Source organism: Eretmochelys imbricata, chromosome 15, assembly GCF_965152235.1.
Source record: "Eretmochelys imbricata isolate rEreImb1 chromosome 15, rEreImb1.hap1, whole genome shotgun sequence".
Taxonomy (NCBI): domain Eukaryota; kingdom Metazoa; phylum Chordata; order Testudines; family Cheloniidae; genus Eretmochelys; species Eretmochelys imbricata.
Window position 1 is genome coordinate 28,561,409 of NC_135586.1, and position 144,179 is coordinate 28,705,587.

Sequence of the window (144,179 nt, forward strand, 5' to 3'; positions counted from 1 at the left end):
TTTCTTTCTTTCTTTCTTTCTTTCTTTCTTTCTTTCTTTCTTTCTTTCTTTCTTTCTTTCTTTCTTTCTTTCTTTCTTTCTTTCTTTCTTTCTTTCTTTCTTTCTTTCTTAGTGTGGATTAGGAGGTGTGGGCGGGGGGAGATAATGCATTAACCAGCTGTAAAACAGACTTTTAAAATTCTTTGTTTTGGGGATGGCTTTGTTTCATAGTAGTTCAGATCTGGTGGGTGCCTGAGTGAAATGTTCTTTGTTTGGGAGGGACGGGACAGCGCCATAGATTAGATGGCTGCTGCTTTGCCAGCCAAAAGCAATTCGTCTGGAATCCAATACAACTGACACGTCACAAAGCAAAGTCCTTTGGCTTGGAGGCACTGGAGCTGGCTCAAGGAGGGGCAAACTGCCAATCAGCCTGGCTCCCTGTACCCCCATGTGGCATGGGAGGCTTAAGAAGGCGTGTGGTGGCTGTTGAACCTCAGTTACCCCCAGGTGTTGTAAGTGTGAAACCCACTGTGGTGCTTGGATACTACGGCGAGGAGCACGGTATGAGAGCCTGCGTAGACTAGAGCACAGGGTAAGCGCTGGTCCCCCAGCCTTTCCTAAGAGGGGTTTGGCTTAGGGCAAGTCTTACATGCTACTCAGGGAATGCACTGAAACCACACAGCTCCATTCTGGCCATGCTGTGTTTCTAGCCAACGTTGGCCTCCATTTCAGTGCCATTGACCCCTATGCTACCAGTCGAGGGGAGAAGACGGTGATTTTCTGCCATTGTAACCTCCCATCCTGGGCTGGCACCAGCAGCAGCTGGGATGGGCTCAGCCCCTGGCTCTCACTCCTCTCCAGCGTTGCATCGTGTGGAGCAGGTGTGAACACGAGGCGCTAAATGTTGTCTTGTTTAAGAGTCTGGCTCACACACTATTCACCCTAAATAAAATGAACAAGCTAGCCTAGAAGGGACCTGAGCAGCTATGAACCTTCACTCCCATTAATTTTAATTATTTTCTTTTCATCTGCAGTCAGTAGCAAATTAACTTGTTTGATTTACAGTGAAGTGCGAATACATCAGTCATACGTTTCATTGTGGCTCAAACCAGCCTGTGGGGAGCCAAGCCCCTGTATTTCATACGTCTGGTCTGCACCTCAAGATTAGATCAACCTAGCGGTGTCGTGCAGGGCTGTGAAGAATGTCGTGCCCTTAGCACCGTAGCTGGACCTAACCCCCAGGGTAGACGCGACTAGGTTGACAATAATTCTTCCATCAACCTAGCTACTGTCTCTCAGAGATGGATGAACTACAGTGATGGAAAGCCCCCTTCCGTTTACCTGTGGTGGCTGTGCGGTGGACATGCTCATAGATGCAAAATGACTGAGCAAGATTCCCATGAGCTTTGGCAAATCCGAGTAAGGGGAGGCACATGGGGACTTAGCAAAATATCCAACAGAGTGACTTACTCGTACTCAGTGTTAGCAGGGACGTGCAGATGCCCTTTCCCCGCTAAATTCTACAATTCCCCATGAGAACCTAGCGGTCACCCTCTAATTCCCAGGCTGAGACTTCACTGAGAGCTGGGCTTTAAGTCAGCCGAGACCGGGACAGCTCCAGGTCTGTGCAGAGTCAATACAGCTGCTGCTGTGGCCACTAAGCAATCGCCCACTGTGAGCAGCAGCACCCAGGGAATTGGACTAGTTCTCGGTATTATGAAGGAGGCCTTGGGAAACAGCAGCTGCTTGACTGCTGTGGAATCCTGTTGTGTGGACTGCAAAACAGGTTAGCTGCGCCCTCCAGCTGGGATGAGCTGCACATGGCTCCTACCAGCTTGGCTGGGGAAGGCTCTCCCAGGGCGGGCTCATGCCTCCGGTGAGGTAACCTGCAGGATGCAGGCACGCGAGGCCAGAATCCTCCTGTTCCGTTCTCCACTGGGTTCACAGAATGAACCTGCGTGTTGCATTAGCTCTGCTCTTGTGTCTGGCAGGCCACAGGGGCATCTGTTAAACCACGGAAGAGTCCCCATCAATTTCTCTTCCAGACGAAGTGTGTTTATGGAAGGGGGTGGGGGAAGCAGGCAAAGCAGCCTGAAGGTTCGTTAAATGGTGTTCTTTTCAGGGTTAAAACACTACAGGCTGTAGGAGCAAATGGGGACATTTCCGGGGAAATCCTGGCCCCAGTGAAATCAGTGGGAGCTTTGCCACTGACTTCAGTGGGGCCAGGACTTCACCCCTAATCTCTGGAGGTAATGCCTCCGTCTTCTTCCTACTGTGCTAAAGCTGTTAAGACTCTTGTAAATAGCAGGGGCTGTTAGAAGCCTCCTTTTCATGGTTGCATTTTAACTTTTGCGGGGGGTTGTTCTGATCACCTTAGTTTTGCCAAGTCTTGGGTTGTTTAGTGTGAGTCTTGGGATATTTGGTGCCTTTCTGAAAGGCGCTGCTCCTGGAGTCCTGGGATGAGGCAGGAATCTCTGTTTTCATTTCAATAACAAAGTAAGGGTTTAGCCCATGTGGCTGCAGAGAAGAGCTTGAAAGAGCTATGATTCTTTGAAAGTGTGCCTCTTAAAGGCTCAAAAGCCAAAGGCAAATCCAGCCTCCCAGTGTATTATTTTAAAAGGATAGATCTCTTAATTTTTAAGCCAATCGTGTGTTTTTTGGGGTTTGTGAGTGTATGTGTGAGGGAGCCTGTTTCATGAGTTGTGAAGTCTTGGGTTGGTGACTGTATTTTGATGGCTCCTTGAGCCCAGAGTTTGTTCTCTGGCCTCCTGGGGTGGTGTAGCTACGTCTTAGGGTCTGATGGGCGGGCATGAGATGTGAAGGAAAACCCATGGTCTGAATGGATCTTTAAGAAGGAGTCAGCCTTACAGAACACTAAGTGCAGGTGGCGTGACCAGACGTCACGATATGCAATTATTACACCCCTCCGCCCCAGCCCCGAAAAAAAGTGTCGTGATTTTTCACACTTGCTGTCTGGTCACCCGCAGTGCAGGTTTCACTCAGCACTGGCATAGATTTGGGAATAACTCAGTGGCTTTTGCCCAGGTCTGTGCCAGGGCAGAATTGTTATGTAGCTGTTGTTTTTACAGTACCCAAGAGCGTGCTACACCCTTCTTAGCAGAATTAGAACAGCACTGGTCCTGCTTCAGCTGCTTACCATCTAATTTTAGGGGATGGAGGAAGGTTCAGGGCTGGGGCGGTGATAGGGCTTTTGCTTAGTCACAAGAACTTTTAATAACTATTGTTATTGACTCACTTCTTCGGAGCGTCCTGGGATAAGCACTTCTTAGGGAGGGATTTGGACAAAGGGAAAGTAGCAGCTTGGCTGGGCAGAAGCCCGGGTGTCTCTCTGAAGGAGACGCTATAGCTCACACAGAAGCTATGGTTTGGATGCAGAAATAACTGAGTGGAGTCCTCTGGGCTGCGTCATCCTGGAGGTCAGACAAGATGATCATAATGGTCTCCACTGGCCTTGGAATCTATGACCTGGGGACTTGAGTCCAAGTGGATTTGATCTGATTTGTTAATGTTGTTGTAGGAAAATCCTTCATATTCTGAAAAGACTCGGGTGTGTTGGGGATCGTGAATGACTCTGCTCTGGTTGCAGTCTAGAAATAAATCACAGAAACTTGACCTGGAAACCTTTGCTCTGAGCCCTGGCCTGTGAAACCCACTGCGGTAAGGCTGCTTCGCTTTCCTGCCGCCTTCCTTCTGGGGAGGCTGAAATCTGCACCATGAATGTCAATAAGATTCCATGCACAGCATTGTGCTTGGATACAAACTAAAAAATTTCCTTTCAAATCGATTTGTTTATCTGTATATCTTTGGCCGGCATTGACTCTAATCCGTTCTCCATGCAGGTTTCATGGAGGGAGCTTTTGGAATGAGGTTGCTTTTTATTAAATGTAATGGTTCTCACCCTTTGAATTGCCCTATGAAGGCTAACATGGCTGCTGTACAAAGGTTGGTACTCATTTGAGGGGGGCTTTTAAATATGCTTTGCTCTACATCCTGCCCAGAACTGTTGCTCTTTGTTGGTAAGCAGCTGCTGTGCTGCACCCCAGAGATAGTTGCAGTTCTGTGGTGGATGGGAGGAACAATCCAGGTGTATAGTTTACATCAGGTCCTTTTTTTTTTTTTTTGGAAAGTGCCCCTTGGAGTTGGACTGCGCTATTTAATGATCGTGCTTGTGAAATATGCTAGGTACTATTACAATATACTCCCTAACCCCTGCTATCTCTTTCATGGGCCCTACTTGAGCCCCAAATCAAAGTAAACCAAAGTTCAGCCTTGGCTTTCCAACCCCCAAGTGAGGTTTGGTTGGATCTGAGATTTGGATTCTGCACATCATAAAAGTGCAGCGTTTGGAACTTGGGTTTCAGCTCAGACCCGGGTCTAACTTCTGCTCTGCCTGTCTGGCACATCCATTCCTCCTGCAGCTATGGCGTGGTGGCAGTTCAGGCCTGGGGCTTGCTGTGCCTGCGGGGTGGGGATGTGGTGCTGGTGACACTCACAAGCTTATGGCACTTGGGAGACGGATGGGGAGACGAGAACGGATTGATTAATGCGCCGAGAATTGTAGTTAAATTAAGGATATGGGCTTCTCGGACCATTGTTCTTCCTGGCTTTACAAAGTTAGAGGGCAATCTGTGTGTTTGGGGGCATAGAGGAGTCAGGGCTGCCCAGCATGATGCTAGCTAAAGGAGGCCAAAAGGCAATTGATGCAGCTGGGGCTTGCTGAGTATGCACATGGTGATGCTGTGAGCACAAAGGCATTGAGCACAAAGACGGGAGGGGAGGGATAGCTCAGTGGTTTGAGTAGTGGCCTGCTAAACCCAGGGCTGTGAGTTCAATCCTTGAGTGGGGCATTTAGGGATCTGGGGCAAAAATTTGGGGATTGGTCCTGCTTTGAGCAGGGGTTTGGACTAGATGACCTCCTGAGGTCCCTTCCAACCCTGATGTTCTATGATATTCTATTCTATGAGGTGCTGGGAGCAGATGTAGAAAAGTAGACAGCTGCCAAGTGACACCCGCCGCTGTATTCCTCCTCTGCACACAGTACTCTTGATTTGCTTCCCACCATGAGACTCCAAGGCAATGTTTTGCTCTTGGAAAGGATCATTGGTGGTGGTGGTGAGTACTGTGGTGTTTGTACTGCAGTAGAGAGGCCCCGGTGGAGACCGGGGGCCCTGTTGTGCTAGGGGTTGCATAGACACGAGGCAAGAGAGTGTCTCTGCCGGAAGAACTTACAATCTAGATGGACAAAAGGTGGGGGGGAAACTGAGCCTCAGAGCGGTGAAGTGACTTGCCTGACGACTTCTGGCGGAGCTGGGAAAAGAACCCAGGTGGCCTGACTTTCCTAGCCAGTGCCATACCTGCTAGGCTACACTACCTCACTGCTGTATTGTGTCTAGTTTAGCTGGTAAATGAGTTGGGTGCTGGTAAAGCACTGCGCGCAAGTGATGCTAGATAAATAATCAAGAACTGTAGTGGCCATTTACTTGGTACAGACAGAGGTAACTTCGAGAGAGATGCAGGACGTTTGTTCTAGCGGCTCATTGCATGACTTACTGTTATGTGAATTTTCCCCGGGCCATGATAAATACCTGTAGTCTGCTAGCTGAGGACTGCACCCCAACCTTCTGCCCCAGCCCTGAGCCCCCTCCAGCACCCCAAACTCCTCATCCCTGCGCCCATCCCAGAGCCCGAACCTCCGCGCACCCTAACCCTCTGCCCCAGCACTGAGCCCAACACTCTGAACCCCTCATCCCTCCCCGAGCCCTCACCCCCCCCACACCTCAACACTGTCCCAGCCCTGAGCCCCCTCCAGCACTCCAAACCCCTCATCCCTGGCCCCACCCCAGAGCCCGAACCCCCGCACACCCCAGCCCTGAGCCCCCTCCCACACTCTGAACCCCATGGCCCCATCCACCACGCATCACCTCCGTTTTGGTGCACATAGCAAAATTCATCCTGCCCGTGGATGTAAAAAATTAGAGGGAACGTTGGTCCTCGGTGCTCGTTCTCCTTGTAAGGCTAGATGTGGAGATGCTGTTGCGTGGCATCAGGCTGGCTAAAGCATGTACAATCCCTGCTGAGCAGCAGCTTTGCAGTGGCTTCATGCTGTTCCTTTAAATGCTTGTCTAAGACCTCTGGTACCTCAACCTGGGCGAATTTATATGACGATGCCCAGTTTGTTTAGAAGGTTAAATGATTTCTAACAGTTGAGCAATTTAGCCTCAACCGGCTGGAGAGATGTAACATGTGGGAGGGGAATGTTGGGATGGACCTAGGCTAATTTGTGCTGCTGTGAGGCAAGCAGCGATTGCTAAATGGCGGAAGCTGTGTTGGGATCTCTTCTGGAGCCTGCAGAAAGCAAGCAAACACCATTTCCCCACAGTGGCTTGTGAATCAAGTGGAAGAGAAGGAAAAACGATGGGTCGTACTCATGGCACATCTTTCAGGTTGGCAACCAGATCTCTTTGGAGTGCTGGTGATTGACACACTTTAGCCAGTCCCCGCACTGGTTGCTGGCTCTTTGGCCAGAGGTTCATTGCCTGCTTGTGCTGTCCCTAAAGGGAACATGGGGTCTCCTGGTCCTAAAGAGAGCTTCTGATTCTAGTCTAGCTGTATGGTTGTTTTCCCATCATTTTAAACATTGCCACACACCCTAGTGTAAGAGCAACGGGGGCATATCAGGGCCTTCCAGAGGCAGGAAGCGGATGTGACCTTATGCCAATGGTGTAAGTGAGAACTGCCTCTGTGCAGCTGTTGGGCCGGAGCTGGGCAGAAGTTGTGACCAGAGCAGAGCTTGGGTAGAGCAGAGAATCAAGCCCTCAGGGACAAATTCTGCTCTCCGCAGCCCTCGTGCAGCTTCCAATGTTTGGAGTTGCATGGGTGGAAAGGAGCAAAGCCCTTGGCCCAGGCAGCACAAACCCAGGGGCAGATTCTCTGCTCTCATGAAACTCCACTGATGTCAATGGAGTCATACCAGCAGAGGACAATGGGTGATGCAGGTGTAAGATGGATGTGAAGCATTCTCTTGATGCACAAAGAACGAGAAGGGTTCACGTTCGGCAGGATGCAGTTTCCTAGGTGAGGAATGAGGTTTGAAGAGATTAATTTGGAGGCCAGGCTATGCACCAGCCCCCTCTCCCTCTTCTTACGCTGACTTGGGCTCTGCAGGAGATTCTCCTTTCTGCTGCAGCCAGGAAAAGGCAATTCAAATGCAAGTGCTGGAAGCGATGCAGGCATCAGCTACTGTGTGATGAACACAATCAAGGAAGCGGTGATCCCAGCAGATCACCCTTTGACAGCAGCACCAGCAGCTCTATCAGCCAGCTCTGAAGGGAAGAGAAGCAGGAAAGGGGGAAAAAAAAAGGTCAGATGTGAAAAATGTCTGGAATCGTAAAACTTTTGGGGGATTCGTGCTCTCAGGGTTGAGACTTGGGGGCCTGTATTCCTGTTGACTGTAGAGAGTTTTTAATGAAAAAGAAGAATTCATATCTATTCTGGAGTCTTGTGGTCTCATTAAAACTGCAGCAAAATGAACACTTTTAGAGATGTCTCACTGATCTTATTTCCCAAACTACTGATTTGAAGGAAAATGTAGCTTCTCTCCTTGTAGGTAGGTAAAAGAGTCTAGTGCAGCTGTAACTCCAGTGACCCTTATTCTCAAACTGTATAGCTAGTGTCTTTTGATGACCGTGTGGGGAAAAACACAGCACCAGACTTTCACTGGTGGTGGTGGTGGCCGTAAATATTTATGTCATGGTAGCAGATGCAGATCCCAATTGGGATTGGTGCCTTGTTGTGTTAGGTGCTATATGACACAGCAAAGAGACCATCCTTGCTTTCTTTTCTGTGTATCTATCTAATACACTGTGCACGAATCAGCCTGATCTCAAGATGTCCTATAGTCTCCATAGGGCAGATGTAGTGTCCTTTTAACTCTCTTTAGCTAATTGGTTGTGACAAAGGAATAGCATTAAGAATCGCAATTAATGCCCTTTCACTGGAGCTGCTGCTGCGGCAGTGACCTTTTTTAGAAAACTGTAGTTGCTCGAGGAAAGGTGGGTTGGCGCCTTCACATTGCTGGTCTCTGGAAATCTGACAGCTCCCTGATAACCAGCTGAGAGCAAAGAGGCCCTAAATATCCTCTCTCTCCCATTCCCATGTGCCCATTGTTTTGTAGCTCCTTAATATTATCATCTCCCTAGTTGCTTGCATGTATCAAGCCAAACAGAAGAAATCATCTGTATAAGGAGAACCTGCTGAATTAAATTCTCACCCATGCCAACAAACTAACAAACTGGTGGTGCTCTGACTGCTGTATTTTGTGCAGTATGTAAAAAATGCCCCTCAGTTGGCATTATCCCCTGAAGAGGCAGAATAAACTGCCAAATTCTGGGATGATTTATTCAGTGGTGGTTGATCCCTGCAGCTTAGTATCATCTGAGATTTCTCCAGCAATGTTTACTTGTGTTATTTTAGGACAGAGTTGGGCTTTACTTGCACACACAAAACATATTTGGATCTTTGCAGGATTTCCTAAATGTGTTTCGTGTCGGACTGTCTACCTGCATAATTTGTACTTGTCCTTTACTTGCTTTTTGGAACATCAGTCAATATTCAAACAGGGCAAGTGTAGATTCTAGCATTTTTATTTTTGTTTTTATCCTTCATGGGCCGGATCTTCTTGTGAAGCTGAAATATTAAGAAAGATTTTGGTTTTCCCATGGTTGGTCTGTTCCAGAGAAGAGAAATACCATGAACAGACCAGCTTTTATGTTATGCCAGTTCTATAGTTGGCTCCAAAATGGGAAAAAGGAATCCAAGGAAGTGTTGTTGTAGCCATGTCAGTCCTAGGATATTAGAGAGACAAAGTTTTTTATATTCTTGTGCAACCAGAGTACATGTCACTACCATTTGAGTCACCTCTGTGCTTCCTGCCACTGCTTCTGTTTGCTTGCACTTTTTGGGTACATTTGCCATATCCCATGCTTGGTCTCTCACCCCACTGGCCATGGTGCTGTTTGATATTTGGATACTTCCAACTTGCAGGGCCAGTGAATTCAGCTATGATTGTGGTTTCATGATGCAGTGAATCAGAGTGCTCCAAAGCTGCTCAGAACTCTGTATGCTACAGCGCAGTCTCCACTTCAGATTTTCCTTTCCAAAATTTACAGCAGTTTCCCTTGCAGTGAATCACTCAGACGCGTGACCACCGGGCGCCGTGTTGTTTCATTTTCAGTAACGGCTGTTTATTTTGAAAAGTGACTCAGTGGCCCAACACGAAGGCAGTTATGGCTTTGATAACAGTGACTGCTACAGCCCTGCCTATTGATACATCTGTTTGATCGAATCTTTCTGGTTTAGGTATTTACCCAGTGCTTATGCAGTAAGTAGGAAGTCGTCCCTTGGTACCTACCTTTGTTCCTCTTTCGAGAACCAGACCATTTTGGGATTCATGCTGATTCGGCTTACTAAAAACCTCACAGTGGGCCAGATCCGCAGTGCGTGAAAATTGGCGTAGATTCACTGAACTCAACAATCTGACTTGATTGGCGCCAGCTCTGTATATGGCCTAGTAGTTGTACATACTGGTCGACCAGTAGCTCGTCAGGGTGTTCTGTTTAAAACTCCTAACGTGCCGTGGTTTAAAAAGGAGAGATGAATGGGAAGAGGAAATTAATGACTGGGCTACCTAAAGGAGGAAATCTGATGGTCCCAGATCATTACCTGAGTGCATGGTAGATTACATCACATTATTCTCCGCATACTGTGGCTTACGTTTGGCAGGATTAGCAAGCAGGTCTCTGCTCAAGGAAAGAGGAAACTAATGTTCAACTTGTGCAGACTCATAGGCGTAAAGTACAACTGGCTGGAAATTTTTCATCTAACTTTTTTTGACAAAAAATGCCATTTTCATCAAAATGGAAACGTTTAGAAATCTATTTCTGACAACATTTTGTTTACCAGAACACTTCATTTCATTTTGTTTTTCTAAGCTCAAAACAGGATATTTCAAAACTTTTAGAACAGTGGGTTTGGTTTTTCATTTTGAAATTGAAATAATTTTTTCTATTAAAAAAATTGCAAGAAGTTTTTAACAGGTTGAAATTGGAATGAGACGTTTTTGATTTTATCAAAATGTTTTGATAGTCTCAAAACTATTTCTTTTTATTTTTGAATTTCATTTCACAGGAAAGTTCAGTTTCTTTTGTTTCCTTTCCATTTCAGAATGGAGTCATTCAAAATTACGGAATTTCTCATGAAATGGAAAAATCCAGTTCTCGCCTGTGTCTAGTGCAAAGGAGTATCATTAATGGGCGCTGGACATGCTGTCCCTCACGCACAGCTGTGAACACTTCTGTTACCTGGAAATACCACCCTGGCCTAGAGGGCAGTGTTGTTGATACACAGTGCCAGGACTGTGGATGAAACTGATATTCCATCTCTTCCCCCTTCCTTTAACTTGGAACAAATTTAGCCAAAAATATTTTAACCATTTTCCCCCTCTCCCCCCATCTATTTTTTAAAATCAGAAACTCTTAAATTTTCCATCTCCTGAGTGGTTGCACAGCCAAGGTGTAAACTATAATCTGGAGCCGAAGCTGCGCAAAGTGAATTCTCATGATGTTAGGTTTCAGAGGGCAGTTAAAGCTGGAAGGATCCTGTTTAAACAAGATCTCCAACCATTGTTTCAGATTTATGGAAGAATTAGCACTGCTGGGTTCATTTCAGAATGGCTCTACATTTCATATGTATGCGCCAAAGTGAGATTTATTGTGGACTAGAGTGACAGAAAACGCATCAGCAATATCTAAATGTTCAGTGGGAAAATACCATTTTTTTTTTTTTTTAAAGACTCCACTGTATACATTTCCTGTAGCTTCTCTTAACTTGGCTGAGGAAGATGATCCAATATTTTATCTTACTGGTGACTTGCAAACTCTGTTTATTTTTCCAGACAGTCTCAAGAGTCAGCCATGACAGACACGATGTTTGGCAGCAGTACTGATCGGTGGATGTGTCCAAATGACAGGCCGATGTCCCTCAGAGCCAAGGCCAAGTAAGGGAATTCTTGTTTGTTTGTTTGGTCAATCTAGAATTGTTTGCAGCTAAAAAACGTATTGCTACAAAAATGTATTTGACATTTACATACAAAATTGGATTAAACAATGTAGATTCTACCCTGTTACACCAATGTAAATCCCAAGTAACTCCAGCTGTCAATCGGATTCTTATATTGTGTCCATCACCTTGGTGTCATGTACTCTTTGAAATGGGTGGTGGTGTTCTGGGTTTACCATTGCCGTTGAGATAGGAAGCTGGCACTGTGGCCTTGATCGTGCTGAATTGTCTGTGAAAATCCACTAGGTCTATCACTATGTGGACTGGTTGCTGGTGCTTGTACAAGCATGTCCGCTAAGTCTGTTCAGAACAGGGGTACCTCATGTGATGGTTAAAATGCCCGTGCCTGGTCTGCATTGGCACTGTTACCACTGTCCCGCATTGATGGAGCTGCATGGATGACAACCATGGTATGAGTTTTTCAACAAATCCTCACACTTCAAGCACACCCTGTGTGTCTCTGGTGAACCCTGAATTTAGATGCGTCCAAACAGGTCTTGGACTAGTGAATCCCATTTGTTACCAGACCTTAATAAATACAAAAAACAACAATCAAGCCAGTCAGTTTGCTCTGGAATGAAATCCAAATAATTTAAATGAATGGATGTGTGATGTATCCCTTATAAATATCAGGGATTTGTTTTTATTTTCTAAAGTTTAGGCATCATAGACGTTCGCAGAGCTCGCTGTATTCTGTAGTGAGTTGATCAGAAATTAAATTGTTTGCTGATCAAAGCCCAGAGCCATATAAGTAATGTTGTTTTATATACTTGATCTCTCACCCCGTCAGAAAAGGGAGCCGTCTCTATTTATAACAGAAAAAGGTGAATTGGTGTTCGTGTGAAAACTTTCTTTCCAAGAAAGACTTGGACCTGTTAGCCAAGTTCTTTTTCAACTTCTAACCTTCAGCTTTTTTTTTTTAAAGTGGGGCATGGGGGTTGTGGTGGGGGGAGAAGAGTTTATGATGGAAACACTGACTTGTATTAACCTACTGCGTTGGGAAAGTGAGCCTTGAAGATCGGTGTGAATGACTTGAGTAATTTTTAGGACAGGACGTCGTGTTAATTGTTTGTGGAAGAATCTGTACTGCAGTCAAAATAATCAACTACTGCAAGGATGGAAAGATTTGCCAAGAGAGAACAAGTCAAAGGTTGATAGGTTTAAAGGATGACTGGAGATGGGAGCATGGCTACACAGAAACTGGATCTAATGGTCCCGAGAGTTTGGGAGTATTTCGATTCAGGGCTTGTTCAGAACCATATAGAGTTAAGGCCCTCTTGCGTAGGTTAGTGTTGGTGCTTGGTGCTAGGTCTGCACTTTCCTAAATTCAGGCCTGTTGGGCCCAGGAGTTTACTTGCGGCCTCTCTCTTTAGCACTTAAATTCTGTCCCTGTTCCTTTCCTCTGTGTGTTTGCTGCCAGTGCTAAGGGCCATGGCCATCATGTTCCAGTGCCCGAGATGCGTTTGCCATTTCCCGTGCAGCGGGGTCTTCGGGGAAAGCGAGGAGAACGTGTAGCCTCTCCTGTGAGGGTGTGGGTGTGCGTGTGCAGGCCCCAGATGACTCATGCCTGCTCTGATGCTTGGGCTCAGCACCTGCTTCTCTGCATCGGGCTCGGAAGGAGTAATGGGAACAGTCTCGAGAGAGCGACGAACTGTCAGTTAGAATCACCAATGAAACAAGAAATGCTGTTTCTGCTGCTAGAATGAGTTGTCATCATTGTTTTTCTCACCTAATCTTTATTCCCTCTCTGTTTTTTTGTATGCCTTCCTGCAGTGAAAAGGAACAGTAAGTATCCTGCTTGCTTCCGGGTCTGTTGTATTTTGCTTGCACCTAGAGGCATTTTTATGGGCTTCATAGGAAAGCCGAGACGTCATTAAAAATAACAGCTTTGGAAAAAGTTGTCATATATTTTAAGCAACTTCAGGGAATTTTTCAAAAAGCTCCACAGCATCCCCAAATGTCTCTGCTTCGTCCCCTCGCTCAGTCATGCAATGCAACTGTATCGGGCCTACGTACAAGCTGTAGTAGGTACATCCTGCGGGGCAAAGTGCTTTACAGCTCTCAGAGCTAATAACTGCAGTAAATAATAGCACAGGTAGAGAAAAATGAACATGCACAGGCAAGGGAGAAAAAGAGAGGTCTTCACCTGAGATCTGAAGAGAGATGACAGGCCAGATCCCTGTGTATCGGTGTGGCTCCCTGGAAGTAAACAGACCTGTCTGCCATTGATTTATATCAGCTGAAGATCTAGCCTGCAGAGTTGATGAGAGAGATACAGGGAAGCTGTGCCAGATGGTGGGAGCTACAGAGGAGACTGTGTTTTTGTAGCCCCAGTGGCAAAATTGCATGGCTGGCTGGAGGATGAGGGAAGAGAATTGCTTAAGCCAATTTTTAGTCTCTTCCCCCGCCCCCAGCCCCCCTGCCATCGCCGTCTGTATGAAAAATGATCTTGGCTTCTTGGCATTTGCTGTGAGATGTGCTGAACCTTCTGAACTGGAAGGGACCCAGATTTATTCCCCTTCACACACAGTCTTCTAGAGTTTACTGAGAGAGCACTCTTCTGAGTGCAATCTCTGGCCAGCAGTTCTAACCTAGTGGAGTTGTAAACCTGAAAGGGCCCGCCTCTCCTTTCACCTATATGTAAATCCAGAGCAGCTCCACTAAAGCCAGAGTAGATCACCCTGCTCTACATGGGTATGAGATCTGGATCAGAACCATTCTCTCTTAAAACACCTGAATCACTGCAGAAGTGCAAACAAACCGAACCCAAATGCATTGAATTAGCTAGGATTCCATTTGCACAAATGAGCCTCTGTGACGCCCTTAGGATGGGGAGAGACCAAAATGAAATGCCCTGTGAGTGGGTTATTATTTATTTAAAGCAGTTTGCCCTGCAGACCGTGGAGCTGCTTGCTGAGCTGAAGTTAATGCCAGGGGCCGGACTGAAGAAGCTTGTGCCAATGCAGTGGCGCTCACCCTTTGGGCGGCACGGGGGCAGTCTGCCTCGGAGGCAGCGCTGTAAACGAATGTCTGACGTTGTGGCTCACACAGTCAAGCCTGGTGCACAACAACTTGACAGTGAACCCCTACTTAATCTGGTGGTGTCGACTGGAGAAATATCAGCTGAGTCACTGTTGCATTTGCAGAGGAATTGGATGCAGTAGGAGCAGCCTCCAGGCTTTTTTGCCACTGTATTGTCTCCCTGTTACTATTGCTTTTCTCCTATAAGATCTGAAGTAAAGCCCATTAAAGTCAGTGGAAAGATTCTCGTTGAATACAATGGGCTTTGGATCAGTCCCTAATTAATGACAGGTTTCAGAGTAGCAGCCGTCTTAGTCTGTATCCACAAAAAGAACAGGAGGACTTGTGGCACCTTAGAGACTAACAAATTTATTTGAGCATATGCTTTCGTGGGCTACAGCCCACTTTATTGCATGCATAGAATGGAACATATAGTAAGATATATATATATATATATATATATATATATATATATATATATATATATACACACACACACATACAGAGAAGTTGGATGCATAGAATGGAACATATAGTAAGATATATATATATATATATATATATATATATATATATATATATATATATATACACACACATACAGAGAAGTTGGAAGTTACCATACAAACAGTGAGAGGCTAATTAGCCGCTCACAGTTTGTATAGTAACTTCCAACTTATCTGTTTGTATGTGTGTGTCTAGATATATCTATATCTTACTATATGTTCATTCTGTGCATCCAATGAAGTGGGCTGTAGCCCACGAAAGCATATGCTCAAATAAATTTGTTAGTCTCTAAGGTGCCACAAGTACTCCTGTTCTTTTTAACTAATTACAAGCCACAATCTACAGGGTAAGTTACCCTTTGTAATGACATGCCACATTGATATCTGGGGTCAATACGCCACAGAACTTCTAAAAACAAGGCCCCTTCTCCTCCACCTTCGTGCAACGCTAAATTGCTGCTCAATCCGTCATTATTCTGATCTTGCTTTCCTTTAACACAGGACCTAGCCAAGGCAGTTTGACAAAGAAATAGAATAAAATGAGCAGTGGACATATACTACTTGTTATACCTGTGCAATGCACAGGATCCTGCAGCTCATACATGAGAATAGGGAACATAGTGTCCAATTCAGATGTTGCAAGCAGTAGTAAGAACAATTTGTGCTCTCTAGACACACAGTATTTTGCTGCCTGGCATGCTGTCTTTGTTTGGCGCTCCAGCTGCTGCTGTGTAGGGAGCATGAAATAATAGAAATGTTTCCTGCTTGAAGCTGTTATGTTGCAGTCATCTATTTATATGAATCGGTTCAATTCAGTAGGTGTGTATCTATCTGAAACACAAATTGGAAATCACTGTTGCCTAATCTCCTTAGTGGCATGTTGACAAATACTTGTTTAAGAGAGTTTCACATCCATGTCGAGAACGTTACAAAGAAATCAGACGTTTGAAATCTGGCACCGTTCATCATGAAAGAGAAATGTCGTATTTATCCCTCAAAAACTACTTGGATGCTTCAAACACCTGCTGTCTGTTACACGTTTTCGTAGTCGCTAAACCATTCAGATGCAACTGCTAATTTACCCACCTTGTATCACACTTTATGGGGAATGGCTGAAGACCCATTAGGATGGAGCTAAAAACAAAATCAGTCCTTGGCTCTAGAAATGAAATATTGCCTGCCCTGTAGTTAAATGAAACGTTACTTGTGACTTTCATACGGATACAGTCCCTAAGCAGTTAACAGCCACTTTGAGATTGCTGGGTGCTGGCATGCACTGGAAGGTTTTACTCATAGAGAATCTAGGGACAATCTCATTTTAAGATCGTAAATGAATGCTTGTTTTTGTTTAGTGCTTTGCAGCCTACAAGTTGTGAGAACCTTGTTCCAAATATTGGTCTCAAAAACCTTGGGTCTCCTTGCTTCTCCTTTCACTTTCACAGAGTTGCTCCTGATTTACTACCAGTGTAAGTGAATGGAGCAGCTCTGGTGTGAGAGGAGAATGAGGAGTCCTCTCTGTTCCTTTTCCTCACCTGGTTCTGTCCTCTCCCAAATGCATGACAGGAGGAGCTAGACCTACATCTCCACCAACAAAGCTTTTTCCTGAGGGGCTGTAGAATTACAGGGCTCACTTCCCTCTACACGCTCCCCCTTCGCCCCCTCAGGAGCAATTACTGAAGTCTGACAGGCAGTGCCCCTTATATGTCCTTTAATCTAAGGGAAACAAGCCCTCTTGCTAGCTTTCCCTTGTAAACACCCAAGAGAGCCTTTCTTCTCAAGGCTGGGATGAAATACACGTTTGGAACTGTAGATGTTAGTAGAGAAGCCTGCCTAAGGGAGCTGCGAGGGTCGACGTTGTACAGCATGTAAGTCATGGCAATATTTAGCCCCACTTGTCTAGCAGAGATGGGTCAATAGCCAGCCAAACAAAACTGTTGTAAGGACCCAGGGACTAGAACCCACGTCTGCATAGTCTGGGGGAGTTGATATTCCGACAGCACCACCAGGAGGTCATGCAGAGGCTCAGCCAGGGAGCACTCTGGAGAGTAGGCCACAGGAAGTACCACCTCTGAGACCCAGAGTGACAGTACCCTGTGGCCTCTGATTGGCCAAGTGCCCCTACTTAACCCCAGTGGTTGGCCTGGGAAGTTGTCTGGGCAACTACACAGGTTGAATGCCTGACTTCACCTCATCTCCTGATCTCCAGTCTCTGACCCTGGCTCTTGTTTCTGGGACCTGGCCTTGCAATGCCTCCAACTCCAGCCTAGTGATTCCTGTCCTTGGTGGCCAGACCTCAGTCCAGCTGTGACTGCTAGGCAAGACTGCCTATGCCACAGTCCCATACAATTGTAGTGGAAGTTACCTGGAGATACTCTAAACTACATGGTTAAGACAGGGGCTTGCCTATGGAAGGACTTCTTAATGGACGATTTGCAGTGTTCTAGATTAAGCCATTGTTTTCTTTTGGCATGCTGGAGGAGCCTTTGACTTGGAGACCTAGCCTAGGTGCAGCCTTTGACTACTTGAAATGGTTCTAATTTCCCAACCTTGACATGGCAAATTCTCACAGGCAGCTACTATGTTTTTTCATGGCTAGGATTCTGGATGCTCAGAAACTCAGGTGTTTTTTGCATGTGCAAGTCAGGAAGTTGGCCATTCAGATCCCAGGTTTGGGTGCCAGAATGACCTTTTTTGTGTAAAAATGAGTGCTTGGTACCCCACAGCAAGACACGCGTTTGAGCCCAAACCCAGGGTCTGAATCCCTGTAATTTTGCAGCTTGACTCAACCTCTGTCCAAAGTTGGGGTGGGGAGGATGTCAATATTTGAGTATGCAAAATTTTGTGCCCCGCCCCTTCTCCAAGGCCCCACTCCCGCTCACTCCACCCCCACCCCTCCGTTGCTCGCTCTCCCCCAGCCTCCCTCGTTTTCTCTGGGCTGGAGCAGGGGTTTGGGGTGCAGGGTGGAGGGTAAAGGTTCCCGCTGGGGATGTGAGCTCTGGGATGGGGCCGCGGATGAGGGCTTTGGGGTGCGGGAAGGGGCTCAGGGCAGGGGTGTGGGGTGTGGGCTGGGAATGAGGGGTTTGGGGTGCAGGAGGGGGCTCTGGACTGGGGGGTTTGAAGTATAGGAGGGGCTCTGGGCTGGGGAAGGGGGTTGGGGTGCGGGCTCTGTTTGGAGGTGGGGGCTCTGGGGTGGGGCCGGAGATGAGGGGTTTGGGGTTCAAGAGGGAGCTCTGGACTGGGGCAGGGGGTTGGAGTGCGGGAGGGAGTGCAGGTTCTGGGAGGGGGTTGGGGCGTGAGAGGGGTGCAGGTTCTGGATGGCACAAACCTCAAGTGGCTCCTGGAAGCCGCGGTATGTCTCTCTGGGTGGCTCCTAGGCGGAGGGGCCAGGCGGCTCTGCACGGTACGTGGTATGCGCTGCCCTTGCCTGCAGATGCTGAACCTGCAGCTCTCATTGGCCACAGCTTCCAGCCAATGGGAGCTGTGGAGCGGGAGATCAGGGTGGGGGCAACATGTGGAGCCTCCTGGCCCCTCCACCGTGGGGCCGCCCGAAGGGACATACCATCGCTTCCGGGAGCCATGCGGAGCCAGGGCCGGCATGGAGCCTGCCTTAGCCCCGCTGCACAGCTGATTGGACTTTTAATGGCCCGGTCAGCAGTGCTGCCCGGAGCAGCCAGAGTCTGTTTTCGACTGGGCCTTCCAGTTGAAAACCGGACGCCTGGCAACCCTAGCTGTTGGCAAGAAGGAAGAGTTACTGTACTGTTTTTTTCCCTGGCAGGCTGTTGGTGTTCTCAAATGCAGTAAATTGGTCCTTATTTTCCTCTACCAGTGGCACTTGTAAATTCCATAGCTTTAGCCTGTTGGTCCTGATGTAAGGAGGTTAGTGTGCCTTGATTTGCCAGGTACTTCAGCAGCACGTATGCGGAGTTTGTGTAATTGACCTTCCCTCCCTCCCCCACTCCCTTTCTTTCAGGATTCGTGAGTGCATAATCTACTGTGTTTCTCATGGGGGCCTTAGCTATTCTGCTGAATAGTGCAGAAGGGGGAAAATGTGTTCTGGGGACCACAGGACTGAACATGCCCCGAGTCTTCGAAACTATGGTTAGACTCCATCCTGGGGCCTTTGCTGGGAGTTCTGTTTTATTAACGAAGAAGTTGAGTGGAATATTTAGGGCATCATTGAAGCGTGCATGAAAAAGAAGCCGTGTTCTGTAGTGGTTGGGAAAGAACCGCTCCGCGGAACGTGGCAGCTTATGCAGCACCAGTATGCCGAGTGCGTCAGTCCCACAAACGGACAGGCAACGGCAACCCAGCAAGATTTATGGAAATAGTTGCTGATGAACTGCAAAATGTCGATCAGGGCTTTGCTTCTGGGCTGGCCGAGGAAGAGCGTGTTCCTGTGTTTTCCTTGCATTATAAATGCATAGAAGCCCGTCTCCCCTCCCCACTCTCCCCTTACGCACCGCGCAGAGTGTCGGCAGCGGCTCGTTCGGCCTCCGTCGGCGTGGCGGGTGCGAGCAATTTGCAGCGCTGCTCAGCGACCTCGCAGCCTGCTCGGGGCTACCCTCCCCCTAGACCGCAGGCAGCTCCGCGGAGCGATCCTGCTGCTCTCGCCTTCCGTAATTGAATGGGACGGGGAGAGTTATTTGACGTCTTAAGGCTGAGACAACGGGCTTGATTGGCTGCTGGGGCTGTGTGATAAGAGAGAGAAACCATTTCATGGAGATTTGCACCAGGGAGACCCTCCTGACAGGGTCTGGAAGGAGCAGGAAATCTAGAAGGTTCTGCTCTTGGTTGCCAAAGAGATGGGTGGAGCCCATAATCCTGGCTCTGAATCCCTCCAAGGGTGGACATGAACTGGCCCTTCTTTGTAATGTACCGAACCACCCCCTGATCCAGAGACCCTTGGAATCCTGATCCAAACATCAAAGCTTGAGTCCGTCTCTAGAGGAAACGTATCAACTCCCATTGCAGTGGAAAAATTACCAGCTTCCAATATGTGGCTATTAGGCACAGTGCTCTGGGCTCTATGCAGACCGGCTGGCTGCAGGGTGGAGTTTGAGGCACTGATGTTTTTGACCTATAAAGCCGTATGGGTATATCTACACTGTAGGTAATCACCCCTGGCTGGCCTGGGTCAACTGACTCAGACTTGAGGGGCTCAGGCTGAGGGGCAGTAAAAGTTCTGTGTGAATGTTCAGTCTTGGGCTGGACCCTGTGTGCTGGGACCTCACAAAGGGGGAGGGTCCCCAAACCTGGCCTGCAGCCACAGCCCGAACGTCTTCCACAGAAATTTTTAGCCCCGTAGCCTGAGCCCCACAAGCCTGAGCCAGCCGACCCAGTCCAGCCGCAGCCGTACGGTGGGTCCTTTATTCCAGGGTAGATGTACCCTGAGCGTCTCGGGACCTGTCTGCCTGAACCGACAGCCTTTTCCTGTGCTCGACCACCATTGGGAGAGCCAGCCAAATTAGTTTGTTTTTATGGAATAGTTTTCCATTAGAAAACGCTGGTTAGTCAAACTCAAGGTGTTTTGTAGGAATGTGTTCATTTCAGCCAGAAAAAGTCTAAATGAACTGTTACGGCTTTCTTCTGTCAGTCATGTTTCATTTTGTTTGGATTTTTACATTCTAAACTAATAATTGTATCATGCTCTGACATTATCAGAATGAAACTTTGGACCTTATCCAAGGTCAAATCCCAAACGGGAGATTTTTTTGGAATTTCTGTTCCACTGGAAATATCAACATTTCCGCTTTTTGTTCTGATTCAGAATAGAAAGAGTCAAAACTGTCAGAACTTCCCACGGAACAGAAGTTCTGGGTTGCGACCAACCCTAGTTATAGCCATGGTCCATAGAAGTGCTTGAGCTGAGTCCCAGCTGTCTAAAGGGGAGGAAGCAGCTGCCAAAGCATTGTCTTTAAGAGCCTCTGAATGTGGGATTCGCCTCTTGCCCCTTGATTTGAAATAGCTCACAGCTGTTGCCTTCCACAGTGGGCTGGAAAGCGCACCTCTTCCCCCAGGACTGTGGGGAAGGAGGAGTGCATTGAAGGTTGCTGTTTGTTGGGTGCTTTTGGGATGCTTAATAGGTTTAAGTTTTGCTTGTGTTGCTGTGATGGCAAAAGCAGCCCTGGCTAGGTGCTCTCTCTTCTCCCCGGCCCATATAAACTACTCCAGGGGGAATTCTGCGCCACTGCACATGCACAGAATTCATGTCCCCTGCAGATTTCTTTGCTTCCCTGCAAAAAAATGACTTTCTGACAGGGAAGCAAAGGGAAGCTGAAAGAGCAGTCACACACCGCTCCCTAGCTGTGCAAGTACATCGTTTCAGGCATCTGGAGCAGCCGTCGGAGAGCTAAATCACTGCAGGGCTGGGGACACCCCAGCCAGTGGCTCCTACCCTGAGCTGGGATCAGGATAGGACAAGACTTCCTCTTCCCCTGCAAGGAGTGGCTGGGGCTGTCTCAGACCCACCCCCAGAAACCTCCCTCAGCTGCAGGAAGCTCAGCATGCCCCCCCGCTTCCTGCTCCCATCGCTCCTCAGCTGCGGAGGGGAGGGGTCACTGTATGGGGAGCTGCTCCCCCATCTGCCATGCATACCCACACACCCACGCCAAGCCTCACCCTGTATACCCAGAACCCCCCTAGCCCTCCATACCTGAACCCCACCCCATTGAACCTCAACCCCTGCATCTAGAGCCCTCCGCACCCAGACTCCCACCCCTGCATCCTGACCACCCCTATTGAGTTTTTTGCGCTGGAACCCCCACTCTGATGAGCCCTGCACCACCCTGAGCCCCCACATCCAGACCCCCACGCCACTGACCCCCACAATTAGCTGCACCAAGCCCCACTCCCCCACGACCCTGACCCCTTCGCTGAGCCCCAACCGCTTTCACCTGGAACCTCCTGCAGAGTCCCAGTGTCCCTGCACCTGGAACCCTGGCCCCCCTCCAACGAGCCTCTGTGCATACAGATCCCCCCACGCTGAGCCCCTCCACACTTGGATCCTGCCTGGTTGAGCCCACCTACCCCCCACCTGGTGCAGAGGGGCAGGGCACCAGGGTGATTCTGGGACAGGCCCAGGCCTTGTGCTGTGTCAGGTGCAGCCTCACCACGGAGGCCATGTCCCCAGGATCGGGGGCGGGGAGGCTGCAGGGTGATCTCCCACCTTCATGCACGGCCATGCTGGAGCCTCTGCATTTACTTCTCGGCAAATAAAAGGTGCAGAATTTTAAAATATTGTGCGCAGCATTTTTAACGTGTTGGCGCAGAATCCCCTCAGGAGTCATCAACCTAAATAAGTAAAGAGCAGCTAGTTTGACTGAGTGGTTTGGCGGCAGCAGCACCATGCCCTTCAGTGCAAGAATCCATCAGTGACCTGTTTTCCATTGCCAGCCAGTGCAGGCGTGTTCTGTACCAAACGTGTGCTGAGCAGGCCCGGAGACTGAATTCAGCCTTGGTTATCTTGCTACCTGAGCTGTGCACCTCCTGTTGATTGTGCCTGAGTCATATTTGTACTGTGCCCATTAGCCTTCAAGTCTGTCCTCCCAACTGGAGGATAATGTGTAGCGTATGTCTCTCCCTAGAAGGGCATTAACAGTGCAAGCAAGAAAAATGGTGGACTCCGTAATGGGGTGTTAAAGTTCTGTAGGATCATTTGGGACATCTTATGGGTTATTCACTCTCCATTAAGTGGTCTAATAGGACCATCATTTTAATTGACTCGTTGGCCGAGATTCCTGAAGTATGATGCATCCATGTGCTTAAATACATGGCTTTATACTAGGGCTTGAAATTCAATGTAGGCCCTGGAACGTTTAATAAAATGTTGATAGATGTTTTCCGTTTAGACCTTCCCTCCCACCCAGCCCCCAACAGAGAGCTGAATCTGTGCTTGGTTATTTTGCAAACACGGTGACTCAGCTTGCCGAGGAGATTGCTGGGCAGAAAGGGAATAGAATTGTAATCTCTCTGGCATGTGAACTGGGAACTAGAGAACAAACTTCTGATTTCAACCTCTCTCTTAAAAGTCCACTTACTCCCATCATTAGCAGTTTTAGTGGTTTGTTAGCTCTTTCTGTGCAGAACATTAATATACAGAACGAACATGGTAGTTAATAAGACTACAAACGAAAATCAATTGGAAGCACTTGATTTAGTCGGGGATCGGTCCTGCTTTGAGCAGGGGGTTGGACTAGATGACCTCCTGAGGTCCCTTCCAACCCTGATATTCTATGATTCTATGATTCTATTCACTTTTTTGTGGGCAGGGATCGTTTTTGACAAGAGAAGGAGGCCATTGTGTTGCTGCACAGCCTAGCTGACAAATAAGGAAAAGAAGAGTGTATAAAATGTATCTGGATCATTTGCTTAACTTGATTTTATGGAAATAGTTTTGGAAAGGAAATTGCTTTTCTCTATATGAAACAGACCTCCTAATTGTTTTCCATTTTGCAAGTGTTAATCTTTACTGGCAATAAATTACTTGACACCCACGCCCCTGTTCAATTTATTTTTTGTGCTCTGCAAACTGCAATAGAAGGACCTGCTAATCTAAAAATGTGACCTTCTGAAAACACCTTTAGGCAGCGTTTGGAAGGCAAAGATCTATTTGCATGATGTCAGGCGCAGCCTGAATAAATTCAGTATGAAGAATTTATTACAAAGCCGAGATTAAATAACTGGGGAACTCTGGTTAGTGTGGCACAGCTTCTGTCCATCTGTGCCTTTTCCCGGCATTGGGACTGGTGTGCCAAACCCTCATTCATTCACTTTGTGTTTCCACGGTGGGAATCGGTGTTGCTAAATCTGACTAGTCTATCATGATTAACCCGACTCTGGCCCCTACTGTAGGCCTTCGCATGATGTTCAGGAAGCAAAATTGGGAGTGGGGAGGTGTCAAGGTTCCTCCCCCACTCTGAACTCTAGGGTACAGATGTGGGGACCTGCATGAAAAACCTCCTAAGCTTATCTTTACCAGCTTAGGTCAAAACTTCCCCAAGGTACAAAATATTCCACTCTTTGTCCTTGGATTGGCCGCTACCACCACCAAACTAATACTGGTTACTGGGGAAGAGCTGTTTGGACGCGTCTTTCCCCCCAAAATACTTCCCACAACCTTGTACCCCACTTTCTGGACAAGGTTTGGTAAAAAGCCTCACCAATTTGCCTAGGTGACTACAGACCCAGACCCTTGGATCTTAAGAACAATGAACAATCCTCCCAACACTTGCACTCCCCCTTTCCTGGGAAATGGATAAAAAGCCTCACCAATTTGCATAGGTGACCACAGACCCAAACCCTTGGATCTGAGAACAATGAAAAAGCATTCAGTTTTCTTACAAGAAGACTTTTAATAAAAATAGAAGTAAATAGAAATAAAGAAATCCCCCCTGTAAAATCAGGATGTAGATACCTTACAGGGTAATTAGGTTCAAAACATAGAGAACCCCTCTAGGCAAAACCTTAAGTTACAAAAAAGATACACAGACAGAAATAGTTATTCTATTCAGCACAGTTCTTTTCTCAGCCATTTAAGGAAATCATAATCTAACACATACCTAGCTAGATTACTTACTAAAAGTTCTAAGACTCCATTCCTGGTCTATCCCCGGCAAAGACAGAATATAGACAGACACACAGACCCTTTGTCTCTCTCCCTCCTCCCAGCTTTTGAAAGTATCTTGTCTCCTCATTGGTCATTTTGGTCAGGTGCCAGCGAGGTTACCTTTAGCTTCTTAACCCTTTACAGGTGAGAGGAGCTTTCCCCTGGCCAGGAGGGATTCCAAAGGGGTTTACCCTTCCCTTTATATTTATGACAGGAGGAGACTCCATCCCCACATCAATCTCCTGTAATCCAGGGGAAGCTGCTCTAAACTGCAAGGCCAGAGTTCTTGTCCCAGCTCTTCCGCTGATTGCTCTTTAATATTTCTGTGCCCTTCACAACTCTCATTATTAGCTGGGGTCTCCTACTGTGACTTTGGAGGCTAATTAGCATTCACCCATTTCACAGGTAACATAACTGAGAGGTTGCACAAGCTCACGTCAGGAAGAGCTGGGACTAGAAAGCCCTGCCTCTAACATAACAGAGCCACGTTAGCGCACAGATTGTGTAGTAGCTTTGTGTGTTGGAGTGGCCATCACTGAGAGTGGTTGCTGATTGGCTGGAATTTGTTGGAGGCGGGATTCTGGAGCTATAAAGCTTACCTTGGCTGTGGAAGAATCAGTTTGGCCAGGCAGCCCGGGCTGAGCTGGGGCTAGTCCCAGCTGTGGAAGATCTAGTCATTCTGGGACTGAAGTGAGTTTGGAATAAATAAATACACCACCAGCCTGGAAAAATTTTTGACAAAGGCTTGCTGTAACTCTGGGGGGTATTTACTTTAGCTGGGAGCTATGAAGTTGCTATGGGAATTTTTGTAACTGAAGTTATTTCCTATGGGACCTAAAATTAAAAGAAGTCTACCACTTCCTCCGCCCCCCCCCCCCCAATATTCTTAATGCGCTTGGGTCTCTTTCTGCCTCTTTCCCCTTTACGGTATCGGAATCTTCCATCGATAGCTCACACGCGTTAGATCGCTGTGTGTGATACTGAGGAGGAGTGTGCAACAATCCGTCACGATGCTGCCCTCCCGTACATGCTTGGTACAAACAGCAATGCAAACAGGATTCACTTTACACATAAGCAGGGCAGAGAGTTGAATTCCACATACTCACTCCACAGGTATTGCAAGAATCCCATGTGCATCAGCCAAAGAGTTTTTTCTCTGTTTTAAAAGCCTGCACACTGGTGTGTGTGTGTGATGATGATTTTTGGTGTAGGTTGTTCACTTTTTGTTTAACAGCTGTCAGAAATAGCAGGGAAACTTGGTCTGATTTAACATGGAACATGGTTATAATTGGTGCCTTCAGTCTATAATTGGAGCCTTCAGTCTATCTAGTGATGGCGCATTAAGCATAATGAGTTAGGCCCTTATGTGAAAACATGCATGTGCTTAATTTGAAGTCCCATTGACTATTCAACTTGCTGAAGGATAAGTATGTGGTAAGTGTTTGTAGGATCAGGCCATCTGTCACTAAAGGGCAAGCTTTTCAAAGATATGTAGGTGCCAAAATATGCAGGTAGGTGCCTAGGGTGACTCTTCCCAAGGGATTTCAATGGGAGTTAGGTTTCCAGCTGCTTAGGTGCTTTTGAACATCCCACTAGGTGCCTAGCTGCATCTTCTGGTGCTTAGAGACCTTTGAAAATCTGACTCTAAGACCCAGACCCTTGCAGTTGTTCTGTGCCTGCAGATTCTTGTGTCTGTGTGTGGAGCTCCTTGACTTGGTGTGTTTGGACCCAGCCAGTAGCTCAGCAGCAGGACGTGATTTTTCAGAAGTTCCCTCCATGACTAGGACAAATGGCTCAGCTCTGGGGGCAGGACCTTCAGAGCAGAGTGTAACAGAGAATGGGAACCTTTCGATAGAATTTTCAAACCGACTTGGACAACTCTAGATCCTAGGGATCTAGGTCTCTATTCATTTCTATAGGCTTTGAGAGTAATTTCCACAGGATCCTATTGGTTTGGGGAGCAATTTTCAAATGTGCTTCAGTCCCCTTGAAAGTGACTGAAAATGTTGCCTTTCTCCTCCTTCCCCCCCCCCCCCCCGATTCCATTCTACAGGATTTTTAAACCTGTAGCATCCTGAGTCCCTCCATCTCATTACATTCCTCTGCTGTGGGAATGGGCTCAATTGCTCGGTATTTCTTTTGGCAGCGTGGTGTTGTGCTGTGTTTTAAATAAACGTACAACCCCTATTTTATGCCTGAAGTTTCTAGAATGAGAGGAATGGGGACTGAGCTAACTTCGTAATATATTTAGCAAATCAGCCTGCAAATTGGAGGAGGAATTCTGTAGCCACGTCTTCTGGCTGGGAAGTTATTGAGCATTCAGAGCTGGGGAAGAGAATGCTTAGAGGAAGTGGGTTTAGTTGTTATAAAAATAGTAATTTTACATTTACCAGTTTGTAAGTGTTTCTGTCGTCATAACAGCAGAGGACTGTCAAACGCCTCTCGAATTCACAAAAGAAAAGTAAATGACAGTTCTTATTTCTAAGGGTTTCAGGGTGATAGCCATGTTCGTCTGTGTCAGCAAAAACAATGAGGCGTCCTTGTGGCATCTGATGAAGTGGGTGTTAGCCCATGAAAGCTTATGCCCAAATACATTTGTTAGTCTCTAAGGTGCCACACGGACTTCTCGTTGTTTTTATCTCTAAGGGGTTGACCCTAAATTTTATTCCTTCGGTGAATTTCAGACAGAGTTCTAGTGTTCTTTTCAAGGTAGTTTTTTCTCCAAGGTAAATGTGTTACCTAGGGCTGTGTAGTAATGTATGATGGGGTAAACATTCAAGGCAGCACACAGGTGAGCTGGGATGTGCTACCAAGCACGGGGTTACAGCTGACTAGAGGACGACAACTCTATTTCGCAGCAACTTTTGAGGTTCCCAACTCTGTTTTTGTTCCGCATTGCAGTGAAAACAAGCCCATTTATGTGTGTGTGCCACATTCATGTCTGTGCTCCAACTAAGTCTGTCATCCAGATCCCTCTGATTCAGACAGAGCAGGGACATGAATCTGGATCTCTCATCACCTCTTCTCTCAACCAAAAAAACCTTTCTGCTGAGGAGGACGTTGTGTGACTCCCATGCTTTCAGAATAAACGAGCTTCTCTTGTATTTAGGGTGTAGTACAAAGGCCCAGATTTTTAAAGGTGTTGAGACATTGCTGTGCTCAGCATCGCAATGCCTAACTCATGGAGGAGTCTTAAAATCTCATTTCCAAAAGGGATTTAGGCACTTAGGCATTGACAGTCAATGGGATTTAGGCACTTAGGAGATTTTAAGACTCCTAAATTAATTGGCATTGCTGCATTCACCATTGCATTGCCTTAAATCTGGGCCTGAATGCCTTGTGGGGGCTGCTGAGTGCTTTCAACTCCTGAGCCATGTCTACATGATGGAAATGTTCTAAAAAGGTCCCTAGTGTAGACAAGACTGCTGGGGGAATTCAGTACATTGTAGGATTGGGCCCTCAGCCTTTTAGGTATGCTGGTTGTCAACTATCTGGGACCCACAGAAGATTATGATAGCCCATGAGTCTAGAGGATGGGCAGTGGCTTCTGGGAGGTTCATCTCCGTGGGGACTGATACTTGACTAAAAAGGTCATGTACTGTGCTAGGTGGCTGACTGGATTTCAGGAGGAAAAGAATGCAGAGCTTATCACTTTGTATCTAATTATGATGCTGGAAGTGTCAAGGAAGCACTGCATAGCAGTCTTGTGACTGGATGTTTTATTTATTTTTGAGCTAGCTGGTCACTGAACATATTCCCCCCACCCCCTTTCCTCTCCCTGTACAATCTTCCCAGTGGGACCAAGGTGAACTGAAAGTAACATCCGAAAACGAACTGCTATGAAATGGATTTTCATTTCCGAACAGCAGCTTCGGTTTGTCAAACCAATTTTGTTCTCCAGAGATTTCCTTCCACGTCACGATACAAAGACACCAGGGCATATGGGGGCAATCTTCAAAATGCATCTCTCTATTTGACAGTTTTGTCCATTGTGCCAGGGGAACTGGGTTTGAAGAAACAAAAGGAAGATTATCCCAGGGATGTTTATATATATTTCAAATTAAAAAAGGTTGCGGGAGAAGTGGGGAGCAAGAGAGAGAGGAAGAAGACAGTAATTTTGTCTCTGCATGCAGTGGTATAGATGGAATAACTAAAGCAGAATGAAATTAGGCAGATATGCCTTCCACCTTCTAATAAGATCCTGGGCAATTACTCGTTTCAAATAATGCCTGTCATTTTGGTAGTGATGCCTGGACTTGGGTCAGCAAATGAAAATGTGTAGTTCCTGTACGGATGCATACAAAATGGGAACGGGTTAATGGCTAGTTCTTCACGAAGCCTGAATTCTGGTAAAGAACCAAGGAGGGCCTACATCTCATGATCAAGGCAGTCTCGTTTTAGTTAAACTAATGCATCTAGCTGCGTTAACCCATCATGTTGGGAGCTCAGTTTTCAGTTAGGTTCCTCTTGCACAAAACAGTGTGAGAGAGCATATTAGAGGAGCCTTGTCTTAATAAGTATCTGGTTGGCGTTGCCTGTTCTAAGCAGACACGGGAGTTGTAAGATGTAGGTACTTTCATGGAGATCTCTGAAGAAACAAAATCCGTTTCCAAATGGGATAATGAGACTGTTTCATAGGACTTGTCGTATTTTAGGTGCCCCTACTGTGAGCAGTGTCACTAGAATCGGGTAAGGAGCAAAGAATGTACTGGGGAAAGTATTTGTCTAAGAAAATGCTCAGAGCTGGGTAAAAGAATCTCCGCTCTTCCACTTGGGTGGTGTTCCCACCACTTTTCTTGCTGTGTGGACAATCGGTGCTGTCTGCAAAAGAGACCTATCTTTCCTCTGTAGAGACTTCATGCTGTGGTGGTCAAAGCCTTACCAGTGTGTGGAAAAGTGGAGGATTGGAGAGGGAGGGAGAGGAGTTTAAGTGGGGAAACAGCTTCCCATCTGTCATTTCAAATGTCAACAGCCAATTTCACAGCTGCTGATACAATTTCCAGGATGGAAGTTACAGATGCTGATGGCTAATGTGGTGACTGATGATTGGTAGACTGTAAGGTGGCACTCAATGAATTCTGATGAGTTTTTCCCATGCATGGAGATTCAACAAGTGGTTAAAACCCATAAATGGGGAGAGAACTGGTAAACATGAGATAATTATAAAGCTCACTCTCTGTGTGCCGATTGTCTGCACTCTTTCTATTCTGGGAAACTTATTTCTAGTGGGCCCTGTGCTTGTATAATGTACCTTTCCTCCCACTCCCAGTCTCGCTGCCTTTGTGTGTTTTGCAGACTCCCTGCTGGATGGTCGGTACATGGAAACCAGCCGGAAAGGCAACGGAAAAATGAAGAGCTGACAGATGAAGAGAAGGAGATCATCAACCGAGTAATAGCTCGAGCAGAGAAAATGGAAGAAATGGAGCAGGAGCGTATTGGGTAAGGAAACGACCTGGCTAATTGCTCCATGGAACCCACAAGATGGTAACATGAGTCAGTGAATGGGCTTCACTTTGTTTGTATGTGTTAGATTCAGCCCTGTGGCATGAAAATCATAGGGGAACCCATTTGATCCTCATACAACAGAGCTGCATCTCCTTGCTATCTGCTGCCACCTACCTCTTTCCAAAACCCCTTTGAGCCCAGACATTTGTGTAATGCTAACATGGCTTTGCCCATCCAATGCATCTGGGTTAGCTGAAATCAAATCTTCCATTACAAAAAGATTGATTCCCCAAGAGGGCCCCTACATTTTGGAATTCAGTTTCCCCATCCTGGAACCAAATAGCCTAAATCTATTGACCTAGGGGGCATCCTGGAAAATCCATTTTCGTTATTCATATTGACTTGTATTACAGAAGCACATAAAGGCCTCAGCTAAGCCTCATTGTACTGGGGGCTGTACAAGCACTCACTAAGAGACCGTCCCTGCCCCAAAGAGATTAGAATCTAAATAGACAAAACACAGAGGCGTGGTCTACGCTACAGGTATAAATCGGCTTAAGTTATGCAACTCCAGCTACGTGAATAACGTAGCTGAACTTGACGTAGCTTAGGTTGACTTACTGCGGCATCTACACCACACTGGGTTGATGGGAGAAACTCTCCTGTCGACTAACCTTATGTTTCTCATTCCGGTGGAGTACCGGAGTTGACAGGATAGCGTTCAGCGGTCAATTTAGCAGGTCTTCACTAGACCCACTAAATCGACCCCTGGTGCAACGATTACCACAGTGTCAATCCCTGGTTAGTGTAGACATACCGTGGGGCATTTGGGGAAGACTGAGGGGAAGTAGGCAGTTCCTTTGGAAACTTGGGTTGGGGAGATATTGTTTTGTAATTTAATTTTTGCTGATTGTGGTTGTATGTAGCAGGGCCGTGCTACTGTATTTGATGTTTGTACTGATTTGATTGTGTATGGATGTCTCTTTAATTGCTGAAAATGATAACTAGATACTGGGATAGGAGTTCTTTTAGTAAATAAATGAACAAAACAGGGGGTCCCAACATGTCCTGGAAGTTTTAGCTTGTGTTCTCTTGCATGTCAGGATGGGAGCAGAAGGGTTTTTCAAGGAGGGTTTTGTTAAGTTAGCTGAGAACACGCAGTGCTATGTGTGTGAAATAGTGTACAAGGAAAGACAATATAACATTGACTTTTGCTGAAGGATCTAGTAATTAATCCTTCAGTGGCAGGAAGACTGACCGACAGCAAAAGTGAAAATTAGGTGGGGAAAGATCAAACCCATGAATTGAAGCATCCCTGAACTCATGAGGTGTCTGATTCAAACTCAGAGCCACATCTACATTTTGACAGGTTTCAGAGTAACAGCCGTGTTAGTCTGTATTCGCAAAAAGAAAAGGAGTACTTGTGGCACCTTAGAGACTAACAAATTTATTTGAGCATAAGCTTTTGTGAGCTACAGCTCACTTCATCGGATGCATACTGTGGAAAGTGTAGAAGATCTTTTTATATACACACAAAGCAGGAAAAAATACCTCCTCCCTCCCCACTCTCCTGCTGGTAATAGCTTATCTAAAGTGATCACTCTCCTTACAATGTGTATGATAATCAAGTTGGGCCATTTCCAGCACAAATCCAGGTTTTCTCACACCTCCCCCCACAAACCCACTCTCCTGCTGGTAATAGCTTATCTAAAGTGACCACTCTCCTTACAATGTGTATGATAATCAAGGTGGGCCATTTCCAGCACAAATCCCCAGGGTTTAACAAGAACGTCGGGGGGAGGGAGGAAAAAACGAGGGGAAATAGGTTACCTTGCATAATGACTTAGCCATTCCCAGTCTCTATTCAAGCCTAAGTTAATTGTATCCAATTTGCAAATGAATTCCAATTCAACAGTTTCTCGCTGGAGTCTGGGTTTGAAGTTTTTTTGTTGTAATATAGCAACTTTCATGTCTGTACTTGCGTGACCAGAGAGATTGAAGTGTTCTCTGACTGGTTTATGAATGTTATAATTCTTGACATCTGATTTGTGTCCATTTATTCTTTTACGTAGAGACTGTCCAGTTTGACCAATGTACATGGCAGAGGGACATTGCTGGCACATGATGGCATATATCACATTGGTGGATGTGCAGGTGAACGAGCCTCTGATAGTGTGGCTGATGTTATTAGGCCCTGTGATGGTGTCCCCATTTTAGATGTAGATGGTGTCTACATTTTGGTTATCCCTCCCCACCCCCTCAAATAGGGTAAGTCAAATCCTCAGATCTAGATACCCTGGAACTGGGGGGTATTTGAAACCTGGATTTGGAGCTGAATATTATAGTGTGGGCCCATTTCTACAACTTCTAGCCCCGATAGGTCATTTAAAATGCGGTCTAGGCTTTTTCAGGGGGTACCAATGTAAGATGATGCCCAGCATGGGTGGCTGGCAGTGGGGAGAAGACCATGCACCTCTGGGTCTGAAAGCACGAGCCTCTACTGCATGAGCTAAAAGACCCACCTCTGTTAGCTCAAAGCCAGCAGTGGACTCAAACCTCTAAGTTGTCTGGCCACTTGGGGAGGACAGAGAGCCACCCCGAGTAAGCATGGGATACAACTGTGTCTGTGTAACAATCTAACATCCAGCACCTCCATGGAGACAGCCACCAGGCCTTCCTTGCTGGGCCAGATGCTGCTCTGTGTTACCCATGGCAGTCCAGTCGCTCAATTGCCACCACTGGAGTGACTCTGGGTTTAGCTCCGCATCAGTGAGAGAGCAGAATTTGGCACGCTGAGTTTTATCAATGGGCCTAAACCCTCTCCCCTTGGTCAAGCACAAGTAAATGGACTTGGTGCAGGGGAATTCTGAAGCAGTACAGCAACTTACCATCCACCCTTCCCTCCCTGGGCTGCAGACCTGCACCCGAGCAAGTCTGCAGCAGCTGAAGGTTTCCTGCCATGCCTGCCCCCCTCACCCGCCTCCCTAATAACACTCCTGCCTGACGATGTGGTGGAATGCTCTGCAGCATACACAGGGCGGACCCCTGTGCCATGGGGTCTCTGCATCCTGCTCCTTGCCCCAGATCCCACAGAGAGGTCTGTGTATCTTGTGACCGACTCAGTCGTAGGGGTGTCCTTTCATGACGTTTTGATGATTGCTGGGGGGAGGGAGGTGCGTAGGCCGTATTATGCCCCAGAGATTCAGTCATACTTGCATTTGCTCCCTGGCCCAGTCAGAGGGTCAGGAGAGAGACACAAAGCATTCGCTTGACTCGTTTTCTAGCCAGCAGCTACTGTACAGCAGTGTTTCTACTAGGGGAGAGACGGAAACTGCCTTCAGGGGGTCTCTTCCAGCTGGCACCATTGGCCTGCAGTGACCTGTTCAGCCAGGGAAAGTCTCGTCCCTACACTGGCTAAGCTCTGCCTTAGCTCCAGCTGCAGCCTCTTGTGTCCTCCGCCTTTTTCAGCGCCACGATGGAAACCGTACCAGACCCCAACGTTTTCGCCTCGTCGTATCCCCGTGCTGCTGTGATCCCAATCCACGCTCCTTTGTTAATCATGGTACACCCCCCATTGTAGCTGCATTCGTTTATTTAAATGAGGCTAGCAGTTTAATAAGCCACTTCATATTGTTGCTCTGTGGACTACTGTAGGAAATGGACACAGTGTTGTGTTCTACTGAAAAACGGATAGAATTCATAGGGCTTTTTTTGTGGCCAGAAGGTGGCATTAGATTATCTAGACGGACCTGTGTAACACTGACTTTCCTCCAGTTACTCCTGTGTTGAGCCCAGTAACTTGCATTTGGCTGAAACATCTCTGCCAGAAAGGCCTCCAGTCTCCATGTGAAGACCAAGAGATGGAGAATCCATCACTTTCCTTGGTAGTTAGTTCCTGTGGTTAATCACCCTCACTCTTAAACCTGCACCTTGTTCTGGTTTGAATATGGCTGGCTTTGACATTGCCAGCCTTGCTACATATGGTACCACTGGCCTTTTTTATGTACGTAACACTTTGAAGAAGTATATTGCCAACGCAATAGAACTGTAGAGCTGCAGCCAGCACCTCGCAAGTTAAGTAGCTACCGTGCCTCTGTATACCACTGCTCTCTGCTGGTTGGAAGGAGAAGTGATTGACTGTGTCGTAAGCCCCATACTGGGGCAGTTCTTCTCTTGTGCTGGAGAGCGGTGGTTTTGGAGCAGGAAGGCCAATCAGGACGCCTGCTGGGAAATTCCCGGAGGGCGTGGTGTGGCATTTGAAAGAGGACAGCACCTGTGGGAGAGCTGGCAATAAAACATCTCTTCTAATGCCCCATCCTCTTCCTGAACTTCAAGACCATCTTCCATTTGAGGATGCACAGAGAGCTGGATACTGTATACCTTCTAGCCCTACCTACCTAGCAGAGCAGTGTAAGAAGATCCCCCATTTCCTTTCGGCATCTGAGTTTGTTTGAGAATGTTAAAAACCCCTCTAGTTGTTTACTACAAGTAAGTTGCCCTCAGGGGCTGTTGATTCATAAAAAGGCAGAGCAGTTCCACCTCCTGAAAATGGAAAAACAACACATGGATGTTGAAAGCAAACAAGTGTTTGAAAATTGAACCCACGGATACTGTAACTTGGCTGCTTCTGACTCAGCTGAGATCTAGTCCTGTTCACCTGACTGTTAAAGTGAATTCAAAGTAAGCTGTAAAGATATAATCAGAGATCTGCCCTAAATATGGATGGAAAGAAGCTTGGGATGTGGGAGGGGAAGGGATCCTGAGATGCTGAATTTGGTGAAGTTAAGCATTCGAAATCCAAACTTTCTCCAATGGAAGATTCAAAACCAGTTGAAGACCTGCTGAAGCAATGCAGGGGAAGCCATCTGTCAGACTGGCTTTTCTGAAAAGCGCAGAGATGCTGGTGCAGAAGTCCTCGTGAGGGTGGTTAGTTTTTTTTTTTCCTGCTGCTGACGTGTAATTTGAGGATAAATGGCCTGGTTGTATAAGAAGCCCTGAAATTTTTGTTCATTCGCAAGCTAGTTCAGAGCTGGCGAGAGAGCAGCAGCAGTTCGGAGAGCAGCAACATGCTTGATTCAAAGAGGCTTGATTCAAAGCCAAACGTTCTCTAGTATGGCTTGTTTCTCCCCTTCCTCCCCAACTTTCTGTGGAATGCATGGGCAGGTGGAGGCGGGGAGATCAGAAGCAAATGGATCAGAGGCAAACTTCACAACCATACCTTCAAATGTATGGTAAAATACCCAGCTAGAGAATGATGGTGGATATTCCACTTGGGAAAGTTCACTTCTTGAAATCACGCAGGAATAGAGCTAAATCTCCAAGCCAAAAACCCTCTGTCTGTCTCTCGTGTGTGTGTGTGTGTGTGTGTGTGTGTGTGGTTTTTTTTTTTTTTTTTGCAGGAAATTTTCCAATTGCAAAAGTTCTGTATTTTGTTTTAGTCTCCTGATCTCCGAGCTCCTTGCGATTCCAACCCCTCACCTTAGAAGAGCATATTGAATTCCTCTCTTTAACATTTGTGATCTCTGCCTTTGTTTACAGTACAGATTTGTAGGTATTGACGTTGCCTGTTGGAAATGGCTAGCAGATTTCAGTCAGAATGTACCAATGTCCTCTACAAACAGGCAGGTTTTGTGCAATCTGGCACAGCATATTGCTGTCTTTTGAAGGAAACTGCTCTCTTCATAAGCTGGGCTTGACTTTTCACCTTAACTCTTCATGTTGCTGATGTTCAGCCTTCACAAGTTCTGCAGGGAATGGATCAGCTATTTTGTTTTCCTTTCTCTGTGTGTGTGTGTGTTTTTCCCCCTTTCTCTGTTCATGGCCAACCTCAGTTTGGTTTCAGCATGTGTGTACCTAGCTAGGAGCCTGGCAGATTTGGATCAAAGGTTGCTGGATGAAATGTGTGAGATTTTTACCTGCTGTGCAGGAGTGTGACTCTTGGGTGTATAGAAATGAACGTCCCTGTGCATAAAACAGTAGCTGCAGGCATATAAAAATGCTGAAAGCCTAACAAAGGCATCATTGCGTCACGCTGATATTCGACATACTTAAACACTGAATGCACCAAGTTCATGATCATTCAGTGTCTCAAGCTGAGACAATGGTCGAACCACATTTTGCCATTAGACATATGTGCATATATAAAGAAAATTGCTCCTAAACTTTTGATCCTAATTTTAATTTTTTTTAAAAAACATTAGATCACATGTTCGATTTTTTTTTTTGGCCTTCATGTTAACTTTAGTTTTAATATTCAAACCTTTAAAACACATGAGGTCCCAGTAGAAATAGTAATGGCTTAATTCTGGAGTCAGCTGGGTGATCTTTTTTTGTGTATTGCATTAACTTTTCCCCTTTTCTTATAAATCTTCGCAAGATCCCTCTACAAGCTCATTCCAGTCAAATCTGTTGTGGCAGGAGTGTTTTTTTTTTTTTTTTTTAAAGCTGATCACAGAATTTCAGTGTTCAACTCCGTGCAGTTGTGAGGCGAGGCATAAAACCATTTATCCTTTGTGATTCAGGTTTTTTTCCCCGTTTGTACTGCATGCTGCATTGAACGTGCTGCTTGGTGCTGTTTCAAACCCATTAGGCTTGTCTTCGTGATTCATTTTTGTGGAGCTACCATAAATATTTAACTAGAGAGAACTTTTGCATGCATACGCTGGTGCCAGTTCTTGTTTTGCACTTAATAAAGGTTCTTTCTGTATCCCCCTTGTTGATGGCAGCTTGTCCGGAATCCAAAAGCAAGAGAAAATGCCCACGCCATCGTGCTGCAGGGTTGCTGGCGTGGCCCTGCTCTCGTGTACTGCTGTTAAAGGCACAGTATATGCTGAGTGTGCGTGCGCACAATTGCAGCTTCTGCAGTAGATGTCAAGCTGAACACAAGGCTCCTGCTGAAATCCTTCTGGTCTATCGAGACATTTATTTCGTATTCATCACTGCGGTGTAGGGTAGTGACTGCTCCTGTCGCATCTTTGTTCTTACCAGGGCAGTGAGACGGTAGGGTTGAGTCAATGGTTCGGCTGCCGGTGTGCTGGCCGGTATCGTCTCATTGTGTCCTTGTACTCCCCTGTCTGTCCGTGTTCATCTGTTCTTTCTTGTCTTACGCTTAGACTGTAAACTCTTTGGGGCAGGGACTGTCTTTTTTTGCCCTGTGTTTGTGCAGCACCTCGCCTATGACTAGGGCTCCTGGGCACTACGGTGATGTTACTACTAATGGTAGTCCAGTGGGAGGTGCGGGTGCCCAGGACCCTATGAATCAAGCCGCTGAATTAGATGCCTAAATAGATACAGGTGCCTCATGTTAGGCACCTAAGCCTCTTCTGTAGCCTCTTCAGAACAGTTCCCTGGACTGGCCAACCGGTGGTGCAGGAATAATGCTGCCCTATACTCCCTCCTCCGAAGACAGACCATGTCGCCTCTGTTGTGGACTCTCCAAGTCTCTTGCAAGGTCGTCTTCATGGCCATGTAGGATGGTACTGTGCCATCTGTGGGGGCTTAGACCCTGGTCTAGACGTGACGACATACATGGATGAACCCTCGGAGGCTCCACAAGGGCCATCGCTGTCTCTGGGGTGGTGCTTGTCAAGGATCCCTAACTGGTGAAGGAGTCTGGTTTTGTCTTCCGAACAGCACAGTGTAGATTTATAGAGCCGGACAAAGAATAAGCTTACTTTGCCTGGGGCTAATGTTAGGAGCAAAGGAAATATTATACCAGTCCATGTGGCCCATATCTTGCTTCCATCAGTGACCAATACCTGATTTGTTAGAGGATGGATACTGCTCCTCCCACCATAAGGAAAATATTGCTCCCTGTACTTCTCATACTGGGCACTGTAGCCTGTGATTTGATTACTCTTATCTTGGCCTGTTCAACTGCAGATTTGAATAGAATGTGCACGCTGCTTTTTAAAATTAGCCCATTTGATACCACAGTGATGGGCACTTCGGAAATGTGCATAATGGTCATTAAAATCCAGCCACTGTGTTAGAGACACGTAGTAGAAAGTGATTAAATGGATGGTTAATTTATACATGCAGCAAAAATTAGAAAGATAAACAAATGACATCTACAGGAGAGGGGAGGAAAAGCCATGAGGAAGCCTCGATGCTGATTCGTAGCCATGACGGAGCAGCAGAATGCCATCGGTTGAGTAAGACTGATACGGTTACATAGACTTCAATTGCAAAACATTTCTGTTTGCAAAAATTGTATTAGCTGAATGAGATTGACCTAAAATTGACCTAAGACCAGCTGAAAAGTGTTGAGAAAGGAAGATGGTTTGTTACAATATAAATCTCTCTAGCTGTTAGCAGCAGTGAAAACAGCCAGTCTACATTGAATCCATCTTACTACAAAGATGTATTATGTATTAGGTTACACTGGAAGAAATCCGAGTTTGTTCCAGTCAGGAGTACCTGGACCTTTTGATACCAGTAATTAAACTTGAATCAATAATTTACATTCAGCTTGCCCTCATGCTGTATGTATGAGTTGATTATCCTCGGTCTCTCTCTTGCTGTCCTTCATGATCAGCATCTGGTTTCCAAAATGGAGTCTGTCCACAGCTTAGCAGAGGATAATTTAGGTGGCCTGTGTAATGCATCTTCCTTCACTCTTCTGGTCGGGGCTGGCTCTGCACTGATCCATCTTCAGCAGACAGCAGGCTAACCCCACCTTTCTGTTAACATTTCATTCTGGTTTATCTGTGGTACTTGTATGGACCTGTTACCATGGTATCGGAGCGTCTCCTCACAACACTCCTGTGGGGTGGGGCACTGCTCACCCCCATTTTAGAGATGAAGAACGGAGGCACAGAGAGGCTAGATGACTTGGCCATGGTCACGCAGGAAGTCTGTGGCAGAACAGGGATGCTAATCATTGGATCATCCTTCCTCTCAGGATTCAATTAGCACTAAATATACAGATAAGAACCAATTTGCATACCAGGGCCCAGTGTGAGTGTTAATAACCCAAGTTGTTTAACTGGGGCAAACTAAACCAATGAAAGCCAGATTTATACCGCTGTACAAGTGTCCACACGCAGACGTACCCATTGAATTAAATTAGTGCATTAGTGAAACTGGAGCAAATCTTGTATGTAGATAGCCTTAAAGTAACCAGACCTCATAATGGAGGAGGACATAGTTTGATGAGAACCAAATCTTTTTGTTCCAGTGTCGAGTACAATCTATTGCAATTTAATTATAGCGTGCCTTTCTTACAAAGTAGAGCAGTTAAAATCGGAAGGTGTGTAAGTAGGAGGAAGCAGTAGATCAGGAGAAGCGTGAAGGACTGGTAAGTGATGGTATGGGGAACTTGTGACAGCTCCCTAGCTGTCGGCAGCATGGAAGAGGAGGGGTCTGAACTGCAATTTAAGGAGGGAAAGCAGAGTGAGGAGGAGGGCAGGCTGTTTCAGGGAGAGCAGGTGCAGTGACAGCAAAGAATCGACCTCCCACAGAGGGAAGGCAAAGCTATGGGACTGAGGAAGTTTAAAGAGAGGAGGATCAAAGAGCTGCATAGGGGTGTGCCGTTGCCTGAGGGTCCTTGAGTCACTGTGGAGCAGATACAGATGTGAATTTTCTGAGTGTTCTGGAAATTCAGATACTTGTATTCGGAACTATCCTGTGGCTCTGTGAATTGTTTTCCCCCAATAAAAGGGGGACAGAATGGAATCTGATTTTCTAGAGCACTTTTCTGTCTTAAAGTACCCCCAGGAACTTAAAGAAACTAGGAGTTAGATGCTAATAGTGCAATTGCTGTATGGCAAAACCATCAGTCTTGTGCACTCAGCCACCGTACACAATTGCGCAGTTTTGAACATTAGAACTTGGTTTATCCCTTCTGATGATTCCCAGGGAGCTTTAACTCCTAGCCTGGCTGCTCCTCAGAGATGGGCCTCGGGCCTCAATTTAACATCCTCGCTTGGAAGGCAGGGGCGCATGTGTGTGTAATTGTGAAAACAAAATCTTTACCGCTTTGGGGTACAAACTCCTGGCTGCAGCATTACATTCTAAGAAAGGAGCAGCATTTATGATTATAGCATCAATACTGTAATAAGGTCAATATCTGTGTTTAAAGGAGTCACATAATCCCTGTGCAAGTACACACATTGTTATATATTTTTTGCACTATTAATAGGCTCTATGTTTTTGTGAAGATGCTGCCCCATGATAAGTGATGGTTTTGCAAAACATTTGGAGCCCAATTCAGAATTGCTTGAGGTTAAAGGATGTTTTTGTTTTGTTTTTGCAATTTGTTTCAACTTTCCATGAACAAGGTTTGTTTGGACATGCAGATTTGCTCAATGGAAATGGGCCCATTTTCAAGCATTGCTGGCTTGGCATTGACAAAACCGTGAAAAATTGTACTTGCAGATTCTTTTTCCCTATGAAAATAGCCATTTTGCCATAAATTTTGCACAAAACCAAACCTCTACATACAATTACATAAAAATGTAAGATGTGACTTTTAGAAGGCATTCCTGGGTGAGCAGCAGTAGCATGCAATCTGTGGGGAAAGTAATAGATTTTGTCCCTAGATAAACCACTGGATTAAATAATGAAATGTATCTGCTGCTGGGGCTTCTAAACAAAGATATACAGTACTTGCCATAATCAACAATATAACACTAGCACCATACACGCTAGGCAATGATATTCCTAGATTTGTTGGTTTCACCCACTTGTCACACTTCCATAATGTGCCCCTGTGCAGAGAGTTGACAGAAAAGCTTCCCGGACTATAGGGTAGAAATTGCAGTGGTTAATTTAATTAAGGAGTGTTTTGAGAACAGCCAACTTTCTCTTTTTAGAAACACTGGAATAATCTTCATTCTGATCTAAATATTAAGGGCCTAATCCAGGGCCCATTAAAATCAACGGAACCCTTAGCATTTGCAACTAAATGTATTCCCCATGGAATGTTAAACCTATGGATGTATGGTCAGGAGTGATTCCCGTGCATCACCAAGTCTGGCAGCTGAGTTTACATCTAGAAAAGAATCGTGGATAAATAATCTCCAGTGAACTGAGCTCAAAGTAAGGGATAGATAGCAGCAGGCTTTAGGAATGAAGGCATGAGAGAGAATGATGCTAGAAAACAGTTTAACCATTAAAAGTACAGGAGAAAGTCATCAACCCACCTAACTCAGACCAGAGACTGTTAATCTTTAACCCATGTTATTCCTTTAAGAAAGTATCTTGTCAGGTTAAAAATCAGAATTACTTAAAGAAGAAGTGCCTTCCTTGCATTATTGACAATGTTTTAGATTATGCAAACTGAAAGAATTAAACTCCTTGACTTGAGTTTTCACCCGTATGTTGGTGGTTTGCTTTTTGACAATGCAAATAGACTGGGCTCTTTCAGTTTTGCCGATAAGCATTTTCTAGGCATTCGCTTTTAGGGTCCCCTGCTCTAGCTGCTGCACTCCTACTGTATGTATTGCAGAAATGTGCTCTATGTTAGGGGGGTTTATATTTTTAAAATGTCCATTTTCCCCTCCACCTTAAAACTGGAAACTTTTCTATTAGCCTCAAGTATAGTAAAAATCTAGGGTGAAATCCTGAAGTGAATGGGAATTTCAATAGGGCCAGGATTTTACCCCTGTTTTTTTTTTTATACCACCTGAATTTGGGGGTCAAACTTGACCTGATAGTGTCCCTTTAATAAACACCCATAGAACAAGACTTCAGCATTATGGGCCTGAATCAAAGCTAGAGAAGTCAGTGGAAAGACTTCCACTGACTTCAACGAGCTTTGGATCCGGCACAGTACGAACTGAAATAAAATGGCTTGGTTTTGGTGCCTACAATGTATATTCTATCTCTTGCTGCACTTTCAAGGCATATTCCTTTGTCGAGTTCTTACGTATTCTCTCTTTTCTGCAGTCCATAGAAAATGTCTGGCAGGTATTCTTGGGTTCCACTCTGTGAACAGCTTGCAGTTTAAGGATGAAATCCACGGATCTCAGTAAGGTCTCTTCAGGGTTTGCCACATGTAAATTAGGGATCATATAGTTTGTAAATGATCCGAAAGTGTGGTCAGTGTAACTGTCATAAACCTGAAACTGTCATAAGACATGGGGGACAATGTCTTTTTTTTTTTTTAATGGATGGTGTTTTAGCTGCTTTGTCAGATTTGGGTCATGCTGCAATGGGAGTGCATAAAGCCCCCTGCAGGCTTGATTTTTTTTTCCCTGAAATTCTCTCAAGTAAGGATTTTTCTTTCTCTCTCTCCCCCCTTTGAACGGAATAAATAATGCATTTTAGATTCTGCTATTTTTAGCTAGTTGGTTTGTAAGTTAACCAGTTGTACAGTTTACCACTCAAACCTTTTGTGCTGTTGCGTCTTTCCAGAGCTTGCAAACGGTCGGTTTTTCAGAAGTTGCTAGCTATGTCTCTTCACCTGCACAGGATGCAGATGGGTTTGCACAGTTGCAGTCTCTGGTGGGCTTTTTGCATTTTACTCAAAAGATTAACAATTGCTGCAAAGTAAAATATTTACATTTTTTTCTTAGAAATGTAAAGACGGCATTAATACACTACATGTCATCCCCGAAAATAAACTAGGGCCTTTATCCTGCGTCCTTTTCACAGACTGAAACTAGAGCTGCTCAGAAAATTTTAGACAGAAGTTTTCCATAGAAAAATGCAGTTTTGTTTGGAATTGAAACATTTTATGGGGACATATTGATTCTGATTAACTCTTTCGATAGGAAAAAGTCAAAATGCTTAATTTTGATAGTGTTCTTTCAAGTCATTTAGTTTCAACGTTTATATTTAATTCACGAATATATATATATATATATATATATGGTGTATAATATTTTAAATATGATATTAAAGCTGAAACAAAATGAATCAAAACAGTATTCAAACAAAATATTTTGAAGGCCTTGAATCCACGTTTTTCAGAATTCTAGTTTAATGGGAAATTGAAGAATTTTGGCTTTTTGTTTCAAATTGGAGTGATTTCCCACCCCCCATGAAATGCTGGAATTTCCCACAGAATGGAAATTTTGTTCCTGAACAGCTCTAGCAAAAAAGTCCTGATGGCTTTTGGCTAAGTTCCCAAGCAGGCTGTAACCATAACTAGCGGGCACAGGTATTTAAGGAAATAGTATTGCCAGTTTGAGGTACGGTATTATCTAGAACTTTACATATTCATAGTGCTTGACAAAGGTTAATCTTCATGGCCTCACTGACGGATAGGGACAGGAGTATTATCCTCACTTCCTTATGGCTGGGGAAACTGAGGGAGATAAATGGTTGTCCAGGATCGCACAGCAAGTCAATAGGATTGGAGTGCCAGGTTAAGAACTCACAACCTCTTGACTTGGTGCCCTTTGCTCAGTTAGACTGTGCTTCCTCCCGCACAATGTCTTCCGTACCCATACGCCTCACCACTGTACTTTGTTTTGTTTTAAATTAGCTGCCTATTAAGAGATTCCCAGAATGTATTAGATTGGACACTAACAGCTGTAGATGTCTCAATATTTTCAGGCAAAATGATAGTGGAAAGTGATACATTTTCTTCAGGTTAATTACTTTTACATTTCCTAATTATATTTTACTTCATTCAACCTACAGGATCTTTTTATTTTCACTTAGACTATATGAGTCAGTATGGTTATGACTAGACTTGGAAGGATTAGATTTTTATTCATCGTACACACACACACACACGCTCTGATTAAAAATATTTCCATCAATAATGATGGAAATGTACAGATTAAGAAAGTAAGAAATGCTGCTTGAGAATTTATGCGAGTTTGATTTTAATGATAGTTACTTTGTATATCTTGACGTGTGATGTTCACAACTTATTTTAACAGTTAAATTTTTAACTTTATGAATATCAATATCTACTGTCATTAAATATTTATTGTCTGACTCCCATAATTTCCCACAACTCTGAACATTTAAATAGACAAAAGCAGAAAAAGCTTAAAACCCATAATTTTGTGCTCCTGTGAAAACGAGTCAATAAAAATAGGGAAAAATGCTTAAAAATAAACCTCAATATTATCCATCAAAATTATAAAAAGAATTAAAATTGAGTTCTGCCCAGCCTAGTTATGATGCAACACTTGTCTCTGGGTTGGATGGTTACTGGGTCATCTAGGACTTCGTCTATTATGCAGTGCTGACATGGGGTGACTGTTACCTTGAGGTCCCTTTTGACCAGCTTTGGGGTCTAATCCAGAGCCTGTAGAAGTGCGTGGGTGTCTTCCCATTGACTACAAGGGGCTTTGGCTCAGGTCCTTGATGGCTGTCCAGGATGGTGAAAGTTAAAGATCCTGGGATTCTTGGGAAAGAGTGAAGGGATGGCCAATGTTTCATTTCCCTGTAACCTGATCCTGGTTTTGAATGGGCTGTAGGTGCTCATGCGTAGCACCTGTAAGGGTCTGACTCTGTGGCTATGGCTACACTACATGTTAAGTCGACATAAGTTATGTTGCTCAGGGGTGTGAATGAACCACCCCCCTGAGCAACATAACTTATGCCGACTTAGCGCCGTCCACACCGGCGCTTATGTCAGTGGAAGAGGTTGTCCTGCTGACATAGCTGCTGCCGCTCGTTGAGGGTGGATTAATTAAGTCACTGAGAGAACTTTATCCTGGTGGCTTAGAGCGGCTACACAGAGAGCATACTGCAGAGCAGTTGCATCGCAGCTTCCCTCTCCCTGGCACAAGAAAGGGGGGTCAGGGAAATATTTTCCTTTTTTTTGGACAGCTTTATATCCCCTGAAACGGGGAGGACTCTCTGAAAGGTACAGCCAGAGGGCTGTGCACTCCCACAAGACCACAGGATTGTGGTTGCCCAGAGAATGACATGGGAGGTAAGTGAGGTGTCTGCTCTTACTCCAAGGGGGCGAACTTGAGACATTAACCTTTGACAAAAAGAAAAGGAGGACTTGTGGCACCTTAGAGACTAACCAATTTATTTGAGCATGAGCTTTCGTTAGCTACAGCTCACTTCATCGGATGCATACCGTGGAAACTGCAGAAGACATTATATGCACAGAGACCATAAAACAATACCTCCTCCCACACCACTCTCCTGCTGGTAATAGCTTGCCTAAAGTGATCATCAAGTTGGGCCATTTCCAGCACAAATCCAGGTTTTCTCACCCTCCGCCCCCCCCCCCCCCAAACTCACTCTCCTGGTTAGTCTCTAAGGTGCCACAAGTCCTCCTTTTCTTTTTGCGAATACAGACTAACACGGCTGTTACTCTGAAACCTAACCTTTGACAATACCCATTCTTCTTTCTTCTCCTCCCAAACTCCTTATGCTGCTTCTTTCCTTCTAGTCTTCTGCTTTTCCCTCCTAACTGACTCCTTGTTGGGTTAGTCTGAGGGAGGCATGGCTACTGAGGGAAAACCTGATCAAAGAGGGAAGATCATGCATATCTTTGCCCTGTCTAAAAGAAGAGTCTTTGTCATGTTAGTGGTTGCTAGGGCATTACCAATGGAAATATATCTGTTAACTAGCAGTGTTTCTCAACTTTTTGGTACCAGGACTGCTGCCTTCCTAAACTGGTCAGGGCGATCTCTTGGACCGGCGCTGGTCCTCGGATTGTTAGTTGAGAAATAATGAACTAAAGGGCTAAAATAAGTATCTGTGGTGTCCAGCAGAGGAGGGCTCGTCAGCACCACTCTCCTGTCTCTTGCACCGTGACTGTCTTTGTGCGACCATGTCACATTCTGTGTGTGCAGGCGTCTCATGAACCGTTTGGAGGACATGCGCAAGAATGTGGCCGGCGATGGGGTCAATCGCTGCATCCTGTGTGGAGAACAGCTGGGATCAGCTTGTGTGGTGTGTGAGGACTGCAAAAAGGTGAGACCTCACCTAGGCTGAACTTGAGAACTGCAGATCATACTGATGGTGCAACCTTCAGCTCGTGTATTCAGGGACTCCTGGGTTCTACCCTAGCTCTGAGATCGACTCCCTTGGGCAAATCACATAGGTTATGATTTTTGAAAGCCGAGTAGGGGATTTAGAGACACAACTCCCATTAGTTTTAATGGAAGATGTGTATCTAAATGAGCTCTGGTGGAATGACTGTTTAGTTTTTTGTTTTTTGTTCACTTGCAGTGCTGAAAAAATGAAAAGAAATTTGTTTTGGGTAGAGCAAAGTGTTTGGCTTTTCATTTAGTTTTTGAGTTTTATTTTTCCTTCAGGTTTTTAATTTTTTAAAAATAAAATTGAAGTAAGTTTCAGAACAAAATGTCTTTTTTTGATCAAGACTTTAGTTTAGAAAAATTTAGTTCACAAAATGTTTCCCAGCTTTAGTCTGAATCTGTTGGGTCAGCTTTGCAAATCTCAACCTTAAACTTTATGCCTCCGTGAAACGAACCCACCTCCGCATGGCTTTGTGAGGGTTCGTGAGAAATCATTTTTAAACCATTTTGAATGTGTGAAGTGCCACAGTAAATGTCAAGTGTAATTATTATCACTAAATCTGAAATGATGTCCCTCAGTTGCACTTTGACATAGCTGAACATATGCTATGCAAAATGTCCTTCTGTTTTGGACTCACTCTATCTGTCTATCTATCTGTTTTGGACGCCCCATCACGGCACGGTGAGCATTGCTGGCAGTCTCAGTCTTAACTTTTTGAATTTCCTTGATCATTTATTTTTGTACCTTTGAAACCAGACCTAAACACACCTCTTAGTGAACAACTGTGAGTCTTTAACTACAGCAGGATTCAGGGATTGTTCTGCACAAGGCCTTTCTGGCAATGCTCAGTGGCAGCAACTTAGTGTCCCATTGTGCCATAAACATGTGATTTTGTTTTGTTGGTAGAATGTCTGCATGAAGTGTGGCGTCGAGGCAACCAACAGCCGCCCTCATTCCATCTGGTTGTGCAAGATCTGCAGTGAGCAGAGAGAGGTTAGTGCAATTCTCTTGGCTGGTTTTACTTCCTCACTGCCCATGTCTGGGATTTCCTGCCGGTTAGTGGTTCCAGAATCAGTAGCGGTTTTAAGTCGGAGCTTTAACGATAGTTGTCCTTAGCATTTCTTGATATTAAGCATTCTGCCACGTGGAGCATTATTTAAGGGGCTGGCTTCATGCTTGTACAATATTAATTCTGTGTAGGCTTGTCCCAAGAATCCCAGAAGGAACTGTGTTAATTAGATATAGGGCCAACTTCTTTCCCAAGCCATTAAATCATTTAAATCTCTCTCTCTTTCCCCCCTCATTCTCTACCCTCACTCCACGGACAAACTCCCATTGACAGATGAACAGCTCCGAGTTAGCAGGACACTCTCAGTAGAGATGGGGCAACTTTTTTTTAATGAAAAGCAGGTTGAACAAGATGTGTTTTCCCCTAAGAAAATGAACCACTTTTGCATGTACCGATTGTCTGTTCTGGAGAGGGTTTCATGGCCATCAGCCCCATATATTGGCTTGCCCTGTGCTTTTGTACTGTGGCTCACAAATTGAGAGAATAGGTTACGTGGAGACTTTCTCTTTCTGACAGGTCGCTTTCAAGCGCTGTGGATATATATGTTCTGTAACACGGTGTCTGTTCAAAGAGAGGTGAAGTTTGGGGCCTTGGTACTCCATGCTTCTGCTGAGTCTGGAATACCAGGGCCCAATTCATGGTTGCATGGCACCTGGCGAGGTCATTTGCCCCAGTGCCAAGTGGGCGTAAGGTGCTGTCATTCTGGGATGATAAGGTTCTGCACTCACTTTGCATTGGTGTATGTGATTGCACAGTAGGCAGGGCCACAGTGAATTGTGCCCAGCATGCTTATGAGTTGGAGAGTGAGTCAAAACACTGCTGTGTGCGAAAAGCTAGAATCATCCGTTCAAGCAGGCTGGAGAGTTAATTCAAGGCTGGCTATCAAGAGGCTCCACCCACCATCGCTTTGGGTACCATGCTCATCATTTCACTAAACAAGGTGATAAGCATCAAACGAGCTCTCGAAGGCTGATCTGCCCAGCCAGAATGTAGCTATGGGGCAGCTGCTGAGAGCTGATTAACCCTTAAATGTGGGGCACATCCCACCTTGTTTAATAAAGGGATGCTCTTGTGGGCGAAGCACTGCCATTTTTAGGGGAGTGAGAACCTCCCTCTGAACCTCCCTTGTGCTCTGCCTCTTTCCCAGGTGTGGAAGCGTTCGGGGGCATGGTTCTTCAAGGGCTTGCCGAAGCAAGTGCTACCTCGGCCAATGTCCGTCAGTAAGAACAAGCCGCCGCAAGCTCCCAGTGAACCTGCCTCCTCGGAGCCACCTGCTCAGGACCTGAAACTTCACTCCCGCACGCCGAGCCGTGGTAGGGGGTGGATTTTTATTCTTCCATCTCCTCTCCAATCTCTCTAACGCAGCCTCAGGGGGTGGTGGGGTGGCTCATGGCAATATAGTGCAGTGTCTGGTAGTGAAAGCTTGGAAGATCCATCCCTACATGAACACGTGTTGACAGTAAAATGCCCAGTTGTGTTACTGCTAGTGTATGTTTTCTGATCAGCCTGTAGTTTGTCCTTTCCCCCCCACCCCCCGTGGGTAGCTGGGTGGCTCCATTCCCAACCCTCAAGACCCAGCTCTTGTGCCTCTTCTATCTGGAAGATCTCCAAGGCCCTGGGCAGCTTTTTAAAGGTTCTCTAACCTAAGCCACACACACGGCTGCGGTAAGTACCAAAGTATGCTCTGTGCAGGGAGACAAATTCACTGAGATGATTGTAGGGAAAGTGATTAATGTGAAACCTTGGTACTGCAGTAATTAAAATAAGAAACCCCAACAAAACAATTTTGGCCCCTTATGGGTACTGCAGTAATTAAAATAAGAAACCCCAACAAAACAATTTTGGCCCCTTATGGGTTCAATTAAAATGATCAATGGGCTGCAGTGCCCTTTAGAACGAAAGGCATGTTCATACAGTAAACCAGCAGCCTGATTGATACTCTCTAGAGTAAGCCTTGGATTTTGATTTTGTTCTGGAGGGAAAGGAGAGCAATTCCCTCCACCCCCTTCTTCAAAAGCTTTTGCTAACTTAATCACACACATCTAATCAGCCCGGAGGACCTCTGCTAAATTCCAGCATGGAGTGAAATAGGGAAGGGAGCCTTGATCCTGAGTTCGAATCCTGCTCAGTAAAACCTCATGGAGAAGAACTGCTAAAATTCTTCCAGTAGGCGACCTCCATTTGGTGGAATTTCCTGGAGCTCCAGGATCACATAACTGTCCGTTCGTTGACGATTGAGGCTGAGGCATCCTACTTTAAGTTTATTCCTCAAGTGGTTAAGACAAGGCTTCATTGTCTTCCATGCCCAGTTCGGATCCTGGTCACATTCGGAAAGCCCTGCAAACTTGCCTGTTTGTCCCAGCTTTTCTGTAACTGTTGGCTCAGCTTCTTCTACCTACTCCCCTCCTCCCTTTAAAGTCACGATGCTGAGGGTACTGTAGGATATTCACCCCCTGTGAGTGGAAATTGCTTTTGCCTTAATATAAGCCATACATCCCAATTCCAGGATGATGAACGCTCACATATGTTCAAGCTAATGACTGCATTGCTGCCCCAGCTTTTGGCTAGGAGGGCAGCACTACAGCTCATTGCGGATCTCCTCCTCTTTTCATCTTGGTACGAGGGTTCGCTCCATTCATTGATTGCTCTTTGTTTGTGCTGCCCAGGGCAAGCTGAGGCCGGGGCCTCTGCCGAACAGGACTCTTACGGTAAGAGCACTGGCTTTCAAACTTCTACCCGGCTGCTATCTCATTAGCGCGTTTGCTGAATGTTCCTGCCTGCTAATGCTCAGGGACGTGCAGCAGCCAGGTTTCTCCTCCCACCCCTCCGTAATCCATCAGCAGGGCCCGTAAGTGCATGAAAGCTTTTGATTACATTTAATTTCCTCTTTAGTTTTTTCTTTGTAATTTATAAACAGGTGTGTGGGTGGGATGGGATGGGATACCTTCAGAGAACACTTCCCATGTGATGGAAAAGGCTCATTCACCCAGAGAGGTGACCAGTGCCACCCTGCTGAGCAATGATGCCCGCGGCATCTGGCTCAGAGGTGCTTGCCTCTTGTTTCCCATGTTCCTCTTATGTGCTTCCACTCTTCCATTCTGAAGAACGTCTTCCGGAAACCTACCCTTCCCTGGAGCAAGAATTCAGAGCTCTTGCTAGCTAGTTTAATCTTCCCTCTCTTCTTCTGACATCCCCCAAAGACTCAGTCATTTGTGGTGGGACTTGAAGTCACCTGGGGACTATAGCAAAACAATGCTATTCATGAGATTGTGTAAATATCGGCTTGAAAACCTGCTACCAGGTGACTTTTGGGAGCTGTGTACCGCCCCTGCAGACCAAAGTACAACAGGAATGTTTCTGTTTATTTCAGTGGGAGTTGGCTTGTGCTGCATGTGAGTTTGTGTTGGGAACTTCTTAGGATTCGATCCAAAGCTATGGTTAGATGTGGGTCCACTGCAAAATTCAGGTCCAAATTTCAAGCTCCCAAAGTCAGGGGATGTTTGGAGTTCAGGTTATTGGATTGGTCCCATCTCCGATTTATGGGTTTTTGAAGCCGGAAAGGACCCCTATGATCACTGAGCCTGATCTCCTGCATAACACAAGTCATAATAGAATCGCTATTGTTTTCTTGTCATTAATCAATTACAAATATTAAGTCCTTTCTGCTGTGGTTATTTTTATCCAGGGGTTCCAGCTAGCCCTGTAATGTAGTTATGGGAAGCCTGTCACATAACAGGGTATTTTTATACCAACACCATCCATTTCACAGGAATTTAGTTATTTTGGGGCACTCCCACCTCCTGTCCATTTCTCAGTTGAAATGTTGTAATTGAAAGAGCCGAACTACATCTGTAGGTGGTGTTTCCTGACGTGGATTCACATGCTCCTCACTGTATTTTCAGGTTATTTAATTTGAGTCACGCAACCCCTCCTCCAAAACCCTTCATGTAAGAGAAACTTTAGAGAGAGACAGCTGTCGATTACACATTGTGAAAGAGACTGAGACCACAACCCTAGAATGGCAACTTCTGCTCCTGATGTGGGTTCTCTCTATTGCCTTGGAGTTCCCTATATTGCCAATATAACCTACACTAGCACAGAGTGGGAAATTGGCACCTTCTAGTGCCTGGTCCACAAAGAGGATAAGAGTTTACTACAGCTTCCAGCTAGAAGAGCTACTCTTTTAGCTTAAGCTGTAGAGGCGCATGCAGTTAGCACTGAAAGTCCTGGCTTCTCACCAAACCTGGGTGGTGAGTTAGCCTTAAATTTCTCATTGTGGTGAAGGAGGATGCTAATGTTTAACTGTTCCAGTGGGGCAGGTATTAATACATAAAAGAATGTATAGCACTTTGAAAGTGAAGTGTGCTCTACAAGTGCTAGGTGGTATTATTCAGGGGGCAGCATTGTTACTCACATCTATCCTTTCAATTGGTCATAGTCATTTCCTTAACACCTTTCCTGGCAGGGAGGTCCAAGATTTTTACCCTGACTTTTAACCCTGCCCTATATCAGGCAGCCCCTTGCTTCTGGGCAGAGGTGGGATGAAACCTGTCATTGATCCTGGATTGAGGACCTCTTACCTGGACTGGGGAGAGCCAGGGTCACCGTGTGCTGCATTCTCGCCGTACTCCTGTGCATGGCTGCTGGGGAGCGAGTGGTGGTGCTTGGTCCCAAGCTCAGTTCTCTTGCCTGGCTGTGAGCTGGCATCACCAGGCCGGCCTGTTTATTTGGAATCGTAGCCCCATGATTAAAATCTGAATCACAGTGTAAATCCCATAGAATTACCTGACACCCACATTTAATGCCAGGCATGTGCCTCGGGATTGAGGCTGTCGGAGTAATGATTAGCCTGCTGGTTACTTTGTCTTCAGAGCAGCAGAGGGTCACTGATCAGTATGGCTCTTGCAGACTAAGGTCTGGCCAGCAGTACAAAAGCAGAAGCCCCAGCCTTGTGTCGCTGCAAACATTCACCTTTTCCATTTCCTTTCAGGTGGCCCTGAGGAGAAGAGGGGAATGGGCAGGAAACCAGGTTTGTTTCTAAGCTATGGATGCCTTTCCCCGCTTCCTTAATAAAGGATTTCCTCCCTCAATTTATTCCAGAGCCAGAATTTGCTGGGGCAGATGCCCAGATGCCTTCAATAGCTTGGAAGTTTTGATTATTAGTTAGCGAAGCCATGTTTAATTTCCAAGTGCATAATACTGTGACAAAGCTATGGCTACCTAGGACTTTACAACTATCCCTCTGGAGCACACAGTGGCCACTCAGAATTCCACAGTGATAGCAGAATAGAGCTCAGATTCCAACACCACAGGTCCTGCTACATGCGCTAAAGGAGAATCTCCATTTGCCATTAGCAATATAGGGCTTATGACTACACTTGAGCAATTCTGTTTCCATCTAGTAGAGGGCAGCAGTGCATATACACATTAGCCTGTTGATTTGCAGGGAATTGCAGTTTGTTTTTGGGTTTTGTGACTGTTTTAATCCAAGTCTGTTTTTGTTTGTGTTTAGTCAAATCCCGGGACCCCAGCCATGATTCTGAACGTGGCTATAGTTCAGAAGAAGAGAATCCTGCTGCCTACAGGGGAAGGAAGGGGACGAGACAAAGGCCAGAAGCAGGTAAAGATTTGCTAGCTTGGCTGAGAGCAGTGACTAATGCAGGGAGGATCGGGATTCTGTACAATGAATCTGCTGGCTCTTGATGGGGCAGAGAACGCCCTCTGGCGGCTGTGACCTGTCCCGTTGGCAATACGCCTTCCGGTGCCTCAGTCCAAGCCTGAACGGGAATTCAGGTGCTGAATGCATTTAAGTTTCTCTGAGTGGAAAGCAGAGAGAGACCAGCTGCCCCCTCCCCCAGCTTTCACTCAGGAAATCTGGCAAGGCAACATCCTGAGCAACATCACAGCTTTACATGCACTCTCCGCTCCCAGCACTGACGCATGCTGTTGACTCTTGGGGGTTGATTTGGCTCAGGGAAAGCTTGGGCCTGGATGTAAGCAGGTGCACTTGCTTAGGAGTCTCACCTGTTTATGCCAGGGCTGAATCTTTCCTGGCCTGATTATCACAAGTAACGAGCACCTGCTGCTCCCACTGACATCAGATGGTGGTGCGGGTTGGAGGCCCAAATGAAAACCAGGCCGTTACACTCTTCTCCATGCTGAGCAAAACTCACCTCTATTCAGACAGCTAGCGCAGCACTCATGCACCGCTCAAGTCCCCCCAGCCTCTGATTTTTGGTTGCCTTGACACCCAAAACTGGAGGCAGCCAAAATCCGAGGCTGAGGGGAACGCCTAGGCCTTTTGCTGGGACCTCCGCCCAGGGGTGGATATCACCCACTGAGAGCAGACCCCACTGTGGGTGGGGAGGGGTTCCTGAGCATGCAGCTGGTTTAATCAACACACTAGCCCATAGCCCAACCATGCCTCAAAATCTTTCCTATGTACAATGGCTGGGGACAGCCGCTGTTTAAATATGGCTGCTGCTTATGCATTTCTGCATGCAATGTAGGCAGGGTCTTAAACAACCTTTAAACCATTAGCCCCACTGTGTGTGACCATTTATCACTATTTAACCAGGCCGCTCCTGGTAATCAGTGCCCTCTTAGTGTGCCAATGACTTTCCCAAGGCTGCCTTTTGTATATATCCCTGCTGTTCTGCAGAGACAAGGCTCCTGGTGTGAGAGGCACGTTTTTTCCCCACATTAACTCTCTCTACACTTACGTAGCCGCCCTCGACCTGTTGCTATACACACTCTCCTGGTGTGCGGAGACCCTGAGAATTCATCCAAGGGTAAAAATACCATTTATGTCATAAGAAAGATTTACACCTGGCATCTTCAGCACAAGCCAGGTAAGTGCTGAGACTTTTTGCATTTCAGCCAGGGGTTGCAATTTATCAACAAGAGGAGATCAGAATCACTAGCCAACGTGGCTGTAATTTATCTATTCAAACCGCCGGCGCCAGATGAATGTAAATAAAAACAAAGACCGTGATTGTGGTTGTCTCTGAAAGGGAAGGTGATAGAGTATTACACCACCTTCTAGGGCACAGTAAGGCTGTAATTTCATTAGTGGGCACGAGAAGTTACCATAAAGGGAAGTCTCCAGCATGGGTTTCAACTTAGCCCTATGATACCTGCATGTTGAGCCCGACCTCCCAAAGGCATTTCCCACTCTGTCTCCCCAGCATCCACTCCTACAGGCCTCCCCCGAGCAGCTGAGCTGAGGGTAAGCCATTGCTCAGTAGCACTCGTTAGTGTCCCCATCTGGCATAAGATACCCCGAATGATGCAAAATACCCACTCGTACATACCCCTCTTTAGAACACGCCCTGGGCTTGGTCACGCGTTCTTACATGTATTTCATCTCAATGCATTGCTGTCAAACAATGTATTTTGTGCATTTATGCCTGTGATTGTAGTTTGGTGCAAACAGCTTACATGCCAGATTCACAGCTGGCATAAGCAGGAGCAACTCGGTTGATTGAGCTCCTGCTTCCCCCAGCTGGCACAAAGAGTAAATCTAACTGCATGCTAAGGAGCAGGACAGTGGCCCTTAGCTAGTGATGACAGGCTTCACTTGAGGTAGCAACGAGCGTAGCTAGAATCTGCTGAGAAGTTGTTTCTTTTCAGATCTGCCTAACAAAATGGTTCGATTGGAGACACACAGTGAAGCCATCTGCTTGGATCTATTGGATGAATCCAGCTGGTCTCAGACATTTCATGCCGTTGAGTTTTCACCCTACTGTGAGACAGAATGAGTTCTGTGTCATTTTTCTCTTCAAAAGCGTGCTCTCCGCCAGCCACCTTCGCTCTGGCTGTTGCTAACAGCTGCCTGTTTTCTTGGTTTCAGAGGAGCAGCCGTGTTAGTTTGTATTCACAAAAAGAAAAGGAGGAGTTGTGGCACCTTAGAGACTAACAAATTTATTAGAGCATAAGCCTTTGTGAGCTACCGATGAAGTGAGCTGTAGTTCACGAAAGCTTATGCTCTAATAAATTTGTTAGTCTCTAAGGAGACACAAGTCCTCCTTTTCTGTTTTCTTGGCTGGCTTTGGTGGCTTGATTGATCAGATTTGTGTGATTTTTAAGAAACCCCTATCATCTAGCTAGGGATAGCTGGTTATTGTAAGCAGGCCATTGTATATTGCCCTCTGGCCGAATCCTTCACTCCCATTGTCCTACTCTAGGTGGCTAATGCTAGCACATTTCTTCTCCCTCCCCCTCAGTTTCCTTCTCTGCTCTTTCTCATCTCTCCCTCCCTTGCTGTGACATGTGCTTGTGGCAGAGGTGGTGATAAAGCTGGAAGTTGCCCTTCCACAAAGCAATGTTAACTTCATAAACACGATAGTTATGGGCAATAAAAAATCCCCAGATCTGGCGACGTTCCCAGAGTTCCATGTGGGGTGATTTGCGATACATGGAAATGGGATGGATTTATAACTGTGATTGAGAAAAGCCAACCTCCCCGTTGCTGTTGTTGCTGTACTTTCAGGCAGTGAACCAATGGTTGCTGTTTCTGGCCGGGGAAGCTACCCACCTCCTAGCCGCAAACCGTCTGAGGTCAGAATGGCTCCAAGTGGCAGCGAGTTTGCTGGCAGGGTTGCTGAGAACTGGGAGTACGCAGCGGAAAGTGAAGTCAACAGAAGCCCTGGAAGTGAGAGAAAGCAATGAAAAGTCTACTGGGGGCGGGATGGGGGGGGAGTGGGTTCCTGGTCCTGCCTGCAGGCTATAGCGTTGTGTAGGATAGTGTGCGATCAGTGTCAGTCTGGAAAGAGCCAGCCTGGAATGAAGTTGGGTAAGTTGTGCCTCTCTGCCTTATAGCAAACTGCCTGCTTTGTCCAGACTGACCCTCCGGAGCTTCCCCCTAGCAGACAAGCAGGACCCCTTCCCCCTCCCCTTAAAGTGATAGCAACCAACACAAGCCTCAATACACCACACTTAGCAGACTGAATGCTGCTGCAGACCAAATAAATCTGGCTTTGAGTGGGGCTGGGTTTCTGGACAAGTCCAGGACCAACACTCCCTTCAGCTTCAGGAGGCTTGAAGCCCAGAGCCTGATCAGGCTCATCAGATTTGAATAACGAGACCAGCCTGTGTCCCTCCCTCCCCCCCTCCCTCCCCCAAGAGGAGCTCTGGTCCCAGTCACTGATGCTGGGCAGACACAGACTTACTCTTTCTTATTTCCTCCCTTGACGCTGACACTATTTCCCTTCTTCACTTTCCCAGCACAAGGGAGAACGGGGATCATGCCACAAACCGTTATCAGGGCTACTCAGCTGAATTTGCTCTGGCCGTCCCAGTGTCCCCTGCTGGGTTTTGCTACCCAGGAATGTTCGTGGGAGTGAGATTGAGTAGCACAAATAATCACCAAAAGCTACGTTTAGAACTGACCATGCAGCAAGTGAATCTGCTTGCACAGAGCTGTGCTCACGTAGGAGGGGACTGCACACTCACCTCCTCCTTGAAGAGAAATAGCACCATTGTTTGCCTGGGTCTGTCTGAGCTGCTCCCTTTAAGCACAAGCAGAGGAGAAATCCTGCTGTCATTATTTACGCCAGACTCCCACAGAATTCCTAGTGGGCTGGATTTTTTTCATGTATCCTCAGTACTTAACCTTGAGGTAGGTCAAAATTCTACAGATGAGGAAACTGAGGTACAAAGGTCGGGGGCTTGCAGTTAGTCTGTGAGCCAGATTTAGCAGCCAAAGAATCCTGGGACCCAGTCCTTCTGTTAGGCCACCATGCTGAATACGTGTCAGACTCTCTTGCCTTTCTCATGCTGGGGTGTGTGTGTGTTTAATATAAATTATATATATATATAGTGTGTGTGTGTGTGTGTGTGTGAGAGAATTTGCAAAGTGCTTTGAGATCCCCAGGTAGAAGGTGCTATGTATATGGCATTTTAGTTGTTATAAAACTAGATTAAATGCAAAACAATTGTTACCTTTGGAGAATTCAGACCGTTTCCCAAACATGTCTCCTCTTCCAAGGTGAGGCGGACAGGTGCCGAGTGAGCCTAGCCATAACACACTGGTGCTGCACATACTCTCCGTGCGGTAATTTCAAAGCTTCATTGATGAAAGCCACTGCCTTGATTCTGCTCAGTGTCACTTGTTCCATGAAAATTTAATGGGCCCCAAGCTCTTGTAAATTGTTCTGATAAAAACTGATGACTGACAGCTTATGCCAGAGCTTGTCGAGGACAGAATTCTCCCTAGGGGGCGTTGTAGGTTGACAGGCAACTTCAGAGATGGCCTTTCAGCAGGGAGCTGAGCTGGTAAATTTATGTTGTGAGCTAAGCACCACTGGAAAAAATCCAAGTTCTCTTTAATTCCTTGGATATAAAAGGAATACTTAATAGCCAACTGCTGGAGATACTAATCATGTAATTCCCTTGCCTGGTGCCAGATGGAGTCTGTGCTTTCAATTTCATGTTCCTGTGAATAACAGAGGTAGAGTGGACTGAATATTAAGGGTGTATATCAGCCTGCGGGTCAGGCAGGAGCCCTCAGAGCACTTTCACAGTTTATCTCATCAACCGTAATCTCTGTTAGACAGTACAGCCTGGCAGTAGTTCTGTTGTTTAATCCAGTCCATATGTATGTGCAGTGGAGATTGCTGCAGTAGTTCCTATTATCTTAGCGTTACTTGCAGCGAATCAGTGTAATCTGTCTATCAGCAGAGTTCATTCTCCTACACACTGGGCTAACCTGGTGCAGTAGGTTGGAAGGACTGCATCAGGAAACTTTATAAAGATTTTCCCCAGTGCACCCAGGCCGTGAGAGCTGGGTGAATACAGCATAAAAACTCCTGTGAATAAGGTTTGCTGCTGAATTCAGCTCAGCCGTGCTTTAAACAAGTGCTTAAATCCTTCCCTATTCAGGAAAGCAATGGGGCTTAAGCATGTGCTTAAAGTTAAACATAAGCTTAAATGCTTTCCTGAATAGGGATGCTTTCCCGACACACTCATCCAATCAGGGAGAAGTAACAATACCATGTGACTCGCATCATTCCCACTCAGCACAGATTGAATGGTGAATCTTTGTTGAGGATTTTTTGCTCTAGTCTCTACCCATGTTAAAAATCAGGGGAAAAAGGATTGTTTGGGGGGAAAAAAAAAAAGAATGAATTCGAGTTAGTTGCAACCTCAAACACAGGAACCACCGGGCTGGATCAGACCCAGGATCCACCTAGTCCAGTACATTGTCCCTGACAGTGGCCAGCACCAGATAAAGGTGGAAGCATGGCTTGCTCTTTCTGTGCCCTATTGAAATAATTCTCGATGTGCGTACGTATTGATAGGGGCACTAGACGTGGTCTGAAGTGAATGGATTGTGGGCTTGATCTTGCCAGGTGCTGAATTCCCTTCACCCCGCAGCAGCTTTCAGGATTAGGTCCTAGGACTGCTTTTCCACCAGGCCATTGTTCAAAAGGAGCGGCAGCAGCCCGCCATTGTATTCCGGTTTAGGGGGCACAGGTTTTTCTCTCTCTGTGACAAAAGAGGAGCATCTGTTTTATCACATCCTATAAGGTCATAACTCCAGCTGTGCAGCAGACAAGGAACCTTATTCTATTGACTATAAATATAACTTTCCAGAGGCCATGCTGATCTGGCTTTGCTTGATCAGCCTCTGTCGGTACCGGTCATTGAAAAACTTTGCTTCACCTTCTTGGTGCTTGCGTTCGTGTCTGATGTGACACGCCAGTCAGTGGTGTGGATGCTTGGCAGCTCTTATGCTCTGATCCCTGTGGGGACTGCTGCAAACCTTCACCTCTTCCTGCCCTCCTTACACCTGGCTGCTGGAGAGGGCCAAGAGGTCAGCTTGTACCCAGAGGTTACCTGACCCACAGAAATGGAGGGATAGGTGATTGAGACCAGTTCTGAGACCTATCAGGCTCTGGGATCAATGGAAGCTTTCATAGTAGTGGGTGTTTGAGACTTTATAACTTGTAACAAGGCTCTTAATCAGTTTCTGTTCTCCACTCCATGCTACACACACACACACACCCGTCTCCTCCTTATTTCATTTCTTCTAAATAGAGCTCAGCCAGTTTCTCTCCCCTCTGAGTGAAATCTCTTGTTTCCTGCCTTCTGGATGGCGTCTGGCTGCAGCAACGCTTCTCCTCTGCGCTCTGCAGCCCTCCTGTGAACAGTGTGATTTTCCTGTGTCAGATAGGTATCAAGAGGCTTTAATTACCTCAGCCTCTCTCATCTGAAATGTCTCCGGCTAGGCCCGAAGCCAGACTGCTAGTTCCATGACTGGCAGGACTGAAAGGCCCTGGAGTGGGCCTAGTTCTGCTGTGTCATGGTTAAGGCTACGATTTTGTCACAGAGGTCGTGGAAGTCACAGAATCCGTGACTTCCAGAGACCTCTGTAACTTCAGCTCATGGCCGCTGGGGAACTGTGGGGTACAAGGGACCCCCCCGAACTCTGAGCCACCTCAGGCATCTGGGGGACCCTGCAGCTTCTGGCCACTGCGGGCAGCGGGGCCCCTGGGAGCTCCAAACTGCCGGGGGCAGCAGGGTCTCTGGGAGCTGCCACAGGCAGGGCTCCCGGCGGGTGGGGGTGGCCCCCTCAGCTCCCAGCGGCAGTCCCTCTGAGCCACGGACAGTGGGGGAACCCCACAGCTCTGAGCTGGGGCCCCCCGTGGGAGCTGTGGGAACCCTGCAGCTCCCCATTTTGTCATGCATATTTTTAGTAAAAGTCTCGGATAGGGCTTCTGTGAATTTTTCTTTATTGCCCTTGACCTGTTCCGGGACTTTTTTACTAAAACTACGTGTGACAAAATCTTTGCCTTAGTCAAGGTGGCGGGGACAACACCTGGAGCTGTGCACAGGACAGGCTGTTAGAATATGTGGCTCCATTGACCAAAGCCCTCTTCTTTCCTTTAAGGGGGGAAAACCGTGATGTGCACAGCTGTGGAGACTTGTGCAGTCAGTGGGGTGCAGTGGTGACCAGAGAGCATCTATCAGTGCTCCTGGCTGTGTGAGATCAGGAGTAGACTGCCTCCACCCAACCCCCACAGAACATCCCTGCTCAAAGTCCCTTTACTTTGGCTTTTGGTGGGTGGTGGTTCGTTGTTCTGCCCTTCATGAATAGCTTAATCCCGCCTCTGTCAATCCCTATGGGAATAAAGTCCACACTATTCCTTGGCCACAAAGCCCATTTCCTTCACCATATTCTCCCGTCCATCTCTCCTTGTTGCCCAGCGTTTTTGGACACAAGAAGCACAAAATGGAGTAAGCCGTTTCGCTGGGTGGATAAATGGATGTTAAGTGCATGCAGTCCATTGGCTCGTTTCACTGTATGTAGCAATAGGATATCACAATAAAGGCACGCTTCCGGAGCACAGCTGGTTTAAAAAGAACTGCGTATGGAACTAGCATTGAAACAGCAGCAGTAAGGAATGAGTGAAATCAACTGTGAGTTATTGACACAGGCGAAGAATATCAGAGAGGAAACGGGAAAATAGCAGCATCTAATAATAATAAAAGTGGGCTCTTATATGGCGCTTTGCACTGGTAGAACTCCAGGTGCGTTACAAAGGAGGTCCGCATCATTATCCCTATTTTACAGATGGGGAAACTGAGGCACAAAGAGGTGACGTGACTTGCTCAAGCTCACCCAGCAGGCCAGTGGTGGAGCCAAATTGCTTCTCTCCTAGCGCTCTATCCATGGGACCACACTTCCCCTGCAATGTCGTTAGGTAACACTGCCTTTCATCTGGCTGTTGGAGACCAGAAATCTCCGTTTTAACCCTGTCTTGGCCACGCCATCATCGGGTTATTCTCCTAACATTCCCCACTGTTGCTAGCTCTGGTGGAAGTGCTGGTATGGACTGGGCTCTGGGGGCTACCGGCAAGTTTGATCATAGTGTCACTAAGCCTGTTCTGAACTGGCCCACGCTAGTCCGCTCCCCTTTGCTGCCACCAATAGGACTGCAATGGTAGTAGCAAAGATGGGAAATTTGGGGAAAATGAATCTACTATAAACAGTCCACACTGTAAATGGGCACTCACAGCCCAGTCACTGAGTTGCTCTGTGCCTCATCGTCCCCGTCAGTAGTACTGGTCCAGCTTTGCAGTGCACTTTACTCCTCCCATCTGAGCATCTCAGTCTGTTGGCAGCTACTCTTGCTATACAGAAAGTGTCGGGAGGCTCTGGTACTAGGTGACTGACTGGTCACTATGGCCCAGGTTTTCAGAACTATTTGATTTCAGTGGGAAGTAGGGGTGTAAACACCTTTCAGATCTGGGCCTGTGTGTGCAAATACATCCCCAGCTCGGTAAGCGGGGACCCTGTTTTAGGAAACTTTGAGATGGGCTTTGAATTGAATTCTCGTGTACTCCCCCCGGATATATCCGAGCAGGGGATGGCCTTTGTGCTAATGCGATTTGTTGTGATGATGGCAGTTTAGGAGAGGGGTGGGTTCTCTTCCCTCTCTGAAAAAAAAAGGGGTTGAGCCAGGCACTCAGCTGGTGTCAATCAATCAGTGGTACTCCACTGATGATTAATGGAGTCATGCTGACATGAGTAGCAATAGACAACACCACACACCAAATCCAGTGATTTTTCTCATGCCACTCGCTGATGTGCATGTTTCTGTCTCTTACCGAACAGCTGTCATGGCTCTGAAGTAGCCTTTGTCTACAGATTCTAAATGCCCCGTTTCGCCTCTAATCTTCTCTCCTCCTTGTAGGTGTAAAACGTGCCAATTCTGTTCAAGCTGCCAGGCCTCCTCCGGTGACTAGTCAGAGCTCTGCTGCTCAACCAGGTACACGTTCTGCTTTTACGTATTCTGGGTCTATTTGTGCCATGGAGGTGCTGGCCTGCATTGGGATGGTGCAGAATGGCTTCCCTGAGTGCAGGACTGTGCTTTGAAGACACTACTGATCACTGGGGTGGATCAGGGTTATCCCCCCAGTTACACACATGCATAGAGGTGTAATGGCTTTTCAAGTATCTCACCATGAACCAGTGCTGGAGCCCAAACCATGACGTGGAAGCCAAGACTCCTGGGTCACTGCTCTAACAACTCGCTGTTCCCACAGGGATGGCTTGGTACAGGCTGTGGTAGGCCCTTGTTTCCTGGGCCTGTGCCAAGAGGTGGAAAAGGTTGCATGCCCCATTCTCTCACTGCTGCTTGATCAATGGTAAAAATGATTCTGTTCCCAAGGACCGATGGGGGGTGGGGGAGAAGGGGGTTTTAATCACCTGCCCTTGAGGGGCCATTGGCTTTGCTGCCTGGTGCAGGATAACAAGATAACTGTTTTATACCACAGCTCCTCCAGTGGGTGGCAGACAAGAGCCCGGGCCCGCTGGGAGATATCCAGAAAGACAAGGTAAAGAATCTCAGTGGGTCCCCATCCACTGTAACGCACTGACTTGGGATCACACGGTTTCCTGCTCTGAGAGAGGTTCCCATCCTTATGTCAAAATGCTTCAAAAGGGTGACAAAGCAGGTGACAGAGTTAATGGAAAACATGGAGATTTTTGGAATGAAAATATCATTCAGAGCAGAATGAATCCAGGCTATTGCACCTAAACTGTCTCTTCTGCAGCTTGCCCTTCTGGTCTCTGGTATTTAACAAACACCATTTCAGATGTTTCCATATTGTAAATGGCCTGTTCTCTGCATCAGGGCAAGAAATTCTTCTAGCCTAGTGACCTGTTGGTGTGGTTACTAGTGAGCCCGTAAAGATAAATGGCTTAGAAAAGGTGGATTAATGGTGGCATTGGGAGCAGATCGCTCTCCCTCTTTGTTTAGTCTGTGTGCCTCACTGGTGCCTCTCTCTGTGTGGCTCCCATTTCTTTCATTCTTCACCGTAATGATGGATTGAATGGCTAAGTCTCTGCCAACGTTAATTGACAGGCCAGGTCAGGGGACTCGCTTTCTGAGCAATTTTGCAGGTTATGATTTATTTAAAGCTTTGCTTTTCCTCTTAGAAGGCCAAATTCTGCTTTCATTTACCCTGGTGTAAATCTGGAGTGACTACTGATGTCGATGGGGTAACCTGATTTGCACCTGAGGAACTGAGAATAGAATTTTGCCCGTGTAGTATTAAAAATAAAATAAATGCTCAAATTAAAATGAATGTCGTCTTTCACCTTCCCTTCCTCGGGAAACAAGCTGTGCCACATTTGAATTTCAGGATGTTAATTATAAGCATTCAGTTCCATCTCCTCTATTAATTCACATTAACAAGGTGCTGCCGTATTCCCCTCAGGCTTTCATTCCAAGATCTGAGAGTAAAAGTGGGTTAGCTATCTGTTTCCGAGCTTTCAGATTTCCCTTGACTGAGTCCTTTGTATTTGGGGAATTCTGACTCAGCAAAAGGTTGGGTTGAAACGTTGCACCTCCACCACTTACGGCTTAACCCCACGGCAAGGAAACTGAGAAGCCCATTATGTAGAGATCACCTGATAAAAAAGCAAAACCCCTCGCAAGTGCATTATGCAGAAGCATAAAGGGCCCCAGTTACGGCTTCCATGGAGCACAATGGGGTAAGAAATAATCCAGGATGAAGTTGATTTGTCGCTCACCATGGATTTCCTCCCTTCTTAATTTACGAGCTGAATCAGCTGTAAGCCAAGCAGCCATCTCGACCAATTGCCGTGGCCATGCTCATGCCCCTTTGTTTTATTCGGTCCTTATGGCACTTCCATCCTTTCGGTATCTGAGCACTGAAGTGCCTGGGACAGATTAGAAGCCAGGTCACCTGACTCTCAGGCCTGTATTCTAGGCAGTAGACCATGCTACCTCCTTTTTGTGTTTGCTTTCAGCAGGAGATATGTTTCCCCCAAGCCTCCATGTGAGTAAAACACAACGTAAAGCTCACCCACTTGGGTATTGGCACCCCCACAAGCATGGGTATAGTATACATAAGGCACAGAAGTCGAGCAGAGTTTTCCCCAAACTCCTTAGCACATCACGGGTTCCCCCTTCTGCCTAGCAATTTGAGGGGGAAAGTGTCGGTATAAACGAGGGGCAATCCCATAGAATGTGGAACGTCAGATTTGCTTATGCAAATAAGAACATAGGAGTGGGCCTGCTGGATCAGACCAATGGTCCATCTTCTGTTGGTGGCCAGTGCCAGATGCTTCAGAGGGAGTGAACAGAACAGGGCAATTCTGAGCTGCTGGCAGTTGGTGGTTTAGGAACACCTAGAGCGTAGAGTTGTGTCCCTGACCCTCTTGGCTAAGAGCCATTGATGGACCTATCCTCAATGAACTTACACAGATCAAATCATCACAACAAGCAATAGGTTCGAAGTGGCAGCAGAACCGCTGCTAGATCTGTGTCACCGTCGCCATAGAAAGGATTCCAGTTCATCTCATGTCTCAAACACACCAAAACCAAGCTACTGGTGTGGTTTTCAAACCCGTGGGTAGCCAGACTGGCAGTAGGTGGCAGAACCTTTCTTGGCGGGTGAATCCTTATAGGGCAACAAACTTAAAAATGATTAAATGTTTTTTAGCATAATAAGGCCATGAGAAGATCCCTCCCTTTTATGAAGGAGTCCACGGAATAAGCTTGAGATGCACTTGTCTAGTGGGTAGGAGAAGCAGAGGGAAGAGGAATTTAAAATTGATAACAAGATCCAATGGCTAGAAGTTGAAGCTAGACAAATTTCAGACAGCAAGTAAAGCGTAAATGTAAGTGAGGGTCATTAACTGTTGGATCAGCTTACCAGGTATTGTGGTGGATTCTCCATCACTGGCAAGTTTTAAATCATGATTGGATGTTTTTCTGAAAGATCTGCTCTAGCTCAATCAGGAATTATTTTGGGGCAGTTCTCTGGCCTGTTATCCAGGAAATCAGACTAGATGATGACCGTGGTCCCCTCTGGTCTTAGAATCTCTGAATCTATGAAAATCAAGTAGGATCACTGTGCAGCTCCAAATCCCAGGTGCCTAAAACTGGCCTAGCTGAACTTTCAGACATGAATAACATTCGTCTCCAGTGCTGCACCCCATCTCATCGGGATCTGTATGTTCAATGCCTATTTTCTTTTGCACAGTGAGCCAGTCAACCGGCCCTCCCCAGACAGACCCGGCCTATTCAGCAGCAGCACCCAGGGATGAGAGAGGAGGTGGTGGAGGTTACTCAATGCCTGCAGCCAGAGAGGAGAGGGCTATGCGCCAGCCTGCCCCATATATGCAAGCCGCCGCCCCACCTGCGTCAGCTGCACCTGCACGTCCGCTCCCGCCGCCTCAGGACGACGAAGAGGATGAGGCCAACAGCTATGATTCTGATGAAGCAAGTAAGTAGCCTTGTGTCGTACTGTCCGGCTCCGATACAGATGGGTTGTTTTGAGCCACGTAAGAAAAGTAACAAATCTTGGGCCAGATCCTGAATATCTGAGGACCTGCTTTTCCCTCTGGCTTCACCAGCGCTCAGTGCCTCTTGAATGTCGCCCCTTGTTCAGAGGGTCAGTGGAGGTGGCTCAGAGGGCTGCGTTGTGGGAATGTGACTATAAATTTGAGGTCAGCAGGTCCCTGCAAAGTGCACCTTGTGCGAAACTGTTCTATTTTTTATGTCGCCTTATACTCCCGTTTTATCTTTGGCAAAAAATGGGAACGCTGTCCTTTTTAAGTGACTGCAGCTTTGATCCTCTGAGGCTCATGTCATGTTCCTGGCATCCACTAAGTGCTTTTAATACTTGATAAATAAGTAATCAGGGAGGGAATTGTGCTATTTTGTGACTCCATTTCTCTCTGACTGAAAATAACAGACCATCTCCAAAAATTCAGCATTCGAGTTGAATAATTCATCCTGTTAGGAAGGAGCCCAAGGGTCTAAGTGGCAACTTCATGCGACTTGGTTTTAAACCTTGAAAAAGGGGAAAGTCAAAAATTGAACTGCTAATGTAGAGCCCCGTTAAAGGCACAGTATTTGCAGAGGCTGAGAGGAGAATCTGGCTCTGACCTAGAGCTAGATCCTGCAAACTTTCCTCATGGGGCAAGCCCATTGATTTCGACATGGCTTGCAGGATCAGAGCCCAGATTTTTAAAGGTAGGTAGGCACCTAAGTCTATGGCCCCAGAACCTTAGTTTATTTTACTCTCTCTAATATTCTGTAGCATGTGTGTAAATGCACATGTCCACATGCGTACGCATATGAGAAGACATTCAGGTGAAGCCTCTATTTTTCTTTAGCTGCAGGAAATGCCAATAGACAGATCCATCCATATAAAGGAGAGATCCTTGTGGTTTCAGTACTTCTGCACTAAGATTCTCTCCCCCCCCCCCCCCCCCCGCGCAATCCTAATTCATGAGCTTACTGGCCATAAGAGTGAAGATCAGGAACTCCAAGAAGGCATCACTTCATGTTTCAATCCTTTTTCTGGGGAGAAAGACAAGGGTGGTTAGGAACCACGAGACAGTCCATAAATATTAGGCAGAGAGGAAAGTGGCCATTAGGAAATTTAGTACAGTGGGAGCCCGTGTTTAACATTTCCTCTCTCCAGTCAAATTTGGGTGAGCACCCAATGAAGTGAGTGTGCAGAACCCAGGCTGGAAACAACATGAAACTTGGGGTGATCGGCAGTCTCTGCTCACTTGGGAGAAGCTGCTGAAGTTCAGGGCTAACATGCACTAGCAGGTCATATAAAGATGTGGTCTGCATTGTGCAGCTGGTTTGTGCCTTTAATAGGTCTCGCTTGTGCTGTCATCTTCTTGTTTGCATGCTGAGCACTAAACTCTTCTAAAACTCTCAGTGACCCCTCCCCTGTGTTCCAGGTAAACGTTTGCATAGCTCTGTCCTGATAATGTTCTGACTACTGTAGCTCCTGAATTTGGCCAGGAGATGCTGTGATGAGAGGTTAGTTGGTGACTGTGTGTAATAATGGCTGCAGTGTTTGAAATGCCCTCTAAATTTGTGCACACAATTTTTCATCTGCAGTCACAAGAGCAAAGGGGAACAGCCTCTAATGACCTGGTCTGCAGGCTTATCCTTCACAGTCCCAGTGAATTGTGCCCATAGTCAATTCCGGATGTTAAATTAGAAGCTAAAATGTATTGCGTGTCATAATGCTGTAGGTTGACGTCTTCATGATGTGATGCAACATGGTTGCCCTGTACTCCAAGAGGTTTGGGCTCTCTATGATGATGGAATGCCCCTTGGCAGAGCAATGCTGTCCTTTTAGGAGACAGCAGCCAAGGTCACGGTCAGCAATTTAAAATGGTGTCTCTGCCTGGGGTAAGTTTTGGGAGGAGGCTTGCCAGGCAAATGACAGGTCAGAACGCTTTGGATGAAGTGAGATTTTATTGCGATGCTTGGTGAGGGCACTGGGAGACCCAGTTCAAGCCCCTGCTCTGACTGAATTGGGGTGGTCTGGGATGAAAAACTCCTTTGAATCAGGCAGGCAGGGACTTTAAACCTGGTCTCCTCCCCCCCACCCTCACGTTTTTGTGAAAACGTTCAAAAGATTTTCTTGTTCCAACGTGGAATGAAAAGAAATTTCGGAACCTCGGGAGTTGCCATGAAATGGAATTGTCGTCCACTGTCAGCTCTCACTGGCATGGCAGAGTGCGCAGTGGACTATGCGGACACCCTCCCTTCCTTAGCGCTGCTCTGCCTTTGGGGCTAGGAGCTGCCAGGGTTTCATATTGGTATCACTCGGCTGGGTGGATGAAATATCTCCAGTGGCTTTGTTCTTAATAAAACCATCTCTTACCTTTCCCTCTCCCCCCTTGCTAATTAGCCACGCTGGGGGCGCTGGAGTTCAGTCTGTTGTACGACCAGGAGAAGAGCTCTTTGCACTGCACTCTCATCAAAGCAAAAGTAAGTGCACCCTTGAACAAAATAAAATGACTTAAGAGTAGGCCGGACGGCAGGGTCTGATCCATTATCCTTGGCCCCTGCTCATTCTATGTACACAGGACATTGTCCTCCCCTGGAAGAGCGTATTTCAGAAACGCCTCTCTCTGTTTTCATACGCTTCCCAAGACCCAGTCTGGTTTCCACCTAACCGAATGCAATGGAACTGAAGCTAGTTCTGCCGCCATCTCTCCCCCCCGCAGCCAGGCGACCCACGCAGGCGTTACTAACAAGGATGTGTGATCTCCATTTCTGTAATAGCTGGGTGCTGGAGGTAACAATAATTCCCTTAAGGGTAAGGTGTAGGATTCTCTGCCCTTCCAGCTCGCTGCAGACTTGGGAGGAGGTAGGACTGCATTGGGCACGTCTAAGGTTCCTTCCAGCGCTAGAGCACCGACTGGCTCTAGACAGACTCCCTATTCCAAGTGTAGGGAACGTTTTGGAAAACTCTGCTGTCTCTAAAAGTGGCAGAAGTGTTTTTTTTCCCAGTGTAGGAGACATAAGTGAGCCCCTGTTCTGCCACCCAGGAAAAGGCAGATGGGAGGGTCTTGTATCGCGCCCTAAGTGGTAGCAAGGCACGGGCTCAGTCTGATGGTTAGTGGTAGCAAACTCTCCTGCGGAAGGCCCTCCTCCATAAACAGTCTGTCCCTGGAGACAGCAAGTTACAGCGTGGGTTTCATCATCTGCTCTCGCGTCCCCCTCGCATGCATCTGCTGCAGTAGACTTAGGTAGGCAGGATAGCTAAGCCACAGCGACTTAAGGCCACCAGGTCCTTGAATAGGCTGTTTCCCATGTGATGTGTCTCTGAACTGGAATCCCTTTGCTGGGGTATGTCGTTAGGAGATGGATGAGAGGAGGTTATTTCTTGCAGCAGTTGAGCAGATAATGGAGACTTGAGCCATCTTCAGAGGCCACATGCCAGGAGCTGGCATCACATGTTTGACTGGAGCCTAGCTGAAGGCAACCTATGCCTGAGCGTGCAGATGCGTGTTCTGGATAGGAGTGCATCCGAGCGGCTGAGTGCGCTGTAATTACCCACCAGCTTGCTCAGGTTAATTGATTTCCCACAGCCATCTCACGGGGTTATTGGGTTACTTCTGCCCATGTGCAGCGGGTTGATTATAGCAACTGTAACCAGGACAGTTACTTGAGTTACACTGAAGATAATTGGTGTAGTTAATTCCATCTCCTTTAACCACCTGCAACAGCCATTAGTACCAAGGCTCTCAGAATTGAGCAGGGGCCTTGCAGAGATGTCAGCAGACAAAGTTAAGATGTCAGCCCTTTATTTCCAGGATTCCTGTTTGTAATGGTTCAGTCGACTTGCCATTTCTGTTCATGCGATCAGGCAAAATCAGCAACGTTTAGCTGCCATTGAGTGTATGTGCAATGAAACCCCAAGCTACAGCACTGTGAGCAATGTCTGGCTAGGTCCTAAAACTCTACTTTCATTCTTGTTAAAATCGCAAAGCAGAGAAGTCCACAAAATCTCTGAATTTAACAGCACAGATTCAGGTCTGAATCCAGAATTTGTTCCTGTCACTAGGTAACACCACCGCCCGCTGACATTCACAGATACCGTACCTGACTGCCCGGTGCGCCCACAGCACTTGTATCGTATCTAGTTAGAGCAGGTGATGTCAGGCTACCCGAAGTACAGCAAATGAATCAATGCTGCCATTCCTCAATATTGCCTGATGGGAACGGGCTGCACCCTGCAGTGACAATTCCCCAAACCTCAGATCTGACCAACAGTCTGATTTCCCATAGCAGTGAACATCTCAGACTGAAACACCTGACTCAGCACTTCTAGAAGATCAGGCCCCTTTTAAGGTGCCTTGAGGTGGGCACCCAAAATCCCGAGTCATGTGGGAAAATGTAGGCCCAAGTGCTTTCTGCTGCAGCCAGCTGTGTTTCAGTGGTTTGTGGTGAGGTCATAGGATGGACTTGTATCCCTAGTGCCTTGAGAAACAGAGGTAAAGTCCTGAAGCCTAATGCGCCTCCCTGGGTAGAACCCTGGTAGGTCCCACTGAAGGTAACTGGGGATCCTGCAGGCCTGAGGGGAAACTGATGTTCACATTTCACCAGTTCTGTAGGGTGAATGCCATTGAATGCTCGAATTCCTGCAGGAGGTACCGCTGTCCTGTAGAGAAGGCTGGTAATTCCAGTGTGTAGACGTGCTGGTGGTAGTGAAGTGTGCAGAATTTTCCACTTTGAAAATGCCAACGTGCACCTCTGAACATGCCTCATCTTTTACTGCGTCCCAGCTTCCCGTGCACATTCGCTCTCTCTGGAAGAGCTCAATCCTCTTAAGGGTTCAGGAATGACTTTCTGGATGAAGGAGGTCTCTCCTCTTTGTGCTAAACATGCTGCCCCAGCGGTGTCATTTCAGGCTAGCTCTTCAGCAGCTCCGACCCTTTCGTAGGGGATGAAGACGTGAAGGCAAACCTTTGCTTCTTGAATGTGAGTTTGGAAGCTGGCTGGGGATAATGCAGACCTGTCCGTTAGGTTGCACAAGACTCAAACACAATGTGAGCAAGTCAATAGCAGAAAGTAGCATTGGTCTGATATTTAGAAGCTGAATTTGAAGTGTTGGTTCAGGGTTGGGACTGTTCCGCTTATTCAGAACAAAGAGCCTTGATTTATTCACCACATACCTTCCGTTCCTTTTATTAATTTATAGCTCGTAATAAACTATTGCTAAATCCTTCCCCTCAGTGCATTTAAAGATGGCTAACCCCCTTCATTATCTTTTAGGGTTTAAAACCAATGGACTCCAATGGTTTAGCTGATCCTTATGTAAAGTTGCACCTATTGCCAGGAGCCAGTAAGGTAAATATCTATCAATTAATTTGCTTAACTCTGTTACATTGAAACAGTGAACAAAAATATTACGGTACTGCTTTAGAGTGGAGATTTTTCCAAAGGACTGAGATGGCCAATTCCCATTAAAATTAATAGGAGCTAGACATTCAAATCCTCTAGGCTGCTTTGGAAATCTCAATTCACAGGCCTAAATATATTCCACATGGAGAGAAAAATCTCCAATGCTGCGTTAATCCTGAGTACTGATACTTTTAAAACTGAAAATAACAATAGCGTGGAAGGAACAAGAGCAGGTCTCAAAGGCAGCTGCTCTATTGTTGTTTGGAAATTTGCCTTGGTCTCTCACCTCTGATTTCTGTACACGGTTGCTCCTTGCCGTTATCTAGTATGTGACCTGCTCAAGAAAATGAAGCCTTGGGCCAAGCAACCTTCCTGACACCTGTGTCTCTTAGGATGAATGGTGCTTTTGTAGACGCTGTGCTGTAGGTCCTGGAAAATCGGAAGTGTGAAACCTACCATAACTCAGTAGAGACGAACTGCACTAAATGGTCCGCTATTCCCCAACTCTCTCAGGAGCTCACACAGGCCTTCTAGGACATTGCCTGTGTGATGGCTGCTCACCAACATTCAGAAAAAAGATGCTTTCTGGATCAAGAGATGACTGATCTGAACACCCCTTAACACCGCTGATGTTCATACCTGGATGCAAACAGATGGGATTGGCTCAGTGGGCTGAACTAAAACCCCAGAGCTGAGAACACTTGTTGTGTTGGAGAAGTTTGAATCCGATTATTTTTTAATCATGTTGATTATGGTGATGCCTAAGGACCCACCAAGAGCAGAGCCCGTGGTGGGAGGCCCTGTACTAACACAGAACAGCAGAGCATCTCTTCCCTGGACAGTTTGCAGTAATACTCCTTGCATTGGCTGCTTCTGCAGCTGCTCCTACCAGCTGGAATCTCTGACAGGTTCTTCTCAATCTGGATCTGGACTTTTCTTTGTCTCAAAGCCAGCTCTAGTCTTTTTCTTCTCCCTTGGCACATGAACATAATCAGTCCAATTAAGCTTATTTACACACTGTGTACCAAGCAGGATCCTCCTCCACCTGATGACTGGCTTCTGATGCGCTCATTGCTGTTAAATAGGACCTTTCCCTTTGTCCCATTGAAGTCCATTTTGTTATTAGTGGAGAAAAGTGCTTATTATTGTAAGGATATCAGCATCTCCTTAATTTTGGATGGAAATGAATAGGACACTGGTGAATGGGGAGTGGAATAGCTTAGCCTGGTGGTCTTTGTTAATGGATGAGCGCTCCCCGATTTCTGAGAGAGGGTGTTTTTTCGTATTGCCTTCAGTTTTGCATTTTTCACAGCAGCCTTGCAGAAGCAAGCAGCGTACAGGACATCTCGAAAGACTAATACCTAGTTAATGAGCACAGAGACGCTTCAGAGAAGGTGACATTGTTAATACAATGCAAAACATCTGACACAAAATCTAATTATTACTGGAGTTTGAAAGATCAATTTTACTTTGAAGGTTCTTTGTGTTTTAATTAGAGCTGTGAAAAATATCCACCAAGTGAGGAAATGCTCCAATTATTTTCTTCATCAAAGAAAGCTCTGTTAACTCCCGCTCCCAGGACCAGCTGAAAATTGAATTCAGTGGAGAAAACTTCTAGGAAGAAATGAACATTGTTGGCCCACTGCCTAACAAATGTCTCTTCTGTTTGCTGTGGGGATTCAAAGATTTTTTTCCCCCCTCTCTCTGGCTGAATTATACTCAAAAGAAATGACTGAGGTGCCACACTCTTTCAAAATAATGTTAATAAAAAGTTTGTAATTTACACTTTGTGCACTTTGGGATCAGATTGGCTCAAACATCAAAACAAAAGAAACATTCCAGCACACCCTCAAAATACAGTGGGCAGAATCCATCCCTAGTGTAAGATCTGAGTAGTCTATGTCCCCAATGTTTTGGGCTAGTGTTCCTTTCTTATCCTTTTTTCATACGTTGGAAAAAAATTCTCCAGTTAGAAGCATCTGGGATCTTGTTGTTAGCGTTAGGTGCCTCTGTTGATCCAATTCTCATTCATGGCGTATCTTTCTACTTTGCAACAGTGGAAGGAGGCTACTAATCTTGCCCAGGCAGAGAAGCCCAGCCAGATGTGGAATCTCGATTTAGTAGGAATACAAATTTTTCCCATGTGGCACAAGAGCTGAAGAAGCCAAAACTTCACTAACTTGAGAATCAGTTAATTTTCTGTTTGTACAAGGGCTGAATTGGCCGAGAGTAAGTAAATATGAACAAGTCAGAGAGAGAGACAAGAAAGTTCCTGCTTAGACTTTCCATTTATTTTAGGCCACCAAGTTCATTTTCCAGTGGGCTGTGCCTGACCACCTAAACTGCCATGGCACGGTAAACACCACAAACTTCCTTTAGAAGAAGAGGCCATGTGCATCTGGGTCAAATTATGAGGATTGGAGTTTGACTCTTAAATGAGATTAGTTTGGTGACTTTGGTTTACAAGCATTACTTAAAAATATTAAAAATGTTAGGTTAGATCCTGTAATACTTTGCTTGGGTGAGTGGCCCCCCGTGAAATCAAATACAGGGGAACCATGGGACTGCTCATGTGAGGAAAGATCATAGGATTGACCCACTGTTTGCATAATGCTTGACCCGGGACCATTTTAGGCAGCAGTGTGTGTGATTTGTTCTTTGTTTTGATTTTTGAAACTCAATAGTCAAACAAATTGAGGACCAAGACTCTGCGCAACACTCGCAACCCCATGTGGAATGAGACCCTGGTGTATCATGGCATCACGGATGAAGATATGCAAAGGAAAACACTCAGGCAAGTTGAAGACAAAATCCCAGTGTCTTACACTGGGGATTACAGTGGACGAGAAGCTGGGTATGAGTCAGCAGTGTGCCCTTGTTGCCAAGAAGGCTAACGGCATATTGGGCTGCATTAGTAGGAGCACTGCCAGCAGATCGACGGAAGTGATTCTTCCCTTCTGTTCGGCACTGGTGAGGCCACATCTGGAGTATTGTATCCAGTTTTGGGGCCCCCACTACAGAAGGATGTGGACAAATTGGAGAGAGTCCAGCGGAGGGCAACGAAAATGATTAGGGAACTGGGGCACATGGCTTATGAGGAGAGGCTGAGGGAACTGGGCTTATTTAGTCTGCAGAAGAGAAGAGTGAGGGGGGATTTGATAGCAGCCTTCAACTACCTGAAGGGGGCAGTTCCAAAGAGGCTGGAGCTAGGCTGTTCTCAGTGGTGGCAGATGACAGAACAAGGAGCAAGGCTCTCAAGTTGCAGTGGGGGAGGTCTAGGTTGGATATTAGGAAAAACTATTTCACTAGGAGGGTGGTGAAGCACTGGAATGAGTTACCTAAGGAGGTGGTGGAATCTCCATCCGTACAGGTTTTTAAGGCCCTGGCTGGGATGATTTAGTTGGGGTTGGTCCTGCTTTGAGCAGGGGGTTGGACTAGATGACCTCCTGAGGTCTCCTCCAACCCTAATCATCTATGATTCTATGAAAGTGCACTGTGATGGGGAACTGGGTGCTCCCTCTGCACAGGGATGAGTGACATTCCCTGCTGCAGCACTTAAAGTTAGCGACCTTTGCAACCCTTTAAGAAATTGGGCAGAAGTAGAGGTGAATGAAAAACGTTCGAAGGATCAGTTTTCCATCAGAAAATGCAGCTTAATCAAAACTGCAACATTTCCTGGGGATGTCGATTTTAGATGACATTTTTGATGTAAGAAAGTCTTAAGAAATTGTTTGGATGAAGTCAAAGTGAAACATTTTGACATTATCATTTTTTATTTCCTTTAAACTTGTGCACTATTATATTTTAAATAATGTCTATTTAATATTAAATATTTTATATTCTAGTTTGACATTATCAAAATGAAACATTTTTACCTTATTGAAACTAGATGTTTTCACATTATTCTAGCAAAATGTTTCAATGATTCTGAATTGACATTTTTCAGAATTTCCGTTCCACAGGAAATTTCAGAATTTTGGCTTTTTGTTCTGAACTGGAACAAATTAAAAAATGTCAGAATTTCTTGAGGAATGGCAATTCTGTTTTCCAACCAGCTCTGATCACAAGTTAAACTGAGGCTGCTAGATTTGGCAGGGATCTTAGATGTGAGATTTTTAGGCTTTGCTGTTTACATTCCTCCCACAAACAATTCTTTTGGGTCGCATAGCACAGAGTCTGAGTTGGGAAATCCTCCAGCCCATTCAATATTAGGTCTCTTTTCTTGTTCGATTCAGGATCTCGGTGTGTGATGAAGACAAATTTGGCCACAATGAATTTATCGGTGAAACTCGAGTTTCTTTGAAGAAACTCAAATCCAATCAGAAAAAGAACTTTAACATCTGCTTGGAGAGAGTAATACCGGTAAGTCTCGTGAAGATCTGCTATGTTGTCATTACTTCTGGTGCTCAATATAAAAGTAGCATTCAATGGGCTTTGGAGTGGCCGTGAATTTGAGACTCCTGAGTGGCTGTGACCTGTGAATGTGAAGGTGTCTGGGAAGGTGCTCAGAACCTGAGGGCCAGTTTGTGGTCTCAGTTGCGGCAGTATAAATATGAAGTAATTCCATTGTAGGCCATCATGGAGATCAGAATCTGGTCCAAGCACTGCCTGGCCTGCTGGTGTGATAGGGCAGTTCTTCAGTGCACGGGGCATTTTGTTTCATGGACTAGCACAAGTCTAATTTATAAGATATTAAGCCCCCTGCCCCTCGAAAACGTCTGTGATGTGGGCAAAGGGCAAAACTCTGCTCTTGGATCCTCATGCTGACTCTTGTACCCTGGTCTCCCAGACGGAGTTCTGTAAACGTAGGAAGAGCAGTGTAACAGAGCTGAGATCACTACTTTAGGATTGAGAGCAGATTTTTGCCCACAGGCTTTAAACAAGGAAAACTAGGCAAATTGCTGAAGTAAGATCACTAATAGTGCTAGCAGGAACCTGTCTGAGCAGCCTATGTGGAGTTCCAGCATGTCCTGTCCAACTGTTTACAACTAGAGGCGGAATCCTAGGTAAAGGACTGACCTCATGAGCGAGTAGCATATTGCATGCTCCCGTGTACAGCTTTGGAGGTGAAGTGGAATATGGGTGGCTTTCTTCCCTAGAAATAACTCATATGGATGCCCACAAGCTGCTTTAAATATTTGAATGGCGGTAGCTCCCCTGACAAGACAGCACCCTGCAATCCAGTATCCTACCACAATTTTTCAGAAGGGAACTTAGGGGAGATGATTGATTACCTGGGTGGGGAAAAGATTGCACGCCTGTGTGCATGGAATAGATTCAGATCTATGGCTCTGGCCATCGGAAAATAGGAATAAAGAAACTCTTGAAGTTTGATGGGTCGATAGAAGCCACATCACTTGCTGAAGAGCCTGTAGGTGTGTGGGACAATTTCACAGCCCCCCGCCCCCCGTGGTCAGTAAGGGTGGCACCATGGCTGAGTTTGACCTGTTGGGTGTGTGCATGAATATTGTTTCTGTAGGGAGAGACCTCTCTCTGCCTGTGGAGTTATTAAAGGGAATCTCTCTTTGTTCCTATTCCAAGATGAAGCGGGCTGGAACGACCGGCTCCTCTCGCGGGATGGCACTGTACGAAGAGGAGGTAAGATCTGGTGCTGCCCATGCTCCTCTGGCTCTGCTTTCAAGGGGCATCCTTAGCTAAGGGTGAGAGGCACCGTTTTCTATCCTTTTGGTGCCACTAGTGAATGATGGATTTTTTGTTTTATAATCCCACTTCCAGAGCCTCTCAGCCACTCCGTACAGTGCAGGGCCGTCGTGAGAGTCATGCTCTAGGGGTGATGGCGCTGCAGGAGGAGATGTGTTTGCAGCGTGTGCCGACGTAGCCGCTCTCTGTGAGCTAGCTAGCTCGAGCGCTGGTAGCAGTCAAGCACCGGCGGCATGGATTACCGCCGGAGCACATAGCCAGCGAACTGGGTGGACTTGTACATACCGCCCTGCCGCAGTGTTACTGCCATTGGTACTCGCGCTAGCTAGAGTGACGCTATCTTGGGTATAGCTACACGTACTGGAATCCCGTCTCTGATTGCCGTGTAGACGTACCCGAAGAGTGCACCGCTTCCCTGTTATCTGCCTCTTCAGTGAGTAATGGAATTGCTCTCCTGATGCCCCCAGTATAGAGCCAGCTGGGGTGTGGGATCCCGAGGTCGTTCCTGCGTCCAGGTCTCTCACGGGGGAACCCGTGATGCTACCGGTTGGGTGGGAAGTGCAGATCTCTCTAGTGCCGGCTCAAACGTCTAGTCATGGTGCTGATGCGAATGCTGGAGGTGAGTTTCTATGACTGCTTTGCAGGCCTGGATGATGCAGGCATTTCCCCCATGAGCCATCACGTTTTCCCTGTTTGCCGTGTGACGAGAGGGGAGGGTTAGTTAATGGTTGTAGAAGGAGCAGCCGAAGTGCCAGGTGGGAGGTGGAAATGTTACAAGTGCGAACTCTCTCCCTGTTCTGCCTTCAGAGCATCTGCTTGCAAACGCCCTGTCAGATTGTAGGTTCGTTCCAACCTGAACCGGAGACTAAAAGGTGCCACGTGTGACCCCCCCCCCCCCCCCCCCCCGCCGACAAAGCGAAACCAGCTAAAACTTTCTAGCAAGCCATTGAACAGGGTCTGCCGAGTTTAACCTAACTGACACATACAAACCTTTTCAATCCTTATTGAATATAAAAAATAGAATCATCATAACTGGACGTGGCTTCTGCACATTGTATTGGTCACCTTCAACAAGTAGGTTCCTGTGTTTAAACACTTCCTCGCCTTCCTCTGTAATCTCTCATGGTCCCTTTTCAAGCTTTTCCTTTAGTCATTCCCTCTTTCCTGCACAATGGATTATGGTAAGTCCCTGCCTCCAATATTCCCATGTGGGTGTGTTTCTGGTCTCTCTTATCCCAGTCCCCACTCATTCCTCTGGCTTCCTCTCATAGGTAGACCGCGGTGGTGATGTGGAAGAACGAGGAAAGATCCTTGTGTCCCTCATGTACAGCACCCAGCAGGGAGGCCTGATTGTTGGCATCGTCCGTTGTGTCCATTTAGCTGCAATGGATGCCAATGGATACTCGGATCCTTTCGTTAAACTGTAAGTTAGAGCCCAAAAGTTCTGATGTTTGTTGTGTCATCATGCGGGGAGCAAAGTCCATGATGGAGCGTGTGCAAGGGGGGTTACCTTAAAGCCTGGTTATTGTCGGAGGAATAACTCTCTGTTAACCATGGTGGCTTCTAATTCTGTAATGTACCTGCTCCATGAATTTCACTGACCGAAATGCGTTTTAACTGGCATTAGTGCTGCAAAGCCCATACAACAGGGGAAGGGTAAAATGGATTCTATCCAGCTTCATGCAAAACCAATGACATTGTCAGCTGAACTGTAACTGCAGGCTCTTTGGGATTGCAATGGGGCATGCTGCCATTCACATGGTGCAAATTCTCACACTCTAAGTGGGCTTCTGATGCGCCTTTTCCAGGCGCATTCCAAAGTGATTCCAAACTCAGCTTCTGATTCTTCACTCCTCAAGACGCACCAGTGTAAAATGGCTGTAGCAGAGTGGAGAATCAGACCCTCAATAGCGGACCCGTTGGGATTGAAGTCTTGATAATCGTGTGGTATAATACACAAAACAATCTCGCCATTGGCTGCGGGGCATGGCCGTGCATACGAGATTCGCTGTTCATCCCTGCTGCCCAGATTCTGATCTGTCCCATGCCCTTGCCATAAGCAGAGCCATGCTGGCCTTTACTGCACTTCACGGTGGTGCTGCCTCTGGAAATATGCATTTTTTTAAGAATCTCTGTACAGCTAACAGTTACATGGGACACTGCAAGAGGCAGGAAGAACACCGTGTGCTATTCACATTCTCAGCTCACTGCAAAGTCAAATGACATGTAATCAATTTGTAAACTTGGCAAATTTTAATTTGAAGCTCTTAATCCGGAATAGATATTCCACAGTTATCCTTTCAGCTAGAACTTCCCTCTACACCTAAACCATGTAGATATTTTTTTCCCCTGGTCATTTTCCATTTCCTTTCTCCCCTTACAACAAGAACACTTTCCCTCTAAAAAATGAAATGAAAAACACTGATAACCCCTGCCCATAACGATCCGCAAGTCTTGTTAGCTGTTCAACAGAGTTGAATGTTTTTCCTCCTGTGTCATGCTTTATTCTCTCGTGTGCTCTCCAAATAGAACACTGAGATTTTTACTTTCAAAGGTAATTTAAACAAAGATTTAATTAATACAAACTGTACAATTTAGCATTGCGTTTGGACTGGACTGTTAAGACTGAGCTAATTGTTTCCATACTTATAAGTAAAACTAATTCAGTATGCTAATCTGTGCTTCATTAAATGCTAATTGATTATCCGCTGTAGTTGGGTTTTTTCCCAAGTCTCTCTAGACTACTCTTGAAATTCTCAGGAGCAGAGGCACAATGGAATAGCTCCCCATGGAGGTTAAAAGCATGGTTTGGCATCATATAATAACCAGCTTGTCTACTACTTGTCAGTGTCATGATTATTTCAGCCTCTCCATGCTCGTAGCCCTCACTAGCATCAGTCAAGCTCTTTTCGACTTGTACGTGTATTTCCAATTTAGTCCCTTGGGCATTTCAACACTCCTCCAGCCATTTCTTTGATCATTGCAATTTTCCCTCCAAGTGCCTTGTGAGAAAATTGTGGAGCAGGTTACAAATAAACTGCCTCAGTGCGATCTCTTCTACAAGCTTGTTCTACAGCAGATCCAAGTGAGAGGAGTGCTAGCTATTTGGATTTAACACGATTCTTTTTAAAGGTTGTCTTTCTAATCTAAGTACCACCAGTGCATCTATATAGAGAGATTTATGCTGAATTCAGTAACTGGTGCAAAGTGAATTGTTCTAGTCTTAGACTGAATGATCTGAAACAGGTTTTTTACTCATTTTGTGATTTTTATTAAGTTTTAACTTCCTTAGCTATTGTTTTTCCAGTCCAGAAACTCCTTTTTCTTTAATTTTCAAGCTGGCTCTGTTCATTCACTTCACTTCAGTTCTAAGATGCTTTATGTTGCTCCTAGTTGGCTGAAACCTGACATGGGAAAAAAGGCCAAGCATAAGACTCAGATTAAAAGGAAGACGTTGAATCCTGAGTTTAATGAGGTAAGGATGGATCCCCTTTTTTAAATGGACCAAACTTTTAATTCTTTGTGCATGTGAAACACAAGGCATTGCCAAGCAACAATTGCTCTTTCAGGCTCCTTTCTGTCTTCAAACTGTTCAGGGCTATTTCTGAAATAAATGAGTACAAAGTTAATCACCACCTATGGAGGATAGGATTATAATTCAAAATGATCTGGACAAACTAGAGAAATGGTCTGAAGTACATAGCATGAAATTCAATAAGGACAAATGCAAAGTACTCCACTTAGGAAGGAACAATCAGTTGCACACGTACAAAATGGGAAATGACTGCCTAGGAAGGAGTATTGTGGAAAGGGATCGGGGGGTCATAATGGACCACAAGCTAAATCTGAGTCAACAGTGTAACGCTGTTGCAAAAAAAGCGAACGTCATTCTGGGATGTGTTAACAGGAGTATTTTAAGCAAGACACGAGAAGTAATTCTTCCGCTCTACTCTGTGCTGATTAGGCCTCAACTGGAGTATTGTGTCCAGTTCTGGGCTCCACATTTCAGGAAGGATGTGGACAAATTGGAGAAAGTCCAGAGAAGAGCAAGAAAAATGATTAAAGGTTTAGAAAACATGACCTATAAGGGAAGATTGAAAAAACTGGGCTTGTTTAGTCTGGAGAAGAGAAGACTGAGAGGGGACATAACAGTTTTCAAGTACATAAAAGGTTGTTACAAGGAGGAGGGGAGAAAAATTGTTCTCTTTAACCTCTGAGGATAGGACAAGAAGCAATGGGCTTAAATTGCAGCAAGGGCAGTTTAGGTTGGACATTAGGAAAAACTTCCTAACTGTCAGGGTGGTTAAGCACTGGAATAAATTGCCTAGGAAGGAATCTCCAGCATTGGAGATTTTAAGAGCAGGTTACACAAACACCTGTCAGGGGTTGTCTAGATAATAAGTCCTGCCTTGAGTGCAGGGGACTGGAGTAGATGACCTCTCGAGGTCCCTTCTAGTCCTATGATTCTGAGAGTCACGAATCTGGGCAGCCTAATTGAAGTGTTTGATATTTTGGCCTTATCTCCTTGATCAGGGAGAAATATACATGCTAGATTAATCTTAATAATTCAGTGTCCTCTCCCCCTCTATGAGAGAGCGAGTGATCTAACTAAATCATGCAGAGTATGATTATTTGCTAGCATTTTATTAAATCTCTGTGCAGTCTTTTAAATTAAGTGTTCACAGTAAGCTTTAGAATGTAAAGGTTCCTTAGATTCTTCTCTTAAAGCTGGGTTTTTGGTGTAACTCTAATATTTTGTGTGCTTTCCAGGAGTTTTTCTATGACATAAAACACAGTGACCTGGCTAAGAAATCACTGGACATATCGGTCTGGGATTATGATATTGGCAAATCTAACGATTATATCGGTGAGTTATAGGTCTGTCTACTCTGTGCCGATTGATGGGAACAGGGTGTTTCCCTACAGTGGCTCTGAGGTCACACACCGCTCCAGGTCAGAGGGGCCAGGCAAAGGATTGCTGACAGTTGGCCGGCTCTGCTTGGGAATCCAGAAGTGGCCAAGGTGCTGGGTGTGATTAAAAACGGCAGGCACTTCGGCGGAGAGGGTGCTAAGAATGGGTCGGGCTTATCAGAGCTGCAAACTCTCTGCCACAAAGTGCCCTCTCTGTGTTTGGTGATTTTAAATGACTCACCTGTCTTTAGGTCCTCTTCAGTGCTCTGAAAGACAAAGAAGTTCCATTTTAAGCATTGAAGTAGGACCTCGTGGGCAGCAGGACCGGGGATTCAGTTGCGACTCCTCATGTTGCACCATTGTATGGAGGACCTGGGCTCACAAGCAGATTCTGCTCTGGGCTGATTTTATAAAATTCGCCCATTTGACCCCTTTTTTTGGTCGGCACTTTTTTCTAACTCTAACTTGGTGGCCCAGCTCTAGGTCAGAGTAACCTGGAGCAGGTAAACTTCAGGCCAGATTATGGCCTTTCCGCAGATAGGTGGGGGCCTAGACAGCTCGGCGGTCAGCCATGTGCATTGGGCAGGGAGGAGCCAGAGTTTAGTCACGCGAAGGAAGGGAACGGTGGTGTCAATAGTGGTGGTAGACCCCCCAATATTGGCATGGCACCCTGCCCCTCTTCTGCCTGCACCCTGTACACAAATATCAAAGTAGCTGAACGCGTGTATGCCGCTTCTGTCTCCCAGCAGGAGGAACTTCTCCAGCTACTGCTACAGCTGAGGAGAACTCTAGTGTGCATCTGGACCTCCCATGCCACACTACTTCCATTGGGTTAAGCCAACGATAACAGGAGGCGGGGTTGTAGGATGAGAACATGGTTCGAAAAACTAAATATTTAGTGTTAAGCTCTTCAGAACCCCTAGGGTCTAACCCTGCCCTGCTGTCTAGGCTGTCCTGTGTGGAGGGGTGGGGTGAGGGTCTCTCACTCGGGCTCCATTTTAGAGGAGTTTTGGTCATCCGTGATGCTGCCTCTATTTTGTGCTGACTAGAAGACCCCAGTCTCCAGAGCTTGTCAGTCTGGGACCTTTTGCCAGCATTAAATGCACAAGACATTTTAAACTGGGGAGGAAAAAAGAAATACAGAAAAAAGTGGCACCACGGAAACGGGTAATTGGAACCCTGGTGTCGTCTTTGACTATCCTGCCTGCTTCTTTCCTCCAGGTGGATGTCAGCTGGGCATCACCGCCAAGGGGGAGCGTTTGAAACACTGGTACGAGTGTCTGAAGAATAAGGATAAGAAAATTGAACGCTGGCACACTTTACAAAACGAGAGCCACGTTGCAAGTGATTAAGGTCCCCAGCACCAGTCTCTCTGAAATACACGTCCTCTGCCAAGTCACAGTGGATTCCCGATGTCTGTCTTCCGAAGCCAATGCTACATGCCTTGCCTACACCTCTTTGGATCCCAGGCACGTTACGCTGCCCTGTCTCCTTGACGCCAGCATCCTCTGTTTGCCATTCTCATCCCAAAGAGCAACCTGGATTTTGTGTGTTCAAATCCATTTCTGACTAGTGCATCATTCTGATGTATGATTTTGTCAAGCAATAGCCACACACTGCGGATTTTCATTTGTCTTCATTTCTCACCAGTCTAACCTGCATCATAATATTGCTTCCTAGTCTGTTTGTTGAAGATATTTGTTCTTGAGGAGGTGTTTCACTTGGGTGCTCATTGTTCTGTCCTCATTAACCCAAGTGTGTTTATTTTTATCTCTGCATGTCTCTTTCCACTCCTCTCATTTTCTCTTCTCCAGCTGAAATACTTTTAGCATCAGTTCGGTCTATTGGGATGCACAGTCCTTGAGCCTACCATATTCTTATTGCTTTCAGCATGTGGTGGGGGAGCAGTTTGAAAGTTGGTATCACAGCATCGGACAGCTCAGTTAATTTGATATCAATACCTAGGTTGCAATAAGCAAAAGGCTGTTTGTTCTGCATTGGGTTTGGTTATAAACATAACTTAGTAACTGCATTTCCACTGATACAATCCGGAGAGTACTAGGTATTTGGCTTCTTTTCCAGAGGGAACATTTTTGCAGTGTATGGAGCTAGCAAACGGGGTGGTAAATACTTTTGAGATTTCACAGCAAGGACACTGAGTATTATGGCATTTAAATAAGTAACTGGAAATAGAGAGCCACCTTCTGCATGGTCATTTTGGAAACACCAGATCTGAGTTTTGGTTTGTTTCTGACACAATTAATTTTGGAACTAGGAACCCGCACATGCTCTTACTATAGGAATCCTTCCTTGTCTTAGACTTGCAACCACCTCCCATTCCAGTGAGGATGGCTACATAACCTAGCAAATAGATGTATTTGGGGGCTGAATTTGTTACGCTCTCTTGAGCCAGTATTTTTTGTTTCATAATAATTTCATAAATGTTCATTTTACCACCTGCAGATGCGAAAACATTTCCTAAGGAGTTGATGTGTTTATTTGTTTTCCTTTTAAAATACAATACTTAACGAAATTATCTGGGACAGTTAGTGGTCTTCCAACTTCAATTTTCTGGTGGGTTTCCTTTTATTATTGCACAAAAGAAACATTTGCTTCAATCTGTGCTTAATTTATTGTTTGTGGGTGTTTTATTTCATATCAACAAAAGGAGGGCCGACAAGCTCTTGAATTGATTTTGATCTTTTTGATACCAGTCTGATCCAGCTGCTGTTTTTTACAACCTTCAAGCATAGCAATGTCAAGATTAGTACAGTAAGTACTCCTGGGCTATATGGTCGCTCAGCGACAAACTTAGGACGCAAACCAAAACCTAAAGACCTAGGTTCAGGCTGTCACCCCATGACTCCTTTGCAGGCTGCTGCTGTCTCTGCTCTGGTGTGGTGTTGTGTGGTGTGTTCTGAATGGAGTTGTCCCTCAGAGTCCATAAGTTTTTTATTCTGATGAGTTATTTGCTTACTCTTGGCTTTTTTCAGTGGAAATTAATAGTACTAGTCATTTGCTATAAACATCTTTATAAAGCTTTAACTTCACAGACAGAGGGGAAAATCCAACCCTCTATCCTGCATGAAGGTTTCAATGGGCCGTCACCGTACTGTATTCCCGTGATGTGCTTTTATACAGAAGAAACTATAGGCTAGTAATTCCCCTGCCTGGAGTCCTCAGCTTTCTTTAGCTGCTGTTTCTTTTGGAGCCTTGAGACCGTGGGGGCAGTCCCTGCAAGTGAAGGAAGTGCATTGCTCAACTGAATAACCCCACTCTTGCCACATCACCAGATCATGGGCCCTGCGCATGTCTTCTGAGCTGCTGTTCTAGTTTGTGGATTGTTTCTTGTCCTCTTGTGCAGTGTGATTTGTTTATATGCTCGTAGAACATAGGTGTATAGCGTTACAGGGAGTGTTGGCTCCTGTAATCATTTAAATGTCAATGGGATAGAATTGAGATGAGTACTCTTGCTCTCTCTCTCTCCAAGGGGAATAAAGCTCAATATTGTTTGCATTGTTCTGATGAAAACCAACAAAGGCTTTCTGCTCCCTCAGACCACCGTCCACACAACGCTGCAGGGTGCTGTCGCTTTGGGACAAATCACTGCAGCTCACAGCAGTGGGCTGTTGCACCATCGATTTGATAAGGGATCACATCCAGACCTGGTGCATGTCCCCTCCCTTCTTTCGACGGGCAGCTGGCAGTGCTAATGTTTATGGTCCCTTCTTGGGTTCTCCTTCCCGCTCTGACTGCCCCTTCTTCCCCAGCTGTGATTTCAGAGGGCCAGTCTTTTCTCTGCCTTGCAGAACGGGTGGGTCCGTGCGGCGGGCATTTTATTTTTCATTCAGGTCAATCCAGAGCATTGGAGTTGGGCCCACGGTGTAAATGTCACAGCCTGACCTTTCCCAAGGCCGGGGGACTCAGAGCTGGGTTTTCGGCTAAGGAACCTGCACGTCTATTCAGCCCTTCTTTCCTTTTCGAGACGGTAGTGCCCCCTGCCCCCTGAGGTAACTGGTGTACTGAACAGGGCATACAGGCCGGGCCCAGCCCCTCCGAGCTGAATCCACCGGGACACTTGTGTTAGGGAGAATCCACTGAAATGTATAGGAGCCCCGCTAACTTCCTTTCCTCAGATTTCTCTCTGGCAACGCACCGAAGGAGACTACGCCATTCCCAATGCAAATGAACCCTGTCCTCTTCTCAATCAAATCTCCTTCACAAGAGCTGTCACTCACGTCAAGGGGGAGCCATGCCCACGCCCAGACCTTGGGGCTTATCAGTGTCCTTTGATGTCAATGGAAAGACTCCCAGTGACCTCACTGGGTATTGGATTGGCTGTCCCTATGTATTTGGTAACTACCCTCTGGAAGTTCCTGGGTGCCACATTCTCTGTCTGTGCTGGGCTCTGTCAGTTCCTGGCTGTAGTGCAGGAGTTCCCTTTGTCCACTGTAAAAACAAACTACGGGTCATAATGCAATGACAGAGCAGCCTTCCAGTGGTGCGGCTTCCTGGCAGAATGTATAGCCAGGCTGTTTCAGGCAAGTTTCTCTCTCTCTTTTTTTTTTTTTTGCTGTGGGTAATCACCTTAACCAGGGTCTGCAAGATATAGCAAAACGCAAGGGATAGCGTCTTGTTCCAGAGCATCTTCTAGGCAGTCCTTATGGGCTCTTTCTTCATTCTGGAGAGCTTGGTTTTCAGGGCTTCTTGTTGAAGTCCCAGCTCTGTTGCCTGGAAACTTGTGCCTTGAGCCAGAGACCACTCAAACCACCTGCAAAGGTTCCTTCTGGACAAGGGACCCAGCTTCTTGGAGACACCTGCATCAGCCCCTTGAGGGGGGGAAGCCCTCCTGAACTTGGTAATGGAAGAACCTGACCTTACTCTAGGGTCTACGGTTAAGTAGCTGGACTGTTTTACTATGACCAAAATGTCTCAGGCTAGAACAGGGCAAGTTTGAATCCTCTTTTGGGAGTAGATAGACTTCCACAGGAAATTGCCCTACGGTCATTGAAGCTCATGCTTGATGCCAGGGTGGCCAGTAAAAGGCAAGACCACAGCGTAGAGAAGATTTGCAAGGCAGCATAGGGAAATACTCAATCTTTTCCCAGATTGGACACTTTTTGCAGATGCACTTCTGATTGTACAATCCAAATGACTGGGGAATATGATCACATTTCTATCAGCTTCTTCTGCTTGACCAAGCAATGATGATTATTCAGGGCCTGTCCGCTCTAGTTTGAAGGGATGGAGACAAGGGAATTTGTTTCTGTATTGGTACATTTATTTTCGGCATCTTAGATCCAATGCCCCACACTGAGACACCCTTCCTAATTTACTTCAGAGCAATTTGGCCTGTGGATGGGGGATGGGGCGTTCAGTGTTTTTTAAATGCAGTACAGTAATCTCCCCATCCTCTTCCTTTCCATGGGTTAGACTCTCTCTTTGGTGTGCATCTTTATTGTTGCTTTCTCACCTCCTTTTAGAACACATGAGTGGGGTTCAGAAGTCAAAGCTGCTTTAAGGACAGAGGAATCCAGTAAGGCAGCTCCTGGTCCTCAGTGAAGTCTGGGTTGTGAACGGCCGTTCGTTGCAAGTAGCTGGAATACCTGGCAATTCCAAGCTGCTGCCGCTGTGATGCAGAATAGAAACACTCAAGTCTGAGAGCCTCTCTCAGCCATTGGGACCAGTTAAAAGCAGAGGCCCTGTTCTTTGCTGTCCTCATTTACACCAGTGCTAAGAGGGCATAAAACACTAGTGTTTGTGTACCTGCTGCCTAGGCATTTTGCACTAGTGTGAATGCCAAGACACAGTACAAGGTGACGGAGACCCAGGCCTAGGACATGAGTAATTGCTCTGGGATGCTACAACGGATTTAGAAATGTGGGAGATCTCAGAAATCATCTAAAATAGTTAACTCCAGCTCTCTTAAAAGCACGTTTTGCAGAGGAGCTCTTGAGATCAGAGTTCCTGCCGCAGCCCTGAAACATTTCTCTGCAAATGGTCACCTAGTTCCCATCGAGATGTATTTATTTTTCTCTATATTCGGGTAAAGAAATTCTGCTCAGTTTTTCTAGGCCCTGTGTCAGGAAAGCACTGAAGCACTGTCTTAAATCCACTGTGTTCAGCTTTAAGCATGTGTTTAAAATTAGGCACATGCTTAGGAACTTTCCTGAATGAGACCCTAGTGCCCTCCCTAAAATTTGTTTGTTTAAAACCAGCTCTGATGTTGTGTGTCCCACTGAGGAAGTTTTGTATCTCCCTGAGGCTTAAGCACCTGTTTCCATACGCAAGGTCAGCTTATCTGGCCATTCAGAATAGCTGATCCTTGAAGCCAGTGGCAATTGCATCACACAGGGTCATGGCCACAGATTCTCCAGTCCCTATTTCTTTATGGCCAGCTCTGGCTGCATTGTCTCCTTTGCTAGAATAGTCTTTTTTATATTAGGGTGATTGGAGCAGTTCACTGTACTCACTTGTGGTCTCGCTCACCCATTATGCACATCTAGCTTAATTTCTTTGCAATTCGAGTTCAGTACTTCTGTGCCTGTCTGCAATGTTGCTGCTAAGTAACCTGAAGATGTTCTCTTTATCCCCTGCTATCTGTACATCTATGCTTTTCAGGCTCGAATGTTTTTTTTTTAATTAAGGACATATTTCTGTTTCATGTCCTTGGTTCCTAGCCTCATTACCTTGCATTTCTCAGCACAGAATTCCATAAAGCGCTAACCCCTCGCTGCCCCTAGACAACTGAAGTCAAGTGAGATGTTATTGCCTTTGTCCTTTAGACCGACAGCTGCTGCTTTTGGCTCTGCCTTGCTAACTTTTGTATCACCGGCAAATGTTATCATCTCATTATCCTCTGCAAGGCTGTTCTCTTAGGCCAATGAGACGTAAAGTGAACAAAACTGATGCAAACCCTCGTATTGATCCTTTTAACTTCCCCTGGCCAGTGAAGACCGCTCCTTCCTTCCATCCCATATTTTTTCCACGCCTGAATGTCTTCTGTATTTTATATCCATTTATTTCTTCACTCAAGGAACTCAGAGGGATATTCACAAGAGCAGTGAGGTGCTCACTGAAAGTTTAATGGGGGTTGAGTGCTTTGAAAATGTCCCTCCGTCCTTCCTTCCTTGTGTTGCATGTCTCAATTATGTACAAAGTCCAAATAAATTATGTCCATAGTAGCTGATCTACACTGAGAATCCAAACTAAAATTGTCAATTCTACCTGTTTTGCTTTTCTGGTCTATTTCTGCCTTCCCTCCCCCATTTTCAGTACCTTTCTGAGTGGTAAATTTGAGCATACACGTCTAAAGTGCCCTCAGTCTTTTCTTCAATCTAAATGCCTTTTTTGCCAAATCTATCATTCCCTCCCTATTTTCCAGAGGTTTTGTATAAATTTGCCTTTTTATGTTAAGTATGTAAAAAGTGGTTTGCAAACAAGGCTTAATTTTCAAACTTGAATGCTTACTGTGGGGCATTAATGTGAGTACTTAACTTGTCATGGGCATTGAAATAATCTGCATTAGACTCTGCCAATTCAAGCACTCAAGTGTGGAACTGACCACCTTCGATGCTGAGTGGGGAAATCGGGCTCACAGTATTTATAGGTCTAGCAGTGTCCTATGCTGTAATGTTCTATTATAGAATTGAGATCATAATTTAGATAATCCTGATGTGTCAAGGAGCAAAGTTTGAATGGAGATGTTAATTCCTGGGGACCCCTCCCCACAAAAAATCGTCTAAGCAATTCCTTTAAAAGATAAATGGCAGTAAAGCCTTCTTTGTGTGTATACATATAGACACACAGAACAATTAAACAAAGATTGACTTTACCTGGCAACTTCTTACCATCACCTCTCTTAACATTCCCAACTTGGTCTGCTTTAGTTTTGAAGAAGTTATATTCAAGTCATATACTTGTTCAAAACATTTTCCATTGCTGATACCACTTTCTGAGTATTGCGTAAGTCACATTCAATGTCTCCATTTCTCACCCGTTTCTGATTTTTATGTTGGCGATTTGTGACCTGACCTAGTTTTTGCCTTTGTAAATAAAGCATGCACACATGGCTTGGGAATGGGGCAGGAGCCTTGTCTAATGATGTTTGCGTTCTAACTAGCATGCAGTGATTTTACAGCAAAATGTCAGTTTACCAATAATGAAAGAGAAATGTAATACAGAAACTAGAAATACTCTCCAGTCTTCCGCTGCATGCAGGTACAAACATCTTCTCTCTTTGTGTGATATCTAATAAAGTAAGACTATTGGAAAAAACCCAGACAAGCTTCTTGGTTTTAATTTTACTTCAACAAGCTCACTGAAGGAGATTAACTTCAGTAGGACAACCAAATGGGCCGACTCCTGAGCTGGTGTACGTCAGCATGGCCTCCCTGATCACAATAGATTTACACCTGCTGTGGATGTTCCGCTTCACTGTGAGTTTAGGAACAGCGCGTGTGTCTCAGGAATGGGTGTATACCATATTGTGTTAGTGTGGGCTGACTTTCGTGGATGATACGGCTTCAAATCCTAGGAACGCTGTGGAATCGGCTTTTAGTCAGATAATGAAAAACCCAATATGGATTGAACGGTGAGGTCACCTCACTTCCATTGCTGGTAGGGATTATTATTCACTAGTATTCCAGCAACCACAATGGACGATAGAATTTAAGGCCAGTCTGACCTCCTGTATGACGCAGACCATCAACACCACCTAGCACCTGCACACCAAACCCAACAACTGGAATTAGACCAAAGAATTATAGTCCACAGGAGACTAGACTATTATCAGGGACCGAGGTGCAGAATTGCCCAAGGTCACCACCATGGCAGGGAATTGATTTAAGTGAGAGACACCCAGATAATCCTGGCATGAGACCCAAATCCACACACTGCAGAGGAAGATGAAACTCCCCAAGGTCTCTGCCATCTGACCTGGGGAGAAATTTCTTCTCACCCCCCACATATGGGAAAGATATTTGTGAATCTGATTGTAGCATGAGTGATTTGTCACCTGCAACGTCATACGGCACATCTGCTGCTGGGTACTCTCCTAGCTAAAGCGTTCCAGTCCCTTAGGCCACAGTCAAACATTGAAGCATGTGTTTAACTCCCATTGACGTCCTCCATCCAGACACAGCCCCGTGTAACTTAGGTTGCATCTACCCTGCAGCTGGGAGGCGATTCCCAGTTCAGGTAGATGTACCTGCAGTAGGTCTGCTCGAGCTAGCACCGAAATAACAGTGTGGGAACTGCACTGCTAGCCACCCGAGCACGTACCCAGGGTGGCAGGTGAGGCGGTGTTCACATGACTAGCTGGAGCAGCTGCCCGTGCCACCGGAGCCGTGCTTGGCATTTAGTGTGAACCTTGCACTGAGCTGGCAGACGTACATCTGCCCGAGCTGTAAATGACACCCTCCGGTGGCTGTGTAGACGTACCTACAAATGAGCAGCTGCACACTATGAATACTGAACAGCAGAGTTTGTGGAGACCTGATCTGAAAATGGTCACCTGCAAACTAGTCATAGACCCATAGAACTGTCAGGCCAGGAGGGAGTTTAAGGGATCTAGGTGGTGAGGCAGAATTTGCGGAATGCTTACGAGTACCCGGCTGCAACTGACTTGACTGGGATTGGTCTGCAAGCCAAAAAGAATCTAATAGTCTTCTGTCCAAAATTCAACCCACTCCAACCCCTGCAATGTTCAGGGCCCTCTACCTGGTTCTGTAAGGCCCTGTGCTTAGGGTGGGACATTATGGGTATTATAATTCTTGTCATTGCTCGTACTATAGAATATTTTAGGATCCAAACACATTCCAGTGCAATTAGCTTCCTTCACAATACCACGCATGCATTATGCACGAAGTATAGGAGGCTCAAAGTCAGCAGGGCTTTGTTATGCTGACAAGGAATTTACTTTTTGATGTAAAAGACTGACTGGTTTATATCTCCTGAAATGCTATTCAGATTGAAAGCATCATTTAAAATATATGCAGAGCTGTTAGCAATGAATTCAGCTAAGCGAGGATCTGTTGCTATTTTATTCAGTATTCAGAAGTCAGAATGCTTGCTGCGTGCAGTCTTTGTGTGCCTGACTGCACTGAAATTCACATTCCTTGTTTGTTTGCCTCCTTTTTGCCATGCATCCCTTTTGCGGCTGGTGGCAGTAATTGAATAGTGAGTTATATGTTTAAAATGAGTCTGAAGTTCTTTGAGCCTCAGAACAGCTTCACAGCTGACGCTGGTTATAGTCTGAAAAAAAAATTACCATGCATAATCTGATTTCAGCTCGGGGAAAGAGGCCTTCATTAGACAGGGGAATAGGTGACCATCCCAGCTTGCTCTTTTGTTTAAAAGTGCTATTATTTAGGAAGGCACAGAAGACCCTCCTTGGAAGACTAACTTAGGTAGGGCATGGGACACAGGATAAAGCCCAAGAACCAACCTTGACCACTGATTCCTTTATCTCTTCCAAGCTTGGCTTAGTTGCCCAAGAAGAATAAGGCTATGTTCTAGAAGGGATGGAATGATACTTTCAAAATCAGCATTTCATGATACTAAATAGATTTTTAACTTGCCCCTGCCAATAATAGTCATTGTGCATGGCTGCCAAAGCAGATCCTTTAGTTCCCAACCAGCCACCCTGCTGAATTATGTAGAAGCCCCAAAACCTTTGCATAAAATGTAAGAAAAGCAGATCCCGGTCTTTAATAGAAGAGATTCAGTGGGAGGTTGGAAAGTGTTTCAGCATCAGAGATGGCTGGAAACAGGCCAAAATCTCCTTGGGATCTGGTGCCTATTACCTTCAACCTGGGGGTCAGAAACCCTGAGTGGAGAGCGAGAGAGGTCTTTGATCTCTGATGTAAATATTGGTTCAGAACAAAACAGAATTCCTCAACTCCACAACTGATGGTAGGGAAAAGCCCTGCCCCGGCTATGGAGCAACAATCAAAGAGACCTGAAACTAATCAAGCCCTTGCACAGGTCCCTGTGAGCCAGATTTAGAGCTACGTAACCCTTCTCCTGCTCCGCCCTACATGATAAAAGTTCCCTTATGGCTTAGATGATGCTCCAGTGAATCACGGCCACCAAACCCTTTTCTATTCTCATGTCCCTCCTGGGAAACGCCAGCATCTGGATTGCCTGCTTTAGCTGTCAGCTCCGCTGCTGCTGTGAGCCTGTTCTCATTAGCAGGGAGCTGAGCTGCACCTGGGGCTGTGCTGGGGCAGCTCCCCTTCCCGCTGACGGCAGTGCCATCTGCTGGCATCAGACAGCATCAGGAAGCACTGGCTGGTACAACTCCACCAAGCGCGCCTGTCTGCTGTAGCTCTGAAAGCTGCAATCTGCAGGAACGGCTGATTTGAGGAAGATGGTTTCAATGGTCCAAATCAGTAGCTTAAACCACAAAAGGTGAGTTAAAAAAACCCAACAAAATCCAGTTCCTAGCAGTTGTTTTGTGAGTCATTGCGTCCTGTGGATAAGAAAAAAGACCAAGGTCCTGACCAGTCATGCTCAGTGAAAGCTCAGAGGGTGTTCTTTGCAAGAACAGTTTGCATTAATGCTGCTGCCCTGATCAAAGCCTCATACAGGTAGTTACATGCTGCATACCTAATTCAGTGGTTTCCCGAGGCTGCTGTGTCCTACACTTTCTACCCAGGCATGAATTATGGCAACTCTTGCAATGCCGGTTGTGAGGTGGGGAACTATTATTAGCTTCTTTCTACAGAGGGGGAACTGAGGCCCACAGAGAGAAACAACCTGCCCAGGTCTGTCCCAGAAAGCCAGAGCCAGGATAAACCCTGACCTCCTGACTCCCAGGACCTTCTGTCACCTCTTTGCGGCTTGGGTAACCTTACGTTTGAAAAGGGGCTGGCTCTCCCGTCCTCCTGGATTCCCTGCAACCTTCCCGCCTTGCTCCTGAGGGCAGAGTGGTGGAGAGTGGGGACCAGGCCTCCTGCACTGACGTTGTACCAACCCCTGCATCCTAGAGACCCAGGGTGACCAGAAAGTGACCTTTCTCGTAAGGCTTTGGGACAGCACTCAGGAAGCCAGCCTCATGCTCTATAACAACCTGGGGCAGCTGATTCTCCCAGCTGTGCTGCGGCTCCCAGGAAGGCCAGCCAATGGCCATTAACTTTATTAGCATTCATTACAGACATTTTGCAGGGGGCCCATGACTGTAACACCTGAGCATCTCGAACGTGATTTAGAGTATGGGTATGTCTTCACAGGAGCTGGAAGGCAAATTTCCAGCTGGTGTAGATAGACCCAGGCCAGCTCAAAGGTTAGCTGGAAATTACACCAGGGTAAACATATCTTAAGACACAAATCACTTCCCTTCTCGAAGGAGCTACCATTGGAAGACGGTATCCCCGTAACCTCTGAATCTCTGCCCCATGGGTCAAATCAATTTCTACTGATTTCAGAGGAGTTTGAGTTTGGTCCTATGACTAAGGACCAGAAGACAAAAAGCACGCTGTCAGCGGATGAGAGAGGAAGGCAAACCCAGCAGCCTCCTCCATTCGGTTTTTGATTGGCCTTGGCAGCTTTGTCCTTGTATTGCTTGATCTCTTGCCTTTTGTTAGCTGGGCCTCAAGGAGGGGAAAGAAAACACGCTGCAGAAATGATCGTGCCAGCATTAACGCCAGAGGTCTCTCTGCGGAATGGCTTTAAGGAAGTTGTGTGGAACCAGCCTTGAGCTAAGCTGAGTTCAGCGGCAGCTGAGGGCACCCAGCACCTTTCAGAGTTGGGCCCTTTAATTGCAGAGTCTCTTTGTCGGCCCCTGAAATGCAGCCACCTCTGGGGTGGGATAACTGACAGTAACTGTCTAGGGCAGGTAGGATGAAAGAATAACCTTTCTGACTGAAACTCTAAGAGCCCAGATACCACAGAGAGGGATGTGGTATAAGAACTGCACTAGGATGAAGTTAGGCACAATACAGTTGTCGAACTTGGAATTTGGCCTGGATATTGCAGCGACACCAGCTGATTCTTGTACAACATGCCCTCTGGCCATGAAGAGCAGAAAGAGTCAGGACCCTGGTTTTCCATCTAATGTGAAAGCTGAGTTTTAAGAGCAGGTTGGACAAACACTTGTCAGGGATGGGCTAGATAATACTTAGTCCTGCCTTGAGTGCAGGGGACTGGACTAGATGACCTCTCAAGGTCCCTTCCATTTCTATGATTCTCCCCATCTTACAGCTGGGGAAACTAAGGCATGGAGAAGGGCCATAACTTGCCCAAGGTCACCTAACATGCTAGTGGCAGACGCCATCATGCAAGTTCCCCACACCACACTGCCCCAAGGAGTCAGACCCCTGCCCTGGAGGCTCCTCCTGGGACTGGGTGGGGAATTCCTTTAACTTCCCCTAGCCTGATTGTTCCTCCAACCCAGCTGATGTGGCTTTTCCCCTTCCTCCCATGAGGAAGCATTACTGAGCCTATGGATTGGGGGCTTGGGAGGTTTCCGGGGCAGGAGTCGTCTTGGCAACATTCTGGATGCTCATCCCCCTCTCAGCTCTGAGGGGGAGAATACTTTGGAGAGAGGAAGTGTTACACTTCTGAGGGCAAATTGCAAATTGGATACTATTAATTTAGGCTTAAATAGAGACTGGGAGTGGCTAAGTCATTATGCAAGGTAGCCTATTTCCTCTTGTTTTTTCCTACCCCCCCCCCAGATGTTCTGGTTTAACTTGGTTTTAAACTTGGACAGTGGTCAGTTTGGATGAGCTATTACCAGCAGGAGAGTGAGTTTGTGTGTGTATGGGGGTGGGTTTTTGGAGGGGGGTGAGGGAGTGAGAGAACCTGGATTTGTGCAGGAAATAGCCCACCTTGATTATCATACACATTGTGAAGAGAGTGGTCACTTTGGATGGGCTATCACCAGCAGGAGAGTGAATTTGTGTGGGGGGGTGGAGGGTGAGAAAACCTGGATTTGTGCTGGAAATGGCCTAACCTGTTGCTCACTTTAGATAAGCTATTACCAGCAGGACAGTGGGGTGGGAGGAGGTATTGTTTCATATTCTCTGTGTATATATAAAGTCTGCTGCAGTTTCCACGGTATGCATCTGATGAAGTGAGCTGTAGCTCACGAAAGCTCATGCTCAAATAAATTGGTTAGTCTCTAAGGTGCCACAAGGACTCCTTTTCTTTTTGCGAATACAGACTAACACGGCTGTTACTCTGAAACTTCTGAGGGCGAAAATAATAATTCTCACCAGCAGAGGGCACTGCCCACCAAGGCAACAGCTGCATCTCAACAGACTGAGAGAACAGGATCCATCCAGCAGCCTGTGGCAGAGGAGGGACGAGAACCCAGGCGTCCTGGCCTATAGGCCCAGTCTAGCCACTAGACAACACCCCCCTCCCTCAACCACTCAGAGTGCTGCAATCAGTGACCCCCATTTCAGGTACCCTGTGTCCGAAGCGTTTTGGACTTTCCTATGGAGCAAATCCACCCCTCTCTGCAAACTGGGGGCCAGTCCCACTGGCTGGGGTCAGGGGTTAGGTGTGTACATAGAGCTGGGCTCCCTCTGCCCCTGGGCAGGCAACTATTGGGGACATGGCAGAGTTGGGCTGGTGGGGCAGAATGGGCAAGTGCCGAACGGTGCACAGTGACCACGGAGTTAATTCTGTTGAAAGTGGCACCCCAGGCTTGGGTAGGATTCCAAGCTGCATGGGCCAGCCCTGCACGCAGGGAGCATGGTGCATTGTTTGCTTTCTCTGCAGACAGACACGGCCCCGGGGATGATGGGGACACATGACTATTTCAATAAATAAATGAAGAGCTTTCTTTCCCCAGATGTCCACTCCCATATTGGGGGTGCCTGGCTTCTCCATCAGCCTGCACTGGGGTTTCACTTGGAAGACTCCTGGGGCGGGCTTTGCTCGCTACTGCTTAGCCAGGGAGAGTCACATTGCGTTTGGTTCTAAAATGGGCTTTTCGGCTTCCAAGGGCAAAGCTGTTCTAGCAGCTGAGACCAGGGAGGCGTTTGGCCCAGCATGTCTGTTATTTATGCTAGTTATACACGACCTTGCTGCTGGGAAATTTTAGAAATGTTCCTGAACTTGCCCGACTCTAGAGTACAGGACATAATGGGTGGAAAAGACCCAGTAGGTCACCTTTGCCAAAATCTTCAAAGCTGGGTGCTTAAAGTTAGGCTTCTAAATCCATATTTAGGCACCAATCTGCAGGTGGCCTGACCTGCTGCTCCCAGTGGGGTCTGTAGTGCCCAGCACTTCTGAAAAGCAGGGCCTTGGGCTTTAGAGTCCAAAACACCGTACCCCACCCTTGTGGAAGTGGAGATAACCTTGAAAAGGTGGCCTGAGTGTCACTGAAGCAGAGATGCCTGTTTGAGTCTGCAGAGAGCCTGAAGCCATTGCTCTGAGAGGTACGACCTGCCCCATTCATCTCAATCAGAGCCCTGTGGACTCTGCAATTCCCTCATGGGGGAATGTGGCATTTTCCCATAGAACTCAGCATTTGTACATGGAATTTTTAGATGGAGAGTAAAATGGTCCCTTGCCCATCTCCCTGACCAGCCAGGATCTGTCACTTGCTGCCCAACTTCTCCTGCAAGGAGCAGTGGGTTGGATTACAGTGAGTGCAGGCTCCCTGCACTGTCCCATGGCACCAAAGCTGAGTCCAGCCTGCCATCAAGGAGCAGAGGGAACCGGCTGGGCTGCCTGGAGAAGGACACTGGAGCCAGAGTCCGGGAAGATGAGCTGCAGACGCTGTCTACAAGCATCCTTCTTTCCCTGGCATGAATTGACTGGGTGGTGGTGGGGTGAGAAGAAGGAGCATGGGCAGGAAGTTCTAAGCTGAGACACCTGGACTGAGGCCAGAGAGGTGTTGGGGCCTGACGAATGGAGTGTCATTTATGTGCAGTGTGGCTGGAGAGGAGCAATTCCTTTTCTCAAATGGCTGTTTTTTAGATCTCATAGACTTCTCCCCCTGCCCCCTCCCCCAGTTCTTTTGTGCTAGTGCATCAGAACCAGAGTCTCCTGGCTTCAGAGCCCTGTGAAAGGCACATCTATTTGATCGGAAGCTTGGAGAGCACAGTGAATAAACTCGCCCTCGAAAATCACGGATGAATTTTACGTCCATGAGGATGAGCTGTAGCATTCAATAGGAAATCTTGATACCCAGCTGTAATATCCAGAGCCTGCAGCAGGTGTCGCTATTGCTCCAAATAAGGAGGACTTGTGGCACCTTAGAGTCTAACAAAATTTATTTGAGCATGAGCTTTCGTGAGCTACAGCTCACTTCATCGGATGCATGCAGCAGTAGAAAATACAGACATGCATCCGATGAAGTGAGCTGTAGCTCACGAAAGCTTATGCTCAGATAAATTGGTTAGTCTCTGAGGTGCCACAAGTCCTCCTTTTCTTTTTGCGAATACAGACTCACACGGCTGCTACTCTGAAATATTGCTCCAAATATAACCACCAAGCCATTCAGCCCAAGAATCTAGCAATAAAAGAACAAGAATTTGGCTGCATCTTCCTCAGCTCTCATTTATTAATTTTTGTACCAATGGAAGTTTTGCGGCGAGCTCAAGATTTGGCCTAATGATACGGGTGAGGATTTGCACTTCTACAGTGGGCTTCAGCTGAAAATCTCGAAGAGCCTTACGGAGCCACCTAGCGGCCACATTGGGGAGAGCCGTACTCCTACAGTGGTCTAGCTCTAGGATACTTCCGTGACTCCCGTTCTACTGGCTCTTTGATGGAGTGGGACGAAGGGGCTCAGAAGCTGGTCTTAACCTAGGAGACCATTATTCAACCATTTTCAAGAGAGGCTGGCCCAGGTTACACATTGAATGAGAAGTCAGGAATAGAACCCATGAATCCTGACTCCAAGTCTAGCCTAAAGTACAGCCCATTTATGTGCAGAGTGTTTGCTGCAGTGGTTGGAGATGGGGAATTCCTTTTCCCCAAGGGCTGGTCTGTGGCTCTCATAGGCTTTTTTTCGCCCCCTAGATTCTGTTGTGCTGGTCCACCAGAACCAGTGTGTCCTGGATTCGGAGCCCTGTGCGAGGTACATCTGTTTGATCAACCCTCTGATTGACAATGGAGTGCCACTCCTTTCCTGACGCCTTAAGGTGGCACCATCAGGGGGACTGTTTGTGCTGTCTCCTGGGGACAATTTAGTGGAGCACTTGTATCTAAGGGGGAAGTGTGGCCTAATGGAGTGGGCCTTGGATGCCAAATCAGGAGATCTGGGTTCTAGCCCCCGCAGTGCTGCTGTTTCACTGGGAAAGGCTCCAGGACTTAGTTTCCTCATACAGCAAAGGGTACACATCGCTGTAAAGCCCTTGGGTGTTTCTGGAGGGAAAAGTGCTATAGAAGTGTGAGCTATTAATCTAATTAATTCGTGATAGGCCACCAGCAGCCAATGCACTGGCTCCATGGAACTAACTCACGGAATGAACGTGCGTGCCTTTGATCTTCTTGAGTCTTTCCTGCCTAAAACTAAAAGGGCAAGAATTCAGCACTTGCCCTCCTAGACGTCACATGGCGACAGCATTAGCAACACACGAGTCATGAGATTTTGGGGAAATTATGGAATTTTCAGGGTTTAAATTAGCGAGGTGATCCCTGGCTCCCCCTGGCTCCCCGGGAGGGGCCCAGTGGAACATGCTGACGTCAACATAGGACAAGTCATGGGGGGTTCTCTATTCAAAGGGCTACAGCATTCAAGACAAAGCATTTGTGTACTCTGTCTTCTGTGCCCCTGGAAAATCAGACAGAACAGCCTGTGTTTTCTGGTTTGGGACAAGGAGAACTCAAAAGGTCACCCCACTCCTTTCAGTTGGCTGCTTCTCTCCAATCAGTGCTACACCCTGGGGACAGATTAACCCCTGGGGTAACCGCACTGGCTTTGTGACACTAGGCATTTGTGTATCTACGACTTGTTTAGTGCCAGCATTGTGGGTTGTGTTTCCATAGTGCCAGGGCTCTTTACAGACCGTGTGATTCTCGCTCTTGATGTTTCTTTAAAAAAGGGGAATCTACTGATGGCTAAAGATTCTGCTCTGTAAAGTGAAGCCCTTGCTATAGCCACAGAGCAGGCAATGAGCACAGCACTGCCAGCATCCCCTGCCTCAATCGTGTCCTGCTAGGGGGAAAGGGAGTTTACTTCTTGTGGCCATTCAGTCCTGTCTAGCTGCCGAGACTGGGAACCAGAGGCCTGAGTAGAGCTGGTGGGAAAATGGGCTCCTTGCTGCCGAAAATGTTTACGTAAGACAAAAAAAATTCTGCACAAAAATCCAAATCCAAACCACTTCAGCCGAAAACTGAAATGCTTCGATTCTGAAACGCTGCTCTGGTGCCTCCTGGGAGTTGTAGTTTAGGTAACTCATGCTCCCATTCTCCTGTACAGCTTGGGCTCCCCAGGTTAGACTACATCTCCCATGATGCATCACACTCTCCCTTCTTGGGCTGGGGAGATGGTGCCTCATGGCCGTCGCGTGGCTGCAGTGCATCATGGGAGAAGATGTCTGACTAGGGAGCGCAGGTCATGGAAGACAATTGGAGCATGATGCACCCAAACTCCACTCCCATGAGGCACTGCGGCAGAATGTCGGCATCAAAACGTTTGGGGTTTGGGGCATTCCATTTTTTGATTAACCATCCCCCTAAACCACCCCTAAACCACCCCCCCCCCACCAAAATCTAACTGTTCTAAGGAAAGCCGACTTTTTAAACCAGACACTTGATGAAAAACCAATTTTTCATCAAAAAGAGCTTTGACTGAAAAGTTTTGACCTACCCTAAGCCTTAGCCGACCTCCACTGCAGTCAACAGGAAGGCTGGATCAGGCGCAAGGATGGCGGTTGTGACAGTGTTTTATGTCACACTGAATCTGCAGCCAGGAGCTGGGCTGGGACCATCAGTTCACTTCACATAGGCCACTGTCAGAGGGAAGTAATGTCTTTTCCACTGCTGCCAACCTCTGCCTTATCTCACCTAGGGGTGGGAGCCTTTACCCCCCGCTATGACTCGCCTGAGCCATCCCGTCCCGGTGGACACGTTTCAATTTCCTGTGTTTCCGTCCCACTTCCTCCTGTGCTTTCCTTTCTCTGCGGGTCTCTGCGCTGTACCGGCCGTGCCATCGTTCTGCTGAAATCAGTGGCGTCTTACCCTGTACCCGGTACACTCAGCTGCACAGCAGGTGTGTTCGGCTGGAATGTTTGGCCACAGCTGAGTGGTTAATGACATGCTGGTGCATGGCTTTTTGCATTGTTTAGCTGGTCATCTGGGAGGCCCTAGGGTCTACACTAGCCATCAAATAATGGAACAAGGGGGCCGCAGGAGCTAATGTTCAGCCTTCATTTGCTCACCCAGCCGCCTGCAGGTGCAGCCTGAACGCACACGAGGCAGAACGCACACGTGCACAGCCCCAGATGGGCACAAGCATCTGGGTGCATGCAGGAGAGGGGGCAAAACGCGGGGAAGCACGATGTCATGACCCACGGGCCTCGGATCCGGGTCTAGAGGAGCAGCCGCACTTCAGCCTTCCCCTTGGCAGTCTGCTGACAATAGCTGACTCAGGCCCCAAGAAGCCCAGCCCCAGTTTGAGGCTCCGCCCCGACATCTCATTGGCAGAGTCCCAGAGCAGCTGATTGGCCTCCTGGCCATACTTAAACCTGGACCAGGAAGCTGTCTGAACCGCTGGGCTCCACTCTGCCCTGGACTGTGTGCCTCCTGCTCCCCGAGCTTGACTTCCTGGTGCCCTGACCTGGCCTGACTCTGGTTCCTGACGTGTGGTTCTGATCTGCAGTTTGTCTCCTGTCTCTGACCCCCTGGTATCCTGACTCTTGCCTCCTGACTGCGGACCCCGGCTCTGACCACTAGGTCTGGCTGCCCATGACCTGGCCCTGATATACAAGTCCAAACATGGCTACATAAGGTCCCTGGGAAGTTTTATATTTTAGTTGAGCTAAAGGGAGTTAATTTCTCCTTTGCTTTCTGAGGTAACGCTTCCACCCTGTGTCTGTATTACAGTGACACCAGATCCTCACCTGGTGGATGGTTTGGCTATGGAGTTAGGAGTGGGAATTTTGACACCTGGGTGCTTAGCCAGGCTGCTGTTCCAGAAATATTTTTGTTGAACTTATTTCCTCCCAGCTCCCTAACAAATGGCATGTCCCACCGCGATCGGGTGTATGTGGGTCATTCTAGTAATGCCACATGCTTAACTCCCACTTCAATTCTATTTTGAGGTCTTAAGTGGTGCATAGGCCTTGTGTTGCCCTGTGCACAAAGGTGAATTTCCCCCTCAGTGCTGATAAATGATGCTAACAACCCTGGAGATCAACAGTGTCTTTGTGTCTCCAAACCAGTACAGTAGGGCAGTGGAAGAGCAAGGTTCCCCATGCTGCCCTGCCAATCTGCCTCACGCATGCTCTACAGAGATCATCACTAGAAGGTGAGTATAATTCATTCTTTAAGTCCGTGCAGGCTCTGGACTCTCTGCTCAGGCTGCCAGCAAGGGTGTGGGGGGAAGTGATATTAATGGAGACAATGGTTTTAGTGATGTGGTCACCTGTCTCCTAGGAACGGGATGGAGACCCACCCAAAATCACTTCACAGCATCAGATGGCAACAGCTTTCAGACCCCACCAGCCTGTGCTGGCTTTGAGGTGGTGACTTAGACATGCAAGGCTATAATTACATCCAGTCTCCACCACAGTGCTGCTTTAGGACCTGCCGTGACCTTCAGGAGACTGTCTCATGTTCTTCCAGGAAAGCTTGCAGTCTCCTCCTGAAGTTACTGTGAAGGCGGTGAAGATGTCATGCTGTGATGATGCATTGCAATAGGATTGTTAAGTGCTCCACATCAACAGCTGCACAGAGGAAGCCATTTACAGTGCACTACACGATGTTGGTCCGACAAAACCAAGGGCCTGTGCTACGTATTCATAAGTGCCATGAGAGCTATCTGCTAGGACTTTATCTGTGAGCTATTGCATATTTACGGACATCTCCCATTTACAGAGCACTCCTGAAATCAGGATGACTGCATGTCAAGACATCACAATACAAGAAGCGTGTCCCATGCAGGCAACTGCTGTAATTTGGCACTAGGTTGATGTTTATGGCCTGCTATACTCATGTGGTGGTCAGTTACTGACAAGAGCAACTTCACGTCAGTGGGGCTGCTTATGAGAATAACTGCTCACCAGTGAGAGCAAGGTGATCAAAGTGTAGCCCTCAGAAGTTGCAACAGATCCCATCTCATGTGCCTTTAAGTACAGCTGTCAGGATCTTTTTTGTATATAAAAAAATAAAATAAAAAATTTTTGTGTGTGGGAGAGATGCCAGTTCATTGAAACCAAAACTGTTTGCAGGAAAGGGTCAATTTTGATGAATTTCCTGATTTAAGAAAAGGTTGAAAAAAAGCTTTTAAAATGGTCAAAATGCCCATTTAACATTGTCTAAAGGAAATGGTTCAATTTTTCAGTCCAAAATGAACTTTTGATTGGTAATGTAACTTACCCAAGTTCAATCCAAGAAGAGGCTGCCCCAGTTTGGGATGGCTATCTGAGCACCGAGTACTCTTCAAAGTACAAATGGAGATTTGGAGAAGACATTGGGATAAAAAGGGCGTTTTCTGTTACCATTTAACAAGCTGCCTGCCCTGACTTTGTTCCTAGCTCCTCTGCGAAAGATCCCTTGCATCCCAATTGATCCTTGACCAGGACCGTTAATTGCAGGTTATGCTCTTGCAGGTAGCTTTGCAGTTTAATTATGCCTCAGGACGTCTGGATTTTTCTGCTGTTTCAATGAGTTTCCTTGTGGGCTAATTAGATTTAGACCTTTGGTGCAATCAATACATTCTCGTCTCGGTACTGGCCAAGCCAGTGGTGACCAGTAATTTACAGCTCTAGTTCTGAAATCAATACAGATCTGCTCTTCATTGAGAGCACGGTAAAACAAGGGTAACAGCAGGCCCACTAAGCAGCTGACATGGAAGCGGATCCCATGCTGGTTTTGGGTAGGGGCTAGAGCAATTAGACAGGCGCTGCTGCAGAAGCAGTGAGTGGAGGGAAGCAGGCCTCTTTGGCTGAAGAGCTGACAAGGTATAAGGTTTTTGCCCTCTCTTGAGGCAGGATATATATAATGCAGGTCAGGCCACCCAAGAACTTTTAATGTACAAGAATGCAGATTCTATTGGTCTAATGGAGCCAGGGTGTGGCAAGCCCTAGTGTCATGCACAGTGAGATGTGACCACCCTTTTCTGGAAAAGAGAGCTGTAGCCCAAGAAAACTGTAGGGTCTGTAATGATAGGTTTACTTGCAGTACGTTATTCAGCCATTCGGTATCTCTGAGCTGTACAGAATTCCAGATAAGATGTGGTACCTGGTAAACAAGGGTGACAAAGCTGGAACTAGAGCTGTGTGGAAGCCTGTTTGTGTCGGTTGCTGTTTTCTTTAATAAGTGACTACTGTTTAAGAAGTACCATGATTCCAAGTACTGTGATAGGACCTAGTATGATCCATCTTCCTTCTACTCTCCCCTTTTATCACCTTCCTCTTGAAGTAAATCTCACAGAGCCAGGCATCCTGTTAAACTGATAGATACCCTAGTCCCAGTATTCTGCAGTGATGGGGCTCTGATCACTTCTTTTGGGACAGGGCGTCTCTTTTCACGCCCAATTTCTGTTACTGCAGAGAATTAAGGGCAGGGATATGAAGCATTGGTGGAACTATTGTAAGACTGTAGAGACCTGTATAGTGTAGGCAGTTAGACAGGATGTCCCCAATTGTATTCTTAGAATCTACCCACTTGGGCCCTGATCCTGCACCCAGAGCACTTTGCAGGACTGGGACCTAAAAGTCTGACAATAACTTAATAATGCAATTCCTGTTCTTTCCAACTCCCTTAAATCTGGTCTTATGGTGTCATTTTTTCAGTTGTCCAACATGAAATAAAATGGACTCAAGTCAGCAAATGGCAGTAGTTCCTCAGATTGCATCTAATCTCCCAATATTGCCCTTTGTGGGAGCTAAAAACTTGCCATTGCTCTTGGTCACTGGTAAAACTAAGTGTGCAGGTAATTCACCTAGCCAATGGCAGCTAGTACTCTCCTTTGTCCAGCTCACAAGCTGCAGGCAAACGGAATTAAAGCAATCTCACAAAATCTGAATGAACCAAAATGTGAAATATTCAATTCTTTGTGGTTCAGAGGTTTGGTGGGTGAACATTTTATTGTGTGATCCTCATTCCTCTCTGTCTGTCACTTGGTTTCTGATACTTTTTTAGAATAACAACATTTTTGGTCTGTATTTCACCATTTTTCAGTAAACACCCTACCTCCTGTATATTGCCATCTTGCTTTTCAGTCAGGACCCATGGAGATAAATCTGGCCCTCAGTGTTTCCTACAGACATAAACCAGTCATGCTTGGGACTTTACCTCAGCTACCCCAAAAAATAAAACAAATCTGGTTCAGAACAAGGTTACCAGCGAGGCAATTATTCTTCTTATGCAAAATTCCATTTGCCTCTGGGGTGTGGCATTTCCTTGAGTAATCCACACTAGGTGAAAGTGTGTCTTTGTCCCCCTCTAGTGGCTGGGCCAAGCTTGTACGGTAGCTGCTAGGCAACACCCTTAGTCCTTTAGCTCAAATGGTAGAGACTCAGGATTTTAGTACTGAAATGCTGCTGAGGACCCAAGCAGGGTAGGTTACTCTGGTCAGATGTGGATAGATGTTATTTAGCGCATCTTCTCTGTCTCCTTTCAGGCCTGCAGTGAGTGATGTGCCTGGCTCTGAACACTATTGAGCTTTGTGGAGCTCACCTGGGATATGGGTGTGACCCCCAAACCCCCTCAATTCTAGCTGGTAAGGGGGTTACAAGAATATCTTGATCCTGGTATAGACATTTTGGTTCACCAGAGAATATCATGCAAGGTCTTACATGCAAGCCAGGGTCACAGTGGTCATTAATATAGTATCTAGGCGTACATTTCACAGCCATTCCAGAAGTTATGTACGTATGCTGAAAATGTGCTTTAACGTCTGCATCAAGGTAGAGTTGACAAGCAGGTTTTTCAATCAGACAAGAGATGATTATTCACCTATCTCTCTGTTGGCATGTAAAATAAGCATTGTAAGCTAACACACTGGCTGCACAGCTTCATACATAGTCAACAGGGTGATGTGAAATCAACTGGGCAGCAGCACACAGGAAAATAAGCTTGAGGGGTTATTCTGACTCGGGTGCGATAAGACTTCTTTAGACAGGAGGTTATATATTCCTTTTGTTTCCATTATCCTTACTCCCAATTGCTTGAATCTTTGATCACAAATATATTGTTTTCACTCTGAATATATCTCAGTGCTGTGATATTAAGCATGGGGAATTCCATCATACAAGTTGGTGTGTGCACTGTTCCCATGGGGACAGCGGACCTGATATTACTGTCAGTGTTCAGAGGAGAAGGGGAAAGCGTCATAAGGGATTGGGGCACACATATTGTTAACCAGCAAAGCACAGTAAGGGCTAGCATTGCCCAGAGGAGAGTGCTTGGCTGGCTAACAGGCTGGTGGTGTCAGGGAGCTGACACCCAGCTAAACACTAGCAAATACTCCCCTGTATTCACAGCCCACACACCACTGTAATCATCTTTTGTACAAAATATGCCTTGCATATGTAAAAACTAATAACTCACTGGTCAATAATATCATAGTAAAGTGTATTTAACAATTATGTAAAGTTATGAACATAAGTGGAAATCATGACTGAAGTTCAACAAATAGGTCTGGGAAGTGGGTAAATCTGTTTCTCAAAGACAAAGGACAAGCTGACGCCTCTAGCCAGGTGTCATCAAAGCTGATGGGCCATCACTTATCAAGAGGCCATTCTTTGGCAAAGAAAGGGGGCAGGAACAAACAGAGCTGCAACTTAGAAAACAACTTAGCAAGACTCCCCCCACCACTAGACTCCATGTCTCTTTCTGCTCAGTTGAATAGAACTTTATGGGGGTGGGGCCAAACCATAATAGTGAGGGGCAAATACCCCAAGGCATCTCTCTCCCTGTCCATCTCCCTCTTTTCAAAGACAAAAGAAACAGCTGTTAGACTTTGGGGGAAGAGTCCTGACCTGAAAAGTTTGGTTAATAATGCTATTGGAAAGATGGGGTAAGGACTCTACTTTCAGTCAAGTACAGTTTAAGTTAGGCACTAGGAAGCATTTTAACTTTATTTTTCCTGTAACCATTTCTAACTTTTATGCCTCATTACTCGTACGCACTTAAAAACTCTCTCTTTGCAGTTAAATCAACTTCTTTTATTCTTTAATTGAAATGAATCCAGTGTGTTTACATAAAATTACCTGGGTAACTCCATTTAAGGTGACAAGTTGTGTAATGTTCCCTTAACGGGACAACGGACCTCATATCTCTGGACTGTCCAGGAGAGGTCTGGACAGTGCTAAACACAAGCTTTTGGGAGAAAAGCCAGGACTAGGAGTGTGTTGTTGTCACCCTGCAGTATAACCAAGGCTGGTGAGAGCCAGAGAATAATCCAAGTGTGGCTGGCAGGCTGCAGTTACACACACACGCACTCAGGGGGTGGCCTGCATGCTGGAAGGCTGTTTGTGAGCGGGCCAGGTGGGAGCTGCTGCAGTGTAAGGCACCCAAGGTTAGTGGGGCTAGAGTGGGAGTGACACATCCCTTCAGTGGTCTGCATTGCACCCTGGCATGTCACATTCTGTCCTGCTGGTAAAGGGTAACAAGGTGACTCACGGTCCTGAGTACCCCAAGAACCATCACAATGGGTCTGCATTGTGCAACTGGCCTCTTTTGCTAATGAGCTGAACCAGATGTGAAGTTTGGACATGCCACGAAGGGGTGTACAAACGTGCACCTCCCCCTTGTAGAGAGGGGAGCTCTGGGAGATATTTTCAGCGCTTCCCCTTATGAGCATGTTGATAGGTTCTCCCATTGCTTCAACGGAGGAGTCCTTAAAGGCAGCTGAGCTCTGAGCAGCGTGATTATGTATTACTTCTTTGCCCCAAAAGCCAGTTCAGGCCACCTGTTGGTGCTTAGCCAACTTGTTGATGTGCTAGGAGAGTGACTCTCACTAACTGTCGTGTAACTTTCATGGGGACTCTTAGCTACCCAGCTGTCCCGCAACAGCTTAATAGCTCCTCATTGGCATCTGTTTTTTTTTTTAACCACTCATGGCAGATCACTGATGGAAACAACAGATGTAGGCATTGGAATGGTACGAATGCAGCAGAACAGGAAAATGTGCACAGATTCAGTGACCCTATATACCAACCAAGCTTTGTACAAGGACAAACGCTTATCTTCAATACAAGAAGAATCACAGCCTTAGTTACTGGGAAAAAATGGGTGTACTGATAATTTGGACATCGGAATATTTTGAATTTATGCCCTGAAGAGAGGACATTCCAGCCTCTGTACACCACACACTGGACTATCAGCAGTCTTTGAAATATTTAGGTCAAAATGTTCAGACCTAAAATTAGCCTAAATCCATATTCAGAAACAAACAAAAGTTTTTGGATGTCAGCAGAGCTGGTTGAAACATGGTAAAAAATAGTAAAAAAATATTGAGGGGACTGGAAAATTTTCAGGACATTTTTCATTTTCTTGACAAAAATTGTCCTGACATTTTATTTTTAAATGAGAAAAGGTTTGATGGCGAAGCTTCCCTCCCCTTCCTCTCTCCTTTCTAGTTTGTCCCTCCCTTTTTCCAGGGTGGGGGAGGAGAACGTGGTGTTCTTATTAAAAAGCAATTTCAACCAAAATGAAAATTGTTCTAAAAATTTACATTTTGGGCAAATACCCATTTTTTTGTTGGGGAAAGAAAAAGTGTATGAAAAAGTTCAACCAGGTCGAAATACAAATAAATAATTATAATCCTAATTAGTGTCTGAGATGAAAGGGAGGGGGAAAGTGTTAAACTCAGAAGAATCCTGTTGGCCTTATGAATATAAATGGATTCATTTTATTGAGGGTCTGGGCAGATTTCCTTGCCCAGTGCTTGCTGATCATTTTCTCTCTCTTCTAAAAGACCTTTCAGATCCCCGCTCAAACCAGAAGGCCAGAAGAGTGGAAAACGTAGGCACTTTATCCTCATATGTGGCTCAGCACAGATGCACCCCTATGAAGGGCAGCAGGATTGAGGCCTTTGTTTGGACCCCCCAGTGTGACAAGCTGCCCATTGGAAGGCCACCACGGAGTGTGAGTGTTGGACTGTCTGACTGAAATGTTTCAGTCCTTTTCATCTTAGGAAAAGTTTTTTTTTTAATTTAACATTTAATTTAAAAATAGAGGAACTCAAATAAATCAATCCCTCTTCTATCCTCTTTATAGCTCTGCTTTTCCAAAAGCTTGCAGCTGGAAGTCTCTTTATCTCACAGGGCACAGATAACGATGTAATTATGAGCTCAGATCAATGGCTTTCGTTCCACAGGTGCCCAGCCTAAAAATAACAGTTATCCTTTCGCTTGTGTGCATTGCTCTGCTTGCGTGCATTGCTCTGCTTGCCTCCCCAGCTGGTGGCTCTAAGGGGCTGCTGGCCCAAAGCAATGGGGTTGTGTCACCTGGGCTGGAGACAGCTGGTAGGGGGCACAAGCGGCATGGACAGTTTCACACCACGCAGTTGACTGCAGCGCACTCTCCAGCCACAGGCAGTCAGAGCTTTGTTGGAAGGCGCTCAGTGCCCTCCTGGCCACCGGGAGACCGGGGTGGGAGCCATACCTCAAGTTGTACGTCCAAACAGAGCATTCACTCAGCCTAGCCTGGGTTCTCACTGTTCACCCTGCAGATGAATAAAGGCTCCCCTCCCACCCCACAGTGCCATTATGGGGGTATAAGGTTTTGAATGACACCAGGTCAGCAGGCCTAATTATAGGGGCCTTAATGTCATGCACAACAATGGCTCCTTTGGAGAGAGTTTCGACTATACCAAAGGTATTAACAAGACTGGTCAGCAATGCATGGTAACCGTGTCTCTGTCTGTCTGTAGATTTAGATTTTCTGACCCACTGCATTCAGTCTTAGTGCTGATGTTTTCAGCTTCCCTGGTGCTTGTTTACTGCAGGGTTAAGTTAGGCTCCCAAGTAAACAAGGGCTCTCCGGAGATCTCTAGCTATAACAGCCTTTCTGCAGAATGCCTCTCGGCTTTTCAAGTGCTACCTCCGGATTCCCTAAACAGTAGTGGGTTAGAGCAACATAGTGTGTGAAATATGGAGCCACGCTGGAGTAGCTGGGTGGGTTTCTAAGACTTTCTCCAAATCCAGTGAATAAATATCAGCCCTTTTTTTTATTGCATGCTGCATAATGGGAATATAACTTATGGCCATCAGGGAGCAGAGCATTCGGCAGCTACCGTAAATTCTGAATTCCAATTGACCACATATGCATTTAAACAAAAATACAGGCTATGCCAGCAAACAGTGAGCCTACCTGGAATATGGAATGGAGTTTTTTGATTAAGCACATGCTGAATATTAATTGTGCATTATGCTGATTTTATTGTAAATATATTCAGAGTACTCAGCATGTGTACCTGGCTCCAGATTATAGACTCTGAATAAGAAATGTTCTAAACACTGCAGTGTTAGTAATATTCCTGGATTAAATTTATGGGCCTGGGCTTTTTTCCTTTCCTCCTTGGAGAAAACAACCTTTGATCACATAGCTTATCTGAAGCAGTCGGTTGTGTTTCATATTGTTCTCTGGAGATTTCAGATTATTACTAGTTGTATTATGGTCGTGCTACATATTGGCAAAATACATGTATCCTTGCTATTGGCTAGAGCACTAGAGGATAACAGCTTACTACTCATGAGTGCACATGGAACTACTCCTTTAGCTCAAATGGTAGAGGTCTATAGTGCTTTGGTACTAAAGATACAGGGTTCACACCCTGTGGGTCAACCCTGATGAGGGGCCCTGTACAATTGTCCACTAAAAGACAGTCCCTGCCCTGAAGAGCATACAGCCTAGATAAAGGCAAGAGATAACAGCTGGGTATGGCTACAAGACAAGGGCAGCAGTAATAAAAAACTGCTGATTATGCACCTAGCAGATCTACACAGCCCTGAATTTCTAATATTAGTCAATCGTTAGCGGGCAACAAGTAGCACTTAATTATAAATGCACAATCAAGGCCTGATTTTTCATTGAGCTCCTCGTTGAGACAGTGAAAATTTGACTAAATTGCATCTCCAAGATCCTAGTCGGTGCAAAACTTCAAGGAAGGTCTTGTTTACACTGGGACAGCTACATTGATACAAGCCATGACCCGGTTATTGGCTACTCCTGCAGCGTGGGGCAGAAAATCTTCTTTTCTATCCCAGCATTCCCTGCCAGGCACATATTAGCTTGCAATTATTAAAATGTAGCCCCTTCCAGGTTCCACTGACTATGCGGATAGAGTTGTTTAGATACTAATTTTTAAAAATGGCGAGTAAAAAGAGAACCGTGCTGGATCCAAGGCTGGGGCAGGAGAGGTACTCTGAGCTCAGCTGAGTTCATCAAAGGGCGACAGGTTTCTCCTTGGTTTTCAGTTCTGACATATGGCATTTCCTGTTTGTTTTAATGGCGAAGCTGGCAATTGATCAATAACGGGGCCTATTGGAGGGACAGCACTCTTACTGTCTAGAGGGCGATCCAAACACACCTGAATTTTGGGGTGCTTGAGGCATGTATCTAGGTCTCCGTGCTGTGATTGAGCTCATCTTTCTTAGAAGCATTAATTTAAAAGGGTCAAAGTGAGAGCTGCTTTTTCAATACTTATTTAGCTGAAACCTCCATCAAGTTCAACTGAGTTTGCCTAAGGAATGAGTGAAAAACGGAATTGAGACCCAAGGGATTGGCCCCATGTGTCTATACTTATACAAAGTAGAGATCAGACCAAGTTGGCAGAACTGACTCAGCCATAGAATATTGTAGCCTATAGTCCTCTTACTGGAGTTAATGCTCGCTGTGAATGGATCATTGCAGAACACTCCAAGTGTTCTAGCAGAAACGACGAATGAAGCTTGAAACAGTAGCTGGGCTTAGCTGAGAAGTTGCTATTGTAGTGGGCTAAATCTTTTAGGTTCTTAACCTGAAGAAGAGCGGTAAAACCTTTTGGGTTTTGTTCCTCCATTAGTCACAATGACCATTCATAGATTTAGGAGTTTAAAGGGGATTAGGTAACCCAGGGAATACACAAGCATTCACAGAGGAATGGACAAGATGACCGAGGTCATCATACAAGAGGTTCATCTTTGGAACGGGAAAAAAGAAAATCCGGCTAGAAACTTCTCTCTAAAACCTATTCAGAGTCAGAAATTAAAATGTGAGCCTCTGTTTAAAAAGGAATGTTGGAGAAAATTAATTAATTAGGCATTGCCACAGCTTGTCTTAATTAACCAGATAAGGTTTAGCTTCGGTAATTAGAGGTCAGTTAAGCAAAGCTGAACAGTGGATTGTTATCTAACTGATAAGAGCTTGCTCTATGGAGACTCATGTTGTTGTTATAAACCTCAATGCCAAATGAAAAATCTTTTTAGTTGTTGTTGTCACAAAGAGAGAATATATGCCTTTCAAATTCCAGATGCTCCACCCAGATGTGCCAGATGTTCCTGGTTGGTTATGACCGGCAGGTGGGACTTAAGGGATGGAAGCTCAAAATTTAGAACATGGGAGCTGCCCAGCTTATCCTTAAAGCCCTGCCCCTTCCTCCTAGAATGAATTGTTGGTGAGTTTTAGACCTCTGCAGAACCACGCCCTGACCCTGCAATCACTTCGGCACCTGCGTCAGGTCAGGCACATGAGTATTCCCATTTAAGTCAGAACCCAGTGCTCTTGATTCCGCCACCCTTTTGGAGTGGCTTTGTTATTGGGTTCTGTTTGTTCTTGAAACAGTTGCTCTACCCATGCAGCAGTTTGCTACGTCTCTCCAGCATGTTTTCAAAAACTAGATAATCCAAGCAGAGCTTAATAGGCACCGATGGCCATGCAGGCATTCTAGCCCATCCAGCATGGAGCTATGTACTCACAACACAAACTGCATAAGCCACCGCCAGCACGTTTCTGCGGTGCTGTTGGCAGGCCGAGCAGAAGGGAAAGCATCAGAGACCATAGTCCAGGAATGTTTCTGAGGGCAAATTATTTGACAAATGCATCACGCAGTCATTCTCAGCCTTAATCGTACTGCGCTCCACTCCCTCAGCTACCTTCTGCTTCCCCCTGGCTTTGCACCGGGGGGCAGGGCAGAGTGGGGGCTACGCCAAGGCTGAGAGCCTGTGATTGCTTTAAAAGCAAGACTCGAACTCAGGCAGCTCCCCTCCTGGTTCAGTGCCCAGGCCAGGGGAAGGGGGATCCTAGCGAAGTACAGAGAATCTGGGCTCAGGGCTGTGATGTGAAGGCACTAAGGTAGGAGGCTGTTTGTGTGGCCCCTGCTGCTATCACCTTACACAAACATGAGCTCATGGCCCTGAGGTGGGGCACAGGGGACCCAGCTGTGATATTTTCCAAGGAGCCCAGATTGTTGTTAGCAAGTGCTGCCAAGGGCTGACAAAAATTATGGCTATCTTTTGCAGCTTTTCCTCCCTGCTTTCCTCATTGTTTGCATCCCTCTCATTTTGTGTTTTCCTGGCGTTCTGTGAAAAATTAGAGTTTGGTCATGTTATTATGTGTATTATGGTAGCACCGAGTGGCCTCAACTGAAATCACAGCCCCATCGTGTGTGGCGAGACAGTTCTTGCTCTTTAGCGTCCCCTGTCTAACAGCCAAAGGAGGGGAGAAAGGCTGTGTTAGCCCAGTTCACAGATGGAGCGTCCCCTGTCTAACAGCCAAAGGAGGGGAGAAAGGCCGTGTTAGCCCAGTTCACAGATGGAGCGTCCCCTGTCTAACAGCCAAACGAGGGGAGAAAGGCCGTGTTAGCCCAGTTCACAGATGGAGCGTCCCCTGTCTAACAGCCAAAGGAGGGGAGAAAGGCTGTGTTAGCCCAGTTCACAGATGGGAAAATAAAGGCACAGAGAAGCTGAGTAGGCATGGCTCACTCAGGAAATCTGGGGAAGAGCCAGGAATTGAACAAGCCTGTCCCGCCTCTCTAGGGCGCTCAGGATCCTGTGCCACCAGAAGAGATTCCCCATGCTCTGAGCCCAGAGCTGGTCAGAGCGAGAGGGCAGAGACAAAACTTTTTGATCTCAGTGGGGAAGTCCACTGACTGTCTTAAAAACAAGGAGGGATTTAGCTGGACTCCCAAAGCGAGGAGGTGGGGAGTGGAGCTGTTTGAGGAGGAGGTGATGGGGTCCCCCCGGGCACCTATAATGGTTATGGGCTCACAAGAGTAGAGACAAACTGCAACAAGTGGGACTTGAGTAGTGTCCGTGCCTTGTTCTGCCTCGCTGCAGAAGGCTGCTTTCCCCCACAGCAGAATAGTTACTGTTAGTGCAAGCAAAATCTATAGTTGGGGTGGGGAAGGGATACGACGAAAAGCAATACGTTTTCGCAGTTTTTACCGGAGGGCCCCCCTCACCCCGAAGCCAATTCACACCATGTAGTAGTTTCCATTAAGTCATGAAATACAAGGCTCTCTTGCACCAGTATTTTTATGTACGGCAATTTAATATATGAGGCACTGCATCATAGTCTGGAGGTTCAAAATGACCCAGAAGTAATCATTTCCTAGCAGGCTGATAGTAAACATCCTGTCACTGAGCTACGGATTCTCTTCTGTCTCAGTAAATCAGTTCACAGTGGCGCTATTAAGTGGAATGATACAGAAAAGACTTAGGGACATGTAAATACAAGCTGCCCTTTGTTGTCTGCTAGTTATAGGTGCTGTGGTCCACAGCAGGGATAAGGCATTTTTATCTTCTACCCATGTAAGGGGCTGGTTTTTCTCCCCTTACAGGTGGTGAGCAAGATAATCAAATGCACTAGAATTTTGTTTGTTTGCCCCCTCAAGCCCTGGGGAAACTAGGAGTCTATTTCAAATGTCCCATCTTGCATTCAGAATTTCAGCTGCTTACCCAAATTATCCTAAGTTCTTGGGTTTGCAGATCTGGCCTTTCTGGAGAGTCAGTGGAGAAGCTCCCTCAGTCATTAGCAGTATAAGGTTCTGTAACACATACCTGAACAGTTCCAATTCTATCCACTGGAGAGCTGGGGAATGATATATATTATACACAGAAAGATATTAACAAAGCTAAAAAAGAGTGATCTATTAAGACAAATGAATAGTGATGCATCCACATGTACAATGACTAGCCTGACTAAACATGGGCAGGATATTTATTGATAGTACACACGTTCGATGTGTATTATGTAGATGTACTTTCTTTTTAGACAAAATTAATGTTCAGACAAATGGAATGAAAATACAAACATCAAACTATTTAAGCAGAGATGGTGGGAGAAGAGCATTTTCCCATGAGATAACAAGAGCTCTTGTAATGTTAATTAAAACTTGTTATGGGGCAAGGCCATATGGCTATAGAAAGGTAGTGGGAGATAGATATATTAGCTCCAGGCTAAACAAATCTCTGGTACCAGGATAAGTTAAATGGCAGCTGCTCCAGGCCAATTAAGACACCTGGGGCCAATTAAGAACTTTCCAGAAGGCAGGGAGAATGCTAGATTGATTGGGACACCTGAAGCCAATCAGGGGCTGGCTGAACCTAGTTAAAAGCCTCCCAGTTGGTCAGCTGGGTGTGCATGTCAGGAGCTGTGGGAGGAAGTTGCGCTGTTGGAGAGGCTGAGTAGCATACACCATATCAGGCACAAGGAAGGAGGCCCTGAGGAAAGGGTGAAGCGGAGCCTGAGGAAGTGGGGGCTGCTGTGGGGAAGTAGCCCACGGAATTGTACGTGTCCTGTTTCTAAAAGGTCAACTACCATAGCTGATACTATTAGGGTCCCTGGGCTGGACCCCGGAGTAGAGGGTGGGCCCGGGCTCCCCCCTTTGCCCCCTCCCTGATTATCACTGAGACTGGGAGACAACAGAGACTGTGCAAGGGAGGGTAGCTTCTCCTCACCTCCCTCACTGGCTTATGATGAAAATGGCTCAGTAGGCTGTGACCCTTGCCTCTAGAGAGAGAAGGGCTACGTGGAGGGTCACGGTGAGCCTCTGAGGCCAGCGAAGTCCGCCAGGAAACGTGTGATCCACGGAGACAAGACAGAGCTTTGTCACAAACTAGAGTTGAGTATTAATCATTTATTTGTTTTTAAAAGAAACCATCTTATTTTCCCTATGTGATTGGTGTATGAACAGTTTATTTTAATGAATATATTTGTTCCAAATTTGCTAACTAGCTACGGTGCATAGTATTTGGTCTGTATATTCCTCTCAGGCAATTCATGGCAAGTATTGAGTTGCTGAAATGGGAGCTCAGTTGGTTGGATGGATCAAACAGTATAATTTCTGCTCTCTGATGGAAGCGCATCATCTAGAGTTATGTCGCTGGAACAAATATTAACTTCTAGGAGCTCAAAGGTCTTTATTCTCAAATGATTTTTCTTCCAGCCAACATTCCTGCCTGTAAATGCATTGACTATGTTGTTTGCAGAAAGCAAACCCAGATAAAGGGTATTAAGGTAGGCCAATCAAATTTTAAAAAATGCCATCAAATAATCACAGCAGAATCTGTAGCTACACAAACCCACAGTATGACTTAGCTTGCATGTCTTAAAGCATATGAAAAAATGCTGCATTGGAACTAATTGCCAGCTATAGCAGGGTAGCAAGGAGGTACATGATGACACTGGTCTTTGCTTTTTGTTTTACAATCAACCTCAATGGGTTGGCCTTTGGCAGAATCATCACCATTGAAATATCAACTGAAGGGGGGAGGTGCTTTTTTGGTTTGTTTTAATAATTTGAAGAATGACCCAGGAACAACATTTGTGGCCTAACCATCTCCATAATTGCCAGATGCTGCTGGAGGCACGACTGGACAACACATGCTGATGAACTTTCCACTCTGAAATTCATGTGCTAAGCGTCTGTGCTGTCGTGGGCTGCACTGGAGTTGTCCAGGTGCACAGAATGCAGGTGCAAAAAGGGCATGCATTACAGTGCGTGGGTTCCGCTCAGCAAGCTGTCTGCTTGATACAGGTATCTCGCCTTGGGGTGCAACATAACCCTCTTCCCACCTTGCTGCTTTGCTGAGGCCTCCCTCGGTGTGCCTCCGGAAGGGATCTGCCGTAGTAAACAACAGGGCTTCAAAGTTTCTCATGTAAATAGAAAGTGGCCAGTGCTGGAAGGTGTGATAGATGGGAGATTCAGCTACCAGTAATTGGAATTATGGGAAAGTGCACATCCTTCTGTCTTTAATCAACAGGGGTAGCTATCTGTGTGTACAATTTTTGATGCAGTAGGATTCTGTCCTTAATAAATCTGGATTTTTTAAAAAGACCATAAAGAGTAAGATTCCCTCCCCTCTTCCCCCCCCAGTGGGTGATCCTTCAAAAGGGAAAGCCGCCTTTGCCCCTTTCTGGGAGAAGCAGAAAGGCGGCTGGTTTGGAATATATACTGGAGATGGCAAGCCAAGCTTTTCACCCGAGTCACTGACTTACTGGTTGGACCATGGGATAATTTGGTCAGTGATGGACAGGTGCAGCAAGGAGAAAAGAAGGAAACGGGTGTATTAAATGAGAAAGACCTACTCAAAGTTTCTATACAGCAGTATTATGTAAGCAACACACACATCCAGAAATCTCTAGAAAAGACAGTAATGCTGTTATGACAGTTATGAGGAACGACTGGCTAAAACGTAGTCCACACCTGCTAAAATAAGTGGGAGTTTCTTTGCCTGAGGCAACATTCTAGCACAATGATTCTCAACCAGGGGTACACGTACCTCTGAGGGTACTCTGAGGTCTTCCAGGGGGTAAATCAACTTATCTAGATATTTGCCTAGTTTTACAATAGGCTACATAAAAAGCCCTACTGAAGTCAGTACAAACTAAAATTTCATACAGACAATGACTTATTTGTACTGCTCTATAGACTATACACTGAAATGTAAGTACAATATTTATATTCCAATTGATTAATTTTTATAATTATGTGGTAGAAATGAGAGAGAGCAAGTTTTCAGTAATAATGTGCTGTGACACTTCTGTATTTTTATGTCTGATTTTGAGTACTGTACTAAGCAAGTAGTTTTTAAGTGAGGTGTAACTTGGGGGTACGCAAGACAAACCAGACTCCTGAAAGGGGTACAGTAATCTGGAAAGGTTGAGAGCCACTGGTCCAGCGGGAGGGTGGCTCCCATTAGACAATTCCTTCTGGACTTTTACCATTTCACTTTGGAGGCTCTTCCTCTTTTTTTCCTGTCACTTACCACAATTTCTCTTCCAGGTATTGTTTTCCTAATCAGCTTTCCGGGCTGATCAATACACTACCCCAAGTTGGTGTGGAACAAAGAGGCCATCGGCGGCTAGATTTGTAGAAGTATTTGTTTGAATTACATGCCAAAAGGAGAGGCATGCTTCAGGCTCACTGCCCTAGAGCCAGACCCTAAAGCGGGTAGCAACTTCTCAGAAAGGAAATGTTCTTTGTTTTCAGTTTTCGGCTCAGCCACAGAAGCAGACCCGTCGGTTATTCAGACAGCTCTACTGGCTACCACAAGGCAGGAGGGCTGTGACTTGCTTCCTCCTTCCTCTCCTGGATGTGTCTTGTGAGCTGTGCCCACCCGTCATGACCCCAGCACACCCTCCTCCTCTCCCCACTGCAGCACTGAGAGCCCCAGAGGAAGTGTCTGCCTTCAGGAGACAGAGCCGATGCTCCATTGCCTGGCCTCATCTCTTGCTTTAGGCCTCCCAGTTGGATGCATAACCAGGGCTGAGCCCTTGCCTAGAAAACTTCCTCTGTGGGCAGCAAGAGGGTTGTTGAGTTCAGCTGGTTAGGGTAGCGGACGGACTGTGTGAGGTGTTAGGAAAGGAATGGGTGAGCTGGTAGAAGGAGATAGACGCTCTTCCAGTGGCAGGGGCAGCCAGCATAGGCCTCTGCAAACATCTCTTGTGGGAGGAAGTTTTCTCACAATGTATTTATTGGCAGGAGTTTGAATGACACAAAATTTTAGCCACTGGAAGAGCCCAGCACAAGTCAGTCCCTGTGGTTCATGTTCCTCTGAGATGGATCCAGGCAGATAATTTCAAGTCAACTTCCCAGTAGAGGAGAAATCACTGACGCAAAGTCTGAGCACGTTCTGCCTGTATCGTTTCGCATTTACATACATACACCAGTTCTGGAACAGAAGAGGTCAAACAGCATGCAGGGCAGCCCCTTTTCTCAGGGATCTCAGCCCACCCAATGCCTGGTTCCCTGGGAGCAACTCTGCTTCAGGAAATGTCTCTGCTCAGAGACCAAGGTAGAGAGCAAACGCTCCTGCTGCTCCCACCGCTCCCTCGCCAAAGGCTGTTGCCTCCGTGCAGAACCTGGTACAACAAAAAATTCATCGCCACACAGCAGGCCTTGCAGAGACTGAACGTTCACTCGTAGATGAGGAAACTGAACTTGGGGAACTGTGCAACAGCTGCAACAAAATGTAACACCCAGAGGTACGCGTTCCTTCCAGCACAGACTCGGCAGTCGCTAGCAAGCAGCATCGTTCACCACGGGAAACATCTTCTGTCTGCTCCCACCATCAGTCAGATGGAGCAGTGACTGATGAGCTGTCATGTTTACTGAATGGGGGACAATCACATTTCCATTCTTCCCAGTTTGCCTCAATTAACCCAATGTTTCAGTCACACTGGGGAATTAGAGGGAGACCAAACAAATCCCTTTACCCGATTTTGCTGGATACAAATATGCAGCCTGCATCTGCCCTGCAATCCTAAGCAGTTGGCAGTTCTGCTGCAGAGCAGACGGCGCTGAGTTATTTGCTGGTTGCTCAGCTTGGGGAAATCACTAGATGGGAGAGGAATTTTATGGGGTGAATAAGGCCCACCCAAAGCGCGTCTCTGTGATCCCTCCACCCACTAGGCGTCCACTCTTCTTGGTGTCCAAGTGCATCTAGTCGTCTGAGAGCCAGATTTATCCCTCTACTGGCATGAGTAGCAGCGCGAGAAGCTCAAAGAGTCTGTTTGGGTCTCCCACAGTGAGGGTTTGCAGGGGCCAGTGCCTCCTCCATACAGGTCAGGGTAGCACTAACTTGCACACCTGGCTGCTCTGGGCCACTGCAGGGGTGCAGAATTGTCAACGAGCTGGTCTAGGCCAGCTGGGCCCTGGCCTGCCAACCCAGCACATGGGGCTCCTGCAGAAGGGCAAGTCAAGCCCTCGGATGTAGCTCATAGGCCACCATTCTGCAGAGCCCTGCATGGATGCCAGTGGTGGTCAGCCTGGACAGAGCAGCTCGCAGGCTCAGGGCCTTGGATTTCCTGCCCCAAAGAGCTGACACTGGTTCTCTCCCCGACCTGCTGCGTTTTGCACAGATGCGTGTATCTGCACCTATGGGTAGTAACGGAGCGATCGGAGCTTTTAGGCTGAATCCTAGCAGCTTTTCTTACCAGCTCGCAAGAGAGCTATTTACCGTTTCCCCTTCTAAACATAAAAAAGCTTAGAGCGAAGAAACAAACACCTGTGGAACAATATATGCGATCAGCGCCAGCCTGATTAATTCCACCGATCACAGGTGTGCGCGGGAGATTACAGGCAGCGACACAGACATTTACCTAACCTCATCGCCTCATCTGTCACTTCGCAGCCTAGCCTTCAGGAAAGCTCGCTCCCAGTTTTCGCTCACCCCCAATTTAGGGCAGCTGCCTTTCAGACCTTGCCACCCGGGCAGACCTACCTGCATGGCTCAGCTTGGTAGGGGCCTCACGTGTAGCCCTCTCTTGGCTCTCTCACTTTTGGGTGTCTTAGCAGCGTTATTCTCAACCGGGCTTCCCTAACAAATCATCCACTGCATGGTTTATACAAGGTGAATTCTGTGCAGACAGGAAATGTGACCACCCTGCCCTCCTCCAATCAATGAGGGCAATAGAAGTGGCTTAACACAAGGGCCAATTTCACCCCTGCAGAGAGGACCTTGGGAAGGTCCATGCACATATGGTGATCTTACATGGTGACTAGCCCTCTGTGTGTGGGGGACCAGGGGGGAAATTTTACCCAGCAAGGGCTTGTATGTTGGCTATTAAGTATCAGTCAAATGCTAACTGGGTGTAGGAAAAGGAGGAGACGATAAATAGTTAAACCTCTTTAAGAGACTGGGGCAGCTTGGATAGCTGCATTTCTTTTCTTTTCTTTTTTTTTTTTTTTTTTTTTTGCAACATCCTGATTCTTGAAAAGTGGGGTTGTCCGAGGTGCTGCACAAACACAGAACAAGAAGATGGTCCTGCCCCTTACACACCCGCTCTGGTTCTGAGAGCTACAAGTGAGCTCTACGTTGCTTCATTAATCACGCCCCATAATTCCCACCTTTGAACCTATCTGAGTAAAGAGCAGCTTCACCAGAAACAAGATGTGGAAAATTCACTCTGAATAAACGTAGTTATAAAAAAATCCCTGGTGCAGTGTGAAGTATTGCAAACGCCCGTGACCACCCATTACTGCCATGCTAGATCCTGATCATTTTGTTAGTACAATAACGAATATTTAGGACCTTTTGGGCCAGATCCTCAGCTGGCACAAGTCAGCAGTGTGCCCGTGAGGTGTACGAACCCACTCCAGTTTGCACCAGTTGAACATCTGGTCCTTCCTCTGCATATCTTCAGAGTCCTTCCCAACGGTGTGTAAGCACCAATTCACAGCTGATTAAAAAGACAAGAGCTGAGGTCAGGATGTTCTCTTCACCAGCTCCTCATGCAGCAATTTCCCTTTTAATACTAATGAAAGAGCCCCCTGGTTTTTGCAGGTTTTGGAGTTCTCCTAAAGAGCCCGAATCCGTGTTCTGCAGGGGGCGGAGATTAGAGCCGGCTTAGCACGCTCATGACCCTTTGGAGCACTCCTGGCACAAAGCCAGGGCCATATGTTCAGTAGCCCCGCACACCAGTGCTCCTGCCGCACGGAGCATCCCACTGCAAGGGACGGGTAAGGCAAAGCCTGCAGTGAGAGGAGACGTGCCAAGGAAATGCGATTCACTTGCAGTACCCGGCTGGTAATCTTCCAAATGCTCACTGCAACGAGAATCCTAGCCGTGCTCTGTTACCAAACCAAGGCACTTGAAAGAGACCAGGTGGCGCTGTGAGTTTTCAGCAAATATGGCCACCCGTGTGGGTAGGTGGGGGTGAGACAAATTTCCTCTGCAGAGCTTTGCGCGAACGTTCCTTTTGGCACTGAGCTGTGTGGCGTTTTCCATGCCCCCCCGGAGGCTCGCTGTAGGGGTGTTGCGCCCTGCGGAAGTCAGCTAGCGCGTAGGGTACACATGGCAGAGAGTGCTTTGTTGGCTTGGGGCCGCAGCGTTCAGCCCCAGGCCGGAATAATTTCTTAAAGCTGTTCTCACTGGAGTCATGTCATCCTCAAATTACCTAAGTGAGAGCTAACAGGTCACCTTCCCCAGCTGCCCACCCCTTGCTCATGCAAGGCTCTTCCTTCCTGCTGCACGTTGCACGATCCGGGTGACAATGAGTCAACTGGTGCGATGGATTGGCACTCCCTTTCGGAGGCTGTATCCCATTGTCTCTGATAGCCCAAAAGCCAGACTCCGTGTGGGTTCAGCCCATTTAGATCCCACTGTGCTCAACGCCTCTCCTTGACTTTTACCTCCGTGAGTGGCTTGTGCTGCTCGGTCTGTCTTCATTTGGCCAAAGGACGCTGCTTTCATTTTGTAAAAAAATCTTTCAGCATAAATCAAAAACCCTTCAGTTCCTTCATCATTTGTCACTCTCCTCTGAATTCCTTCCAACTGCTTGACATCTTCCCAGCAGCCCGGCGTCCAACAACGCGGGGTGACAGACTCAGCCAGGGACTGTCGCGTCCGTCACTCTGCAGCCGTGCCCCAGGACAGGCAGTCAAAACGCTTTGCAGCTACTGATGTGTTTCCGGAACCCAGCACCACGATGCTCTTGGGTCTCACCATTTGGCTCTGCGTTCCAGGTGCATTACCTTGCATTTGCTTTGTAGGGGGTGGTTTGCTCGACCCGTGAAGGCCAGTGCAGGGGAGCAGCTCTTAGCCCAGGGACTGTGGGCTCCTCATGTGGGCTATTCCAAGGGTTTGAAGTAGGGGGCCCTGCATCCTTGCCTCTCCCCAGTGTGCACCCCATACTGGGCTACAGGTTTTCAAGTGCACCCCAGAATCTGCTCTCAGATCAGTGTAAATCTAAAGTAACTTAAATGGATTTACTCCAGATTTACACCAATGTACTGAGAAGAATCTGGCCCATGTGAGAGGTGGCGGCTTGCTATGGTTCGTAGGGCGCCTTAGAGAACAGCTCGCACTTTTCCTCACTTTGTCCAATCCTTGTTCCAGTGAATGTTTCCTCCCAGCGTTCATGACAGGCTCTTTGAAAGCCATTGCCTGGCTGCGTTTTAAGTGTAGGCAGGAAACGAGCTGATCGGCCACCTCTCTGATCATGCATATTTTTGTGCATTTAATTTTAGATCTGTGTAGACAGCATGTGCACTGTGATTAAAAATGGAAATAGCATTTTTAATTCCCATGCATTTGAGCTGAGTGCAGTGGAGCAGGAACAAGCTATGAAAGAGTTAGCGCAGGGCATGCCAGATGAATGGCAAATACACCCTAAGCACTGGGTAGCAACCACTGGGAAGGAATTTTTCCATTCATTTCCATGCCCTCGGCTGCCTTCCCTGTAGATGTAATGAGTAGTTCTAGGGAGAGTGGTGGAATGAGACAGGCACTTAGCTGGAGTGAAACACTAGGTTTTACTAAACATTTTCGTCTTGATTTGAGAATTTTATATAACTGGTGCCATACGATTTTCTTTTTTTAACACAATCCTCTATTAAAAATATCAAGGTAGCATATTAAAGATGGGCCAACCAGTTCAGCCATATGTAAAAACCACCCTGAACCTTTGCCCAAACTAACCGAACAGGAACAATCTGGATAGGGACAGGGAAAAAGATAGGTAGGTTGAAAACCACTCATAGGCAGCAGGCTGGGACCAGCCCTTTGCCACACTGAGGGGCTGAGTTAGGCTCTGTGCTGGCCTTTTGCACAGGAGTGAGTGTCAGCCATAGACCAGCCATATTTGGAGGGGTAAAGACTGCATGGCTTGACAGCAAAGGCCTCACCTGCAAAACAACCAGAATGTTCACTATTGGTCACCAGGTGCCAGGACTGGGTTGTTTCTGCCCCTGTTAATCTCACTGGGGTTATTAGGAAGAGGGGTCAGGGGTGGGGAAGCTTGATATCCATAAGTAAGGCCAAGGAAACGAAAGCAGTTGGGACCAAAAATGTAAAACCAAAATCCATACAAGTTTAAGAGCACCCAGAGATCCTTGTAGAGAACAATCATGCATCTCCTTGGTAGGTAGCAAACCCGGGAACAGGGAAGGGTCCTCCCCCCGATGCACATTGTTGTTAGCCTCATTAATAACGACTTCAAAAACTCTTGGCCATGAACAACTCTTCCTTTTATCCTCTTGGTGCAGCAATGCCTGTGTCTCATTGTGGCCCTCTACACGGCTTCAGAGTTCACGACAAGCTCAAATTCATGTTAGTACCTCTCCAGAATTCCTTTTTATACATTACCCGGGTGGCCATGTGAACAGCTCGTGTTCCTGGCCTGCGGGTGGAGGGTCACAGCAGACTGTTTCAGGGATACATGGTGATGAAACACAAAAGCAGCAAAGAAGCAGACCAATCACCTGGAGTCTTTTCTGCCCATCATCCCCCAGTACTGAAGAGATGAAAGCAATAGTGTCTTCAGGGAAACTGGGCAGGATCACTGCTCTCCTTTGGATTAACCCTTCCGCAGGGTAGCAGGGAGTAGCAGAGCAGGGGTCAGACAGAGGCACAGTTAGTGAGAGTCTGGCTTGACTGCTAGGGAAATCTTAGGGGCCAGGGCCATGGGAAAAAGAGCAACCCAGCAAGAAACGCTAGACTATGTCAGCAAGGCACCAGCTGAGCCTGGTCACATGGTGTAGGCTCCGCCAGTCCATGAACTAGAAAACTACTGTCCAGCTCCCCCACGGTAACCAATTCATTGCTTGGGAATTGTCACAGGAGGCCAGTGGGAGATGTCAGGCTCTTGTTACTGATGCACAGAGTTTGCATGAAGCTTTGCTAACGCAGGGAAGCTTTTCTGTGAATTCAGGAGAGGGCAGATTGAGTGACGACTCCACAAAGTGCAGCCATTTCTGGGGGGAGGCACAGCAACTGCTGACCAGCTCACAGCTATGCCACCCAGCAGTTTAGGATATGTCATGAATGCAAGTGTTGCATCCGTTTGAAATGACCAGTGGGCTCCAGGCATTAGATAGTTACACAAGCTGGAGTTCTCTAATGTAAGGTCCTTGTGCTAGGATCCCACTCATTGAAATGGGCTGGGGCCGTTGGCAGGAAGTTAGATGTGGGGTTCTTGAGACTGGAACTCACCCTCCTCCTTGAGGGGATAGAATCAAGGGCTATTGCCCTTCCTGGCATGCTGAAGAAGTCTCTCTTTCCCAGGCATTTGCGAAGGGGCAGGTTAGGAAGGCACGCTGTGGTTTGAGGAGGGCGTTGTCAATAGTGCTGATGGGCGTTATCTTTGGGTTGGATTTGTCATTGCGTGTGAGCCTGGAGCCTATGGATTGGACCATGCCAAATTCAGTGAATCAAATATACATAGTAGTTGTCCCTTTGCTACATCCTGCCTAATATTCTCTTGCTGAACAACCGCACCCTCCAAAAATAGGGTTTGCGCCATGCGTGCTCTCCTCTGAAGGTGGGATAAGAACTAATGGGCTTAACCTGCAGCAAGGGAGAAATAGGTCAGATATTAGGGAAATCTTTCTAACTATAAGGGGAGTTAAGCTCTGGACCAGGCGTCCAAGGGAGTTGTTGAATCCCCATCATTGGAGGTGTTTAAGAACAGACTGGGCAAACACCTGTCAAGGATGGTTTAGGTTGCCTTGGTCCTGTCCTGTGAGGTCTATTCCAGCCCATTACTATAATTCAGTGCTGCAGAACAGACCTTTCCCCTCTTTTTTAGTATTGCTGAGAGTTGGGCACATTTACTGACTTAGCAGTTCTAGAGCACGCAGATGCCACCCTGCCATATTGTGCTTTCAGAGCTGACGGATGAAGACAGCCAAGTCTAGAAGTCGTTGAGCATTGGCGGTAACAGCCACCATCAGCTGGCGTTAGCACATGCTGTAATAAATTAGCACATGAGGAACTGATGATCCAGCACTGCCAGTAGAAGGTAGGTCCAGACTCTAGGTTGCACATGCTCAGATATTGCCGAGGTTATTTCTCTAGAGCCCAAACGTTTCCAGGCAATGGAAGAGTCTGGTTTAGGATGGGTGTATTCTCCGAGTATCTAATTTGATGCCATTCCTAGAGTGGGATCTGTCACCACGCTGGGAGCTGTCTTAAAGTCACTGATTTATAAGTGGAACGCCTTGAGCCACAGGAATACCACATGCACAAATGCACAGAGAGGTAAAGAGCACCCAGGAATATAACTGGCAAATTATAAAGCAAGTTGGATCTGTGGAAGAGGAGCATAAAAATACATGCCCTGGGCGGGGATGTTATTTGTATCTTCTAAAATGCCTTTTGGCTTTGACATGGGCTGGGTGCAGACGGAAGGTTTCTCTGACTTCTCCCGTGGTTTTTAAATGAGGTGTTGGAAATGGCCACGGTTGCTCTCGCCCTCACGTAATTACGTCAGGGGAGAGGAACAGAACCCGTTTATTTGGAAAGTATCTGGCAGGAGCCTCATGGCTGAGACTGTGGAGAGACAGGGTGGCCCTCACCACTTGCAGAAGCAGCTGCTACTCCCTTAGTGGAGTTGCATACGTTTCTACACGCGGCAAGTTTGGCCCAGACTTTTCTCTTCCAGCCATGGACCCCACTCACTTCTTCCGGCACAAGTACTTTTGTTGCAGTGTTCCCTTCAGAGCAATAAGTTTGGTGCAACCCCATGGTGGTGCTAGCACGTTACTGAGCTCTGGGTAACACATGATTATATATCAGTGTAGCTACAGGTTACCGAGCCAAGCCAGTCTGGTTTGGCGCAGGAGAACATTAGAAGGGTGGCAGTCAGTATGCACAGGTTGAACCGACTGCTAGATTCAGAGCCGGGAAGGAACCTTCCCCTAGAGCAATTGCCTTGATGCCATAGTAACAGAGCATTAGAAATATCTTTGCTGGAGAAAAAAGCAGACCGAGCCTCCTTCCAAGGGTGGTGGGAGCTTTTTGGGGGTGCCTTTGCCTGGATTAATGGCCAGGGCTCAGAAGGAGATATCCTCTCTGGATAATGTTCTCTGGAGTTGCAGGATGCAGGCATCAGTGGGCCGTGGCTAAAGAGCCACCTTCTGTAAGAGCCGTGTCCAGACGAGGCAAGGAGAGCTGCACCTGGGAACAAAATGGTTACGAGAGAGAGAGAGGCTCTTCCCCTTTCAGCTGGAAGAGAACCCTGAGTCTCCTGGTCCAGGGATACAGGCCCCCGCCCCTTAAGCTAATGGGGAATTTTCAGTCACTGGGCCGAGATCATAACAACCTCTTTCTGTTCATGAAATGCCACTTCTTTGCCAACATGAACCGTGACCTCCTGGATCCCATAATGGCATTTCTCACTCAGGGAGGGATCTGCAGGCAGCTAGCTGAACCTCGCATCAGGCAATTCCTGTCTCTTCCAGCCCGAGGGAGTGCTGTTGTGTGAACTTTCCAGCTGACCCGATCCTCTTGCTTTTTGTTGTACAACCAAGCCCATTTCCCTCCATCGCTGAACCTGTATGTATCTCTCTGCTCATTGGATAATATACTATGACTCAGCTGAGAGAAATCAAATGTCTCTATGGCAGGCAACATTTTCCCTGTCCCCTCCACCCCCGCAAACGTCTTTCACTCCAGTGATTTTGGCTGTGCCTTTCTAGGCTATTAATAAACCCTTACCTCAGGGGACCATATCAAACGAAAGCCTTCTATCTCGCTGGCCCAGTCACAAATGCAGAGCGAGTAGAAGTTCTCCAGCCAGAGATAAGAGACCCTAGATATTAGCTGTGTATAGGGGAAACTCATGATTCCATTTTACTTACAAAAGGCCAAAGCTCTTCTTTTTCCCAGGGTCCGAAGCAAAAGAACTGGCCTAAAATGTGCTTTTCTAAATGCCAATGAACTTGATAAGGAGAGAGGAAAGAATATATCTGTAGTGCGATGACTTTCAAATACCAGTGTGGAAAGGAGCATTTTCAAACAAAGCAATTTATCTTTATAATAGAGACTCTTCTGGCAGGGCAGCATGTAACTATTTTGTCAAATGCACAGCTGACTTGTTGCTCCAAAGCAGTAGTTACCACCAGAGATCACAACATTAGCATTTGGGTGACCGAGATTTCTTTGTTACGGTTGATAATGCTAAATAGGTTTTTAAAGGGAAGCTGGGGCTGATGACGAGTACCAGACGGATAACCCCAGACGCTGACATCTGCTGATTCTTTGCAGGATGGCTGCAGTGCCTGGAGTTTATGGTTGCTACCAGGTCGCTCTGAGTGTGTCTGTCCTGTAACCACATGCTATGATTACAGTAGAGACACACCCAGAGATAGTGCCGGCTGGGATGGTGGGTAGGGGGATTAGTCTTCACAGCTGATTCAACCTGCTCTGCCAAGATGACCAGCAGTGCTGTAGGTATGTGTTACAGGTCACCCTCTGTGCTGACCGGCAGAGGGTCTGAGCTGACTTAGCACCCATGCTACAGCACCGGGGTCTTTAACCCAGGCTGTAGCAGCTCACACTTTTGGGGCTGGAGGGCCCCGGTTCAGCACTGGTGCGTGTGCGCCAAAGAGATGGCTGTCACACAAGCACATGGTTTCTCGGGAACTGACAAGAGCAGCCACGCATCTGTCATAGGCCATGGACCCGCCAATGGCTTTTGGACCCTTCCCGTCACTGACACCGGAGATACTCCAGGACGGGGGAGAGAGAGGCCAACCAGATGCTACCCAGCATATCCTAGGCAGTCTTGACTTCCCAGCACTGCCTCACTAGCCAGTCTTCCCCGACAGCTCTCATGGAGAATGGCCCAGTTGCTGGGTATCGCTGCTGTATGTGAAGCTGGCCGTGGCGGCCACCTTAGGGCTGAAAAGCATGTGGAGAGGCTGGTTTTCTACTGACGGCAAGTTAAATAAAGAAAGTTCACTGCATGTCTTGAAATAATTTTCTCTGGTGTAGTGCTAAACAGCTGTCACAACACCATGGCAAACGCTGCCAAGGAGCCGATCCATGTTACTCAGCTCAGAGTTCCTCATTACACACACCTGCAGCTGCACAGGGCTCTGGTCAAGGGCATCGTTATATTTGCATAATACCAGTCTGAACTGTTCTTTGGTGTTGGTAGAGATAGCAGGAATTATGATAAGATTTCTGTCTCAACACAAACTGAGGCAAAAGCCCTAAATCAATAAGCTAACAGATTTTTAAACAGCGTGAGGGATTGTTTACATGGCAGTCATGTTTTCACATCTCATCAGATGATTTTCCTCATGGGGACCATGACAGGGGTAGAATTTCATTGGTATTTAGAGGACACACAGTTAGGTAAGGCCTGGAATCCAAAGGCAAGCGCATAATGTCACTGCCATGGCACCACTTCCTTTTACACCACCTAAGGATCTGGCCTTAGTTCTCTGTTTCAGGTAATTTCTAAAGTTTTGCAGCAGTACTTTCCTCAGGTTATTTTAAAAATGCAGCGCAAACAAGGGCGTTTAGCTTTTGGGCACTGCAGTTTGCAAGAGCACAAAGCTGATCTGAGGATCAGCAAGCAAAACGGGCTAGAAACAGAAGGCCCAATTCACCCTGCATTCGTCCAGTTTTACACCAGTTCAACATCACTGAGGGCAAGCTGTAAAAGGGGAATGGCACAGGCCCGGCAAGCGAAACTGATGGGTTTAGTGTCACCATCCTGGCCGAGGGAAAGAAAAAGTTAGACCGTCAAAACCATGGACAGGTTTAAGAATCAAAAGTGCGAACGGTAACTCGGTGAGGACATTTTAAAGAGAGGACCGTAACCTCGGTGTCCGTTAGACACACATGGTCCAGCCTCCAAGGTGCAGGGTTGGGCAGTCTGGAGAGGTGGGCAGTTGGATGTGCCGGGAGCTCAGCATTCACAGTCGCTGGAGGCTTTTATAACCACAGCAGTGGTATCCAGTTGGGGCGGACACCCCCCTGTTGTGCTAGGCCTTGTACATACAGAGGAACATAATCCCTGAGCTGAAGAGTTCACAATCCAGATCGCCTTAATATGCTTTTCTTGTTCTAACCCCGGGTTATCTCTTGGGGTTAGCCCCACCCACCGAGGACCTTTTGGGAGCCTCTCTCCAGGGATTTGTATCCCAGGTTCTAAGGAGGGCTCCCTCCCCTCCTGCTTTTCCTTGGCTTACATCCTCCCTTCCCAAAAGTGGAAGCAATGAGGAAGGGTGGTGTCTGCCCCACCAGTGAGAAGAAAAGGCGTGGAGAACATGTGGAGCGTGGATTCCCATCGCTGTCCATGTAAGTCTGATTGCTCCTGCTAGAGGCTCAGTACGATCTGCTGAAAGAGGAGTTCTCTGCTAAATCTCCAACGGCTCTTGCTTCTGCTAAGTTCTCTGGGCCATTCCAGCAATTCAGACTCTGCGAACGCATGGCTTATTCCCTTCTCCGCCGGATGCCAACTCACTTCGACGGCTCTGATGCTGATGAGTCTTAAGTGAGTCAGTGTCACTGGCAGGGCCATGAAATCACTCACAGAAGTGCTGATAGGGGAGGAAAACCAGAGGGCCTGGAAAGTGTAAAGACGTGAAATATTCATGCTTTGGACATGCCGGCTCACCTAACAAACAGAACTTTTCTGCTCCATCCAGCCTCTGAGCTTTCCCTCAGAGCCCACTCTGGGCAGGAGATCCTCCCTACCCCATTACGTGGGTTCTGAGGCCTGCCCCGGAATAGGGTGTGCCTCGCGTGATGCTGAGAGGGAGCTAGAGAAAATGCAGGGGGTGCTAGAGCCAGGGTGGAGAAAGGCTTTGCAGGTGTCGGGCTCTGCTCCGAGCACACGGAGGGTTGGGTGGCTGGAGCCTCTGCCGTGCGTTCACAAGCCCCCAGTTCACTTTCGCAGATTGATCAGTCGCCTCTAAAAGAAAAACCCTCACGGCGGCTCTCTGAGACAGTGACAGAGGCTGCGATTTTTTCTTAATTTATAACTATAATGAAACCAAATGGCCGTTTGAGGGCTTAAAGAAGCGAATCTGATTTTAAGAGTGAAAAAAAGATCAGTACAAGCCTGGTTAGATTTGAGCTCCAAACAGATGTTAGCTGCCATCCCCAATGGATTTGGAAGTTGGTGCAGTGCAGACCCAGTGCACTTCAGAGCATTTTAAAAAGGAAAGCAACAAAGTTAACCCCCTGCTCCTGGCTGCTTGCTTTCCCAGAGCACTCAGTTTAGTGAGGCCTGCCCCCCCCCACCCCCCTTTGTTTGTTCTATCATCAAATACAACCTGCTTGATCTGAATAATTCAGTGGTATGCAGTGGTGCCTATTTCCACTGAGAATACAGTACTGGCAGAGAATGTTAACCACGCACATGGTGCAGAACAAAATTATTTCCAGCCAGAACCCTACAAGTGCATGAACAATGCCCAGTTCCTCCTTAGATCACCTCCCAGCCCCCCTTACATAAGACAGCAATGCTCTGTGTGTGTGTGTGTTGCAATATGTTGGCAAGTCACCAATCATTCAGGGATCGACGCTGGTTCAATAAGTCTCGAAGCCTCACTGCACATCCAGGAGCTCTCAGGCCGGAGCTGCAATCCAGGATGGCTGCCTTTAAAGACCTGTGAGGTGAGGCCATGTCACTTTAAGCCATTACACCATTCCGATGCCTGGCAGAGGAGAGGTCCCTACATGCCAATGCTCTCCTGACAGTGAGCGATGGAGCCCTTCTCTATGCCAGTGTGGGAGAGGAGGAGTGAGTGGCTGCCAGGCAGGGTTCCTCCATTCCTAGAAATACCTTCCCCCTAGAGGCTGATGCTCCCATGGCCAGGTGGAGTATGGCAGAGGACAGGGTGGCTGGTTTTGCCGTTCTCATGGAGAGCTGGTAACAAGGGTTTAGAGACCATGGAGATGGGTCTGTACACAACAAATGTGCCAGCCATCTGCTCCCTGCTCCTCGAGTCTTTTAAATACACAAGCCACATCCTCAGGACCAGCGGTTGGATGTATAGCAAAGCCTGGGGAGGACAACAAGGCCCACCTGTGCTGTTCTGACCCTCAGACCTCAGGATCCAAAGACCAGCACCCTGAGGTTCAAATCTCTGACAGCTCATTCTCTGCCTAGCCTCCCCTCGGGGCTATTGTGGCAGCTGAGACCTGCCAAGCACAGCATGCTTCCGGCCATCCCCCCTTACTCCCACGCCTGCCCAAAGTTAAAAGCATGTGAAGCTTGCAACCCAAACCAACCATGTCAAGGCTGGCCCTCTCCCACCTCTACTGGTGAGCCCCACTGGCCCTTAATGGTGGTCCCTGGGGTTCCAGACTGAACAGTCACGACTTAACTCTGGCAGTAGCACCTGGTTCTGTCTCTAGAGATCCTAGTGCCCCCACAGAAGTAGCATCCTCTTCCTCCCTGGGGGGTCCTACCTTCATGCCGTCACACTCTCACTACAGGCTGGCCTCTGTGCATGGACGCTCCTGAACTCTGCGACGGGCTGTTTCTTGTCAGGCCTGCAGGACAAGGGAGATGCAAAGCCCCACTAGAGTCTCACTCCTACGAGTGCTGGCTTCCCGACTCTTCCTCCCTCCCAGTCGTGTTTCTTCACTGGTACTAACGCGACCAGGGGAGACGTTCAGAAGAGTCAAGCCTGTAGCTAGTCAGGAGCAAAACTGGGAAGAGAACCTGAGTCCTGACTAATCCCAGCCAATAAACCAATCCGCCCCAGCCCCACTCCTACAGTTCCACATGATGCACTGTCAGGTAGCAACAGCCCGATGGAAACGCGAGCCTGTTTTAAACCATCGAGGGAAAACGGAGTTCTCCCCCGATCGCTGACCTCAGACATGTTTCCTGAGGCGGCAAGGAAACATCTTTGCGACTGCAGCAGCTGCTGAATGCCCCAGTCCTCAGCTACTGCTGAACAACAAGAAGGAAAGAAAAAAAGACTTGGCGAGCAAAAGGTTACAGGGTACAAAAGTGCCCCCTGCCCCCATGGCAATTATCATTTGGCAGGCAGCGTGAGGAACGAGGGGCGAGCTACTATAATAAGTCACCTCTCCATTTGCAAGCTGTCACATGAACAACGATCACTGCAGTTAGAGGCTTCCCACAGATCTATAATTTAACATGTAGCTATTTCAGGGATACCGAGACCAGGGGCTGGTCTCAGCTGGCATCACAAGTTGCTCTGCCCCCATTGGAGATGGGAGAGTTTCAGATCAGTGGTTACAAAATGTTACCTAGATTTCTGGACACCCTTCTCAGTTTGTTATAACCTTCGGGCTGCTCACTAGCGGTCCAGCTCTATACAGGCACTGAACTGAGTACTGGGTCCATCATGGTAGAGACAGGCATTGAGACTGCTGGACACACAGCTCCTGTTGTTCTCTCTGGCTGTCATACTCCTGGACCAATGGTTCTCAAACTTGTTTGATTGGCCCCCCTTCTTTGTTTCTGTAGTCGTTTATGCCCCCTCCCTCTCAAGGCAGAGCGGAGAGCAGCAGCAGCTGGCCAGGTGCCCAGCTCTGAGGGCAGCCCCAGGCCAGCAGCAGCACAGAAGTTAGGGAAGCGATATTTGTCAGTATCACTTTTCACAGCTGTCATAAATATAAAGGGAAGGGTAAACACCTTTAAATCCCTCCTGGCCAGAGGAAAATCCCTTTCACCTGTAAAGGGTTAAGGAGCTAGGATAACCTCTCTGGCACCTGACCAAAATGACCAATGAGGAGACAAGATACTTTCAAAGCTGGAGGGGGGAGAAATAAAGGTTCTCTCTGTCTGTGTGCTGCTTTTGCCGGGACCAGAGCAGGAAATGCAGGTCAGAACTTCTGTAAAGGGCTAATAAGCAATCCAGTTAGATATGCGTTAGATTCTGTTTTGTTTAAATGGCTGATAAAATAAGCTGTGCTGAATGGAATGTATATTCCTGTTTTTGGGTCTTTTTGTAACTTAAGGTTTTGCCCAGAGGGATTCTCTATGTTTTGAATCTGATTACCCTGTAAGGTATTTACCATCCTGATTTTACAGAGGTGATTCTTTTACTTTTTCTTCAATTAAAATTCTTCTTTTAAGAACCTGATTGCTTTTTCATTGTTCTTAAGATCCAAGGGTTTGGGTCTGTGTTCACCTATGCAAATTGGTGAGGATTTTTATCAAGCCTTCCCCAGGAAAGGGGATGTAGGGTTTGGGAGGATTTTTTTGGGGGGGGAAAGATGTTTCCAAGCTGGCTCTTTCCCTGTTATATATTTGTTAGACGCTTGGCGATGGCAGCAATAAAGTCAAGGGGCAAAAGGTAAAATAGTTTGTACCTTGGGGAAGTTTTAACCTAAGCTGGTAAAAATAAGCTTAGGGGGTTTTTCATGCAGGTCCCCACACCTGTACTCTAGGTTCAGAGTGGGGGAGGAACCTTGAGAACAGCCGACTTAGCGCCCCATTGCCACCCTTCCTTCTGCCCATTGCCGCCACCCTGGGGCTGACAGCCGGAGCCTCGCCTCCTCCAGGTGTAGGACTGGGAGGGAAGGGAGGAGAGCCTGAGCAGTGGGGCTCCAGCCGTCCCCTTTGTCCTCGCTTCCCAGGTGTGCACGGCCCTTCTGCATGAGCCTCAACCACCGGGGTTGACAGCTCTGAAAAAAACACACACAGCTCGTGCCTCCCTTGACACATTCCCGCGCCACCCTTGGGAGGCCCGCTCCATAGTTTGAGAAACGCTGTCTAAATACACAGGGTTGTCCCCAAATACTGATCCGGACTCCGCAGTCATGGGCTGGCTTGCTGACCACAGAAGGGAATCCATGTGCTGCATACAGACAGAAACGAGGCCAACATAGCATACACATGCATCGCAGGGAAAGAAACCCGAGACCTTTGGCTCCAAAGACACTGGCATTTACCAGTTAAACTAAAGGAGAGCCTCTGGCAGCATTAGCAGAGCTTAGCTGGTACTAGGCTGTGTTCATGTGTACATCACAGAGCGGCACATCTGCCCTGTTCCCTGGACACCACTACAGTGCATTAGTTGAAGTGACATCTCAAGAGACTGCAATAGCCCAGCAGAAGCATATAGAAGTATAGTCCAGATGAGTTGCAAATACTTGGGGCATGTTACGGCACTGTACAACCTGGGCCTGAGTCGCCTCTCAATTACACCAGAATAAATCCAGAAGAACTCCAATCAGTGGAATTATTTGGGAGTCACACCATGTATCAGAGCAGAATTTTGCCCCCTATTATCTATGTCTTTGTCTGTTCATAAAGGGCTCAGGCTGGGATTTCCAGAGGACCTGAAGGGAGTTAGGTGCACCAACCCCATGGGCTGTCAACTGGCTTTAGGTACGTAACTCCTTTAGGCTTCTTTGGAAAATCTCGGCTCCAGAAAAAGCCTGTGTATACAGAATGTGTTATGGAATCTGTTAAGGTATCTGCTAGCATCCAAATGCTCGGTTATTTCTTTCCCCTGCAATTGTCGTGCATATACTCCAGAGGACCGGGGACCAGCAGTGGGGTTTAACTGTTCTGGTAGGAATTTAGTGCAGAGATAAAAGTGGTGCAAAGCTTGGTGGTTTGGGTCAGCCCGATTTTTCAAGTGCATCTCTTCTTCACTTTCAATTGGCCCCACCAAATTTTGTCAGAATCAATGGGATAAGTCTGCAATGAACAAGCTGACTAGTTCTGTGTACAAAAGTACGTCTCCTCCCTGAAAGCTTTGCTTTTCAGGATGCTTTTCCATTTTCTTCATCCCCCAGAAAGGGGACATCTCTACCCCAGAGTCCAGGGAAGGGAGTTTTGCACAGGAGAGGGGAGCCTGGCAATACCAGATGTATGCCTAGTGGCTAATAGAGTGATCCAAAGTGGAGCTCGTGGTGAGGCTAATAGAGAGGAGGATGGAAAAAAGTGTTGCAGCTCAATTCAAGGTGGCATTTCTTGGCCCTATTATTTATTAGGAATCCAGGGGTCTTTTAAAGCTTTCCTCTCCCGTGATGCCGAACCCAACGCAAAGCTAGGCAGCTGGTGTGCTGGCAGAACTGTTGAGCATGCTGATCACTATTGCCTCCTGGCGCTCCCCGGTTTGTCTGCTGTATCTTCGTGTCATCGCTTTTCTACCAGGCCTGGAGGTTCTTGCGGGCTGGGACTGTTGTATTATGCATTCGTGCAGCACCCAGCACAACGGGGCTCTGACCCGTAGGCACGGCTACAATACAAATTGTGGGTAGGAGGTACTGGCAGCTGGCCTGGCATGTGGACAGCAGCAGGGATCCGGCCAGTGACTATGAGTGCCCAAGTTGAGACACTTTGAAGGTGGCTCATTTTGACAGGGCAGGTGCTCAGCACCCAAAATCCCCACTCCCTTTGGAGATGTCTACACCTAGGTGTTGGGGTGTCTGTTTTTAGCAGGTTATGGGTCATGTCAGATTCCCGCTCACATTGCATAGTGCTTGGTCATATTTAAACTTCTAGAACGTTTGTGCTGTACTCAAAGCAAGCCCTAGCATTGAGGCAGAGCACCTCTTTGACACTCCCAGACACATGAAAGAGTGATAAACCGCACCAGCGGTGCACAAGGCCAGCCATGAACACTGAGCCCCATTGCCCCAAAACAGTGCCCCTTCTCCTGGCTTTACTCCAGCAAGTTAATTTGGAAGTATCTCTGAACTCTGCAAGAGGTGGATTTAAAGGTATAATGCAGCAATCAGAAGGACAGGACAAGGCCTGTGTGCCACGTACACTGGATTTTACCCCATGAACAGAGCCTGCTGAGCACCCCCTCCCCGGAGTGTTTTGGAACTGAAACAGAGAACATTCCAAGTTACGTTACATCCTTCAAACTAATAGGCTCATAGGCTTCTTCCAGGTTTGGCTGTTGAATAAACGTACACCCCAAAAGCTGCTGCATTAGCCCCACTGCACTAGTCCTATCAAGCCAGGAATTTCTTGACACGCTGAGGTTTATTAGGGAAACACCCCCTCCAAACGTATTGGGTAAAATTCACCCCTGCAGAGAGAGCCGGCTCAGGACCCTACTTTGAACACTTATGTGGTTCACTAGCCTCGTGCTAGCCTTCTGCCCAAGGAGCGAATTTCACTTAAAGAGGTATCAACATGTGGGACAGCTGACAACACAATTTCTGCAGCTCAGAAGACCAAAGCATGGATGCGTCATTCAATGGAGAGATACTTGGTGTAAATTACTTCTACTTTGTAATGACAGCATTGAGTTCAACATAGCAGGATCTATCTGCTAGCTGTCTATCAAGCCTCTGTTCATCAGCTCCAAACATGGTCGTGGCTTTAAACTAAATTGGTTGCTTCAGAGACAGATGTATGTCAAAATTAAATGAAAAGTAGCAGCCAGGAATGAAGTGAGACAGAAATCATCTATATCCTTTAGTACATCAATTTGTCTATGACTACAAAAATAACACCAGGTCAGGCAGCCAGGCCTGTGAGCTGAACCAGAAATGTTTCACATCACATATTATCAAATGAGAATTTAACCCTGATAAACATTCTCCTATTAGAGGACCTCTACCTTACGCATTTTGTGTTATCTTAGGTTATTGTGTGATGGCAGCTGACTGATCCATCAACATTAATGTTCCATTTTCTGGATTAACTGGGCTGTGTTTGGAATAATTTACCGAGAATCATTAACCTAATGATATAGGCTTTCTACAAACTGCTTAGCCTGGCTGTGGGAAAATGGGCTTAATGAATCTAGATAAAAAAAAAATCCTGGATGACTCATAAAAGACACCGTAATTAGAGCTGCAGGCAGGTCACTGGAGATTGGTGCTCAGGTGAAGAAGCCTGTTTAGGCTTACCTGGAAATGCAGAGAGCAGCCTGCTTTGTGTGCTAGTAGCTGATATTGATGATTATTGAAATCTCACCCCATTGTTTGCTCTCAGAGGCTCATGAGGAGAGAGGCCAAATGAGCTCAGAGCAAAAATTTAGTGTTTGTGATAAAACAATTTTAAGGCCTATCATTCAGATTCCGTGGGTGACATTCCTGCCAGGCGAAGGACCAGCCCCCTGTCCAAATCCCAAGTAAATCCTAAGGGCCGGGCTACACATGGCTCTATTCAGGAACAGCTATTCCTGATTTACTCCAGGTGTGGGTACTGGGGCTGGGCAGGAAATGTTCCTCTCATCCCAGGAAAATTGAGATTTCAAACATTTTCCTGTTCTGCATCGGGACAAAAGAGATCCCTTCAGAAGTTGTTGTTGGGTTTTTCTGCAATAGAGAGCAGTGACCAATCCAGCACAAGCTGCCCATAGCCTGTTGCACACGGCGCTCTCCTGGCATATGGGCGAGCCAGGGTCAAGTCCCTGCCCTGCGGTTCTCCCACATCGCCCGGGAGTGCCCTACCCACCAGCTACTGGCTACTCTCGAGTGGCTCGTTCTAACTTGGAGTGGAAAGTCCACCCTGGACCTGAGAGCCCTTTTCTAATAAAAGTTTAATCAAAACTGGTAAATGCCCATGAAAAGTTTCGGTTTTCACATTTGCTGACCAAAAAACCCAAAACAAAACAAACACAATAACCCCCGCTTGGTCCCAGCCAGTTCTAGTGAACACTCTGATTCCTTGTGGCAAAGATGATACCAGCTTGCGGCTTTTGCCAGTGTCCGTTACACTAACAAGTACAAATAAATAGCCTGGAGGCGTGTTTGACTTTACTCTAAAGATACTCAGTAGAGAGACCAGGGTGAAAAAAGTCTAATGGCTGGGCCCTCTCCAGATTCCCAGCATGATTGATGTTTGAAGGGGTGTGAATTTGAACTAAGGCCTGCCCTACTCTGAAAAGTTAGGTTGACCCAGCTATGCTACTCAGGGGTGTGAAAAATTCACCCCCCGCGTGACGTAGTTAAACCGAGGTAATTCCCCCTGTAGACAGTGCTAGGTTGATGGAAAAATTCTTCCACTGACCTAGCTACTGCTTTTCTGGGAGGCAGATTGTCCACCCCCATTGGAGAACCCTTCCCCGTTGGCGTAGGACTCAGCAAACCGCTGGACATTCTGCAGCGCTCACGTAACGAGCCATTTATACAGTTCTATAGATGTGCATGGCGCTTCGCATGACTACAGGCAGCTTCCTTAGCCAAGAACACTTGCCATCCGCGGACCCAGTTCTGCTCCCTTTACTCCGCCACCTCGTTCCATTGCAATCAAGGCCAATCGTGGTCACAGGGGCGCCGCAGATCAGGCGTGCGAGTTGCGGACAGGAATAGCAGTTCAGGCCGGAGGGGCATCAGAAGCGTGGTGTGAGGGCCAGGGCGTGCTGCCAGTCAGGAGCTGGGCACCCTGCAAGAGCTGTGTGGAGCCAGGGACTGAAAAGCAAGAGCAAATGTTGGGTGGAGATCCGGAAGGAGCTGTGCTGGCTGAGCTCCCTGCTACTGCCTGCATCATGCCGCTTTCAAACCAGTGCCCTGAATCGCTCACTTCAATGACTCCCACAATCACGCTAACTGTTTAACGCTAGACCCTGGCTTGCTAACTCTGCCGGACAGAATCCACGGAACATGGGAGGGCTTTCTGGGACAGCAGTCAAGTTCGGTACAGCCATGAGCACCAGGAGCCTTAATCAGCTGGTAATAGTCATGCACCACCAGGCCCCATCACACAAACCTCCCCGCTGCACTGCCAGTGACTGGGAAGGAGTTGAAGGGGTTTTACAGGGATGCTGCTTGAGTTAAATTGAACCAGCCTGGCTTTGGCTCTTGTGTGGGAAACGGAAGCGCGTAAGCGACTTTGGCCGTGTGTTCAGAAGGCAATTACTAGTGTATAGCCATATTGCGATCACAGCGAGGCTATGAGACGCAGCCCATTAGAAGAGCATGCGGGTCACCTTTTTAAGTCAAAGGCATACGGACACTATGGTGCAGGTGTGTAAGGTGTCAGGACTCCAGGGTGCTGTCCCTGGCTCTGAAAATGGTTTGTTGTGTGACCAGGAACTCTGTGCCTCAGTTTCCCTGTCTGTATCGTAGGTGAGTCCTTCCTCCCTAGCTCTTGGGGTGATGTGAGACAAGCTTGTAAAGGGCCATTATTATAATATATATCATTACTCCCATTGTATCTGTTGGGGAAAGGTAAATAGGTAGGACTGAGATAGGGAAAGCCATGCATGTGAAAGCCAGCCTAATGAGCTATATCCTGGGAGTGCAAGAGGGGCTTATCTGGGCTGGTTGCAGGTGCCCTGTGCTCAGCTCCCTCTCTGCAGTTGGGCAGTTAGTCTGGTTTATCCTTCCATCCAGAAGCTCTCTCGTTCCATGGTAAACAGGAGTCTAATCCACCTTCACACCTCAGTACAGCGGCTTCCACACAGTCCTCCACCAAACCCCTCCCAGGTCCCTCACCAGGTGAAACCCACGCAGCTTCCCCAGTGGGCAGGTTCCCACCAGGCGTTTAGTCTGCTTCCTACTGGGGAAGAAGGAAGCGTGTTTATATCCTGCTTTTCCCAGCACCCCTTGCTATCCCGTTCCTCTTTTTGCACTGAAACTTGGAGCAAGCCTCCTCTCTCTGAGCCTCTTCCTTCTCTGCCACTGTAAACAAAGAGGAGCGTCGTGCTTCATGTTACACAATGCCTTGTGGCCGAGCAAGGCTCAGTGTCGTATTGTGCTGGGCACTGTACATACATACAGTAATGGACAGGCCCTGCCCCAACGGGCTCCCAGTCCAGTGGAGGAGACAGACAGAGGGCGGGGGATTAGTCTCCTTTCACAGACAGGCCATAGAGCTGAAGAGCCTGATCCAGTGCCCAATGCGAGTCTTCCCATTGTCATCAACGGGCATAGGATTAGACCCTTTGCAGCTTGCCCAAAGACTCTGTGGCTGAATCAGGAAGTGAACCTAGAATATCTGGGTGCCCGTCCAGTATCTTAACCATAAGACTGTCCTTGCTGATCTTGGGAGCTCAGCTGTAACTCCTTGAACTAACTTCCTTGCATTCCAGCTCCTGTCCTCCCTCTAGTGAGCCTTTCACTCTCTCCTACCAAACCAGGACATACTCAAAACCTCAGCATGTAAATGACCAGATCTGGTCAATAACATTCCCTTTGCTCTGTATGCTCTGCTTTTTGTGAGCGTCTTTCATTGTTTCTTTATGATTGCTTGTCTGTCTAGGTTCTTATACAGCCCTCATCACTGAGCATCTTGCCGTCATCAGTCGATTTGATCCTCACAAGATAAATAATCTGGGAGAAAAGATAAAATCGTTGCTGGTAAAATTTGCAGATGACACAAAAACTGGTGGTGTGGTTAATGATTTAGGGGGCTGGGTCAGCTATACAAACTGACCTGGGTCGCTTGGTAAGGGAAGCTTAGTTGAATAACATGCCAAATGGAAGGTAATATGTCTGGGATGAAAAATGGAGGTTATGCCTACAAGGTGCGAGACACTATCCTGGAGTGCAGTGATTGAGTCAGGGTCATGGCTGATAACCGCTGAACAGGAGCGCCCACTGCCATGCTGTAGTCAAGAGGGCAAACACAGTCCTTGGAGATATCAAATAGGAATGGGGAGTGAAGTTACCTCAATGTATGGCATTAGCGAGGCCATTCCTGGATCCAGTGTCCAGCTCTGGTGTCCACACTCCAAAAGGAATCTTGAGAAACTGGGAAGTGTTCAGAGATGAGCTCCAAGAATGATCTGGGGCCTGGAAAACCTGCCTTGTCGTGAGAGCCTAATGAAGCTCGATCTATTTATCCAAGAGATGGTAACAAGGTGACGTAATCCCAGTTTACAAGTACCTGCATGGGGAAGAACATTCTGATAGCAGATAGCTCTTTAAAAAGGTACAAGATCCAGTGGTTGAAAGCTGAAATGAGCCAAGTTCAGACTAGAAATAAGGCCCACATTTTTAACAGTCAGGGTAATTAGCCACTGGAACGACCTACCCAGGGACATGGTGCATTCTCTGTTCCTTTAAATTTTTCGATCAACATTTGACATCTTTCTAAAAGATACCGTCTAGCTCAGACAGACATTATGGGTGAGGCTGCATGGCCTGTGTTATGCAGGAGATCAGACTAGACTCTCCAGTGGTCCCTGCTGGCCTTAAAATCTATGACTACCCTGTGAGATAGGGAAGTGCTTTGCCCATTTTACACCTGGCAAACTGAGGCACAGGGTAGAGTAAGTGACTTGCCCAAGGTATCACAGGAATGTGTGGAAGAGTCAGAGATTGAACCCAGCTCTTCTGAGCCCTAGGCAAATGTCATACACTCTCTACCATTCTTCGAAGCTCACCCAGCTAATTTAGGATCAGCTTGTGCTTGGCCCTCAGGGTGTAGACTGGGGTTGGGGGAAAGTGATTGTAAAGAGCCTTCCCCATCCTTTGCATGGTCCATGTAATGCTTTTCTTCTTCAAAGCACTTTCCAGACATGAGCCAATGAATTTACCGTTCCAGCCGCACCTTAGGTAAGAATTAGTCTGAAAGCACAGATTATTTACAGCCTTTACTGTCTAGCTGGGAAACGTGAACAGCACCGTTTGCTCGGTGGCTGTTTTCTTATCAAGAGCAGTTGATCATGAATCATTTCTATGTTCCGTGACAGCCTATACTGAGCCAGTATGTCTGCTGACTTTCCGGGAATTGTAATCTGCGAATGGGATCTGATTAGACTGGTCAGAAGTGATTTACGTGGACGGTAGGAGTTAGCTATGCTGTTCATTGCAGGGCACTAGTGGAAAGCTGGACCCATTTCAGAAAGAGCAGTTGCAGCAAAGAAGGCCCGATCCTGCACCTTCTGCAAAATGCTGAGTGCCCTCTTCTGATGTCATGGGAAGTGCAGGGGTCCCAGCATCTAGCACCATGGGGCCCAGAACGCCTGGCAGCTTTTAAACCCTATTGTTAACAGTACACTGCAGAGCAGACATGAGTGGGAAGCAGCAGAGGCCAAATTGATGGTCAGGCCTGAGTCCAGAGTTCACCCTGTGTCCTTGGGCCTCCTGCTTCTGATCCAAAGGACACTGGGAAGGTGGGGAGCTGGTGATCTCAAAAGGGAAGACTAGTGTGGGGAACACAAGAAGTTTCCCTGCTGCTTCCTAGAAAGAGACGTGAGTTGGAATGTCTGGAGTTGCTGAGATGATTTTTCCAGGGAAGGGCAAAACTGGGAGTGGGTGGGAGGGGGTTATGTTCTGCTTCTTGTCACTGGGTTGTGGTTTTAAGGGGTGAATTAGACTCATGTCCCATGTAATCCAGGGTCTCAGACAAAGATTCTTTATAGGTCTGATATTTTTCCAAGGTCCAGTGAATATGATCTGGGCCAGGGCCAGGTGTCACAGTACAGTGGCTGTAATGCTGGCTTGGTTGCTCACAGCTCCAATCCAACTCTTTCCAGTGCCCATGCACAGGGGACATGGCCACACTGCATCTATATCCTATGCTCCCTTGTTGCTGGAATGACCCCTGGGTCCCATAAGCAACAAGGAGTAAGTTAGAGCAGCTTTGAGGCTGCTGTGACTTGTGCTTGGAGCTGACTAGATTGGAGGTGGGTAAATTGACCTTTTCCTCTTCCCCCTCCTGAGTTAGTCTGAGCACAGTCTGCGGATGAGCTGAACTTAGTTGTAATTTGAGAAGGTCAGAGGAATTTATATCAACATCTGTTCATTATACTTGCTCTTTACACCACATGGACAGTTTTTTTTTTTTTTGGTTCGCATCTTAACAGGATCATTCTAATTTATCCCTAATCATATCACCATCATTACAAATGTGCCTAAAACCCTACGCTAAAATATGGGACAAGAATCAGTTACGTTGGAGAGACACGAATGTGATAATGACATGTTAGAAAAAAAGGAAAATGTGATAAACCTCATCAAACAAACCAACCCATCTTGCATGTAAATGTGGTTTTGCTTCTTTTCCTGTGCAAGGCAAAGAGGTTACTACTGACACAGAGCGCTACATTCAGACATAAATGCCAGTGTGAGTTACACATTGGTGAGTCGGTGTTAGGGAGTGTAGGTTGGTGTAATTTACATGCTGAAGTCATGGAGGGGAGGGAAGGGGGTTGTAGCAGTAAAATCAGTTAGCAGGAACCTGTGAGAAAGTGGAAGATAAAGACACAGCAGGACTCCCTCTCTTGGTTGCTTTCCTTGCTACAACACCATCCTCGGGTGTGTAATTATTCAGGCTGGTTGTCAAAGTGTGTTACCATGGAAAATTGGGTTGTTGACTACTAAACAAAATTTACCCCCATTTTCTGACCTTCTCTAGTAATGACATCTGCTAACACTTGTGCAGACATGGCCTTAGAAGTGGCTCTCCTTTGCATCCTCTCTGAGCTGGCCTTGAGAGACTCCCATAACCATGAGTGGATACGGAGGACTTTCCTACTGTCATCCTTACAGGTACCCGATATTCCATCATAAAGAGGTAAAGAACAGTGCAGTTAGTTTGATTGCTCCTGGTCTTGGTCCAGTCTGCCTTGGATTTACGTTAGGAACTCAGTTACAAGTGTGTGAAATCAGTGCTCTCTTGGGGAGGATGTTGCAGGGTGACAAACCTGTGATTATAGGCATAAAGGACAACTCCCCTGACCTGATGTCTTGGGGGTGGGGAAAAAGCTGATGTGGTGAGAACTACAAAAACTCCAGTGAGTAAATGATGCTTGATGAGATCTGCAACGTGTGTAACCAGCACTCGTATATCTCAGCGAAGAGCTATAAAGTCCAGTGTCCCTACATTTGCACATTGGGGCTGGTCCAGCCAGCAAAGATATTCCAGCCACGCGTGAGATGAGACTCCAAACACCTATTTATAACAAACTCGAAACTTTCTGTGAAGGTTAAACTGCCATCTGCCCAGTCCAGTTCTGCAGGCTTGATAGATAATGGAACTTGAAGTGTCATCTCAAGGCTGTGTCAAACTTGGATTTAATCAGGTCTCAGTAATTTATAGTTTGTTTAAGCATTTTTATTAGGAAAGGAAACATCACAAAAAAG

The 144,179-nt window shown here is 46.7% G+C and overlaps 1 protein-coding gene across 1 annotated transcript; it reads left to right on the forward strand.

Moving 5' to 3' along the window:
- Positions 1-10,970: 10,970 nt before the first annotated feature.
- RPH3A (rabphilin 3A) lies at positions 10,971-82,298 on the forward strand. Its single transcript, XM_077835047.1, is given in 20 exon segments — positions 10,971-11,053; positions 29,542-29,685; positions 45,411-45,531; positions 46,504-46,590; positions 47,814-47,979; positions 51,657-51,695; positions 55,158-55,319; positions 61,366-61,446; positions 61,949-62,021; positions 63,176-63,192; positions 64,733-64,930; positions 67,373-67,452; positions 70,246-70,320; positions 73,059-73,168; positions 74,610-74,736; positions 75,916-75,972; positions 77,307-77,458; positions 79,429-79,510; positions 80,806-80,902; positions 82,168-82,298. Coding segments are annotated over 20 exon segments (2,082 nt in total).
- Positions 82,299-144,179: the final 61,881 nt, after the last annotated feature.